The sequence below is a fragment of the Tiliqua scincoides genome, chromosome 3 (genome assembly GCF_035046505.1).
Source record: "Tiliqua scincoides isolate rTilSci1 chromosome 3, rTilSci1.hap2, whole genome shotgun sequence".
Classification (NCBI taxonomy): domain Eukaryota; kingdom Metazoa; phylum Chordata; class Lepidosauria; order Squamata; family Scincidae; genus Tiliqua; species Tiliqua scincoides.
Window position 1 is genome coordinate 160,877,450 of NC_089823.1, and position 144,179 is coordinate 161,021,628.

The 144,179-nt window shown below is 44.1% G+C and overlaps 3 protein-coding genes and 1 pseudogene across 8 annotated transcripts; 2 read left to right on the top strand and 2 right to left on the bottom strand.

Moving 5' to 3' along the window:
* Positions 1-12,368: 12,368 nt before the first annotated feature.
* On the top strand, positions 12,369-42,426 carry STAMBPL1 (STAM binding protein like 1). Of its 3 annotated transcripts, none has more exons than XM_066619399.1 (11): positions 12,369-12,658; positions 22,883-22,962; positions 24,042-24,259; positions 27,501-27,576; positions 28,446-28,541; positions 31,238-31,580; positions 32,904-33,028; positions 35,237-35,374; positions 37,314-37,426; positions 39,972-40,071; positions 41,919-42,426. In XM_066619399.1, exons 2-11 carry the CDS (start codon positions 22,933-22,935, stop codon positions 41,973-41,975), a joined length of 1,296 nt encoding a protein of 431 aa, XP_066475496.1. In that variant the 5' UTR covers positions 12,369-12,658; positions 22,883-22,932; the 3' UTR covers positions 41,976-42,426. The 3 variants fall into 3 exon arrangements, with proteins under 3 accessions (XP_066475496.1, XP_066475497.1, XP_066475498.1); XM_066619400.1 differs by having other exon boundaries at positions 32,904-32,986; XM_066619401.1 differs by lacking the exon at positions 12,369-12,658 and adding an exon at positions 12,996-13,060.
* LOC136646995 (5S ribosomal RNA) lies at positions 16,457-16,575 on the bottom strand (annotated as a pseudogene).
* A 473-nt stretch (positions 42,427-42,899) lies between the features above and the next one.
* On the bottom strand, positions 42,900-71,004 carry ACTA2 (actin alpha 2, smooth muscle). Of its 4 annotated transcripts, none has more exons than XM_066619404.1 (9): positions 70,923-71,004; positions 54,959-55,121; positions 53,883-54,011; positions 51,919-52,029; positions 50,560-50,644; positions 50,311-50,472; positions 48,598-48,789; positions 46,631-46,812; positions 42,900-43,236 (listed from the first exon to the last, which is right to left on the bottom strand). In XM_066619404.1, the coding sequence occupies exons 2-9, from the start codon at positions 55,085-55,087 to the stop codon at positions 43,093-43,095; spliced, it is 1,134 nt and encodes a 377-aa protein (XP_066475501.1). In that variant the 5' UTR covers positions 55,088-55,121; positions 70,923-71,004; the 3' UTR covers positions 42,900-43,092. The 4 variants fall into 4 exon arrangements, with proteins under 4 accessions (XP_066475501.1, XP_066475503.1, XP_066475500.1 ...); XM_066619406.1 differs by lacking the exon at positions 70,923-71,004 and adding an exon at positions 70,184-70,456; XM_066619403.1 differs by lacking the exon at positions 70,923-71,004 and adding an exon at positions 60,848-60,924.
* On the top strand, positions 70,655-94,548 carry FAS (Fas cell surface death receptor). Its single transcript, XM_066619407.1, has 9 exons — positions 70,655-70,758; positions 73,943-74,057; positions 75,059-75,193; positions 78,550-78,658; positions 82,358-82,422; positions 83,349-83,417; positions 85,550-85,608; positions 87,075-87,099; positions 92,844-94,548. Exons 1-9 carry the CDS (start codon positions 70,717-70,719, stop codon positions 93,143-93,145), a joined length of 921 nt encoding a protein of 306 aa, XP_066475504.1. The 5' UTR covers positions 70,655-70,716; the 3' UTR covers positions 93,146-94,548.
* The last annotated feature ends 49,631 nt before the right edge of the window (positions 94,549-144,179 follow it).

Sequence of the window (144,179 nt, forward strand, 5' to 3'; positions counted from 1 at the left end):
AGTTTCAGTGAGAGATGGGTGTGGAGAGCTAAGGAATCACAGACACCAGGCACAGTTTACAGGACTTGCCAAACCAGTTCTCCTGCACTAGCTTCTCTTCTTCCAGAAGCCAAAGCTCAAGGCTGTGACAGAACTTGCCTTGAGTCTGAAACCAGTGAAGAAGCTTCCTCCTCATTCAATGTACAGGTGTTTTGAGGATCACCCCACTTCTGCAGCTCAGTTGTTGAACTTCCCTCAATAGCATATACAATATATTTTAATGCAATCTGAATGAGATTGCACCCAAAAGCTTGGAAGCATCTCACAAATCCATTCGTCAGTTTTCAGTCTTTGTTTGGAGCATGCGCAGAACTGTTCAACAGTTGCTGGCTTTGCACATACTCTGTACTTACTGGAATCCAACCTGGTTGTTTTTATCATTTTTATTTCTTCAAATATTTGTAGTTTAGTTGTTGTTTTTTTTTAAGAATTTTACTTTGTAATTAATGAATGAGAGAGGGGGGGAAAGCTGGTTGTCCTGATTCCTGCCTATTCGTTTCCTGACCTACCTGCTCCAGCCAGCATTGTGCCTGACTCTCCATGCATCTTCTTGTCTTGCAGGTGAGAACAAGAGGCACAAAATGTAGTGAGGCCAAATGATGGCAGGAAGATGGCTGCTTTACTCCAAGTGAAGAAACAAAAAATTGCAGCTTTTCTCCACAACAGTGGTTCCCAAAGTGTGGGTCAGGACCCACTGGGTGATGGAGAGATCAGATAACTGCTGTAATTGCCTCAAGCCCTGAGGCTATTCAAAAAGCAGATTCCATAGCTCCTAATTATTCTGCAAAGAGCTCATCTCCTGCAGGGTGCAAGCATGTGTAAATATTGGGAGATATGTTTGAGGGTCTTTTTCTGGTTATTATTTATAAATAGATAAATAGATAAACTACTTCTTTTTAGATCTCCTTTTTTAAAATGTTTGGTAAGCCTAGGTGGGTCCCAATACAGTGTTTAAAAAAGTGGGTTCCTGTGCTAAAAAGTTTGGGAGCCACTGCTCCACAGCATGGATATTTTCTATTAAGTGCCTCACAAAGGGCAGAAGATGGCAGTATGTTTTGCCCAACCACTGCCACAATGCACATCCCAAACAGCTGCTTGATATCCAGACTTGAGGAGAGGAGGGACAGGGGGCAAAATCCCCAGGGCTGGGGGCCATGACAGAACAAACTATACCGTTCAAAACAAATTTGTTATAAAATTAGGAAAAGAGGCTCAATCAGGCCTCTTGCCCAGGTCCAGTGCCAACTCTCAGGGGCCCTGTTCATACCACTCATACGCAACATGATTGGATAGAGTGGACAGAAGGAAGTTACTGTATTTTCCCTTTCACACAACACCAGAACCAGGGATCATCCACTAAAATGCTGGGAGAATCAGAAAAGACAAAAGGGGATTATTTCTTTACCTAGCGTGTAATTACAGGTCCAACCTTGTTATACATGGATTTGACTCATCACAAATAGCCACTGCAAATGGGAAGGAATGTGCTGATCCCTGGAGAAGGGGAAAATGCATCCCTTCAAAATCAGTTTTAAAAACTGGTTTTTACTGTTGTAGAGAGACAGTCATGCAAGTGATTACAGGCATAACCTAATTATCCACAGATTTTTCTATCTCAATGTGATGAGAAGTACCCTTTAAATTAAAGGAAACCGGTCCTTTAACAATAGCCTCATTAATGCGAGAGAGGGTAGCCAGCTAACAATCCATCAATCATTCTGTCTCCAGTTTCATTTCTCCCTTCCCCCTGAGCACTTGAAAGAAGGATTAATGGCAGTGATTATCACCTTCTCCATTCCTTCCCCCTCACTTCGGCTCCTGGTAAAGGGAGGGATTGCTACCCCTACTGAAACCTAAGCTCCTGGAGACAGACTGATTGCCTCTGTGAGCATTTCAAAAGGTCAGCACGGCAGTTTTTAAATCACCTGAGCAAAGGGACTTTGTTTTTTAAATTGATTTGCCACCCATCCATAAACCTTTATTGGCATTAAAAATTGATTTGCTTTAGTGCATTTTTTGCCATCCACATGAGTCCTGGGAACAGAACCCTCACGAATAATGAGACTCAAACTGTAATCTGTGGAACCCCTTGCTACAGGACATTGTGATGGCACCTGGCCTAGATGCCTTTAGAAGGGAATTAGCCAAATTTATAGAGAAAAAGTTCATCACTGGTGTATATATAATGACTAAATGCAACCTCTAGGTTTTAGAGGTAGCCTAGCTCTGAATTCAAGGTTCAAGGGAGTAGTAACTGGTTACAGGTATCTCATTGTCTTTGTGCTCCCAGCTGCAATTGGTCACCCACTGAGATACAGGTAGCTGGACTTATCCAGCAAAACTCTTCTTAAGCTCTTATATTCTTAACTACAACAAATTTTGGATAAAGGACAGATACCAACACTGGAAAAACAAATCAGAAGCAATTAACACTTGGATCACACTTTGTGATTGGTGTTATGAGTACCTGGGAGTAAGTTGTAATGGACAAAATGAGACTTATTTCTGAGTAACCATGTTTAGGACTGTGTTGCACATTGTACCTGTCATGGTTTTGATTCCAGCTGCAGCCTCCCCACCCCACATGCTATTTTTGGTTTAAGAAAATCTTCCATTGAAAGCCAATGGAAGTTTATTTTTTTAAAAAAAATTAAGGCACAAGAAGACATAAGCAAAACCGCAGTGGAGGCAAATTTCTAAAGTTTCCCTTCTCCTTTCTATGCATCCATGCTTGGTGGAAGGATAATTAATATTTTCAATAAATAAATAAATAAATAAAGCAGCTCAAGCATGCAATACGTCATTGTGTTTATCCTGATGTGGAGAAGGAGACAATAGCCATATAAGGGTAGTATGTAAGACTGTGAGAAAGCCATAATAGTTTCCTATGCCTTGGCCAGATACACAGGTAGTATGTCAGGTATGTGACCTAGATTATGGACATACAATAATTTAGATTCAGGTACATTATAAATAATTCAGGACAAAGTTTTAGTCAGATGGCTTGAAATGCTGGTATCCATCAGAGTATGAATCCTTGCCTGAGCTACAGGACAAGTCCTAAAGAAGCTGGGACCAGTGCAGTATTTTCTCTGAGAAAATGTATCCTTCCCATATTGCAAAATCTTCAACACAAATGCATTTCCTTTAAAAAAAATTTTTTAAAGGCCTCCCTTTCCTTACCTACAGCAAATACTGCAAAACAAATATGGAGAGAGAAAGTAAAGCATTCCAGAGAGGGAAATCTGTCCTTCAAGATGTTTTAGTTTAATTAAAAGTAGAACAGATAAGCATCACCCCCTGCTGTGAAGATGTGAAATGACAATTTGTAGATCTAGCAGGATGCAAGTAGTCATAAGAAGCACACAGTCACTGACAAGGGATGGATCACAAACAGCATTAGGGGTTGCTAGCCACTGCATTTGTTCTGTGTCAAGGAAAGTAGCACTAAAAGTGCAAACCTTTGCATGTCTAATCAGAAGTAATCCACACTGAATGTGACTCCAGGAAAGCATGTATGGAATGTCAGCCTAATGGTGGCCTAATGCACCTTGCAGTTTTGCAAACATGGATGGCCAGGTCCATGCAAAGACTGAGGTACAGTAAGGCCATGCAGGAGTCAAGGAGAGAAGCAGGGATGAGTGAAATGAGGTGAGTTGGAATGGGAGGACATGGGGTGGGATGGAGGGCAGACTGGGCCTGGGAAGGGGGCAGGTTTGGTGGCAGTAGGGTCTACCAAATCCTAACTCTCTTCCTGGGCTTGATCCACCTTCACAGGTAAATGCAGATGTGCACCAGCAATATCCATGGCAGCTGGGGCTTATCCCAGGGCAAAATGTGGAGGTCTCCTTACCCCAAAGAGACCTCAACATGTCAAAACTCCCCACAGACACCATGTTGGTGCTGCTGCATCTCTGTGTGGGGAGTTACAGTTATAGCTGTTTGAACCTGGATAAAACTTCTCCCAGCACAACCTGAAAGCGGAGTATTATCTAGCACAAATTCCCTGAACATCCCAATAAGAAGCACCCAACAGTTTTCCATTGAGGTTGCAATCCTAACCTCACTTTCCTGGGAGTAAGTCCCATTGAACACAATAGGACTTACTTCTGAGTAGACCTGGTTAGGAGTGTGCCCTAAGTAATTCAACACACACACACACAAAACATTTATTTATTTAGTGTAGTTATGGACTTAAAGGGCACACCAATATGAAAGAAGCAGAAGCAATTTGCAATTTATTGCAGTTTGCAGAAGACACTCCAAAGCCAAAATCCAAGATTCATGCAAGAAGTCAGCAAACGTTCATGCCACCAACCAGAAATTGAAAGGCTAATTGCTTGGCAAGAATATTAGCAGTAAGTGAAGTTCCTTTAAAAAAAAAAATTTCCTTTAATGGATTTAATGAAAAACTATATACTACAACAAATAACTTCAGGGCAAGTTCTTCCTCCAGCATTTAAGTTTACTGAAACTTGACTCATCCTTCAAATGATAAGGTTAGAATATAACTAGAGTGGCAGCACTGGATGTCTGTTCCCTGTGTTCAGACATACGTACATTGAATGTGCAGCTATAGGTGCTACTGACCTGACAACACTGATGCTCATGCTTCTAGTTCTGACCCTGTTAAAAAAAAAAAATTAGCTGTTTCACATGCTCTTAACAAACCTTTCCTGAGCTCAGTGGTTTCCTTTATTTGTTCCAGTATTTATTTATTTATTTATTTATTTATTTATTTATTTAAACAAGCTCTATCCTTCCTTTCCCTTTGATCATCAACTAGTGTACAAAACAGATAACGTACATGAAAAGCAAGAGCTCAAAACACAGCACTCGTGAAACACAGGTGGGACCTCAGTATTCACTGATTTGCTGTCCACTAATTTGACTTAAATGCCTTGTAACAAGGAAAAAAGCATCAAAGTCAATTTCCTACCTTCACACTGTTAAATAATTATAATTTCATTCAATTTGATTCCATTATTCACCCCATCTAGTGGCTGAATGCAGTATAGTGCCTATACTAATGCATTCTGGGGCGACAATTGAGGAGCATGAAACCTGGAAATGGGTCTTTAAAGCCATTTTCCCACTGATTCGGTTTCCCCTTATTTTTTTTAATCCACTAGAGGTTCCAGAATGGAACCCTAGTGGATAACAAGCCATGACCTGTACAATGCAATGAAACATTACAGCAGCAATAGAACTTTAAAAAAAACCACACACACACATTAGAGTACCATAAAAAAAAAAAAAACAGCAAAAGCAAAACATCCTAAAAACAAACCAAAACTAAGAAGAGGGGACAAGGCAAAAAAAAAAAAGGTTTTCAGCCCACGTCAGAAAGCTAGTAGGGAGAGAGCAGTTCTTAAACCAACCAGGAGGGAATTCCATAGTAAAGGCAGTACCCCAGAGAAGTCTTGATCCCATGAGGTTACCATTCTGACTTTTGCAACAGGTGGCCCATGCAGCAGAACTGCCTCAGGGGACAGGCTGGTTCATACTGGAGGAGTCCCAGACCAAAGACACAAAAACCGATGTAGAAATGAGCATTTCCCACAGCATAATACACATTTGGATGCAAACTTTACAGGGGTTTCCTCCATGAGTTGGTTTGTTTTTTTTAAATTCAAGTAACTTTTTCAACTTCTTAATCTGTGAGTTTTGAATTTTCCATTGGGGTTTTGAGCATATGATCACAAAAATCACTTATTTGTTAACAAGTTGCAAATCTTTGGAAGATGTGATACAACAGACTAGAATGCCTTCTGGCAGAGCTCTCCTTTGCTACAGCTCATCCTCTCCTTGTTTAAAAATGGCAACTGTCTCCTTCCTCTTGCTTATAGTGTGCAGAAGAGAAAAACTGCAAAAGCTGAGTTTGCTTGAATTGTGACTGAATCTCAGAATCTTTGGACTGATTAATGATGGAACAAATCAACTACTCTTGTGACTCCTGTCAGCAGCAAGGGGCTTCCTCATCATCTGAGAAATCCTTCTTGAAGTGATGAGGAGCTAAAAGCTTTCACTAATATTTGCCGGAAAGAAGCAGTCCAGAGAGCTATCACCAAAAATTATTGGAACATTAATAATTTTGAAAAGCTCACGGATACAGGTAACCAGAGGGCTCTTGAGGCAAGCAGGAGAAAAACCAAGGAACTGAGAAGGACCTACATAAGAACAGTCCCCCCCCCAATCAGGCCATAGGCCCATCTAGTTCAGCTTCCTGTATCTCACAGTGGCCCACCAAGATAGTGAAGGAGCACAATAGCTATTCTGGGCACTCTAGGACAAGCATGTCCTTTCCTCAGCATCCTTGATGGTGTACAAGGATACCTAACAGCTCCATTTCTTGGTTTTAAATAGGAGAACCCTGGGAAACCACCCAATCAATCATCCCAAAATGAACTCTAATTAATTCTGGGGGAAACTTCCTGCTTGGCATTGAAGAGAGCCCTTTTTTTTTTTTTTTTTTTTTTTTTTTTTTTTTTTTGCAAAAGGAGTTTCCTCTGTGGGAAATTCTGCTTACTCAAGGGCGCAATCCTAACCCCTTATGTCAGTGCTTTCCAGCACTGGCATAGTGGAGCCAATGGGACACGTGCTGCATCCTGCAGTTGGGTGTCACTCACGGAGGCCTCCTCAAAGTAAGGGAAAGTTTGTTCCCTCACCTCAGAGCTGCATTGCCCTTATGTCAGTGCTGGAAAGCACTGGAAAGCACTGACATAAGGGGTTAGGATTGCGCCCTAAAGAGTAGAATTTAAGAATGTGTGTGGGGGGGGGATCTTTCGTGTGAAAGTTGAACTGGGGAATCATATCATATGCCTGAACCAGGAAGTTTTCTACCATCAGAAGAGCAAACCTCAGAGGGAAACTTCTACTCCTTTGGATGGGCAAGTGCTGCTGAGATGCAGACACACGAAGTCAGCCAAATGATAATTGGCATTGCAAGAGGATATTCACTGATACTTGGACGGGAAAAGCAAGTGTCCAAAGGCTAATTGAATTCTTCCTGTAATGTGTAGTTTTGCCCCTACCTGTTGGCTTGGGTTATCTCGTAGGTGTCTGAAGCACTAGAAAAAGGTCCAGAACCTGCTTAACAGGCAAAAGACAGATCACTGTATAACACAAGCAGAGGTTTCTCTTTATTACTAGACTAAATAAATAAATAAATAAATCCCAATCCCCAGTTCAATTTAAATGTCTGCATGAGGCACACTTTAAAAAGCTAAGCCTGGTTTGTAAGAGTCTAAATATGCCTAAGGAAATTAACTAATCTGCGTTTTAGGAAGACTGAGGACTAGTTGGTTTTTCAAACAGTTTTCTTGATATGTCAAATAGCTTCCTTTGTCTTACTGCCTTGTGGTTTGTTTATTAACAGCAGGATTGCCCTGGCTATTATTTTTGTCTTCAAAATTGGGCCTCAGGATCTTGTTGTAGTTCACTGGGAGCTGTCCAGCTATGGGAGGTTTCTGAATTTCTGCAAATAGTGAAAAGCCTGTCGCTATTCCCAACTAATGTGAGATTAAGGAAATCTACAGTAATTTTTGACAGTTCTTATGATTGGCTGTTCCATTCTGTGCTATCTGCGCAGTCCAAGGAGCCATTTTGAAATTGCTGGCCTTTGATGTGCCTTCCATTTCTTTGTATGGTGGCACAGTGTCTACTTGCTTGTATAATTTTTTAATAGCTCTGGATTGGTTGAATTTTGTAAACTAAATTACAACTCACAATGCCTAAGCCCATAGCTAAACTACTGATTGTCTTTTTGACCTTTATCAGGGTCTCCAATAAAGCTGAGAAGCAGAAGTAACTGCTGTAACTCCTGTACTCCTGTGGAACTGCTTAGGTTCTGTTCCACAAAGCCCAGAATACCCCCCTTATAAGGAAAGTTGGTTTTGTTTTCTGATTTTTCATGGTCAAGTTAAAAATAATTCAACAGAGGCTAGCCAGCATACTCTATGTATGCCAACTGCAGGAAAACAATGGAGAGAGAACGTATGCCCTTTCCCCTTTCCCACCAGAGGCAGCTGGTGGGCCACTGTGAGAAACAAGAGTGCTAGACTACATGGGTCTTTGACCCGACCTATCAGGACTTGCCTTACATTCTTATGTTCATACCCCCTTAGTCTGCACTTCATTTTAAAGCAAAGTAGCTAGAAATCACCTTGTTTCAAGATGGAAACATCACATACTGCAGCCAAGAAGGTAAACAGGCAGCCCAGTCCTATGCCCTGGGGCCGCCACAAGGAACAGCAGTGCTGAAATGGCCACTGCTGAATCTTGTGGGGCTGGGCTGGGGCAATAACCAGAGTCTCCTCAGGGTAAGGGAGCATAAAGTTCAGGCAGCCCCAATGGGTCTCCATGGAGCTGTGTCAGCTATTTTGCTGGCACAGATCTGAAAAGGCTCCAGTATAAGGTTCCACAAGTCAGGAAGGGAGATAGGATTTGCTCCCCTCCTAGTTCTGATCCTAGTTCTGATCCCCCCTTCTTGGCCCCCTGCTCAGTTCCACCCTCCCCCTGCCCCCAGGAGCCACTCTGCTGTCAAGCAGAAAAACTTCCTGCTGGCTATTCCCAATGAGACTTCTTGGTGCTGAGGCCCAGTGCTGAGGCTGACACTGTGGGTCTAGCAGCAGTGGTAAAGTGCCTTATAGCACTTTTATGACACCTGGCACCAGCAGAGTGAGCAAAACATCAGTGCTGGGCTCCTTAGGATTGGGCTCTGGGGAAGCTACACATCACAGGACCTATGACAAGTGCATCAGCACAACCCTGGATACTAAGATAAGTTGGAACACTCAGCCTGCATCACAGTCGAATATGTTTATTACTTTTCATAAGATGCTATGACAACACACATATGCAGTGCATGCTGGGACGTTAGGCTGTAAAAATCCATACAAGTCCCACTAAAAACAGTAAGTGAAGTATGGTGCAAATTATTTGACAGCTGCAGACCTGAGGTTGTTTTCAGACCTCACTGCAAAACATTGTGTACAGTGCATCAAACAGTGTTATATAAGCAATTATTTGTTCTATTCTGCTGTTGGCATTGCAGTCATGATGACAGCTTTGAAACAACACAATGTTGGTAGTGAGCAATATTCACTGCTGACTATTCAGGTCTGGGAGGTCCTTGCTCTGGAGGCTAGGGATATAATTGTCTTTTGCCAAATTGATGGCAAACCTCACCTTGCCTATTAGGCATTTTTTTTCCCCACTCTGTTCATCAAGGAGTGATGAAAGTATTCATGTAAAGTGTAGATTTTACCAACTTGCATAATTAAACTTTTTTTAAAAATGAAAGCACGCTGAAAATGTTTAAAAGCTAGTTTAAAAAATAACCCCCAATGTAGTTAACACAGCCAGGAAAATGGTGTGTGCATGTGTGTGTGTGAGAGAGAGAGACACAGAGAGAGAGAGATTGTTTTGCAAAGGTGACTGCCTACCATGGCAGAGCCCACCTCACTGCAGCAAAACAGTAGCACTCGATAACGATGTACAGGAAATGTGACGGCCACCTGCCACTCTCAGCTGTTAGTAAAGGGCATGTGCCTTCACTTGTGAAAACTAAGGAAGTTGCTTTCAAAGTAGCAGATAGTATGTAACACTATTCTAAATACAAACTTGGTTGCAATAGTTGTCTAATATTCCAGCGAAGAATTCAGGCAGAGGAGATTCCACATAAACAGATTTTTTAATTGATACTGCTGTGGTTTCCTGTAATTGTGGTCTGTGAAAAGTGCTAGTAGTTCTGCACTTGCATTTCTTCAGTCTACCATGCACAGACTGTACTGCAGCGAGTCACGGACTCTTCGCTCACAACAGGAGAGGAAACTGAACACTTTCCACATGCGCTGCCTCCGATGCATTCTCGGCATCACCTGGCAGGACAAAGTTCCAAACAACACAGTCCTGGAACGTGCTGGAATCCCTAGCATGTATGCACTGCTGAAACAGAGACACCTGCGTTGGCTCGGTTATGTTGTGAGAATGGATGATGGCTGGATCCCAAAGGATCTCCTCTATGGAGAACTCGTGCAAGGAAAGCGCCCTACAGGTAGACCACAGCTGCGATACAAGGACATCTGCAAGAGGGATCTGAAGGCCTTAGGAGTGGACCTCAACAAGTGGGAAACCCTGGCCTCTGAGCGGCCCGCTTGGAGGCAGGCTGTGCAGCATGGCCTTTCCCAGTTTGAAGAGACACTTGGCCAACAGTCTGAGGCAAAAAGGCAAGAAGGAAGGCCCATAGCCAGGGAGACAGACCAGGGACAGACTGCACTTGCTCCTGGTGTGGAAGGGATTGTCACTCCCGAATCGGCCTTTTCAGCCACACTAGACGCTGTTCCAGAACCACCATTCAGAGCGCGATACCATAGTCTTTCGAGACTGAAGGTTGCCAACAATGAATGACTATGAACAGAGAGAGAGAGAGAGAGAGAGACCTGATCTGTTCACATTTCCTGATTACACTTTTCAGAAAAACGCATCCCTGGAAACTATCACGATTTAGAAGCATTTGAACCTTAGTAGCAGTAATGGTTCCCATAACTGCTGAAATCAGAAGATTCTACAAGATTAAGGGTCCAATCCTATCCAATTTTCCAGTGCTGGTGCAGCTGTGCCAATGGTGCATGCGCTGCATCTTGTAGTGGGGCAGCAGTCACAGAGTCCTCCTTAAGGTATGGGAACATTTGTTTCCTTACCTTGGGGCTGCATTACAGCTGCACCAGTGCTGGAAAACTGGATAGGATTGGGCCCTAAGACTGCAATCCTTACCACACTTTCCTGAGAATAAGCCCCACTGAACAAAATAGGACTTACTTCTGAGTAGACCTGGTTAGGATTGTGCCCCAAGAAATGCATGCCCCTTAGTCTGTTTTTTTCTTATTTCACTAGTTTGCCTTTCTTGAGGACCCTGAGACTTTTTGCATTTTGTTCTGGAGAGCATGGTTTCTTTCTTTGTACATTTTCACCTTCAGCTACAGGACTGATGCCTCAGGCACATAGGACAAGCAGCTTAATATATTTGGTAGGACATGTGTAGTGGTTCTGGTGTTAGACTAAGGCTGCAGTTCTAACCACACTTTACTGAAAGTAAGCCCCATTGAACAAAATAGGGCTTACTTCTGAGTAGACATGGTTAAGATTGTGCCCTTAGACATGGAAGATCCGGGTTCAGCCATTAAGCTTCCTGGGCAACCTTGGGCCGGTCACTACCTCTCAGCCTCACCCACCTCACAGAGGTGTTGTGCAGAAAAAAGGAGGGGAGGAGGAACTATGTGCACTACCTGATCTCCTTTGAGGAAGGGTGTTATAAAAATGTAGAAAATAAATAGGTCAAAGTTGTGCAACTTAGGGCACAATCCTAACTAACTTTATGGCACCAAGGTAAGGGCAATGCAGCTTAAAGGTACGGGAACAAACATTCCCTTACTTTGAGAAGGCCTCCATGACTGCCCCCCAACCACAGGATGCAGCACATGCCCTATTGGCACAGCTATGCCAGTGCTAGAAAGTTGTTTAGGATTTGGGCCTTCTACATAGTTTTTGAATGCCAGTTTAGCAGGATGCTGGTTTGTGTTTCCTGTATTTGATCATTGTTTCACTATATTTTAATACTTACTGGTATCATTGAGGGTTTGAAACATGTCATCAGCCTCCTTTGACAAACACGTTGGGCTGATGGAGTAGATTTGTGAGTACAAATTAAACAGTGGCACAGAGAGGCCTTTCTGGCATCAGAAAGGAGAGACACCTTGGCATCAGCAGGAGAGCCATGCACTTGGCTACGATTTGATCAGGCCTGCAGTGCGCTGCATGGCACCTGCTTCCTCCCCCCCATCCCCTCATTATATTCCACTGCTGGGAGCTCAGTGCACAAGAAAAACAACAGTGGCACCAAGATAAGGAGGGCTGCTCTGCAAAGATAGCGCAACTTGTCATGAGGTGGTGCTGCCCAATCTATGCCTGTCTTCTCAGAAGGAAGCCCCATTAGAGTCAATGGGGCTTACTCTCTGGTAAGTGTGGCTAGGGTTGCAGCCTCAGGGCCCAATACTATCCAGCTTTCCAGCACCGAAGCAGCCTCTGTGACTGCCCCCCCCCCATCGCAGCATGCAGCACATGCCCCAATGGTCCTGGAAAATTGGCTAGGATCGGGCCCTCAGGCTGCAATCCTGCGCGCACTTTCCAGAGAGGAAGCTCCATTGAAGACAAGGGGCTTACTCCTGAGTAGACAAGGACAGGCTTGTGCGGCCACAAAGGGTTCGAAGAGGTGCTTGCTTGCAGGGGGCTGCTTGGAGAAGAAGGGGGCGCCTCCGTGGCACTGTCCTCCAGCCCCCAGGAGGCGCCTTCTGGCCCACCCCGCCGCCGCACTGGTGGTGCTGGGCGAGAGCGCGCGCGGCGCCAGGGGGCGGCCAGATGGGGAGCTCGGCAGGGAGACGAGCCGGCGGCGCCGGGCTTGGGAAGCACCTGGTCGCGGCGCGTCTGGAGAGTGCGCGCCGTCCCCAGAGGCTTCTCCCCGCTTAGGGAAGTCGGAGGCGCTGTGGTGGCCCAGGCCCGGCCCCTCTCATTGTTCGCGGCGGCGGCGCGCCAGCCTGCACAGCGCGGCGATGGCCTGGTGGTAAGCGAGCCCGAGGGCGCTCTCCGTCTCGGGAGGGGGGGCCGGGCCGGCTCTGCTGCAGCAGCGAAGGGCTGGGGCGGCGTGGGGGGCTCTCCCTCTCCAGCTCGCAGGCTTCCCAGGAGCCTTGGAGCTCCGCTCATCCCGCCGGAATCGCCCGGAGGCTGCACCAGCTCCAGGGAACCGAGAGCGGGGCTGGCCTTGGCAGGGCTGGCCGCCTCTTTTCGTTCCTCGATCCCGGCATTGGCACAGCCGGGTCATTATTGAGGCAGCTGCAGTGGGGAAGTAGGACCGTCCGGGCTGTGGGGAGGGGTCTGACAGCAGCATGTTCTTAGCCATTTCAGAGCCCCATCTTACGTCTACTCAGAAGTAAATTCCATTGTCGTCAATGGGGCTTACTCGCAGGTGAGTGTGGATAGGATTGTAGCCTCAGAGCCCAAGCCTATGCATGTTAAGCCCCATTATAGTCAATGGGGCTTCCTCTTTAGTCAGTGTGGATAGAATTGTAGCCTCTATTCCCAGAGCAGTGGAAAGAAGGTGCAATGATGAATTGTTGTTGGTTTTGTGATGTGGAGGTGTGTCCAGCATGCTGCGAGGGATGCGCCTTAAAATGTGGTAGACTTGAAACCATCCTGGGTTCCTTACCAGATGCCACTTGTTTTCAAAGTGGAGCTGCTCACTGGAAAGGAGTGCGAGATTTCAGATCCTAATAGCTCCAGGGAAGACATAATGGAGCCCCCCCTCCCCTGATTTCCAGAAACCAGTTGCCTTGAAGAGGCCTCACAGCACCTGCCTCCATTGCCCATGGGACGCAAGCAGCCCCCACATGGATCTGGAACCCCTTTGCTTTCCTTTTCCTGTACTGTACTGGCAGGTGGTGCCTGCACCACTAGGGAGTGACTGCATCTCTCTTCCAGCTCATCCTTCACCTCAGGGCTGCAGCTGCCAGTTTGCCTCAGCAATTTCACAGCTATGGTATCGATCTCAAATGTACTTGTGGTTTTCATCATGATGGCTTTGAATGCCATCTGGATGCCTTTTGGAGTAGAAAGCAATCAGTAAATGAAGAAGGGGGTGCTGAGAAGATGCTCAGCTGCTGACTTTACCTTAGAGGCCCATATGGTTGGCATCTCTTGTAAATATCATTTTTCTTTCTTTTTGCTTGGGAGTATGGTATTGCCACCATAATTTATCGTGTCTTTGCATTTTACATTTACGTTGCTACCACAACTTATTGTTTCTTTATATACTTTACGTATATACAACTGTAAACCCAAGAGCAGTCCGTCAGCTTAGCAAAGAATAGATTTTGACCTACTAATTGTTGCTGTTTTAATTGTCATTTTATTATGGACATTTCAAAGAAATGCGTATTATAATTGTCAGAGTAGGAAAGGCAAATGGTGAAGAAAGTAGTGAGGAAGGATGGTGTTTAAGTAAGACTATAATCTCATATTGTTCTTCCTGAATCGGCCTTTTCAGCCACACTAGACACTGTTCCAGAACCACCATTCAGAGCGTGATTCCATAGTCTTCCGGGACTGAAGGTTGCCAACATGTAATCTTGTATTGTTCTTCGATAACCCTGACTGTGTTCTAACTTGCAATAATGTGTTTTAATTGACCAATTAAATGCCATTTTGTTTGGAAAATATGTAATATAAACTGTAGTATTTCTAGATTGGGTTTCCCAGAGAAGGATCCTTTATATGATTAGAAATTAACATGAATGACATGTTTGTAAAAGAGAATCAGAAGGCCTTGAGACAGATCATCACCTTAAGAAATTCACTAGCCCAAGGTGAAAAGTGCCATTATATCATAGGCTGCAAATGATTACAGATCAGCTACTCTTAAGGAGATTGTAAAATTAAATCTTGAACTGAAGAGCTTCACATTTTTTGTAATATTTACATTCCAGAGTTGGGGGAGGGGAGGATTGTTCTCACTTGTTTCACTAGATGCACAAACCTATATTGAAGATACCAAAGCAATTTTATCTGTCCAAATTAGCATTCTGCTTTGTTTAAAAAAAATGGCATATCTGTGTATTTTGCTAAATATGCTAATATTCAGTGCCAGGCAACATTTTAACTTGCATTTTAACTTGCATTAACTTCTAAATGCATTCACTTAAAAATGAAGCACTTTCTGCAGTAAGGTCAGGGACTGATTCACATGGTCAAATCACTGTGTTAAGAACATGGATTCTGTGAATCTTGGCAGATTTGGGAATGTGGTTGAGCAAATAATTGTGTTGAGAACATGGATTTAATGAATCTTTGGCAAATTTTGGGGTCTGATTGAGGGCTGAGTCAGCCACCTTCAGCATGCTGTCATTCCTAGAAAATACAGAGTCTACTTGCCATGAGTTGACTGAGGAAGTGGGGGGGGGGCGGTTGCCAGTGTGCACATGCTCCACACAGGTATCCACCAAGCTTGTGCCACAACCAGCAGCAGTCTGATAGTTGCCGTAATATGCAAATAGAACTCAGTGTGCCAGAGGTAATCACATATTTCCACCTACCTTACTTGTCCTGTTGATTTTAGTAGGACTTAACTGCCCAGTCCTATTCTTCTTCATGCTACATTATGCATGTGAACCAAAACAGACAGCATTGTCTACGGTCCGGGGGGGGGGCAATCAGGAAGCTTAACAGAGGCAAGGGAAAATACAGTCTCGTAACCACCTATGGATATTCTTGGGCCTGCGCCAGCTATATAACTGGAATACATTTGATGAGAGAAAGGGGGGTGTTGAGAGGCTCCAGAGGGCATAGCATCACACCACAAATTGCTTGTGCCAGGATAAACCCCTTCCCCCCTGTGACACACCTCCTTCCCTCTTCCCAGCCCAGCAATGCCCCCTCCCCCCTTATGGAATGTCCTGTTACCATTTTCAGGGCAGGTTCAGGGCGACCCATCATTGAGTGTTGAGAGCAGCCAGCAGTGTTGCTGCTACAGTTATGACAGCAAAAAGAAACATTCCCTATCATAACCTAGGATTGGGCCATGGTTAATGGTAATGGTAGAATTACCATTAATTAATGGTAGAATGCTCAACTCATTTATGATGAATCCCCCTCATCTAGCAAGAGTGATGAACATGCAGAAGTGAGCTTTAACATTCCTTTGCTAGATTGGAACTATGCCTCTAAGGGTACGCTGTGTGTGTTTGTTTCTCCAGCTCTGGGTCTCTATGTGTTCAGCACTTGGAACATATGAAGCTGCCTATATGAATTGGACCATTAGTCTATATAGCACAGTATTGTCTACTCACTGACTGGTGGTTGCTTTCCGTGATTTCAGACATGGTCTTTCTAGAGATGCCAGGGATTTAACTTGGGCCCTTTGTCAAAGCATGTACAGTATTCTGCCACAGAACATCAGCTCATGTGTGCAGTTCCTGGTGCTGAATCAGGAATCACACAAAGCACTGATCATTGACTAGGAGAGATAATCTTAGCCTTTCCTTACTCCCAGTGTAGAGAAGGGGAGCATGGATTCAGACTCCCCATTTCTCCAAAGCAGACGATCTGTGCTGTCAAACCTGAAACCATCTGTTAAGTAGCTGGTCCCATGCTACTGCATGCTGCAATACGTGCGCAGCAGCATTATGTCTGGATAGGGATCACTTGTAGAACATGGTCCTAAAATCCTCTACATTGAAATGTTGCATTACTCATCTTCATAAACCAAGCATATTTAATTGCTTGAAAAACGCTTTTCGTCAGGTGGAAATTCCTGTATGCATATCATTGGAATGGTTGGCAACCTTCAGTCTCAAAAGACTATGGTATAAGCCTACAGCGCCCGGTATTCCCAGGCGGTCTCCCATCCAAGTACTAACCAAGCCTGACCCTGCTTAGCTTCCGAGATCAGATGAGATCAGGCACATGCAGGGTAACAGTTGCGTAAGTGTGAGTGAAAGGAACCCATATGGTACAGTCAATAGAATGTTGGACTTTGTTCAGAGAAAGCTACAGTAGATTAAAGGGTGTAACAGGCATATCAACATTTCATTCATTAAGGATCCTGTCGTTTACCTGGTTTATATTAAGAGAGAAATTCAGTATATTAACTGGAGGTTGATTTGAAGCATATTGGAGTAATAGGATGTTCTGAACATGCCAAAGCATGCCAATTGACCTTAATGAAGCTTGTAGTAAACATGCTTTTGGAAGTAAATTCTTTTTCATGAGTTGATTTTCACCACCCTTTGATAATTCAGACTGATCAAAAGTCAACTTTGCGGTCCTGTGCACATTTACCTGGGAATAAGTCCCATTGACTCTAATGGGACTTAGGTCTGAGTAGACATGCATAGGATCGGGCTGTTAGTGTTCACCACTGTTTTGTCTCTTCATGATTCAGTATCTGTCATATCCTCATATTTAATGACTTCCCTTCTGCCTCTTTAGCCTGATCAGTTCCATTATGATTTAGCTACTCTGCTTCCTCGCTTCTTTGTGTTCAGTCTGCACTTAATGCTGAGAGATTATGGCTCTCCCATACACCTTTGCAGGAAGCAACCAAGGATAATGCCTAATAATAATTCGTAAAGCCAGTCAACATTTGGCTACAGTGTGTTTTTAATGCTGTGATTACTGCTGGATCAGATTAACCTAGTTAATCTGCTTGTTTTGTGCAAACTCTACATAACGGCAAAAGTTATTGTGGATAGTTTCATAAGCAAATGAGCAGTAAAGCTCCAGAGAAAGCATCACTCATCTATCAGGAGAGCCCGTGGTTTCTAAGTGGTGTAATTTAGATGGTAAACTAATTAACTGGCCATTCCTCCAATGGATAATGTAGGTATTATTGCTGGTACTTCCTTGCCCAGTGGCTTTCAAGGCATCCTTAACTTGAAAATGATTAGATTAGCTGTGGACAAGCTTCCTTGAAGGACAGTTGACACATGATTTTTTCCTAGCAATGTAAAGCAAGAGGGGAGCGTTCAATGTGTTTTGTGGCACACTCTCAACTCACACAGGATTGGTGCGTGAAACCAAATAAGTCTGGTCAGTGTTCTATGTGATCTGAGTGTGTGCCCTGGAATCCTCTGCAACATATAGGGGTTAAAGGCAGACATGCAGGGGTTCCTTAAAAGACAAGTCAATTTGGAAAGGGTTCCCTCAAGCTGAGGGGAGATGGAACATGATATTGCTACATCATCATTAGTACTCATAACTATAAGCATCTGAACACTTCATCACCCCCTGCTAACTGGGTAAAAGGCACTTTTTTCAAGTGGGTGCTCCTCTTATTTATGTTGTTGGCAACCTTCAGTCTCGAAAGACTATGGTATCGCGCTCTGAATGGTGGTTCTGGAACCATCCTCTCCAGTGCGCGAAGCCTGGGTAAAGAAGGTATGGAGGATAGGCTGTTACCCATGCAGCAAATCCCCCCTCTCCACGTCGCTGGAATGGTCCAATGGAAAGGCAGAAGCCAATACGGTTGGTTCCAGCGGCGTCGCAGGAGTTGCCAGAGCATGACTGTGTACAGCCACGAACTGCCTCAGGGACTCCGGTTCCTGATTTTGCCTCGAGGTTGACTCCTGAAGCCTTTTCCATAACTGGATGTAGCCACAAGGCAGTGGAGGTTTGGGATGAGAATTTTCCTTCTCTTAGATGAGCTGCCTTCCTAGGCTGATGAGTCTCATCTACCCAGTTCCTCTTATTTAGCAGGAGAGAATAACTGGCCTCCTCACCCAGCAGTGTCTTTTCTAGTGGCTGTCTGCTGGTGTTCCTTTGCATCTTTTTAGATTGCAAGCCCTGTTGGGACAGAGAGCCATTAGTTTTGATTTTCTCTGTAAACCACTTTGTGAACTTTTTGTTGAAAAGCAGTATATAAATACTGTTGTTAATAATAATAATAATAATAATAATAATAATATTTAAAAGTTAAGCATTGTAAAAAAAAGTGCTGCGAGGTGAGTGTGCAACTGTTCCACTTTTAGGCTGTAGACAGAAGTAAGAGAATGAATGCACAACACTTGAGAAAGATTTAATTGCACATTTCCTTAGAACTAAAGCAGCTGCTCAGGCACTCACCACCATCTTGAAGTTGGGCATTAGTATTAGAGAGAATAAAATATTAGTTTATTGTGAATTTAATAGATATTGATTTAACAGATTTTTAAAAAAACAGGCATTTTAAAAAACTAGTCATACATTTTGCGCACATCTCCATTTAATGAAATACATTCAGATTTAGTGGACTTTCAGGATTAACTGACACTCCTTCCTTCTTCCCCATTAGTCCATTAAATTGAGTGTTCACTATATCTTGCTGGTAGACATGATGATGATGATGTTGGGGTGGAGGAACAGTGCCTGTATAGAAAATGCAGATCAGTAACATTCAGGTTATCATATGTATCTAGAATACTATAAGAACCTAAGAAAAGTCATGCTGGATCAGGCCAAAGGTCCATCTAGTCTGGCTTTCTGTTTTCCACAGTGACTCACCAGCTGTCTCTGGGAAGCTCACAGGCAGCAGAAAAAGACATACTTCTACTACTGAACCTGGAGGTAGCACAGAACTATAATGATAGCCAATAACTTAATGTCTATGTTGTTTGTAGGGATACATCTTAATCAGGACAGTCTTTATTTTGCTACAATGATTGAATGCTGCCTTGAAAGCAATTTTTAAAGCAGTAGCATAAAGCAATATTGCTGTTAACTAATTTGTGAAAAAGTGCTTTATAAGAAAAGGATAAATTACGTAATAATGCTGATCTTTTTATCTTAGTTATTTTGTTAGAGGCCATAAAAGCATCTATGCTTTTATAAAGTGAGCTCTTGTGTTCTCATGGAGCTGACTGTATTTATTCAATGTTGTTGGCTGTCATAATTACAAAGTTTCAGCTATCGCTGTTTATAAACCTTAGTACATATTATTTTGCTTGCTCTGTGTTATGATGATGTGTAAAACCATGAGTAACCTTGCCTCACATTTTAACTATTTACCTCTTGCATTAATGCCCCAATTTATGCCATGGAGGCATGCACTGCAACCTGTGGTGGGGGGCACAAACAGGATGTCTTCTTGGGCCTTGTTCCTTTACACCCAGGGAAGCCCCATGCCACTCTATGGGGCTGATCTGAGTCAGCTCTTTGTTTGGTGCAAATTCAAGAGGTTCCATGGAGTCTTGGTCAGTGGGTGGCACCAATAACCACCTTCTGCCTGCCCTGCTCTACCTCCTGATGGCCCTGATCCCATCCCTGTTCTTCCCTCTGTCTGTCCTGTTACACCCTTTTCCTGAAATCTGTCCATCACCAAAATCTATAATTTCGCTGGTAGCAAAATGGCTCCTGTGCACCCCAGGCCTGTGAGAATTATTTTCCTTTGCTAGAATACAATGTGTTGAACTTGCCATGAAAGGTCCTCATGGAGAAGCTTACCCATTCAGCTTATAAGAACATAAGAACAGCCCCACTGGATCAGGCCATAGGCCCATCTAGTCCAGCTTCCTGTATCTCACAGCGGCCCACCAAATGCCCCAGCTTCTGCTGTGCTATCAGATGCAATGTTTTCTGTGTACCTAGGGTATTCAGTATTTTTATTCTTTTGTAGGAAGATGGTATATATTGAGAAAATGAATAATGACAGCTTTCTGATGGCTGAATTAATCTTTAGTTGTCTTTGAAAATAATGTGTTGGTTTATAGACACAGATTCTATTTAGAAGAGAGATGATGTAAGTAGATTTTACTAAAATTGTTGATGTACAACCTATAAATAGACTCTCCTTTGCCTCAATTTTCTGAAGCAGCGAGACACCCAGTGCAAGTTTCATTGAAATGGATGGGTCTCGCTGAAGGTACTCAGCTTGAATTGAAAGCAAATAGAAGACAATTGCTTATTTAAAAGATTCTTTAAAATCATTTTGAAGAAAAGATTCTACAGAAGCTGAAGCTTTTGGGGGGGATTCAGAATATTTCAAGCATCTTTTTAATTGGCACTTTGTTTTCTTTTCCCAGTTTACATTACTTTTTAATGGGCTGATCCTGTCAGCTGATATATAAGCAAGTAGGTTCATGTGGGTCCACATAATCAGGATTATGGCATCTCAAGCTGACTTTAAACATGTCAGCAGAGCCGAAAGGGTTGAAGCAACTTTGTTGGCATTGGCCAATATCTGTAAATGCAGTATAGCAGTCATATTTTCAAACTCGCCTTGGCAAATGCTGAAGAAACATATTAATGAACTGTTTCTACCCAACATTGCATATACCCAACAGGGACCAAATGAGTATGCCTGTGGGCTGGGCAAAAATGGGTTAATTGTTTAATTGTAATATACCCTTAAATTCATCTTGAGGTACATAGTCAGACACTCACTGGTGAATATCAATCTAAATTGCACACATAGCCCCACTAATAGAACAGTCTTCAAATTAACTTAAATAAATAATTCTTTAGTCAAAAGTCAGTTTTTTCAAATGAGCGCCTTAGCATCTTTAGTGGTTAAGAGTTCTATGATAGCTTTTTTTTTTTTTTTAAGCTTACCACTTCTGCTTTTCATACTTTAAATTTTGAGTCATTTCTCAAAGGCTGCCAGTGGTGCACTGGATTTAAACACTGTGCTGAAATCAGAAGGCTTGTTTTAAACCTTGCAGGAAGGCTTCTAAGGGAGAAGTTCTTAAATCAAAGCAGAGGAATTTCCATAAAGCAGGTGCCACTACAAAGAAGGCCCTGTTTCTAGTTGCCATCCCTTTAACCTTGGTGAGTGGCAGCATATCTAAAAGGGCCCTCTCTTATGACCAGATGACCTAGATTATACAGAAGAAGGGAGTCTCTCAAATATGCTGGTCCCAAGGCATAGAAGGCTTTAAAGGTCAAGATCAGCACCTTGAATTGATACCAGAAACAAGTGGCTTCCAACTGCCAATCTCCAGCAACCACACAAGCTGCTGTGTCTTGCAGTGTACATGGTTTAAATGAGAGGATGTTAGTTTGAATAATTAGATGAAATGATAGTCTTTTGAACATGTAACACAAATTTATACTTTAAAAGCAAAATGATTGTATTAAATGTATTGTATTAAAGCTTATTCCAATTTGATCAATTTGTTGATCTGAAAATCAGTAGCAAAAACAAAGAAGAAGATTTCCCCCTTTGTTTTTACATTTTGCATATACTGTATAGGGAAACTAGAAACTTATCTTTTAAGGAAGTGGCATAATGGCAGGGAGGTCCCGGTCATTAAGGTAGAATGAGGTGACTGAGTGGCAGATTTTGGACACTTAAAGACTCGCAAATTGTTAGCTATGTAATAATTTTTAGCACTTCAAAACTCTATTTTTTTGTGCGTGTACCTTCATAACCTGTTCTGCAAAATGTCACAATTTGTTATTTCACTTAATTTTGGTGTATTTATGTGATGAAGGTGTGCAGACAAACATTTTTGAAAGAGATAGCACTGTTTGTTGCAACAAAAATAAGAGTCTTATAGCACCATGAAGATTCAGTTTAATTCAGCATAAACATTTGTGAACTGCAGTTCACTTCTTCAGGTGACTGTAATGGTGCTTGTGCACACTGCTGGTATTGCAGAAAGCAAGTTCTGTACTGTATGGGTTACTGTACAGGAAATTCAATTTGAATTTTCTTTTCCAGGAACAAAGCAACTTCTGCTAGCCCTGCATAACATTCTGTCTCATGTTTCATATATATAGATACAAAATCTGCTTTGCTACAATTGATGACAGTATAGTCAACTGTTCATTGTATTACAGAGGCCCTCTGTATCCATGGGAGATCCGTTCCAGAACCCTCTGCAGATACCAAAATCCATGGATATCGGAATCTGTAGGGGGCATTGCAGTTACTCACCTAGGGGCTGCACGCAGCCCTCAGAAATCACACCGGCCTCCCAGCCTCCCTCAGAAGGCCTCCCTGTTGCATCCAGAAGCCACTTCTGGTTCATGCCGGTGACTTCAGCGCAGAGGTGGTATGCAACCTCCCTGTGTCTCAGAACAACTCCAGACACAACTGGAAGCCACCAGTGCAAACCGAAAGTGGTTTCAGTCATGTCCTCCGCGCCACAGGCTTGGCAACCATGGGTGTTCAGCTCCACGGATGCCTAGCTCACAAACAAGGAGGGCCCACTGTATTTTAATGTTCTCTTTGTTTAAAAATTTGTTTATAAGACATACAGATTACTAGTGCTGTTGAACATAATACAGTATCTTCTTTGCATTCTTTTTTTGTGACTAGATGGAAGGACAGAAAAAACCCAAAAACATAGTTTACAGACTGAAAGTAACATGGAACGGCCATTCACCGTGAGTTCCTTGGTAAGTCTTGAAGAATGATGCATCATAAGCTGCTAGATATGACAACATGGCTACTTAGGTGGAGTTATGATGTCTTGCGTGCTGTGATGTGACTGTGAAGCCGCCATGGCATTCAAACTCAAAATATACTTGTATATTCCTCAGTTTTCCAAAATCTAGACAAGTTGCATAGAATATAAAAACAACATTTGTAGCCCAATCTTATCCTCAGCCTGTCTGCAGGGTCTTGCTTTAATTTTTAACTTGCTATAATTTTTAAACCATTCTCTTAAGCCTCCAGTCATCAGTACAGATTTACTTGAGCTAGAACAAGACAAGATGGAAGATGTGTGGCTGCTATCTAAAGTAGCTGTTCTGTGTTTCCTGCTCTCATCTTCCCCCCAATAATACAAAACATGTGATGTGACATCACCCCTGCTCTATTTCATTTGCTGCTGTTTCTACGGGTAGCAAAACTCTCAGCATGGTGTCATTGTCATTCCTTTGCATTACTAGATGATAGGAAAGGGAGGAGGAGGAGATGCAGAACCGCTTTTGGCAGCAGCATCCCCCCACCTCCTAATGTACAGTATGCATAATACTAGTCTGCTTCATATTTCAAATGTCTGTATTACTCTCTGCTTTGAAAAGGTAGCAGTGGAACAGTTTAGACTACTTTAAAAGGTTCTTCTTTCACATAAGTGAAAGAAAAATATTTTTTTATTTTGGAAAATATGGAAGAAATATGGCAGAAAATAAGTTTTAAAATACAGTGAATTGCTACATCATAACGAGCATTTTGAAACAAAGCATCTAGTTGCTCATTAGTAGCAAGAGGCTTTGGGGACATTGTGGTTTTTAAAGTGCTCATATGTTGTGTCTAATGTAGCCTGGTGATACATGTTATAATGTACTTCTCGTCCATTGTTTTGTAACAGTTTGAGGAACTATTACACTTTGAACATTTCTAAAACCAGAGTTTGCTCTTACTGATTGAGGATCAAGATTTTTGTTGTTTTTTGTTTGTTTGTGCATAAAATCATATGTGAATAAGGTCAGAAAACAGAGTGAAATGTAATGTGTGGTATCTTATTGAACAGAAAAGGCTGGTAGCCATACCTGACCACACAGATGTTTCGTTGAGCCCCGATGAGCGAGTTCGTGCCTTAAGCAAGCTTGGTTGCAACATCACAATAAATGAAGACATTACTCCACGGCGCTATTTTCGATCTGGAGTGGAGATGGAGCGAATGGCATCTGTATATCTGGAAGAAGGAAATCTTGAAAATGCCTTTGTTCTGTATAATAAGTTTATAACGTAAGAACTAATATTTTGTTTTTGTTTTTTGCTAATATTTTGCTTTTTGTTTTTGACTTGAAAAATAAATCCGTTTTTAGGAATTGCACAAAACTGTTCTGTTGGAATGCGGGTAAATGGAATCAGCATAGTCTGTCTAGATCAACCATTTTCAACAGCTGTACCGTGGCACACTGGTGTGCCGCGAATGGTCTGCAGGTGTGCCGTAGGAGTTTGTGGGAGGGTCATTTGTTAGTTGGGCCACTGAGGAATGTGAGCCCCAGGTGTTAGTGCAGTGTGCCTTGCCAATTGTCAAAAAAACAGATGGTGTACCTTGACAGTTTTATTGCCTGGTCAGTGTGCCATGAGATGGAAAAAGGTTGAAAATAGCTGGTCTAGATGACCATTTTAGAGCTCAATAAATATGTACTTCCAATTCATTTCTTAAGAGCTGCTTTTTTATTGTATGTGTATCTTCTGAGCTCTGAACTTTGCTTGCATGGATATTGACTTTTCTTAGCACCTAAGCAATAATTTTTCCCGAGGAAAATACAGGTTTTCCCTCAGCTAGTGCATTAGTTCCTATATGAATATTATAGAATGTGATTATGCTAGTATCACACCTATTGGAAAGTGCCTTTGACGTTAGTCCTGACACAATGCAGCACAGTCCCCAACAAATGTTTGGTTATCCTTTTCGAAGAAAACAAGTATCTACCCAACCTCACAGTAGCTTTTTATTAAGTATTTTTAAAGTTGTGTGCTTCTTTTCTTCAATGCAAGAGTGCATATCTCCCTTTAATTAAATTAAAAAAGAATAGCAAGGTTTTCTTCCATCTCTTACACATGCAATTATAGCACTAAAGGAAATATCTGGATTTATTACTATTTGTAAAAGTCGTAACAACTGTAATTCTGCCTGACTACAAGTCATAAGAGCTGGGCAGCATTTTCTTTGTTAGTGAAAAGACCATTATAGACTGGCGAAAAGAATCTTTCGCTAGAAACACCAAGATACATCCTCACTGAGAGATGCATACTTGCCTGATTTATGCTAACAGCTTGATTCAGGAATTGGCTTTTGTTCCCTACCAGTTTGTTGCTATGATGGGAGTTTGGAAAAATGTAGGATACATCTACTGATGGGAAATGAGAAATAGCTCCAAGACTGGCATTATATCACCTCACAGCAGATTTTTTTGGTTGACTCTGTTTACCCAAGTTTTCTAATGTTACTGGCTATCCTGCTATTGAACAGTCTTCCCACCTGATGGAGTGGTCTCAGGTGTGGTGTTAGATTCCTCTGATACATTGTGTTGGTGTACCAACATCCATACTAAGGCTCCCTCATCTGTTGCCGCTTTAGATTTGATGACCCCTATGATAATAATAGGGCTGTCTGAGTTGGTATAAAAAGCAATAATATATAAAAGACATTGGTGTTGGTGGAATGAGCAAAAATGTTCCTGAAACTCATTGCTTGAACACACCTTGAATCTGGTATTTTCTGCTGACCAGAATGTTGATCCAGGGGTGAGAGAATTTCAAATCCTGTAGTTTCCTTGTCATGGAACCCTATCATTACCCGAGAGGGTTTAGAGTTATGGCAACCAAGACTCTTTGCTAGGGTGGGAGACTTAGGGCCCAATCCTATCCATCTTTCCAGCACCGGTGCAGCCACAATGAAGCCCCAAGGTAAGGGAACAAATGTTCCCTTACCTTGAGGAGGACTCTGTGACTGCCTCCCCACCATAGCATACAGTGCAGGCCCCATTGGCACGGCTGCATCAGCACTGGAAAATTGGATAGGATTAGGCACTTAATAGAGTACAAAATGATGGCTCTGGATGAACTCCTGACTACTCTGGGGAATTTTCATGCTACCATCATATGAGGTCCTGTCAATGCTCTGGAATGGAGAAATGGCATAGGCAGTTAACATGATCACTCGTGTTATCTTGCACTGATGAGAGCCCAAATCCCCTAGTTTTCTGGAGAATTATGAATAACAAAACAGTTGGGAAGATTATTAGGGCAATGGAAGAAGACTTCAGTTCCATAGTACTGAACACAGAGAGGGACTGATTTTAGAACCTACTCTGTGACAGTAACAGCAGCAAATAAATTTTCCCTCTCTGTCACCAATGCCTCAGCATAGAATAATCCTTTGATTATTTGATTATCCCTTTGGAGCTTTTCTGGGTTGTGAAGGGGGTTGCTACATCTAGGCCCACATGTTAGTGACGAGGAACCATTGATAACCTGCTTTGACCAATTTGTGAGACACTTTGCTGATAGGCACTCCCATTCATTCCAACTTACAGTCCACTGCAAGTGGTCCATGACACTCTTGGGGGCACCTGCTTGCACTATTTTGATGCAGTACATTCCAATTTATCCAGCTTGAGGATGTGGGTAGATTCCTTGGAAGAGTGAAATCAACCACATGCTTGCTGAACCTACTCACGTTCCTATAGTGAATGTCTCTTGGTTGCTTAAGGTAGCATGGAAGAGGTTGGCCATTTGGGTGATAGAGATAATGACTTTCTTGTTGAGAGTAGGTGAGTTCCCATCAGTACTCAAGGAGGCTATTATAAGACCTTGATTAATAAAGCTGCCTTCAGGCCCTACCATCCTGGACACTTTTCATTCAGCATCAGATTATCATTTTGGGAGAAGATAATTGAGTGCATAATGATGATCCTGCTCTAAGTTTTTTTAATGGATTGAGGCTTGGGTCCTATTTTCTACTGCCAGCATCCTACTATAAAAATTGCAGGCAACAGACTAGGAAAACACTTCCAGAATTTTGGAAATCTGCTGCCTGTCAGTACAGACAGAAATCCCAAGGGAAGTTGCAGCAAGGTTTAGAGTAGCAAAAAGAATGAAAGGTGATAGCTTTTAAAAAGAAAAGCATACAAAAAAAAATTGTTTGTTTCATTACATTTTGTTTAAATAATACCTTCCAAAATTTGCATGGGTTATATTTGCCAACTACTTAGAATAAGTGGCACTGCACTGTAGGGCATGATATGAGGATTAAAATCGTTGCACACTTAGGCCATATGTGAGCTAATTGTAGAGTTGCAGTATCATCATTTAAACTTCAAAGACTTTTCGAAGCCTGTTGTGAATAAAAAAGGAGTATTGTTGTCTGCCTCATATGATTTCGGCAGCCTGCTTTTGTTCCAGCTGGAAAACAACAGTGTTGTGGAAGTTCATTAGACATTTAAAGGGAAAATGTATCTGCTTCATTTTCTAGCTTGTTTGTAGAAAAGCTGCCCTGTCATCGAGACTACCAGCAATGTGCAGTTCCAGAAAAACAGGACATTATGAAGGTAGTGTGGCTTTTTAAACTGGCGTTTCAGAATTTTTTTCTTTCATTTTGGTAACTAATATTTTTGCCAGCTTTCCTTTGCCCTAGCACCATTTGAACAACTTTGATTTAGGGGTGTCAAACTCATTTCATACAGCGGGCCGAATAGCATGCATGATGCTTGCTGAGGGGCAGAAGTGGATATCATTAAACAGAAAGTGACATCATTAAGTCGGTCATGACCAGAAATAAGCACTCTCCTGTCAGCAACTCATTAGCTCAGTGGTTTTCATACTGGGGTGTCGTGATGCCCCAGCCTGAAAGCCCTGGACAGTTTTCCCTTAAGGGGTGGGGGGGAGGCAGAGACGCAATGCCCAGCATCACACCTCTGATCAGGGCTCAGGGACATGCTGTCACTCACCACCGCCTACAGGAGCCTCCCCAGGGTCGAGGGAGCCTGGTGCCAGCCTCAGCAGGGCTCCCCACACAGCGCAAAGGCCTTCAGAAGGTGATCACGACCACTTCCTAAGTCCTATGATGTTCAATGGAACTTTCTCCCAGTAAGTGTGCAAAGGATTTCAGCCTGAAAAACATCCTGCCACTTAGTTGCACTCTTCAGCCATGGTGGTAGAAACACTGTTTGCAGCTATATACTGCTGAATTGATAGCACTTAGCAATAATATATTCATTTTATTTAATTTTATAGTAATAAATTATTAACCCATTTTTACCTGGCACACAGGTGTACACATTTGGTCCCTGTTGCATATATGCAACATTGGGCAGAAATTAACCTCCAGTATGGGACCTAGTGATTACTTAGTAATGGAGGAAACTTTTATATGCATATATGGTATTCTTTATTTTTCTTTTTATGCTCCCTAACAAAGAAACTGAAGGAAGTTGCATTTCCAAGGATTGATGAACTGAAGAAGGACTTGTTAAAAAAATACCATGCAGAATATCAAGAATATATGCAAGATAAGGTAATTTTATTGAATAAGTGTATATTTTAATTCTTAATTATATGTGATACATAACTTGTATACTATATACCAGGGGTGCCCAAACCCCAGCCCTGGGGCCATTTGTGGCCCTCGAAGACTCCCAATGTGGCCCTCAGGGAGACCCCAGCCTCCAATGAGCCTCTGGCCCTCCAGAAACTTGCTGGAGCCTGCGCTGGTCTGACACAACTGCTCTCAGCTTGAGGGCAACTGTTTGACCTCTCACGTTAGCTGTGGGATGAGGGCTCCCTCCACTGCTTGCTATTTCATGTCTGTGATGCAGTAGCAGCAGCAAAGAAAAGGCCAGCTTTGCTTTGTGCAAGGCCTTTGATAGTCCTTGACCTATTGCAAGACCTTCATTCATTCATTCATATAAGTTCCACCTCTAGTATATTAATTTATGTAAACCTATGTAAATTTATTCAAATTTTAAATGTAAATTAATTCTTTTTTTCCCTGGCCCCTGACACAGTGTCAGAGAGATGATGTGGCCCTCCTGCCGAAAACTTTGGACACCCCTGCTATATACTGCTACTACTAAACCAAAGGTTGAAAGAGAAACTTCTTTAAAACTGGATTGCTTAAAAAAAGAAAAATAGGAGGAAGTGGGAGCGACAGCATCATAATTACTTTTAGTAGGGTTACCAGATGTTGCACAGATTGCTTATGCCTTTAAACATTGTAGAGAAGAGGGAATTTTGGCAGGTGCAACTTTTAAACCCTTCCATGTTTAGCTGCACCGGCCTCTCTTCTATTCTCTCTTCTATTAAGTGGTGAAAGGTATAGGCATTCTGTCCCACTTCATATCTGGTAACCTTAACCTTTAGTTACCCAATCATACTCAGGCTTGACACTGGAAGATCTCACAATCTTTCTCTGTAAGGCCCATGTAAGACCCATTGGAGACCAGGTGGCCTAAGAAGAAGTAACTAAAAATGTTTTATGTCTCCTGGGCTGTCTGGTTTCCTGCTGGCCCATAGCTTGCACCGTTGCTTTCCCCTGGATAAGGGAGGTATCCCTGCAATGGGGCTACTTGATTCTGCAGCAGCTCTTGAGCTGGCGCAGAATTGGAGAGTCCTGTGTTGGACTGCACAGCCCAACATGGGGCTCAGGATCCAGTGGAACCAAGCTCCACCAGTCCCACCCTCCCCCTGCCACACTTCCTCCCTGCTCTCTGCCTGCCTTTGTCCACCCACCCCAGAACACCTCCTCCCACACCCCCACTCACCTCTCTGCCACCAGGCAGTCCATGCAACTGTTGGGCAGCGAAATGTGGGCCCAGTGCTGGAGCTGGCCCAGCATGGCCTCGTGCTGGACTAGCTCTGGCGTTGATCGCACAGTAAGGGCTCCCAAATGTGCCTTATGGCAAGTTTGAGACAGTGCGCACTGGCAGTGAGCTGGCATGCATTGTTCAGGATCAGGCCCTAAATGCTGTGGGAGTTAATGTGATTTAAGCTGCCAACAGCAAGATCCTGTGCATAGTTACTTGAAAGGATGTTGCATCTCTGTATGCAGAACATGACACAAAGTCAGGTGAAAGTAAGAATTAAGTGAATCATGGTAATTCCCAAAAAATTGTGCATAGGATTGCAGCTTAACGTTTATACCTGCACATCATAAGGATTAATTGATTGATTGCATTTATATCCCACCTTTCAGCCGTGGTCAAGATACCCAAAGCAGCTTATAATACTGAAGCAAAGAAAAATCTTGCAGAACTTATTTCCAAATATACATCTAAAGTGACATTAGAAGTGCATGATTTGGCCTTCACTGAGCCCTAATATGCTTTGGAAAGCAAGTCCCAGCATCCCAGTTCAGAATGAATGAATTGTACACTTCTGCAGCCCTTTCTGTAGTGCTGTGTGAACATGAATCTTTTTTTACAAAATATAGCATGAAAATCACCTCTAAAATCTTTAAACCTGACGCAAGTTCTGGTAGACTGATTTACAGCCCAATGTTGAAGGCGACGCCACCACAGGGTGCAAAGGGGCTTCTTAAGACTGCACTGGCTATTTTGCCGTTGCAGAGTTGAGAGGCTTTGTGTCAGGCTGGAAGGCCCAACACAGATTTCTGGATCTGGCGGTGCAGAGCTCTGCCAGTCCCACTCCTCCCACCCCGCTTCCTACCCCCACCCTGCCTGGCCCCAGAACACCTCCCCCACTCCAACAAACCTTACCACTGCCCAGAGCTCTTCCCTTGCTCTATACAAGACAATCTATGTAATCTAAACATACAGTTATGCCTCTAAACTATACATAATGGTGACAGACTCATGTCTTTAAACATGGGTCTTCCCTGTTCACATAGGAGAGGAAGATGAAGCTGGAGGTGCAGGAGCAATTGAAAAGGCCAAAACAAGGTGCAGCTTGGATAGAGGAAGCTGAACTGCTAGCTTACTACGTTCTAGAACTCTAACAGAAATCAGTAGCATCTGATGAAGAGCCATGTGCATAAGGAGAGTTCATCCCCCTCCCATCCACATGGCCTTTGAATTGTTTTGCTCCCCTACTCTAGACATGAATGGAGTAAAGCTATGTTTAAAGATGTAGGCCTGCCACTGTCAGTGGCCCTGCTTGCCCAGAATAAAACTAAGGAGTTGGACCTCCCTTGTCTAGGTTCTTTCTCTTGCTTTTGACCGTCATTCAGATCTTTTCACTTAACTCATTTACCAGAACAAATGTAAAGCTGAGCAACTGAAGAAACTAGAGCAACAGAAACTGATTGAAGCAGAGAAGAAGCGAGTTGCACAAATCCGTCAACAGCAGCTGGCGACAGAGCAGTTTCAGTTCTTTGAAGATCAACTAAAGAAACAAGAACTAGCCCGTGATCAGAAAATTAAAGATAACTCAGTCCCATCTGAGCAGACTGATGGGAGTATGTTGTCGTCATGCGTTTCAGTACAAGTGAACAATACGTTGTCCACAACTATTGCAAACAAGAGTGATGCCTCTCCTGGGCAGTCTCCTCCTATAAGTCGAGCCTTAAAGCCAGCAGCTACACTAAGTGCTGTTCAGAGTAAGTGAGCGTCTTTTAGTCGAGAGGTCTTCTGACTGCCTCCCATGTTATCATATTGTTTATATCATAAATTCACAGGAGGCAGCAACTCAACATATACAGGAGTCCCCTGTTTCCACAGGGGTTCCATTCTGGATCCACCCGCAGATACGGAAACCACAGATACGGAGTAACGTATCTAAATAGTGGCCCCCGTACCCTACCCCTGTGGCCATTATCTTTATTTTTCTTTAGCAGCAATGGAAGCATGGGTGTTTCTTGTTAACAAAGGAATATTATTGTTTAACTGAAGACTGGGACATGCAGGCAACAAGCCTGCATGCTACAGAGGAGAATAACCGAACATGATTAGGATTAACCGAACAGGATTAACGTTTGCTTAGTCTCCCTCTGTCATGCAAGCTGGTTGCCTGCATGTCTTGTTCTTCAGTTAAGCCATTTCTGTCCAACATTGCATATATGCAACAGGGACCAAATGTGTACATCCCTGGGCTTGGCAAAAATGGGTTAAGTAAGAATGTTTCTTTAACAAGAAACACTCATGAAGAGAAATAAAGGTATTGTAATGGGTGCAGGGGGTTTCCCCATATCCCCAGATTAGTGAAACCGTAGATACGGGGGGGACGGGGGACCTGTAAATAAGATCTGACTTGGGGAGCAATCCAGCCCTTGACTTGGGCCGGCGCAAGGCATGTTTGCACCTCCTTGGGAGAAAGCCAGGCCAGCGCTCAGAGACGCACCAGCCTGTGGAGGATACGTCTCCATGCCGGGTTCCTCCAAGCGCCTTGTATCAGCGTGGCTGTACCAACACAAGGCTCTGAGGTAGGCGGGGAGGAGATGGGAGGGAGGCTTTCCTGGGTGGGGGGAGGGCGAGTAGGGGGTGGCCTTGGGGGCAAGCAGGGGAGTGGGGAGCGGGCGGCGGGGCTGGGATCTGGCAGTTATGCTGGATCCCAACCCCCGTTCCTGGGGAGAATGGAGCGGCTCCAAGCCGCTCCACTCTCCTTGGACTTGTGCCGCCTTAAGAGGTGGCACAAGTCCGAGGAGACCCACAGGGGCCAGCAGTCCTTACCCTGAGGTAAGGGGATATGTTTCCCCCTGCCTGTGGCTGAACCGCTAATGGTCCCTATACTGCGCTGGATACAGCGCAAGCCTTTTGGCTTGCCTGTTCCAGCACAGGATAGGATTGCACCCTTAAAACCTTATATAATGCCAAATATTAAAAACCTAAAAATAGAATTGATACCACATCTTGTGTGCTTATTCTTTCCTGTGCTTTTCGATAAAATTCTTATAAATGAATCTCTGTTTCTCTCCCTTTCTTAGATAATGTGTCTGAAGGGCTGCGAAGTGTGGTTCTGCCCAAGGATCTTTGTGAGAAATTTTTGCAGCTAGCAGATGCAAATACAGTAAGAGGAATAGAGACATGTGGAATTCTCTGTGGAAAACTGGTACAGTTGAACCTTCACATTTGTATGGGGAAGGCACTTTTGATAGTACTGTATTTTCCTGTAATGAACTGATATCAGACCAAAAGCAGATCTGAAGTGTAAGTGTGCTATATAACTGACTTTATGTAAAATAGCTGTATGGATCTGTTCATAAATTCTCGTTAAACTGTGGTCTGCTGTTTGCCTTTTTCACAGAAATAGTGGGTCTTAAGCAATGGGAGGCATGTAATGTAATTAAGCCATCAGCCTACTGTGCAATTAAGTTCCATTAAAGGATTCTTCATGGACGTTTTTGGGTTTTCATTGAACACAAATGAGATTTTGTTACAGGAAATATGGCTAATGGAAACTAATGATGTGGTTTACCAGATTCCTTTTTGGAAAATAACCCTTCGAGCAAATAGCAATTAAGTATTATTGCTTGGAGTTTGCTTGTGCACCTAAATAAGTGTTATCCAATACTCACTTTACAACAAATGTTAAATTCTCTCCCTCACTTCCCTCCTTCTCTTTATATACAGGTGTGTGCCCCTTAACAACCTTCTGGCCAGCAACAGGTCGCGTATGCAATGGCCGCAGCTGGTCAGGAAGTTGCACCCTCCAGCCTCCAAAGCTGAAAGGAGCTCTGCTCCCCTCCCATCTGCAGTATTTGCACACTGCTTCTGTGAGGTTCAGAATGCCCCAGTCACGCAAGAGATGTGATTTCAAGAGAAGTCGTGTCTTCAAGAGAAGTCGTGCCAGAATGATTCGGGCATTCTGAGCCTTGCAGTGGTAGTGCACAGATGCGTGCTGCCTCTGGGAGGCTCAGAAAAGCCTGCAGAGGCAAGGGGAGCAGAGCTTCCCCTTGACTTTGGAGGCTTTACATAGCATCAAGCCCCACTTGACAACAGATACTATCAACCTGGGAGACTGTGCATGGATGTCTAGCATGTCCTGACTCTCTCTCTCTCTCTCTCTCTCTCTCACACACACACACACACACACACACACACACACACACACACACACAACACAGGGAAAGAGAGAGAGTATTCCACCTGGCACACAAGGGGAACTGATATATAAATATTAAATGGATACAGTCTAACTAAGAGTGTCAGACTCTTCATACAGAGGGCCAAAGTTAGCATTCATGGTGTCTGCTGAGGGCCAGAAGTGTTGGCATTAAGCAGGAAGTGACATCATTAAGCAAATGGTGACCAGAAATAAGCATTTTGTTTTCACATAGGAACTCATTAGCTGCAAATGACAGAAGAGAAAACATTGATCATATTTTCAAGATACAGGAGAATCCAATTTCGCCCTTTCAGCAGTGCTGCTTCTGTTAAGGCTCAACAGCTGAGAGCAGCTGATGGGGGCTCTGGAAGAGCCGAAGTATCGTGGGAGCCTAATAAAAAGCCTCTAGGGACTATAGCTGCCCTGCGGACCTTATGTTTGACATCCCTGGTTTAGCTAATAAGAGGACAAATGCATGGCAAATGCAATCTGAACCTATGCATGTTTAGTGAGAATTGTATTCCATTGAATGTAAAGGGACTTACTCCCAAGTTGTCATTCATAAGAGTGCATACAAAACAGCACTATTTAGTTATTTGATTTGAGCCATTTAGTTATTTGAGCCACTTAGGGCCCAATCCTATCCAATTTTCCAGTGCTGGTGCAGCTGTGCCAATGGGGCATGCACTGCATCCTGTGGCAGGGAGGCAGTAACTGAGGCCTCCTCAAGGTATGGGAACATTTGTTCCCTTAACTCAGGGCTGCATTGTGGTTGCACCAGTGCTAGAAAGTTGGATAGGATTGGCCCCATATTTATTTGATTTTTTTCCCTGTAAATTGCTTTGTGAACTTTTTTGTTGAAAAGCAGTATATAAATACTGTTAATAATAATTTAACTTTATAAATGCTTTATACATGAACAAATTGCACCCTTTTGATGCAAGTTTTTTTCTATGTATGTAAGACATGTATATGTAATACAAGTGTAATAACCTCCAACATTGCCTGTTTGTCTGTTGCTTCGATGAATCATTAGACCCAAGCATCAGATTTTGTGTGTGTGTGTGTGTGTGTGTGTGTGTGTGTGTGTGTATAAGTACAGTTCTGCTGAAGTGAATAGTAAGACCTGTGCCGATTGATATCAACAGTGGTTCTGTGGATTAAAGTTCAAGACATGTTCAAAAGCTGTTTTCCCACCCTTGTGTTTTACAGACACATAATGAATTCACTATTACTCATGTAATAGTGCCAAAACAGTCCGCAGGGCCAGACTATTGTGATATGGAGAACGTGGAAGAACTATTCAGTGTTCAAGACCAACATGATCTCCTAACTCTGGGTTGGATACACGTATGTATATACATTTATATCCTATGGACCTTGAGGGGGGGGAGATAGCCCAATCCAATCCCCCACCATTTTCTGCCATGAAGCTATGCTAGGAAAGTGTGCATGATGGGAGGGTGGGGCAATCATATGACCAGTGAGAGGTAAGTAAAACCATACTTACATTTGCACCATCATTTACAACAGTGAACCAATAGATCCATTATAAATGGCCCACAGAATTGGGCTATAAGAGTGGTGGTTGACACAAATGGTTCCAAGCTCTGGTGCTGTGCTCCATTGCATAGAGCAATGGTTCTCAAACTTTTAGCAACCACTTTTTAAAATGACACTCTTATCAGGACACATCTAGGTTTGTGAGACTAACAGCCCGATCCTAACCTGCTCTGGAGCAGGCCCACGTCCAGAGCAGGGTTGGGGCCAAAAGTGGCTCAGTCCAGGGCAAGGGAATTCGCTTCCCCTTACCCTGGGTAAAGCTGCAGTAGCTCCAGTGGAGCTACTCGGATCACCTCAAGAGATGGCGCAGATCTGAGCAACCTGAAGTTGCTCTGGGATGCCCAGGACCAGGGATAGGATCTGGCATAAGTACCAGATTCTAGGCCCCTCCCCCCGCTCCCCAGCCGCCGGTTCATGGGCCAGCCCTCTCCCCGCCCCGAAATACCTCCTCCCCGCCCTCCCTGCTAACCTGACTTGGTCGGTGTGGGCTTACCTATTGGGCCGGTCAAGTGGGGCTCGCGTTGGCCTCCAGAGGCTGCCGCATGTCTGTGCTCCAGCCTCCTTGCTCTCCCAGTGATGCAAAAGAGCTTTATTGTACTTTTGCAACACCACTGGGCTGCTTGGCCCATTGTCATTTCTGGATTCTGCCCTAAAAAAAAAAAGATCTAGAAAGAAATAATATATTTATTTACTTAAAAGTAATAATATTTTTATTTGTTTCTTTATTTACAAAAACTCTATCTCTCCTAAAAAAGCAGCTGAAATGAACTTTAATGAATGCTATCCTTCCTTTCCCACATTTCTCCCCAGAAAAATTAAAAAAAAAAATCCTGAGGTTTTGTTTTTTTTAATTCTTTATTAGGTGGCATCAACGAAGACACATTTGTCTCTGTATATTTACATGAACTTGCAAACTACAGGAGCTCAACTCGTTGCAAACTCCAGGAGCTGAGCTGTTTGCAGGGTAATTAGCAGCTGTCTGATTTTTGAATAGCCTCTGGGCTTGAGGCAATAATTATCTGATCAAGCCTTTACCTGTGTTTACATTGGAGGCTCTGCCCAGCTCTTCTCAACCCATCAAAAAAAAATTTCCCAATTAAGTATTTGTGCAGTGCTTTTTCTCCACTTAAATGTCAATCTGTTGGAAAAACTGCTCTGGGGATTTGCTTTGGTGATTACCACTAGACCCAGCCACTCATGCTCTGTGCATAGTCCCTTCCGCTGCACACAGGAAGAACTGTTGTTCCCTGAGCATAAGAGGAATTTTTTGTCTGACCAAAAAAGGAGCGAATTCATTTCCGCAGAATGTTAACTGTTTGAATTACATGCATCCAGGTGCACCCTGAGAAGCTATTATAAGCTAAGAACCTATTATATCAGTTCTGTTAAACTTACAGTGTAGTTGTATCATTTTCCCATTTCCTAAAGATAATTGCAGAAGCAAACACCTTTACTTTTTGTTTCTTTCAAGATTTTTCCTACTCATTGAAACAGCAGTGCTGCAGTGAATAGTTTTCAAATAGTCCGGAAGCTGTGAGGATAAACTGGGAGACCTTTTTCTGATTACATAGCTGCTGTTTTATCAGAGAAATAGAACAGATGATTGCCCTTGCTCTTGAACAAGAAATTCACAGACTAACTGTGGTGTCTCCTTGGTTATACTTGACCTTGATTGGTAAAAAAATGCACCAACCATGTAAACCTTTTCCTTTTTTTTCCTTTGTAGACACATCCAACACAGACTGCTTTCTTATCCAGTGTTGATCTTCATACACATTGTTCTTATCAACTAATGCTACCAGAGGCTATTGCAATTGTTTGTTCACCAAAACACAATGAGTGAGTGTTTTTTTCTCTCTCTCCCTTTCCAGTTCTCAGTAATGTTTGGAATGACTTCTTCAGCTTGCTGTCTCTGTGCAAAATCAATTTTAAATGTTAAAAAAGATGAAAAAATTGGTCTCATTGGGCCTATGCCTGCTATTCAGCTGGCTTACATCCAAGGAGAATCAGAGGGCAGATTGTGCAAAGAAAAGGGGAATAGAATCTTAGTGTGCATGACTGCTGCCAAGATCCACCTCCTCCTGCCCACTCCAGTCCTCCCCTGAACTGTCACCACCATCTTACCCGCTCACAGCCCAATCCTGTCTACACTTTCCTGGGAGTAAGCCCCATTGACTCTAATGGGACTTACTTCTGAGTGGACATGTATAGGATTGGGCTCTCAGTGCAGCCTGGGTGATCCACTTGTGCACAGAGCCTCGAACCATTTGCGCCAGTGGTCCCACTGACATAAGTCCCCCAATAAGGTTGGGGCATTAGTTTCTTACACCTATTTTCAATCTTTATAGCCTCTGCGCTACTGGAACATGTGTTCCAGCAGTGCAGTGTGGTTTATGACAATTGCAAAGAGCAACTCGCTATTCTGTGCAGCCAAGCCACTAGCAAGCAGCAAATGGCCATGGCTACACACCAGTGGCCACCAGTGAAGCCCTGACACTGATAAGTTGGTGTGGGGGCGGGGGGTGGAGAGTAGACAGGGGATTGGAGGATGGTGGGGGGAACATAGTGGAAAACGAGGTGGAGAGAGGGTGTTTTGAGACTGAGAAGGGAAGAGTTATCATTGGCTTCAATGCCACTCGTATCCTATTCCCCTTTTTCAGCCTCCGTTCACCTCCCTGCGTCCACTTGGACTTAAAGTAGCTGCTGCAGATTTGAGTAGACTCATTGGGGCAGTGAAGACTTTCCTTGGGACAAGGGAACAAATGTTCTCTCACCTCAAGAAGAATTCTAGGACCCAAAACTCCCCCTTCTGATGCAGCACATGCCCTCTTGGCACAGCTGCATTGGTGGGTGTGGACTTAGTTTTGAGTGGCTGTTAGTGGAATGTGTCTGGAAGAGAAGAGCAGGCATGCTTGTTTATCTTGTTTTGCTTTTTTGTTTTTCTTGCATTTCTTTCAATTAGTGAGCATAAATTCTGACCATGCAACATTGCCATATACTGTTGAATCATCATCAGTCCATCTAGCAAAGTACTGTTGTATCTGGCTGGCAGTATTTCTCCTGAGTTTTAGACAAATACCTCTCTTTTGCCACTTGAGATCCTTAACTAGAAATGCCAGAGTTTGGCCCTGGGAATGTTTACATGTAATAAGCACATACATTTCATCTTAATAGTGTAATGTATTGCCTAATCAGTGAAAAATCAAAGGTATCTCTGACTGGTTTAATCAAACTCATAACAGGATCTGTCATAATATTTTTTCACTGTGATTTGAAGTGACTGTTGAAGCAATCGGAACGTGCCTACAGCATGGCCATTTTTGTACTGCACAGTCTTACAACATATGTGAAGCAACAGTTGTGCCATATAAACAACTTTTTTTTTTCAATGCAGGGAGCGAGGTGCCTTTTACATGGCATCCAAGTGGTTGATGATACAATTCCTGTCACCTTATATTTATACAGAGGGGTGGTGGTGGTTGTGCCGGAAAATCAGTAAGGGGTTTTTATGGTAAGGCTGTACCAAAAGACCCCTTTGGAGAACTTGCAATTTGAATTTTGGGCACTGAAGGGAGGACAAATGGGTTTCTCAATCTGCCCTGCACTGTTCCTTCAGGTCTCACCTTCCTCCTCTCCTTTTGAGGTGCAGCAGCAATAATGGTCATCCTGCTGTCTGGCCATAACTGTTTTTTTCCCCCAGCCACCCTCTTGGCTGTGACAGTACATCATGGAATAATGTCATGCGTTAGGGGGTTGGCAGAAACAATGGTGCTTCATGGCTACTGGGAGGAACACTGCCACCCAGTGGCATTCCTGGCTGGGGGCAAAGTGCTAAGTTTTTCCAGGTGTAGGGATGCTTGTGTAAAGTGCCCCCTTTCCCTTGCCTTCAGAGCCAGCTGTGGCTGCAAAAACCTTTGGTTTCAAAGTCATTGCTGCCACCATCTGCAATAAATGTCACCCATACCCAATTCCACTACCTACCAACTCCCTGAACATTTGCTGAGATGCCTTCTCTCTTTGCCAAATCTACAATTGGGGGTGGAGGTGCTCTGCTTGTATTTTAAGCTCTCATAAGAGCTGATGACTCCAGGCTCTTTTGCACAGGAAGCTGTGTAGCTGCGGCAGCATGTGCCACTTCTTGCTCTACTTCCTGGAATTATGCAAACACATCTGTCAGTAGTCAGGCATGAGTTTGAACCGAAATGTTTCTCTGACAGATGCCAATAAGCTTGTCTGCTGTTTCTTTTTTCAGACCTGAATATGGTTGTTCATAAAATATGATGCTGTGTACCTGTGGCTAGATTCAGGCTCAGTATGTTTTCTTTCAGTATGCAAGTCAGAAATGCCCTTTCCAAAAATGTTAATCTTGTTCTTTGCTTTCTAGTACTGGAATCTTCCGACTTACAAATGCTGGCATGTTGGAAGTGTCTGCTTGTAAAAAGAAGGGCTTCCACCCGCATACGAAGGAACCTAGGCTATTTAACGTAAGGGTAACACTTATTTTCTTTTTCAGCAATTTTGTTATATATTAAAGTTCATTTGTTATGATGATCAAAGTGGCAGCACTACTGACACAAATAGTTTGTGCATTTACATTTTCAAGCATGTGTTGGAGATTGTTCTTAATATTCTGCCACCCCGCCTATTGACCTCTGGAGTTATCCTTGGCCAGAAATTATCTGGAGAGGGTAGGAAATATGAATTCCCTTTTTTCTCCTCCTGTTCCCTGAAGCTGGTTAAACTGGAGCTGGTTCTAATGTCCAGCTGAAGGAGGAGCAGAAATAGGCATGTCTCATATAACTTTAGATATGTGTGTTTTCTTCCAACTCCCAGCTGGCCTGATTAAGAATACAGTGAGAGTTCTTCAAATAAAGGAGGAGAAAGAACGGTAGCTGAAAAATGTACACTCTTCTCCCATTCTTTCTGCTGTTGGATACACATGTGCAAGCAAAGCTTAAAGAACTGCTCAGCATCCTCTCTGTTCATGGACCCAAGCCAACTCTGCAGCACAACATGGTTGGGTCCGGACAGTAACTAAGATGTCATCACAAATGGGAGACTGCTCAGTTCCTCTTATATTGAGTAGTTTCCAGGAGAGGCCAAGGCTAAAGGAGGACTCTTTTCCTCCCTTCCTTGGGGGGTGGCACTAGCTCCAAGGATAAATATCCTGTTCTCAAATAAATAACCCTCTCATAAATGGCAAACAGCACAGTCCTATGCATAACTATTAAGAAGAAAGTCCCCATTGTTTTCAGTGTGGTTTACTTCTATGAACCTGTATTTGGGATTGCAGCCTAGGTCTTGATTGACTTCAGAGTTAGTTTAGTGTTGGCCTGATCCTATTCAGTGCCTACAGAAGTGATCCACTGTTGTAAGCCTTGTTCCAGTGGCACAAAAGCTGCACCACCACCATGCAGTTTGGAGCCAGTGTTGCACAAATGGCTGGAGGCTCAATGTGCACACCAGCAACTCCCAGATGCCCTACCAGAACAGGTGAGACCGCATCAGGGGAAGTTTAGGCAAGGATCAGTGTGGGGACCAGGCCAAACCAGGGGCAAGAGGGGAGGATCTTCATTGCAGCAGGGCACACCAAGATCCTGCCCCGCTTTTCTTGGCCTAACACATGGTTGTCCAAAGTTTTTGGCAGGAGGGCCACATCGTCTCTCTGACACTGTGTCGGGGGCCAGGGGAAAAAAAGAATTAATTTACATTTAAAATTTGAATAAATTTACATAAGTTTACATAAACAAATATATTAAAGATGAACTTATATGAATGAATGAGGGTCTTGCAATAGCTCAAGGCCTATAAAAGGCCTTGCACAAAGCAAGGCCAGCCTTTCCTTTGCTGTTGCTACTACATCACAGACGTGAAACAAGCAGTGGAGGGAGCCCTCATCCCACAGCTTATGTGAGAGGTCAAACAGTCACCCTCACGCTGTGTCAGGCCAGTGTGGGCTCCAACAAATCTCCGGAGGGCCAGAGGCTCATTGGAGACTGGGGGCTCCCCGAGGGCTGCATTGAGAAACATCGAGGGCTGCAAGTGGCCCCAGGGCCGGGGTTTGGGCACCCCTGGCCTAACATATCTTCTGAGGTTCCTGACATAGATCTGGCAAGACCCATTGGCAGCCAGGTGGCTTACAGGGAGGTATGTAAAAATGATTTTTACTTAACTCTCTTGGGGCATTTGGTGTCATTTCCCCCCTCCCCCCATTGCACACTCTGCCAGAGCCACTGCATCATGCAGGCTCATGGGGAATAGGATTGGGTTGCCACTTGAAAGGATACTCTACCAACAGATATCTTGACTTATATAGTGATTTCTTTTACAGATTTGTAAACATGTCACAGGGAAAGATGTTAAAATAACTGTACTGGATCTGAGGTGATGTGGATGGAAGAATATCTTTTCCAAATCAGATGCCCAAAGGAGAAAAATGATTGCCAGATTTTCCTACAGCATTTTCCAAAAGTTACGGACATTTTATATTTGTACATCTTAGATTTAATAATTTGATATTTATTGCCCTTTCCCATTTTGAGGTTATTTTGTTGTTCTGTCAAGATAGAATTCACATTCAGTCAGGATCTGTTATTATACTGGAATACTGACAAGATAATAAAATGAAACAGTGACAGTGTTGGAACTTTTATACTTCTTTCTTAGGTTTTATCTTGAAATTATTTTTCTATACCTGTTCTGCTGTTGCTCTATCACAGTGGTTGTCAAAATTTTTAGCACAGGACCCACTTTTGAGAATGACAATCTGTCTGGGACCCACCGGAAGTGATGTCATGGCATGGCAGTTACATTATCAAGCAGGAAAATTTTTAACATCCCCATACAACAAAATGAAATCAAGTAAATAAAAAGTTTACAGTAAGTTTAAAAAATTATTTACAATAAAGAAGAACCCTTCTAATCCTCCCAAGCAGTTGCTGATCTGTTTTTAAAAAATTCCCCAAACATCCCAAAGGCTGCAACCCTACCCACACTTACCCAGGGGTAAGCCCCATTGATTATCATTGTTAAAAGCATATTCAGCAAGATACTTCCAGGAAATTCAGTGTGAGGTAAGAGCCTTGCCTTTTTCTCTCTCCAGCCACTGGTATTCAGAGATGCACTGCTTCTGAACATAAAGGTTGCAATGAGCTATAATGGCTAATAGCCTTTGCTCGGCCTGATTTTGTTGTATAATGTTGGCTAGTCTCCTGTATACCTGGTGCACCAAACTATTATTGTTCCTTGCTTGCTGTTACTAGAATAAGAGACACCTGAAGATCTGTTATCCATAACAATCACTTGCACCTAATTGATAGCATGTTTAGGATTTATTTTTTAAAAATGTACAGGAAACTAATTGGAAACAAAGTCAGAGATACTGTTATGAAGGTACAGTATTTGGAATGGAGTTATAAGAATATTATTATTATTCCTGAATACATTCACAGTAGTGTGCTCAAACAGAGAGAGGGGGAAAGAAACTGAGTAAAGGAGGAAGCCATTTAGAAGCATTTGCGGTGAACAATGGATGGGCCAGCCTCATCGTATTCCTGTTTGCTGATCCACATCTGCTGGAAAGTAGAAAGGGAAGCAAGGATAGAGCCTCCAATCCAAACAGAGTATTTGCGTTCAGGTGGAGCAATAATCTGGAGAAGAAGGGGGGAAAGGAAATTGAATTAAAAATGTTCTAGGGAAGGATACTGCAAATTGCATCATGCCTTAAAATGGTTTGTTCATGGGGCGCTGGAACTTACTGCTATGACAAAAACCAAAACAATATCTTCCATACTTGTGCATCTGTGGATAAAGGTACCCCTGAGGTCTTTGGCAGACAAGGTAACTTCTGACAAGGAAGTTGCCACATGGTGTCTTTTACCTGCGGCAGTTCAGCATCTTTGTAAAAGCTTTCTCATCATGCAGTCAGGTTTACATTTTTGTGTGTTTTTAAAGGCAGTTTAATTTTTAGGCAGATTTCCTTCAAAGGTGGGGCAAAGCTATCATATTTCTATCCCACTTTTATCTTTGGAGGGGACCCAGGGTTTCATCAGTTTTCATGAACTTCACAAGAGGTAAAGGAAGCCTATTATCTGTTAACACATCCTGCAAGAATATGATGGTGTAGACTCACCCTAAGAATACTACTCATATCCTGGGAACCCCAGAAGGCTGGGGTTCTTTCTATTCCAGTCCTTGTCCCCTGCTAGGGAATTCAGATTGAGGAGTGAGATAACTTGTTTGTATTCTGATTAGAATATTCTTTACCAAGGGATTTCATTTATCCCTTGATTTCATTTATCAATGAAATGGTCCTGTCCCAGAAGATCTTGGCCCCGACACATACTGCAGGACACGTGCTGGACCTGGTGTTTACAGCTGGGCATGGGGGCAGTGATCTGGATGTAGAGGAGATCAAGATCACTCCGTTGTCATGGACAGATCACTTCCTGGTAAGGTTTAGACTGGTTGCGACTTCCTACCTCTGCAGAGGCGGGGGACCATTTTCTATGGTACGCCCCCGGAGGCTAATGGATCCTGAAGGTTTCCTGAGGGCTCTGGGGGATTTCCCCACTGCCAAGACTGGCGTCTCATCTGAGGCCCTGGTTGACCTCTGGAACAGGGAAATGTCCAGGACAGTGGATGAGATTGCTCCGGAGCGACCTCTGCCACGTCGCAGACTCGGAGCGGCTCCTTGGTTCACTGAGGAGCTGCGACTGATGAAGCGGCAGGGCAGGCGTCTAGAGCGATGGTGGCAGAAAACTCATGATGAATCCGATCGGACACGGAGTAGAGCTCATTACAGAGCCTACTCCGTGGCGGTGGTAGCAGCGAAGAAATCATTCTTCTCTGCTACCATTGCGTCTGCTGATAACCGTCCGGCAGAGCTGTTCCGTGTGGTGCGGGGCCTCCTCCATCAGGCCCCGCCAGTGGACCAGGAGGAATACACGGTCAGCCGCTGTGACGTGTTTGCGCAACATTTTGCAGATAAAATCGATCGCATTCGTTACGACTTGGATGCCACATTGACAATGTCTGATGATGTCCCCCTGGCAACTGCTTGTCCAGTGTTGTGGGATTCTTTTCAGCTTGTGCAGCCTGAGGATGTGGACAGACTCCTTTGGAGTGTGAGGCCGTCTGCCTGCCTGTTTGACCCTTGCCCAGCTTGGCTGATAAGAGCTGCCCGGGGGGGGACTGGCTGAGTGGACGGGGAGGGTGGTCAACTCTTCTTTGGGGGAGGGGACACTGCCACTTGCTTTGAAGCGGGCGGTGGTTCGCCCCCTCCTGAAGAAGCCCTCCCTGGATTCCAATGTGTTGAACAACTATCGGCCAGTCTCCAACATCCCGTTTCTGGGCAAGGTAATTGAGCGGGTGGTGGCGGCCCAACTCCAGAGGGTCTTGGATGAAGCGGATTATCTGGATCCTTTTCAATCTGGTTTCAGGCCGGGCTTTGGGACGGAAACTGCCTTGGTCGCCTTGGTGGATGACCTACGCCGGGGACTGGACAGGGGGAGTGCGTCCCTGTTGGTCCTGCTGGACCTCTCGGCGGCTTTCGATACCATCGACCATGGCATCCTTCTGGGCCGATTGGCCGAGTTGGGAGTTGGAGGCACTGTTTTGCGGTGGTTCCGCTCCTACTTGGAAGGTCGGTCCCAGATGGTGGTGCTGGGGGATGCCTGTTCGACACCCTGGCCATTGAGGTGCGGGGTGCCGCAGGGCTCAATTCTGTCCCCCATGCTATTTAATATCTACATGAAACCGCTGGGAGAGGTCATCCGGGGGTTTGAAGTGGGGTGTCATCAATATGCTGATGACACCCAGCTTTATCTCTCCTTTCCTCCAGACTCCAGGGTGGCGGTTGAGGGCCTGGAGCGCTGTCTGGAAGCAGTGAGGATCTGGATGGGGGCTAACAAGCTGAAATTAAATCCGGATAAGACAGAGGCTCTCCTGGTTCGGAAATCCTCGATGCAGGTGCTGGATTATCAGCTTGCTCTGAATGGGGTTGCACTCCCTCTGAAGGAGCAGGTCCGCAGCTTGGGGGTCCACCTGGACTCGCAGCTGCTCCTGGATTCCCAGGTGGCGGCTGTGGCTAGGGGGGCCTTTGCTCAGCTTCGGCTGGTGCGCCAGCTGCGTCCGTACTTGGATCGTGCAGACCTGGCCATGGTGATCCATGCTACGGTGACATCGAGGTTAGATTATTGTAACGCGCTTTATGTGGGGCTGCCCCTGAAGACGGTTCGGAAACTGCAATTAGTGCAGAATGCGGCAGCCCGTGTGGTCACTGGAGCTAGGCGGTTTGACTCTATCAGCCCGCTTCTCCGGGGGCTACATTGGCTGCCCATTCGTTTCCGGGCCCAATTCAAGGTGCTGGTTTTGACCTTTAAAGCCCTATACTGCTCTGGGCCAGGTTATCTTAGAGATCGCCTACTCCCATACAATCCGGCTCGTCCTCTCAGGTCATCAGAGAAGGCCTTTTTACAAGTGCCGCCGCCTAAGGAGGTACGTGGGGCGGCGGCAAGAAATAGGGCCTTCTCAGTAGTGGCACCAACGTTGTGGAACTCCCTTCCCCTTGACTTGAGAATGGCTCCCTCTCTTGAGTTCTTTCGGTGAGGCCTGAAGACCTTGTTGTTTAACCAAGCCTTCTGACGTTCTGGCCTTTTTAACATCTTTTATATATCTTTTAGTTGCTTTTTTACAGGCCCGATTCCTCTAAGAACTGCTGTTTTATGCTCTTTTATTCTGACTCTTCTGACTACTGTTTTTATGGGTTCTGCTAATGTGTTTTTTAATATGTTTTTATCTGTGAAATTATGTTTTAATTTGTTTTATATGTTGTTAGCCGCCCTGGGTCCCTTTTTGGGAGAAGGGCGGGATAAAAATAAAGTTTTATTATTATTATTATTATTATCAAGGGATTGGCCTTGTACCTGCCAATTTCTACCTTGAATTATATAGCATTAAAATAAGCTGATGAATATGAAGCTGATCATATCCAGGGGGTCAACTTTGCCACACTGTGTTGGATAATGAATAATATTGAAGTACCTTGATTTTCATAGTGCTGGGTGCCAAGGCAGTGATCTCCTTCTGCATCCGATCTGCAATGCCAGGGTACATAGTGGTTCCACCAGATAGGACATTGTTTGCATAAAGATCCTTTCTGATATCGATATCACACTTCATGATGCTGTTATAGGTGGTTTCATGAATTCCAGCAGATTCCATCCCTGCAAGGGTTTCAGAATTCATTTACTGAAATGTTTTTACCCCATCTTTCTACTCTTTCTGGCTCCTAACATCACAGCCAGATACTTAGTACAACCAATCAATCAATACAAAACATGAAAACAGCAGAAAGAAAACTGTTGATAAATCTAAATACAGTTGACAAAAATTCACAAACTGCTCCAACTCACAAGCTGTTAAAGATGTTTGTCGGTGGATAAAAAAATTTAATAGGCTCATCACCACTGGCACATAACCACCAGCAACATAGGTGCCTGATAGACGAGCAGGGAAAGACTGATCTGAAGTCTGGGTGCCACCACTGAGAAAACCATTTTATTTGTAGGCATTACCCTACTTCTGAGAATTGTGACAGCTGGAGCATCCACAGATTAAAATTATACAGAGAAAGAATCAGCATTAATGATATAGCCTGAATTAATGAAAGTGATCAGCAAGTATTATTTGAAACCCAGCATATAAGAAATGTCAACATCCACTGGCATGCCTAAGACAGAGAAACCAAGAGCAGTTTATAGTCATACCTATGTTAATGAGAATCCAATCATGTAAAGAAAATGAATCTTCTAAAAGAATGGAATTGCCTTTAGAATTTTTAGCTCAGTGTCTAACATGCTAAGAATTCCTCATATGGTTATTGAAATTACTTGTGTTTGAAAAATTACAAGTCTAATTCAAGTTGAGCTTCTCCAAACATGTCCTCTAATGCAGAAGTACATCTCTCCTTGGAGCATTTCTTGTGAGGAATGCTGCAGCTACAGCACACACATGATTCTCATTTAAACAATCCCTACAATAATTGGGCTCTGGCAATAACATTCATTTCTCCAAAGACAGCAGATGTACCACAATTGTCAAACCCTACCACACAATCCCAGACATGTTTACTCAGAAGTAAGTCCAGTTTTGTTCAGTGGAGTTTACTCCCAGGTGTGCTTTGGATGGCAGCCCTGCAGCCCAATTCTATGAGCCATCTAGCAATCCACTGTTGTAAATAGTCCTGGACAGCACACTTGTCACGCCACTGTCACACATGAGGGAGCCACTGATGGAATTGATCACTCAGTAGCTCTGTGTGCACCCCAGAATTATCTGGATGCTCCAGTGGCCAGGCAAGGAGACAGAGGGGGCAATTCAGGGACATTTGGAGTGGGGAAGCAGCTTGAAGGGGGGGTGGATTTCAGCAGCACAAGCACACTGGATTCTATCCCTAATTTTCCAACCTACCCCAACCCCCTTTCTCAGACTTATTCTAGCAGACCTATAGGAGACCTTATGCCAAAGAGATCTATAAGCAATAAGGGCGGTGTACTGAGAGGAGTACGGAGTAAAAATGTTTTTTACGCTTACTGGTCATCGATCACCCCCTCCCCCACCATAGGATGCAGTGCACACTCCATTGGCATGACTGTATGCTGTGGACTGGTGGAGAATAGGATTGGGCTGTACATCTATCCATTAGTCATATAGGTACGCTTGTGCAGGAGACCAGAATGGCCATGGATCCTTTATGAGCACATACACTCTGGTAAAACTAGATTTCCTGTATGGATTCATTATATATAAATCAACTCTCATCCATGAAAGCAAACAGCTGATGGCGCAAATCAAAGGATTATTGTTCTAGAATTATTTGTACAATCCAGTGTAGGAACTGAAAGACTACCCCAGAGTGCCACTTCTGGAAGGGTGGCTGAATTTTACACTGGTTGCTGGGGTTATGTATGTTAGCATAATTGCTCAAGAGACAATGCAAATTATCTTACCAATGAAAGAGGGTTGGAAGAGGGTCTCTGGGCAACGAAAACGCTCATTCCCTATTGTGATCACTTGACCATCAGGGAGTTCATAGCTTTTTTCTAGGGAAGAGGAAGAGGCAGCAGTGGCCATCTCATTTTCAAAGTCCAGGGCGACATAGCAGAGCTTCTCCTTGATGTCACGGACAATTTCACGCTCAGCTGTGGATGGGATTCAGAATGAAGATCTGTGCATGACAAGATTCTACCTAGTTGTCCTTCAGAAATCAAAAGAAGTCATATGGAATTCTACCTTGTACTTGGTTTGTTTCTCTACAGAAACAAAAAAAAGTTACTTTATGCTTACAAAAAAGAGGAAATTGGGGAGGGTGTTTTTAAAATGCACTGCATTTTTCATGTTTGAAAATGTCTTTAGGGATTAGTGGTTCATATAAATCTTTTGAATACACAAAATATTCTACGTTTGTCAGGCAGTAGTCGCAAGCATTTAATTTATTGGGCATTGACTGCTCTTAATCATAATATGTTTGTGTAATTTCAGCATCTGGCAAGTGAAACAAATCTTACAAACTAATAATACATTTGCTACTGAAATAAAAGAAATGCAAAAGTACACTTTTAAAAAATTTTACTTGTGGTGATTCTTAATTACCAGGAATTTTTTTGAAACGAAAAATTTGAATTTAAAAAAATCCCTATTACATTTTGGAGATGTCAAAAATTAAATACTAACACTATTTTTTCTCAAGTAAGAAAAGCATACTTATCCATTCTGTGCTATGTTCTACAGAAAACTATCAGAATAAACCTGTGCAATGGGATACTGCACACCCAGATCCCTGGTTAAACACTTGAATCCAATACTCAGGAGTGCTTCTGCTATATTAGGAATTGTGTGTACAGTGACTAACTGTATAGTAGGGATTGAGACTGGGTCTTCTTCCTGATATGATTGAATTGATCCAATCTCAATCAACACTGTCACCAACCTCATCTACTATGCAGAGCCATTATGTGTGTCACTGCCTCCATGCCAGAACTCCCTGCATGTGACTGTCTCTAGATCCAAGCCAATCAGGGCTGTCTCAGGCAGCAGGTTGGTGGGGGTTGCCCATCTCTGTCTGCCTACTTGCCTTCACTGCTCCTCCTTCTCCTTCCTGGATTGAAAAGGGAAGAAGGGAATGGGAAGAGGAGGAAAGTGCTGAGCTAGAGCAGTGTGAGAGGAGCAGAGACTGGCCCATCACCAAGTGAGGGAGACAGCATTTGGCATGCTGTGTCAGGCACCGTCTTTGGTGAATCCAAGGCCAATTTCTGTTACATCTAAATCTGTAGTTTCCAAACTACAGAGGACTCTTCAAGGGACTTGAGATTCCTTGAAAATCTATCCTGGATGTCTCTATGAGAAACTTGGTAACTATGTAAGATACTTGCCTGCTGCTACAAATCTGTCCCTGTAATAAGCAGTTGGAGAGGAACTATTCTGTATTGTTAGGGTACACTATCAGTTCAAATAGGCCTAGAGAAACCCAACATATACTGTGCACCTTAGAATGTTTCTCAAAGCCCTCTGCAATGTGCAAGAGTTCTCCAACATACAAGTCATTGTGGATCTCTGAAGCAGAGAGTCTGAAAATCACTGGTCTCATATATGGCCTAGAACAATGTAGCAACCACATGTGTATGAAAGTTGCACAAAACACAATGAGTAAATAATCCCCTTACCAGTAGTCACAAATGAATAGCCACGTTCTGTCAGGATTTTCATGAGGTAGTCAGTTAGATCACGGCCAGCCAAGTCCAGGCGCATGATAGCATGAGGCAGTGCATAGCCTTCATAGATTGGCACATTATGAGTGACACCATCTCCAGAGTCAAGCACAATCCCTTTAGAGGACACAAAATGGACAGCATTTGGCTCCATCTCAAGTTTTGGTTCTTCATGTTCAAAAGTCCAAAGGCAATATCACTCACCTGTTGTACGTCCAGAAGCATAGAGGGACAGAACAGCCTGAATTGCAACATACATGGCTGGGACATTGAAAGTTTCAAACATAATCTGCAAAGTAAGAAAAAAGAAGTCATATTAAATTCATGATGCTCTATGTTCTTTGTTTTTACAAGAAAGAAGCTGCAAAGCACTGGCAAACTATTTAGTGCATAATTTAAGCCTTCAAATCAATTATACAAATGCACTAGGAAAAGAAAAGCAACTGGTTCATTCTTATCAATCAGCAGAAGACTATCAGAGAAAGTCTCTATGGATTTGGAGTGGCTCGTGTACAAAATGACAAGATATTCCCCAAAGAGTAGGACAAAATAAACTTCACCCACCACTTAAGGCATATTTACTGTACATTACAAACTGAAACTGGTTCCTGCTTCCTCGTCAAACCACAATTCTAAGGATGCTTTCTTTGAGGAAAGCTATGACAGTTAAATGGTTTCAAACCAATATAAGTTTGCAGTGTGAATAATATATACCATAACATATTAATATTGTGGGGTGAAATTTCTACAGCATCCCGACCACTCATTGAACAAGTAGGGAGCAATCTGTTATCTTCTGTTTGAGACAGAAAAGTGGGATAAGCATTGCTAAAACAAATCAATAAAAGAACCCCCTTGGATAAGGCAGAAGGTATTCATTTTTAGCAAATGGGATAAATAGCTGTTCCAGAGCATGATTTTCATCCTTGTAAGGAAGGATTGTGCTAAGTTCTCAGCCTGGATGGGTATTCTTGCACAACTGCTATGCGAGGGGTGGCCAACCTTTCAACTTAAGGCTCCTGGACCTTTAACAATCATGTAGAGGAGGGAATTTCAGCAGGTGCAGCTTGTCATCTGTGAGACAACAAACTGCACCTGCTGAAATTCCCTTTTCTACACAGGTCCAGGAGCCCTCAAGTTGAAAGACTGGCCACCCCCATGCTATGCTCAGGTAAAAGCAAGCACCTAACTAAGCAAATACATATATAAAGTCATATCTAACTTAGGGCCCAATTCTATCCAACTTTTCAGCACCGGTGCAGCTGTAATGCAGCCCCAAGGTAAGGGAACAAATGTTCCCTTACTTTGATGAGGCCTCTGTGACTGCTTCCCCACTACATTGTACCCATTGGCACAGCAGCACCAGCACTGGAAAATTAGATAGGACTGGGCCCTTAGTCCTAGTATGGTTGGGACAACTTGCTTTGATGTTTCCCCTGAAGGAAAAAAAAAGGCACAGAACCCGATAATGATGGGGATTTTCCCTTAAACTCAAAGGTAGAAACCACCATAACTAAAAACAAGACCCACTCCAAAACTTGAAGCAGAGAAGATGCTATTTACCTGTGTCATTTTTTCTCGATTAGCTTTGGGATTCAACGGTGCCTCTGTAAGCAAAGTTGGATGCTCTTCAGGAGCAACCCGCAGCTCATTGTAGAAAGAGTGATGCCAAATCTGAAGTAAAATGCAAGGAAAAAAACTTGGATGATGTGATGATGACCCCCCAGCCATCAAGAGCTGGTACCACGCAGGACTCCAGCAGATACACTCAGAATTTCTCATATTCCAGTAAGCAATGTTCATTTGGGGTAATTTGGGCCTAGTTCACCACTGAGATAGCAATGACTTCATGCAGTGACTTACGGTAGCTTCATTTTCACACTGAAGAGCTATTGGATTAAAACAGTGCCCATCTTAAATAAAATCCTCCATTGTAGAGAAAACCAGGGCAGGTTATTCTTGGTTAGAGTAAAAGCACACATTGTGCATTCTTCTACTACACATATTTCAACAGTAAGAGCACAATGTAACATACAGTTTTTCAGCCCTTGCCTTTCCCTTTTAAAAAAGATCAGATCAAATGACTACAGTCATAAATCCCTTAGAGTTGGAATTGAATCTTTCCCACTGAAATTGATGGAATTTTGATTTTTAATAATAATAATAATAATAATAATAATAACTAGGTATTTATATACCGCCTTTCTGGTCATCGGATTACTTCTCTGACTTTATTCAAGGTGGTTTACATAGGCAGGCGTTTCTAAATCCCTCAAGGGGATTTTTACAATCATAGAGGTTCTCTCTTTCAAGAACCAACAACATTTCAGAATGGATCTTCCTGGTTGGTCTCACTTCTGGCCTCCAGTTCTCACAGGCAGGCTGACAAGCAGCTCCATCTCTTACATGGAGGGCAGCCAAGATGCTTCGTGCTCACACCAAGAGCAGGTGGAATCACTCAGTGGAATCACTCAGCTCAGCTTTTTCAGCTGCTTCAAGGTCTCACCATTCTCAGCCTCAAACTGGCGACCTTCTGATGTTTTCTTTGGACTAACAGAGGCTCTACCCTCTAGACCAGACCTCCTGCCCTCCTGTCCTCTCTCCCTCCTGAGAACTCTATCTTAGATGTTCCCTGTCTAAGAGATTTCCTCACATTCCCCACGGCAACATTCTCCATAGCAACCATACTGTCTATGAACAGCAGCCTGATCCAACTCTGGCAGAGACAGCCCAAGACTTCCTGGTACTTCAGGCAGTCTCAAATCCTGCCCCTTCTTACTGAACAGAGTGCCAACTGCTGCCTCTCCTGCTCCTTCCTCCCGTAGGACACAGGCTGCTGCTCCTGCTCCCTGGATTCAAAAAGGAAGACAGGAACAGAGTAGCACAAGAAGTGTGGAGGACAGGACAGTGGTGAGGTAGAACATCCACACTTCCTCCTTCGGTCTGTTTCTTTTTGAACCCACTTTCTTTTGGGAGAAGTAGCAGAGGCAATGGTGGCCCATGCAGTATGCTGCCCAAACTCACCCCCAAATTCAGTTCCCCCCATCATTACCAGCATGCACACATGCACCCCCAACACGCACCACTGTGCTTGTAATACTACCACACCCTGGTACACAACACAAGTGAGGATGGGGCTGAGCAGGAAGATGGCGGCTAGGCATGGGGTATACCCCACCAGCTCACCATCTCTCCTAGCCCATTGCCTAAGGCTAGAGGTTCAACTGGCCTCATGATTGGGCCATTCCTGGGTGACAGTGGTCAGGTAGAGGAAGGCAGGTGGTCCTGCCAATCTGCTACTGGACGCAACACAGAAGCTTGACTAGATGCATAAGCCAGTGCTACTCATATATTTCTCCTTTCCAGTCCTACAGTTGGAACTGTATTGAGAACCTTTTCCAAAAAGTTAGTCACTTAAGCTGTTTGGGAGGGGGAGGACAAACGGATTCACCCTCCTGCCCCCGCTTCTGTGTACAATTCATTTTGTACTGACTCCTGCACAACTTCACATCTACAGTTGAAAATACCTTCTCCATATCATCCCAGTTTGTGATGATTCCATGTTCTATGGGATATTTCAAGGTCAGGATCCCTCTCTTGCTTTGCGCTTCGTCACCTACGTAGCTGTCTTTCTGACCCATTCCTACCATCACACCCTAGCAAGGGAAAGAAAAAGAGGACTGAGAGGCTCCAAAGCAAGGAATGTCAAAAGCTAACCAGATCCCACATATCTGCAATGTTTAGCTTACATTTTAAATAACAAATAAAAAGAGAAAACCAACTTCTTTCTCTACCACATACATCAAGCAATAGTATAACAAGTCTGAAGAAAAAATGATGAATAGATGCATCCAATTATTTTAGCTATAAAATCAATTCACATTTTTTAAAAAAACACTATAGGAACAAAGCATGAGATGGCAGAGAGCCATCTAGTGGCAAATGTTGCAAGTTCTTTATTTCAGCAACTAACATTTCTGTCAAGCTGCAAACAGAAATAGCATCAAGGAATGAACAAAGGAGACTGCAGTGCTGCCTCACACACACACACACACACACACACACACACACACACACACCCAGTAGCCTCCCCATCCAAAAGCAATGAGGAGAGGCTTATCCAAAAGCAATGAGGAGAAGCAGCAGCTGTGAAATGTCCTCCCCATTTTACAAATCCTGCTGCCACTGCTTCTCACCATCACCCAGCAAGCCAGCCAGGAGTCCAGGGTCCAAAGGGCAGACGCCCCAGGAGAGCAGGTGGCATTAATGGACACAAGTTCACTGCCTGGTTATGGGCACCATGGGGAGTCACTGGCACACAACCTTTCTAAGTTGTACCAGTCTAAGGTATACTACAAGCCACCAGCTTTTGGGGGGTGCTGAGGGAAAAGCCCTGCAAAGGCTCCACAACAGTACTCTAGAATGAGTCACCTGAGCTCAGCAGTGAAAGAAAGAAAGAAAGAAAGAAAGAAAGAAAGAAAGAAAGAAAGAAAGAAAGAAAGAAAGAAAGAAAGAAAGAAAGAAAGAATCTTTCATTCAAGTCACTTCTATGCATTGAAACTGTCCTGTTTACCAAGCAGTGTTTGAACGGCTGATCACTCACCTGGTGCCTGGGACGTCCCACAATGGAAGGAAACACAGCTCTTGGGGCATCATCCCCAGCAAAGCCAGCCTTACAAAGTCCTGAGCCATTGTCACAAACCAGTGCGGTGCTGTCCTCTTCCTCACACATCTTCTATAGCAACTTTCTCAGACCTTCCACAGTCCTAGAAAGAGAAGACCCAACATGAGCCAATCAACCTCGTCTCAAAGCTGCGTTTTGCACAGAAGTTTATTCATCGTGAATTGAAATGTTTCATGATCTTTAACAACAAATAAAAACATAGTAATAGAAAAATACAGTAATAATAATTTAGAAAGAAAAACAAACACAGACGTCCGGAAAAGCAATGACATTTGAGCAGATGAAAAGAAGCAGCCATCACAGTACTTCGGGAAGGTGCATTCCATTAAACATATGAAAGATGTTCCTTTGTTTATTATATATCCCTTGCCAATCCTAGGAGCTCTTTTACCCTGTCCATTATATGAAGAGCTGAATTTCCAAAGCCATAAAACAGCTAAGGAACTAAGAATGTGCCCTGAATGCTCACCACATTCATCTTGCTTAGAACCCACCAATTCAGAATGGAACTAAATACAAAGGGAACAAAACATAAGTTGTGCCTAATATGAGGTTACAGGTTTGTCTGACATCTCTTCCCAATTCATAAGTTATAGTACAGTTCCACTACCTATGATACTACCTCATCTCCAGATCCCCACATTTCCACCAAGCAGAGACATCAGAATAGATTAGTTTGATCAGTTGGGAAGAAAATTATGAATTTGTAGTAATGCCTTTTGCTGCATAAGTCTGAACCTGCCTTGGAGCAAAGAGGGAATTTTGAATTTAAGAGCTTGTTTCCATGACTACACTTTGATGTTCTGTGCTAGGGGTATGGCATTCAAATCAGGTGCAACTTTTGCTGGGTTAATTGGCAATACAGCAGGATCATACCTGAAGAAAACATGGACAGTATTTCCAGAAACTCACAGATTTACCCTTTCAGAGTCAGGCAAGCCTCAAAAGCCTCTAAAATTTAAGAGATGTTTAAGGTGATTGGGGCAAGTAATTATTATGGGCTATTAGGCAATTTGTATTTAATTGGTAAGTTATTAAAATATCACAGCCAAGGGTCTTGCAAAATTAGTAACTGCAAGGTTGAGGAAATGCTTTTGTCTGTGGCATATTTGTAATAGAAACGGATGGCCTTCAATTTTGAGTGTCATGCTGAGTCAAACTGGTGATTTTTAAAAAAAATATAAAGCCTGTAATGTTTGAATTCCAGTTTATCCTTCACTGCCCCACATTCCACTACAACCATGGCCAAAAGGAGGTGCCTTCTTTTTCAGACCACTCATATAACTTAATGCAGCTTCATTCATGTGGGTGGCCCATTTGAGGTATCTATAATGTTCTATTTTCATCTAAACACTCCAGAGAATGAAAGGTAGTGAGAGCCAGATAGCAAAATATACTTTATAAGTAGCTCCATCTTAGCTGACAAATTAGCTGGTTTTGGACAAATAGCTGGTTTTTTCTAATAGCACTAGATTACCATGATTCCGTGGGGAAAACACAGGTGGGGAAAAACCACCAGATGTAGTAGTGAGTACAGAATAAGCTTCCTAAGAATTTCAGCTTTCATATTTTTAAAAAGCAATTTTCTAGTCCTTATGGCTGCTAACATGTTTGAAAGTACGCAGGCCTATCCTTGTTGAAATTTCAGAAACCAAAAGGTGGCTGGAGGTAAACCAGCTGAAGGTTAAATCAGGCATATGGCTTCAAGGTTTCTGTCTCTCCCATGAGTACATAAACTAGAACAACTTATGCAAAAGAGCAAATACTGCCAAATTAAGGAAGCATTAGGTACATTTGCATAAGTGATACAATGAATGCAGAATGTGTACAGTTTCCAGAATTCAGTTTTTCTTAGAATAAGACCAGTTTGTTTAGCACAGAGTACACAGAGAGTCCTGCTAATTATTGCAATTGCTAGTGTAACGTGAATTTGGTACAGTATTGTCATGCAATTCCTTCATCACATACAAAGCTGAATTTTAGTTGCCTAAACAAAGAGGAGAAGCAATAGCCACTTAAGTGAGTTCACTAAATGGAAAGATGCTCCTGCAGGCCACAAATAACACAAATGTGAAAACAAGGATAAACTGGGGGGAGTAAAATATACCTAGCAAGTATCACCTCCTCTTGTGTGAAAGCAAGGGGATAAATTCTGAAGAAGGTACACAAGTTCCCAGTACTTTTCCATTGCTATCTACTATCAATATTCAGAAAGAATTGAAAGGATTTGCTCTATGATCCAGTAAGCAAACTTTGCTTATATGGATAGAAAACAGAATCAGGTCCCAACACCCTCTCAGCCAGGAAATAAGAAATATATACAAAATATTCATATAATAGTATTAGATATCTACATATGTATAGATAAGGGTCAATTTATTTACACATTACAGAAGGAAATCCTGGAGCTGTCACCCAGTGGAAGCTCAGCTACAGCCAATTCTGGCTCCCTGATCAGTGGTCCTATAATATACCCTTGTTTGCAAATACTTGTTTTTCACAATTACAATTACAATTACATCTTCAGAAGTACACATGATATGTGAATAGTCTTCACTGGGCAGCCTTGGGAAAGTCACTTGTCCAAGATGAACATACCTCACAAGGCTGCTGGCAGAGTGCAATTAGATGATGATATACTGCAGCTCACTCCAAATTCATGGAGCAGGCTAGGAAATAAAACTTTTATTATATGATGAAAAAGAAGAAATGCTTTAAAAAGATACATTTAGTAGGCATATGGAATATTTATATTTAAGGAGTCACTTCAAGGCACAGAGAGTTCAGCTAACATGTATGCCTGTGTAGTCTGTTTGAAACAAGTATTTCCTAATTAGGAAAAAAGTCTTGCAAAAGTCTGTTTTTGGAACGGAGCAGGAAAGGTCAAGGGGGGTTTTCTCAAACTCACTCAAGTGAGCCAAAAATCCTTGCAGGAAGGGGGAGGAGGGGGAATGCTACATTTTGATCTGAGCATGGTGAACTCTAAATGAAAGCCATATTTAGTAACAAAGCTCAGAAATTTGAGGAAATCAAAACTTCCAGAGAAGTCTTCTGATGGCAACCAAACAGCTTTGAGATGCTTCTGAGTGCCAGGATGATGATCTGCAGCAGGAACTAATTTAGACCAGAATTCTGCAATAAACCTGTAATGTGTATTTCTCAAGGATAATTAAGGGATGCAAATAACCATTAATCAATCTTGCTCTCGGAAATTGCTAAATATGATTCCAGCACACCAGGCTCCACAGGATATTACTGTAAGTCATTCCTCACTGGGATGTATTACTACTAGTAGTAGTAACATCATCAGCATCATCACCACCACCAACATCATCATCATCATAATCTGTCTCCTCAGTGAACCAGGCTCACTGATCAGCTTACACTGTCAAAGTTGTACAGTTTTAAAACTATGATAAAATCCATTTGAAATCAAGAGGAACAAGAAGAACAGAAACATAAGCACACCACAATCCCAGCTGAGATTTAATAACAGAACCCCTAGCAGACACTGTTAAAGGCTATGAAAGGCTCATGAGAAGCATTTTCACTCTTTCCCTAAAGGCCATGAAATGAGATGGCCAAATTATCCTCCCTTAAGAAAGTAGTTTTGCAAAGGTAGCATCACTCTGGAGAAGGCCCTGGTCCTCATCCCCCCCCCTTCCCCAGGACTAAACTTCAGTTGCAATGGCCCTGCAATGAGGATCTTGAACCCCCTAAGAAAGAGAGACAGGACATAATTTTTTTAATGCTAATAATCTGATGATCTCCAGGTTCAAGGCAGCTACGTCAAGCACTTGTGGAGTCTAACAGGCATGGACAGAATCCCATGGACAAAAAACAAAACAAGGGAATCCCCACAGTGAATGATGCGTAAATGAAATAATCTACAAGACCATCAAGAACTGGTAATAATGAAGTCTAGATCTATTACAGTAGCAGTATCTTATCAAATTCATCAAATCCACATACAGGAGATTGATATCACTTGTACAATGATGAGTTGTGACAGTAAATTTTGTGGTACACAGGCAAACTCTCCTCATCCTAGTTCACACCACTATGTCAATCTGAGATTCAGTGCAGTATCTCTACTATTCCAGATGGAGAGGAGAGCATGTCTAAAAGCAGGGGGGGACAGGGAGGTTGTCAGTCTTGGATCACATTGGGATCTCCTGCCAGGAGAAGCAACCTACATGTCCCCTGCCCATATACCCTATACACACATATACCTATAAGTTCATGCTGTGAAACAATGTGTATTTTTGCAGCATTTACTCTGTAGCAAATCCATTTTATCCTGGGTAGTTGTTGCATTGCATTGGAGACAGAATGCAGTTATGCCCTCATAGATTTTTATGTCTGCCACTAATGAACTTCCTCTAGACACTACTTAGAAATCACAGCAACAACAAATCTAATACCACCCACTTACAAAGAACTTTGTTCATCAAACATCCAGTTATTTTGACATCTTTTGGCCCCAACAAGGTCATCCAAGGAGGGTGGGCACCATTGGACCAGACACTAGTCGAGGGCCCAAAGCCATCAGAGGGGCCCTTAACCAGACTGACCCCTGAACCCTCAGTACCAGTGGCCCACTGCACCATCAGGGAATGTTGGGGGATCCCAGGACCCCAACAACCTGACAGCAGCACTAAGCTTAAGGATTATGTTCAATTAAAAACAGGAAAACAAAACTATTTAAAACAAGACTGCAACATAATGCTAGCAACATTTTTAAAAAATCTAAAAGAGAACCAATAACTGAGAGGCAAAGCAGAGAAATGGGGAGAGGATCATCACCCTAAATTAAACACTTGAAGAAACAAAAATATTCAATGAGAATAACACAAGCAAGAGACAAGTCCCTGCCCCATGCAGCTTACATAGCTCCTCTTGCTCTGAAGACACCTCTGTAAGCTAGAAAAAAATCCAACTTTTATCCACCTGATAAAGCAACCAAGATGTAAAATGCTCAGTGTGCACATATTTTTATCCCTTAATCCAGTGATCTGTTCCAGAGTGGCTTGCAAGATCTATTGTGATTTTTAATGAATCTATCAAAAGCCTTAAGTGGAATCTTCTTTTTCAAGTACATAGCGCAGAAGGAAATGAATGCAAGAGTAAATCCACTGCACCTAAGGAGGAGGGACATTCCAGGACCAAGTTGCAACCAAAGCAGTGGGGGGGGGGGACCCTTGCTCAGCAATGTTGCCTTTTAACAGTGCTTTAATAGCTGTGTGACACGTGAAGTAAATGCATCAACAGAAACATAGAGAAAGGCTATACAAATATTTGCTATAAGTGCTGTAGCCTATAAACATCATAGTTGTTTCATTGTTTCAAGTTTAATAGGAATAACAAGAGTGGGGAAGAGACCAAAGGCAGAGCAAAGCTCAAATTACTCCCCATTGCTTTCAAAAGGTAGAGTTAGGCATGTGCTTCAGTACCTCCCAGCAAAATCAGTGGGATATAAAAATACTGGTTCATGCCAAAACTTTGCTATGGGACCAAGGCTGAAATCAAGACACACTTGCTTGGGAGTCCCACTGGGTCTCACCTCCCATTAAACCTGCAGAGGATCAGGCTGTGGAATGGCAGCAACTGAAGAACACACTCCACATCCCACTGAAGCAAAAGCAAATGCCTTGAGTTTAGGGTTGCCCCTTTATTCCTTTATTGTGGGATGAAGTCTCATAGGCACCAGCATACCTAATCTGAACAAGGCAATGGTTCTCCTCTCAAGCATTCAGGAGAATTCTGAAACCTCTCTAAGTCAATTTCCTTTGGCTCACTGCCACTTACCCTTTCGGCGTTTGGCTGGGGAGAGTGGCTCTGGAATGGTGCATTGAGAAACGGGAAACTCTCTGATTATATAGCTCTGTGGACTGCTCCCCTCCCACCAGCTTCCCAAAGAAGGAGCAAAACCTGCGCTCCATGTCCATCTCTCTGTCAAACAGAGCCATATAGGGGCTTCTGCACAAAATCCTCAGATCTGGGTGGCCACAAGGCCCTGGGTCTCTTCCACTCTGCATTCCTTTCTGCTGTTCACAAAACAGAGGGAGACATCAGCTGCTTGTAATATAAACACCACTCAGTTTCAAGATAGCTGCTGAAGGACTACTGGGGTAGTAGCACAAGAGTGACAGACAGCTTTCTGCCAGGATCACATGCTTGGCAACCCACCCCTGGTCAAGCTTGCTACACGTAAAGCAGCCTGAGACTGGGAGCATGAAGATAAGAGGCTACTGCCTTGACAGGCAAACTTCCCACTGAGTTATCATTTGCAGTGGGTTTAGCACTTTTAAGAGTGGGAAAACCAAATGCTACATTCTGCCTGAAGTCATGACAAAAATACGGTGCCATTTCAAAGCCAATACTGAGTTTTATAAACCTTTGGTACAAAAATTAGGGGTCACATAGAATAGACACATTAAAGGCAAGATCTACAGCAAGGGTGCCCAAACCCCAGCCCGGGGGCCACTTGCAGCCCTTGGGGACTTCTAATCCAGCCCATGGGGAGACCCCAGTCTCCAATGAGCCTCTGGCCCTCCGGAGACTTGCTGGAGCCTGCACTGGCCCCATGCAACTGCTCTCAGCATGACGGCAACTGTTCGAACTCTTGTGTGAGTCCTGGGACAAGGGCTCCCTCCACTGCTTGCTTTTTCACATCTGTAATGCAGCAGTGGCAGCAAAGGAAAGGCCTGCCTTGCTTTGTGCAAGGCCTTTTATAAGCCCTGAGCTATTGCAAGACCTTCTTTCATTCGTATAAGTTTTATCTCTAATATATTCATTTATGTAAATTTATTCAAATTTGAAATGCAAATTAATTCTTTTTTCCGCAGCCCCCAAAATAGTGTCGGAGAAACGATGTGGCCCTCCTGGGGTCCTCCAGGGGTTTGGACACCTCCAGGGGTTCAGACACCCCTGATGTACAATCATGTATCAGTGTTAGTTATTGTTTATTTCTGCCTCAATCCACAGAATGCCCAGGAAAGATCAAATATCAAAAGTAAAACATCAGCACAAGATCCTGCATCAGATATAAAATGACAACCCAAAAAGACAATCGTGACCATGCCAAGCATAAAGCATAAAGAACGACACTTGAGCTCTATTCATTTGCAGTTTTTCGATCACTTTTTCTCATGGCCAGTCCAGATGGAAATTGCCCTCTTTGTTGTGAAAAATCGTCAAAAACACACATTATGATATGCTACCAATATAACTGCTCTTACCATTTCCTTGCACAGGTTTTCCTACAAGCCTTTGCACAAGGTGTACACCTTCTACACCCATGTAGATCAAAAATGTCATGTGTGAAGGGTCCCAGAACCACCTGTTAAGACTGCTACCATCCACATTTAGCTTACCCTGAAAGATACAGCAGCTGTTTCATGATAACCAAACTGATTTATAGACCACAAGATGGAGACTACCTGGGATGTCAGCAATCTTAAACCAAGGTCTGCCCACTGCATGCAAAACAATGTGTTTCTTTGTTCTGCAAAATACAAATGACTAATGCAAACACTTAAGCAAGCAACCATCATTTCTTTCTTGCTTCCTTCCCTTGCTTCCTCCAGCTGGACTTTCATTTGCAACTGGAAGAAATGGCTGGCAAGGAGGGAATGTGGGGAGAAGGGGCTACCTGCAGGTTGGAGAGAAGGCTCTGCCCCCATGCACCCCTTTTATTTTTTAAATTGCACCCCCTGCTCTACATATGAAGAGGCAGACCCTCATTCAAAGGCATGTTTGCTTCTGTCATTCACTGTTTGATTTCAGAGGTGACTTCCTGCTTCTGTAACTGTGGTTATGTAAGCTCTGCGAAAGCAGCTGTCTCAGCTAACTGTGACCTCTCAGTCAGGCTTGCTGTCAATTCTCTATATTCTGGATGGATATTTTGGGGCGCAATCCTAACCCACTTTCCAGCACTGACATAAGGGCAATGCAGCTCAGGAGTAAGGGAACAAACATTCCCTTCCCTTGAGGAGGCCTCCATGAGCGCCACCCAACTGCAGGATGCTGCATATGTTCCATTGGCGCAGCTATGCCAGTGCTGGAAAACTGGTTAGGATTTGGTCCTTGGGGACATGTATATTTTATTTGTCTCCACATGGAGATTGTCTCTGAAACAATGGAAACATGTTCTGCAGCAGATATCTGGTTAGGTACGGAACACCACAGGCTAGGATTCAGAGATGCTCTTTGGCATGGTAAATCTGGTAGGAAAAATCCCAGCAGGTTATGTAAATATAGCCTATTTATATGCTGCTTTTCCCTGGTGAACTGTGCCCAAAGTGGTTCACATTTTCATTGTGCAAGGATAATCCAGCCAAACCCAGTCAAGCTCTCCAACATGCTGCTGGACATGTAGCTTGTATGTGTGCTTTGGATTTGCCCACCGAATTGCATGTGTGGCATTTTCCTTTCTGTAGTGACAGAAGCCTACAACAGATGGGTTTATCGTCTGCAAACCATATTCCTTGGATGGTGCAAAACTGACCTTCTCACATCTGGTCGATCCTCCCATGTGCCGTTCCAAGAGTTACCAGTGAGGTGAAAAACTCATGTGTGCACTGCAACTGCATCTTCTGCACTGAATGGATTTTACCAGACCACAGAGCCAACACTGTGTCTAATGAGTTCTCTCTTTCAACAAAACATTGCAATGTGATACTGAAACCAAACATGCTTTGGGAACAGGGATACTTGCCAGTAGTAGTAGTAGGACCATTTTAGCTATTTTTTATGACAGTGTTTCTCAAACTATGGGTCAGGACCCACTAGGTGGGTTGCGAGCCAATTTCAGGTGGGTCCCCATTCATTTCAATATTTTATTTTTAATATATTAGACATTATATATTAGACTTATAATGCTACCATGCTACGTGACTGCATTTGGGGAAATGTTACAGACCTGTACTTTTAACAAGCTACTATGTATATTCTTTTAACAATTATAGTAAATGGGACTTAGTCCTGTAGGATTATAGGGTAGGATTACAGCCTAGGATAGTTAAAAATTATCCTTCTTGATGATGTCACTTCCAGTCATGACATCACTTCCAGTGGGTCCTGTCAAATTCTCATTCTAAAAGGTGGGTCCCGGTGCTAAATGTGTGAGAACCACTGGTTTATAGGGAGAAGGAAGACTCACATTGCTATCCCATGCACAGTTACAGTGATGACCAGTGAGAGCAGAGCAATTGCATTCAGCATAGTGTAGTGCAGGGGTCTCCAAACTTTTTGGCCAGAGGGCCGCATCAAATACCTGGCACGGTGTTGAGGGCCGGAAAAAAATTTAAATATAAAATTTATATAACTAAATCAGAGATAGAACTTAGATGGTTGAATAAATGAATGAATGGGCTCATTCATTCAAGCTCTCTGGCCCTTAGAACACCCTCCAGACACAACCAGAGCATAGTCCCTGTCACGTTTGGCCAAGAGGGGACAAGAGGCTGCGGGCCAGATAGAGGTTTGGAGACCCCTGGTGTAGTGGTTGCTTTGTTAGACCCAAATCAGTGAAGCCTTGGTTCAAATCCCTATTCAGGGTGACCTTGGACCAGTCATGGTCTTATCCTACTTCACAGGGTTGTTGCGACAATAAAATGAAAAGGGGAGGAAGAAGCATGCATAGTATCATAAGCTCCTGGGGAGAAAAAAACAAAACAAAATACAGTATGTTGTTAATAGTAGTTTCCTCATAGCAAGTGCGGCCTACATCTAAGTAAACAGAATTAATTTTGTTATTATATAATGCAATCAAATCGTGCATTAGATGGAATTTACAAACATGGTATGCTCTTTCATACCATGTATATAGAATAAAAAATGGAAGTCTTGTATTCACATCTTTATGAAGCTGGGTGCAAAACAACTTCTCTCTCCCAGAAGATATAAAATGCATTCATGGCTTTGCTTTATAAGGCAAAGCAGTTGACAAGATGCTTGCCAGGATCATCTTACTGAACTGGATGGTCCTTCCCCTCCCCCATAAGGTCTCAGTTTCCCTTTTGATTTAGAAATTGTATTACATTTTGCAAGTAACAGCAGGATTTTCAAAGTCAGTTCCTTGCTTGTTGCTCACGGAGAGAGTTTTAAACACTTTTTAAAACAGAAGCAACAGAATAATTGAGGTCAGAGGAGAAAGAGAGAGCGACTCGGCTGAGAACTTGATTTATTGTTTCTGCCAAACAGCCTAGTGGTGGGTCTGTAAAGTGCAAACATAAGGCATACAGACACTCTAACACAGCCTTGCTGACAGTGAAAAAAGAAACCCCAGGTGCTATTGATGAAATAACTTTGACAACACCAGATCAGGCAAAGAAGAGATAGTCATTTTCACTGGGATGTTATGTTGTTCAAACATTTCCATTTCATGAAAAATATCCTTCATTTTAGGCAGGGAAGGCCTTTGGGATTTTCTCCCCCTGCAGGCAGAGTAAGTGAGAACAGGACTGCTCTGATGGTGATTCCCAATCCTGTTTTAGGGCCCAATCCTATCCAACCCTCCAGCACCACTGCAGCCGCAATGAAACCCCAAGGTAAGGGAACACATGCTCCCATACCTCAAGGAGGCCTCTGTGACGGCCTGCCCACCACAGGATGCAGTGCACACCCCATGGGCATGGTTGCACTGGCACTGGAATATTGGACAGGATTGGACCCTTAGTAGCCACTGTTGGGGTAGTGCAAGAAGGTTCTCTTCAAGAGGTAGAAGGTGTCAGGGAATGTCAAGAGTGAGTCACCCAGATGAGAAGCCCAACCACTCTCTGAATGGCTGTGGGCACAATCCTAACCAACTTTCAGTGTTGGCATAGCTGTGCCAGTGGGGCATGTGCTACATATTGCAGTTAGAGGGCAGGTAAGGCAATGTTTGTTCCCTTATCTTGGAGTTGCATTGCCCTTATGTCAGTGCTGGAAAGTTGGTTAGGATTGCGTCCTGTGTCTCCTTTTGCTTGCTTAGGGGAGAGTGACCATTCTAGGACACTTTGCCCTAAATCTATATGAGCTGCCCTCACTGACATCACAGTCAATTAACTACATGATTTTCAAATGGCTGAGATCACTTGGGGAAGATGATGTCAAAAGTGAGAGAGAAAAACAGGAACAGCACTGAAAAAAGGTACAAACAAGGGATGCTTCAGGGATCCTGGCCTCTAAAAATGCCTCTTTCATGCCTAAGATGTTCATGAATGAACAGTGCTATTAATGATCCTGTGTAGGTTTATAATTCAGCAAATTCATTCCAAAATTCATGATATTGCGTACAGTTCTGTTAGGGATGGAGTTAAATGTGAACCGTAGGAGGAGGAAAGATGTGCATTTTTGTTTTAGATTGTTTTTCAGCTTGACTTTTACAAATAATACAAATCCCACTGAGCTGTAAGGAAAATATGGATTCAAATTCAGAACAAATGGATGTTTGCTAAATTATTACTAAACTCAAATACTGTGCAGGAGAAGCAATATCAGATTCATACAAATTATGCAGGGGATGGATAGAGAGATGCTCTTTTCCCTCTCACATAACTCTAGAACCAGGGGACGGAGTCTACTAAAACTGAGTGTTGGGAGAGTTAGGACAGACAAGAAAATATTCTTTACTCAGACTGTAGTTAGTCTGTGGAACTCTTTGCCACAGGATGTGGTGATGGCATCTGGATGGCATCTGGCCTGGATACCTTTAAAAGGAAATTGGACAGATTTCTGGAGAAAAAGTCCATCATGGTTTACAAGCCATGCACATGATGTGTATCATGGGTTACAAGCCATGCACATGATGATCATCATGCACATGATGTGTATGTGCAACCTCCTGATTTTAGAAATGGGCTATGTCAGAATGCCAGATGCAAGGCAGGGCACCAGGATGCAGGTCTCTTGTTGTCTTGTGTGCTCCCTGAGGCATTTGGTGGGCCACTGTGAGATACAGGAAGCTGGACTAGATGGGCCTTTGGCCTGATCCAGCAGGGTTGTTCTTATTCTTGTTCGGTCCCACAAATGGAACAAATCCTCACCCACACCTCTGATGATTTATAAGTGTATTTCACTTTGCAAAGAAGAGCAAGATTTTGAAAATGGACACCTAGGTAGCTCAGGGAACTTCTGCTAGTGTGTGAGGCATGACTTGTAGAGAAGAACTGCAGTCCTTCTGCCAGCTATAAGTGATGCTGGTCACATAATTAGATAAAATGAAGGAGTCTAATGAGGGTGATAAATTATCAGCCACAGGGACACTGGTTGGTCCTACACTTTCCCTGCCTTTAGTCACTTCCTCTTCTGCCCCATGTCACCTGACTTAGAGGTGGCACACAAAGAGATGCTACATTCTCCTCAGTGCACTCCATGTGCTACGTCAGAGCTAAGCGGCAGTGGAGTGGGCAGGTGAGGCAGCAGAGGAAGAAGTCAGGCAGGCAAGAGAAAAGTGGTGACATTTGGTGCCTCACTGCAGACACCCAGTGGCCTCCATTGGCCCTGATGCTGGCTGCCATTTTGAAGAAAAAACAGTTCTTCATCATGTTCACGCACATGACAAAAGAGCACGTATTTAACAGTGCCAGGTTGCTGGGATCTGAGGTAAAGTGCTCACTGGGACCCCAAAGACTGCTCCCTCTCCAATCCCTGATGACATGTTGTATACTACTGCTGTCACTGGTATGGGGAGGCTCACCAGGTGGGTCCTCTGATAAGCACAGACCTTGGCCAGTACCCATCCTAGCCAGCCTGTGACACCATATCTACAATTTTATATTACCTTGTAAGTTAGCATTCAGATTAGTAGACATCCTTGAGCTCACATTATACTTCTTATGTAAAGTTATTTCAGAGATGAGACAGCACAATGGCCAAAAACTGACTGAGAAAAGAGAGGGTTATACTCCAGCATTGTCAGCACAGGGGAACCTCGTGGCTAAAATAAAACCTCTGAATAGTCCGCTCCAAGATGGAAATGCATTTACATTTATGGTTAACGTTGCACTGATTGGCTGCGAGCCTTCTCAGGCACCCAGCCAAATTGCTTTCCCAGTCTAAGGAAATGCTTGGTCTGTTTGGGGGAAAAGTTGCTTCTACTGTGAACAATTAATTGATTTCAACATATGATTAAAGCGTGAAATAGGAGCTGAATAATAAAGCGTACACAATATATATCCCTTTTTAGTTCTCTTCCAGCAGGAGCGTTCTTTGATCCAACTGATCTTCAGGGGAAAAAAATGTTTCTACGACTTACCAAGGAACCTTGGTGCTTCTCTGCCTCCCTTACCTCCTACGACTACTGCTACTATAAAACTCCCAGTGCTTCAGCCCCTATCCCCATGGGAAACTCGCCCAAATTCCCTACACTCTTCTCCCCCTCCCCACCTTAGCTTGCATCCTTATGCAGCCTCTTCTCCTTGTAAGGATTTTTTCTTCTCCTTTCTGCCTGGAAACCACCTGTGTTTAGGGGGACTGCTGAAAATGCATTGCATTTTATCTTTGATTCTCCCTCCTTGTTATTACATCATTATCCCCACCATAAAGGTTACACAGGCCAACACACATTTTGCTTCCTTAAACATTACACCAATTCCTAGGTATACTTGGGGTGCTGATTCCAAAAATGACGTCTATTTTGCCCTATCACATCTCGTTTTGGAGACCCGCCATAGCCTCCTTAGTGAATGGTTCAAGCAGCTTCCTCATGAGGAAGCCTACACCATAGCTTCCTCATGAGGAAGCTGCTTGAACCATTCACTAATGAGGCTATACTATATCTCCAAAACTAGATGTGAATGCCATTTTTGGAATTGGCACCCCAAATTCATATCAAAACACCATAAAGTTTGGGAAAAACTTTTCTGACTCTCAATTTTGTAGGCCTGTGTTATCTATGGTTGCACTTTTAACCTTGTCTCCCTCCTCTTTCCATGTCATCCCACTGAGTTGTGGATGTGGGAGCACTTGAGCACTTGATCCCTGCACACAATTGATTTCCCCCATCTGCACATTCCAACACATTTTAAGCATGCACCTGGTAACACTGTTGCCTTAAACACAGTGTTCCTTAGAGCCCTCTTTCAACTATATATCACACAGCACAAACATTTTCCTGTCTACTTTCCTGTCAGAAGTAAGTATAATTGAGTTCAATGGGACTTACTCCCAGGTAAGTACATATAGAATTGCAGCCACAGTCTCTAAGATCAGGGAAAACAAACCATTGACATATCATGTTCAGATAGTAAGGGCATTCAGAGAGGTGTTCTCAGTGACAGTCTCAAAGTAACAGATCTCTCTTCCTTTGGAGATTCACCAAAGTCTGGATTTTTGCAAGTATTGTGATAACTTTTAAGCTGACTTTTAGAATTCAGGGTTGAGCGATCTGAACAATTGGGAGCAATGGGTGGTTAACATGGGTGCCTTCTCATGCCAGAGCTTCATCTCCATCAGGGTTGCAGAAGCATATTTGGAAAGAATGAAACAGGGTGACCCATCTGGAGACTGAGCTGCTACCTTACCTGACCCAATGAGGCCCCTAGTTATTGATGGAACCTAGAACTCAATAATGGGTTCTTCACAATACACCAACAATAACAAATATGCAGGCTTTATAAAACTGTTTACACTGTACCTGGTTACAGTGCCAACAGGTGAGTGCTGGCAAACTCCGCTCTTGACACCAACACATTCAGTAGCCCCACTCTCCCAGGCGCATGCTGGGTGTTCATGCTGTTACCACTCAGGATGGATACATTTGTTGCATATTACATATTATAGGCCACCAATAATGACAAAGATTATTATCTATTACCTGTATACTACTAATCAGAATGTAGGACGCCTTGGAGCCCAATCCTATGCATGACTGAAGTAAGCCCCATTCTAGTCAATGGGGCTTACTCCCAGGCAAGTGCGGATAAGATTGTAGCCTTGGTCATTGTCTTCTCAAACGAAATATATTTGTTCTGTGAAATGAGTTGCAAGGACCTCTGGTGGAAAAGCTGGTCACTGCAGAAACAACCTTCTGTCCTCCCTTCCCCAATGTCTACATGTCATACCCTGAATAAGGGGTTGTTGTTTTTTTCATGCCACTTGGGCTGAAGAGTGGCAGGAACCCAAGAGGTCAGCCAATGGTACTTGGGTATAGAAATGCACCTGATTACAGGGAACTGGGAGCTCTGAAGCATCGCCAATTCATTTCAACGGAGTTTGTTCCAGGGTGACCAGATGCAATGGAGGACAGAGTGCCTCTACCTTTAAACATGGTAGAGAAGAGGGCAGCTTTTGAAACCCTTCTATGTGGAGCTGCACCTGCCCCCATTCCCTCTTCTATGCCATGGTTAAAGACAAAGGCACTCTGTCCTCCACTCTATCAGACACCCTGATCTCTTCTTTTCCAGGCCTCTCAGGGGGCAGCGATCGCCCTGCCTGGTGCTCCCGGAGACTCGGCACTACTTGCTTGGAGAATCGGGCAGTCGCTGATCGCAGCGCAGGAAAGCGCTGCAGGGCCCACCAGGGAGCAGAAGCGGCGGAGCACCAGAGGAGACTCCGCGGGCGAGTGTTGCAAGTGTTGATTGACGCAGCTGACCCGCGGGGGGGGGGGAGGAGGAGGAGGAGTGGGGGGGGGAGTTTCTCCGAAGCCTTTTAGTTTCTCTTTACAGGAAGGGCTTCTCCCGGGAGCCAGCGACATGTCGAGGTGGCTTCTCCTCGCCCTCCTGGCGCTGCCCGCTGTAAGTACTTTGCAGACGTGACTTTCTGGCGAGAGACACGTGAATCTCCCGCTGCGGGGCGAGGATCCGCAGGGCCCTTCTCGGCCCCTCCCAAGGCAATGGGAAGGTGATTTCGCCGAGGAAGCAAAGAAGTCCACTTAGGCTGCAATTTTATCCACACTTACCAGAGTGTAAGCCCCATTGACTCGAATGGGGCTTACTTCTGAGTAGACAGGCATCGGATTGGGCTCTTAGCCTGTTTGCTGTGCTCCTCGCAGGGAAGGAAGCCGGCGCAGAAATAGTTAAGGCTGCAGTCCCGTCCGTACTTGGCTGGGAGTAAATCCTCTGGACTATCATGGGATGTACTTCTGAGTGGACATGCATGGGACTGGGCTCTTGGACTACTCCGATCCACACTTTCCTGGGAGTTCACCCCATTGACTCTAATGGAATTTACTTCTGAGTAGACTTGCATAGGATTGGGCGCTTAGACTACAAACCTATCCACACTTTCCTGGGAGTTCACCCCATTGACTCTAAAGGAATTTACTTCTGAGTAGACTTGCATAGGATTGGACTCTTGGACTACAATCCTATCCACACTTTCCTGGGAGTAAGTCCCCTTGACTATAATGGGATATCCTTCTGGGGGGACATGCATAAGATTAGGCTCTGAATGTTTCTTGCTGGTCAGAACTTTGTGGAAGAGACTTGTCAAGGAAGACCTTCAAAGTCTTCCTTTGGGGACTAAAACAAAGAGAAGAAGCTGATTCAGTGTCAGATGCAGCATTGATCCAAGTCTGGTTCTGTAGTGGGGGGAGGGGAGAGCACTTGCTCGTTACTCAGATTGCAGGGAGATTGCAAGTGAAGCCCACAAGCTGGGTACATTTTCAGTTCACAGTGATTTTATAATACAATCATGAATGTGTTTACTTAAGGGGGACTAGTTGACCATTTGGTTCCCATGGACCTAATATTTGAACTTTATTTTGCATTTGGCGCCAAACTATTTCATTTAAACTGCATGAATATTTTCATTTAAACTACACTCTGCAGTCTGTTTCCACTTGCTGCTGCTGCAGCATTTTGCTGTGACTCAGAAAAAAATCAGCTGACTAATTATTATGCTTGCCTCTATTTTAATTTTGTAAGCCATCTTGAACAATTTGGAGAGGCAATAAATATACATTAATAATAATAATAATTAATAACAACAACAGTGTTTATATGCTGCTTTTCAACAAAGTTCACAAAATGGTTTATAGAGCAAATCAAATACATTTGGCATGTAATAACATAAACAAGCAGATGAGCAACCACTCTCATTTAAAATGAAGCATGTTAATTTATGTGGTTGAGCCCCAAAGGTATAGTGGCTTTGAATTTTCATTCTTCTTCTTTGCAAATGAGTCTTGGGGAATTTCCACAAAGGAGAAGAGTGGTAACTGTCTTTAACATATGCCTGAGCACAAGTCAAAGAAGAAAGTACCTGTGAATCATTTTATCTTAAAAGTGTCTAGTCACATAATTAAATAGACTTTCTTGGGCAGAACCACTTGAGACTCCTGCTGGGGTGGGGCTTTTGAGGGCTCCCTTGTGTGGAGAAAAGGCAGAAAATGCATCCCTGCATATCAGGGAGTAAAATTTGAGGCCTTCCTGGGTGTACTACTTTTCTGCATTCAGGGAGTTTTTCATGTGGAGAAGCATGCCAGAATGCTATGTCAAGCTTCCCACTGAAGTGGCATAGACCCAGAAAAACCCTACCAAGTGATTTTGCTGAATGTGACAATCAGAAAATAGAGTGGATCCACACACGTGTAGTAGACAATATGGTAGATTGTAGTCAGTTACCTCTTACTGTAGTAAGCATTGTATGGTAACTGTCAACCCAATCCTATTGGACAAATCCAATGGTGCAACAAGTGTTCCACCAGGGGAGACTACCTTTTGGCAATTATAAAACTTTCTCCGGCACCACATGAAGCCATGTGCTGCTGGAACACCTGTGGGGAGGCCAAAGTTGCCCCGCACACAGCAGTGGTTTAGAGAAGACAGGAAGAGGAAGACAAGAAGAGGAGAAATTTGCTCAGTGGCATGCCATATTTTATGAAGAGAGTCTTCTCTCTGGCTTAACAAACGGTTGGAGACCTGATGTAAATTCCAGTATCATTTCCAGTCCATGTTTTTGGCCATATTCTTGGCATGCCATAAATAGCCCATCATTCAGAAATTTCCAGTAATTGGTAGAAGTGAAAGTCCCTGCTTGAAGGCCCCATTTTGCACCTGGCTTAAATGTGGTCTCAAGATTAGGGTGGGCTTACAGTTAGTGCAGTAGCACTCAAAAAACTACTGAGGGAAGCATAAAACAGGTAAAAAGCATTTCTGTGGGACAAACCTGGTCCCACAAACATCAATTTCTGAAAGAAAAATAATAGTGTCTTTCACACAAGTGCACCCATTTGAAACATAACCTTTCAGTTGGAATTGGAAAAGTGAATGGAGGTATCCTCTCGTCTCTTTCTGTGGATCCTTCATTTCCCATTTTGTTTATGTCAGAATGCTAGATGCAAGGGAGGGCACAAGGATGAGGTCTCTTGTTAACTGGTGTGCTCCCTGGGACATTTGGTGGGCCGCTGTGAGATACAGGAAGCTGGACTAGATGGGCCTATGGCCTGATCCAGTGGGGCTGTTCTTATGTTCTTAAAGGGATTGCACAAGGAAGGAGCAAATTGAGAGGCCAGGGAAGTGGATCACTGCTTTCTGTGTGATTTCTTCAGGGAAGCGATTCACTGCCTTCCCGTTGCAAGAGGGAAGTGGATTGGTGTGGCTTTGTTGGCAGTGGGCTAGAGGTGACAGACCTTGGGTGAAGGATGCCCTGAGTTCCTTTACCACTCCCTGCCACCCATCACTTGATGTGAACCATGTTGCCTGCTTCACTGATGGGCTGGCGATACTTCCGCATCATTCTGGTCAGTTTTACTGTCCCCTTGTCACGCCCCGAAGAGTTGAAGCTTGACTTTGCCACTGCTTTCTCCCCCTCCTTCATCTTCTCTGTGTGGGAAGTGCATACTAAACAGGTTCACCATTTCATTTCCTCTTGTGCGTACTGTGAGTTTCAGTAGTACTGCAGGGACCCAAAGACAAAAAGTCACACCCACAATGCATCCTCATCTGGGGTTTGTACTCTTGTTTTTTCCTCTCGCAGGCACTTGACTTGATTGCTGCTGAATCCTCACATGTCCCTAATGCTACACCTGAGAGGACATGTTCAGAGGGCAAGGGCCTCTTTGAAGATGTCTGTTGTGACTTCTGTCCACATGGTAGGTATTGTTGTAAGTCCTTTGAACAGACTGTAAGAAATAGCGATGGGCCAAAAGGAGATACTCCTTTGCAACTGTTCTATGTATTTTATATATTTAAAATGCCTTTTTAAATGCCTCTGGCAGGCCTTCTGAGACTCAGGGAGGCTGTGCATGGCCTCCCTGGTCTTCAGAAGGCCTTAGAAAGCCTTTTCCAGTTTTCATTCAAACTAGCTTTTCTAAGGCAGGAAGGGGGGATTGTTAAAAAAATTGTGCCCCTGGGTGCCAGATGGTGTAGTTGTATCACTGGGATGGAGTTGAGAAGGGAGCTCGTTTCCCTATAAGAGGCTCTTTCACCTTGGAAATATATATGTGCAACAAATACAGCCCTATTCACCACATTCCAGCAAGTGTTTCCACCCCTGCAGGGAGGTTCACCAGATTCAAGGAGCCTTTTTGTTGGTTTGGGGGGGGGCAGGATGAGTCACAAGGGGATCCTCAATAGCACTCAAGTGAAGGAGGGTGCTGGTAGCCCACTGCATGGCGATGCAAGCTCGGACCCCAGTAGGGCAGGTTTAAACCAAGCTGAGCAGGTTTGAGCCCAGCCAAGGGACTTGCCATAACCAGCAATGTATTCACCTTTTGCATTACTATCAAAGTTTGGGGCATGCCTGTCATCTGGAGGGGGCATAGGACATGGTGTCCTTTGACTCCTACATGCCTCACCTACATTTCCACCCCATTTTTTGGTTTGTACCATACCAGCAGCAGTTGTGCCAGCGATAGAGGTGTATTGCTGCAATGCTGCACTGATGTCTGTGGCACTTCTGTCAGCAGAGCTGGAGTTATAATGGCAGGACCATCCTGCTCGTATCGCTGTTGTTGTGCCAGTATCTTAATGCATATGCTTTATAAACTATAGCACTCAGAGTGGACAGGAAGCTACAGCGTAGCACCCTAAGTATGGATTCCAAGGGATCCATACTGGCCTCTAGACTTACACTTGTTCTTGGTGTTGGCAGGAAAGGTCGTACACCGTGGATGCACAGAGACCAGTCCAACCAGTTGTAAAGATTGCATTAAAGGGGCAGAGTACATGGATCATCCAAATTTAAGTCTCAAATGCCGGAGGTGCAGCCTGTGTGACACAGAGCATGGTATGTTGGTAATCTACAGTATTATAATTTGGAAGTAAATGTATTTGCACAGATGAAAATGTGTAATGCATCTCATTGCCAGAAGCTTATGATATGAACGATCCATCTGAGATGTGAGTGCTGCAAGAGAGCAGAAGTTTGTGGCACACCTGATCAAGATCAAGAGAGACTAGACTGTCTGCCTCTCCAGGGTTGCATAGCTTCTTGATCCAAAGGGGTCAGTGGACTAAAGACAAAAACATCAATATTATGTACAATATTATCATGCTATCATACCAATTGATGGTAAGGTCACACCTGAAATATTGCGTCCAGTTCTGGTCACCACATCTCAAAAAGGATATAGTAGAAATGGAAAAGGTGCAGAAGAGAATAACCAAAATGATTACTGGGCTGGGGCACCTCACTTATGAAGAAAGTCTACAGCATTTGGAGATCTTCGGTTTAAAAAAGGCACCTGAGGGGGGACATGATTGAGACATACAAAATTATGCAAGGGATGGATAAAGTGGATAAAGGGATGTTCTTTTCCCTCTCACATAACACCAGAACCAGGGGGCATCCACTGAAATTGAGTGTTGGGAGAGTTAGGATAGACAAATGAAAATATTTCTTTACGTAATAATAATAATAATAATAATAATAATGGTATTTATATACCGGCTTTCTTGGTCGTCAGATTACGTAGCATGTAATTAGTCTGCGGAACTCCTTGCCGCAGGATGTGATGATGGCATCTGATCTAGATGCCTTTAAAAGAGGATTGGACAGATTTCTGAAGGAAAAGTTCACCACAGGTTACAAGCCATGATGGGTATGTGCAACCTCCTTATTTTAGAAGTAGGCTACCTCAGAATGCCAGATGCATGGGAGGATTCAAGTCTCTTGTTGTCTTATGTGCTCCCTGAAGCATCTGGTGGGCCACTGTGAGATACAGGAAGCTGGACTAGATGGGACTTTAGCCTGATCCAGCAGGACTCTTCTTATGTTCTTGCCTAAGGCACGGGGAGGTTGTGAGGGTACTGTAGCATGTTGGACAATTGTAACAGCTCGACAGTTAGAAACAGACATGTGGCATTCTTGCCTAGCAGTTTGGCCACCACGGTAATAAGGAATATAGAAACTGAGGGTCGTAAGAGCTGCACCATTCCACAGGAGGAATTTTCATTCATGGGACTGCAGTAACTAATGATATCTGGGGCAAAAGTCTTAGCCTTCTACCACTGGAAAGTGTAACTGTTTTCAAGTAAATAAACTTGTGATTCAGCTCTTCTATACCATTTAAGGCAGCTAGCAACAAGAAAACATTTTCCAACATTCAAGTGCAGCAATAGGGGCAACTTTGCCTACTGAAAATCTGTTGGTCGGTTTGCAGTGGAAAGCAGTGGAGTCCTTCCAGGAAGATCCTGTATAGCAGTGGTTCTCACACATTTAGCACCGGGACCCACTTTTTAGAATGAGAATCTGTCAGGACCTATTGGAAGTGATGTCATGACTGGAAGTGACATCATCAGACAAGAAAATTTTTGACAATCCTAGGCGGCACTCCTACCCACACTTATCCAGGAGTAAGTCCCATTGACTATCATTGTTAAAGAATATACATAATAGCTTGTTAAAAGTACAGGTCTGTAATATTTCCCCCAATGTAGTCACATACCATGGTAGCATCAAGTGTAATCTATTAAAAATAAAATATTGAAATGAATGGGGACCCATCTGAAATTGGCTCGTGACCCACCTAGTGGGTCCCAACCCACAGTTTGAGAAACACTACTGTATAGGTAATCCTGTACAGCCATTGGAGAACTTCTTGGTTTTCACCCTGTTCACAGGTGAATCCTCACAAGATATATGCCATATTTATGACTATACATACACATGACTCAGTGTGGCGACTGTGTACATACTTATGCATCGTCACGCTCACTCAAGATCTGTGTATGACACTTTCAGCTCTGCTGATTACTTAAGAGTCTTTCACTCCTGGCTCTGTGCTGAGCCATTGTGCTGAAAACATAAGCATGTTTTGTTGTCGCCATGCTTATCCTCCTTCTTCCTTTGATTGTTCCTGCCCTCCCTTCTCTTCTCAGTCCAAAAGTTTCTATTTTGTTTTTTAAATGGTATGGGGAAGGGGTGGAATGGGGCAGATTGAAGCTGGGAAGGGCGTGGTATCAACTGCAGCACCACCACTGATGTCTTTCTTATTCAGCCTCAATCTCCCTTCCCACGTCTATTCAGATTTGCTAGTAGTCTGAGTAGACCCATTCAGACAGTGGAGGCTTACTCCCAGGTAAGGGAACAAATGTTCCCTTATCCAGAGCAGACTTCTGGGACTGCCCCCCAACAGGATGTAGCACATGCTGTGGTGGCACAGTTGCATTGATGGGGGAGGGATTGATAGGTTTAGGCTATACATTCATAATTCTTCAGCTTTCAGTTAAGAGTTAAGATGCTCCAAAGAAGGTCTTGAGTCTAAATGGCAATTGAGGATATCATTGCTGATTTTGGTTTTTTCCTGTGCATCAAATATTGCCTTTTAATGACCTGTGGAACTCTTCCTTCTAATGAAATAGGAAGTCTTAGATTAATCATAAAAAAACCCACTCATTGGCAATGTGTCTACTTCTGAACTGGGAGGAAATGCAGAATCCTGAGGCATTGTTTTTTGTTTTTTTTTAAATGGTTGTGTTTAATGGGTTGGTTTTGTGTAATGCAGGGGTGCCATCTCGTCTTTAGGTGCCATCTCATCATCAGGTTCTCAGGACTCAGCTGACTGTTTTGGGCTAGCCCTGTAGATGCCCACAGAACACACTGTTGTAACCTGTAGTACGCCTACAACCTGAATGTCAAAAGTGGATCTTAAGATACATCAATGGTGCTCAGTTCCCTTGGAATTCAAGAGGCTTTTTGAATGCTCATTCCTTTAATGCAGCAGTTCTCAAACTTTTAGCACTGGGACCCACTTTTTAGAATGAGAATCTGTCACGACTGATCAAAAATGACTGAAACTGATGTCATCAAGCAGGAAAATTTTTAACAATCCTAGGCTGCGGTCCTACCCACACTTACCCAGGTGTAAGTCCCATTGACTATCATTGTTGAAGGCATATACATAGTAGACTGTTAAAAGTACAGATCTGTATTAGTTCCCAAATGCATATCATGCTAGCACCAAATCTAATATATTAAAAATAAAATAGTGAAATGGAGACCCACCTGAAATTGGCTCACAACCCACCCAGTGGGTCCCGACCCGCCGTTTGAGAAGCACTGCTTTAATGTGAATTGAGTTCTGCAAAAGAACTGAACCCTTTTAAAAACCATGCCATTAAAACAAGGTGAATTTGTTTTAGGTTTGGAGGTTGAAGAAAACTGTACCATCTACCAGAATGTAAAATGTAGGTGCAAGCCTGGCTTCTTTTGCAGTTCTGATCAATGCCGTCACTGTGATCCATGTGATAAGTAAGTATCCTGCAAAGTTATTAAAAAGTAAGAATTAGGATGTTGTTTGAGAGAACACATCATTACTGTGATGGGGGCAGAGCATTCCTCAATCAGACTTTTCTGCTCCTATTACAGGAGGTTTGAATCCCACCCTTATCACAGTGGCATAGCTAGCAAGAGGAGGGATGGCAGTCTGCCATAAATACCAGCCTTGGAGGGGGGGGTGACGCCACGAGTGACCATAATTGCTAGAATTGCAGTGGTTAGAAATATTACCATCATGCTGTATACCTTTGGATGTGGAATTTACAGCAGAATGCAATTTTACAAAACCAGAGTGAAATATATCTATTAGATCAAAAGTCATATTTTAAAAAAGGGGGAAAAAGGCAAACAAAAATACAAAGTCCAATGGAAAGTGAAGTGAAAGTATCTAGAGAAGCTCCCGTACTTTAGAACATGCACGTTAGGTTCAAGGGCCTATTTTGCTCTTAAGGCCAATGTCACTGTTATCAGTAGTGAACATGCTGTGTTGACATAGGAGAAAAATGTATTTACACATCAATAGTACAGTACTCTGTATTGTGTGAAGCAGGCTAACAGGACTTGTTGGGGTGGCCTGAAGTAAGATGGGGAATGTTTATGAATACTGAGAATGGGTTCTAACGCCATCTATGGGCAAAAGACCAGCCACATTAAAAGACCAGGCACATTTTTATCTTGAAATTCTTAAGTTGAATGTTGATTTTGTAGGGGAGCTTCTGTATTTGCATTTTAGACAGCAGAGTGAAGACGAACTCTGGGATAGCCTCACATGACTTCATACAATATTAATTAATTAAAAGATCCGTATCCTAACTTTCTTTGGTACTCAGAAGTGACTCACAACTGTGGTACAAATAATTCAATAAAATACAGTCAATGATTCTATATAATAGGTCATATAAACAAAATAATCAAAAACCAAAATTTGAAAATCACAAAACTAAGAGAACTTAAAACAAACATCATTGGAAAGGCCAACGGGAACTCTGTAGGGAGAAGGCCATGACTGAGAAGACCCTATTGCGCATGAAGTCACACTTCAGATGGTGATGCAAGAGATCATCTCCTCCCAAAATTCTCAGAGTATGGATAGACTCATGGGAAGAACTCCTAAGGGGAAAATAATGCTACCCAGTTGCAGTGGGTGAGCAGAAATGATATACACCTTCTTCAATACTCCCTCCAGAACCCTTAGGCTTTGAATGCATCCTTCAGGTTTTAGTCTGAAGCTTTGTGTAATTCAGATATTAGTCCTTGTGGGAACATCATAAAATAAAGTCAGAAGGAAGAGTAAGCAATAGTCTACATTGGGAAATATGTATCATTCAGTATCCTCTTCAGTATCCTCTTCCCTCCAGGGAGGGGAGATTTAAAACATTGTGCACAGCCATTTTCAAACACCAGGTGGAGCACAGACCCTGAAAATATAAAAGTCCCCAGTGCTATTTGAATATTTTTGGATTGTAGTGCTGGCTGAACATAGTTTTTCTCACTTTGTAATGATCCTACTCTCTCTTCTAGTTACATGAATAGTGTGCCTTCAGTTGATAGGTGTGAGAGTCAAAGTTTTTGCTGTCGGGGTTAGACCATGGGCAAACAATGTTTGGATCAATCATCCATGGAGAATTCAAGCTTCCCAGACTGGCTGGCACACTCAGAGGTGCACAGCATTGAATCCTCTCCACACAGACACATTCTTAAGAACATAAGAACAGCCCCACTGGATCAGGCCATAGGCCCATCTAGTCCAGCTTCCTGTATCTCACAGCAGCCCACCAAATGCCCCAGGGAGCACACCAGATAACAAGAGACCTCATTCTGGTGCCCTCCCTTGCATCTGGCATTCTGACATAGCCCATTTCTAAAATCAGGAGCTTGCACATGCACTTCATGGTTTGTAACCCGTAATGGATTTTTCTTCCAGAAACTTATCCAATCCCCTTTTAAAGGCGTCCAGGCCAGACACCATCACCACATCCTGTGGCAAGGAGTTCCACAGACCAACCACACTCTGAGTAAAGAAATATTTTCTTTTGTCTGTCCTAACCCTCCCAACACTCAATTTTAGTGGATGTCCCCTGGTTCTGGTGTTATGTGAGAGTGTAAAGAGCATCTCCCTATCCACTCTGTCCATCCCCTGCATAATTTTGTATGTCTCAATCATGTCCCCCTGAGGTGCCTCTTTTCTAGGCTGAAGAGGCCCAAACGCTGTAGCCTTTCCTCATAAGGAAGGTGCCCCAGCCCCATAATCATCTTAGTCGCTCTCTTCTGCACCTTTTCCATTTCCACTATATCTTTTTTGAGATGCTGTGACCAGAACTGGACACAATACTCCAGGTGTGGCCTTACCATAGATTTGTACAACGGCATTATAATATTAGCCGTTTTGTTCTCGATACCTTTTCTAATGATCCCAAGCATAGAATTGGCCTTCTTCACTGCCACCGCACATTGGGTCGACACTTTCATCGACCTATCCACCACTACCCCAAGATCTCTCTCCTGATCTATCACAGACAGCTCAGAACCCATCAGCCTATATGTGAAGTTTTGATTTTTTGCCCCAATGCACATGACCTTACACTTACTGACATTGAAGCGCATCTGCCATTTTGCTGCCCATTCTTCCAGTCTGGAGAGATCCTTCTGGAGCTCCTCACAATCACTTCTGGTCTTCACCACTCAGAAAAGTTTGGTGTCGTCTGCAAACTTTGCCACCTCACTGCTCAACCCTGTCTCCAGGTCATTTATGAAGAGGTTGAAAAGCACCGGTCCCAGGACAGATCTGGTATGCATTTGCCCACATTTTCAGGGAAGAAGGTGCAGACAAACGAGCACCATATTGTGTGAAACTGTTTGTGAATAGTGCAACAGCCACTGAAATAGATGCTGTGCTGGGGTGAAGAGGGACAGTCTCCCTTCTGCTAAATATAAGAGGATGCCATTTTAAAAGGTGATTCTTTGCCCCAATAGCAGCAATATGTAAACACTCTCTTGCAGTAAATCAGAGGATAATGTCATTGCTTGAATGTGGACACGTGAAAATTGACATTTCAGAAGATACCCAAATTGCAGGAGTCACAATTTTTAGGGCTAACATTACATCTGAACATTTTTTGAGTCTCAACTTGGGATCTGACCATGTTGTTGACCACAGTGCATGTTCCAGAAATCATCCTCATCTGGTGTGGTTAGTGATGGTAAAGAGTGTGGCTGCTTAAGAGGGCACACGTAATGCAGCATAGAATCACTGTGTGCTGACATCATACCAAGTCCTACTCCAGACAGAAAATGCAAGACATTGCTAGGACACAAGGCATGAAGAGGTCATCAGAGCAAGAAACACTTCAGGCCTTCAAAGCCATGAGAGTAGTTCGATGTGCATTATGAGTTCTTTCCATTTTCCATCTTTAGACCAACATCACCATGTCTTCCAGGCTGTCTGACAGGGACTCTAAAGCTTGGCCTGAACAGGAAGCTGATCTGGGATCTGGCCTAACAAGGACTAGGGCTCTACATTTTAATTAGGAAAGAATCACACTCCAGACTGTTTCAGCCTAGTTTGGAGAGAGCCTGAACAAAACAAAGTCTCTCCAAAGCACCCAAAACCGAAGCAGAGCCATTTGATGTAGCACACAACTTCAAACATATATTTTTTTTATGTTCCTCTAGATGTGAAGAAGGCACAATTGAAGAAGAATGCACCCTGAGCAAAAACACTGTTTGCACAAGTAAAAGTAAGTGACAACAGCGCAAGGCCCAGGTGTGCTGGCTGGAAGGCCAAAGCCTTCCCACTGGCAATCGTAGTTGTCAGGAAGCCCACTGAAGCAGGTAGCCCACTGAAGCATCCAGTGCAGGGGTGGTGGAGGGAAGGGAGCCAGCACTGCTTCATTGCCACATGGGGATTTCGGGAGGATTGGTCTGTGAATCACAGACACTCAAAACTGATTGGGTGCCAAAGTCTGTTGCTAAGAATGCCAGCATTACTCTTCAAGATTAAAATAATCCAGCACTTTCTCTCCAGATAGAGATTACAGTGGCCAACAGAGAATATAGGTAAATGAATACCTAAATGTGAATAAATATTTCTTCCTGTTTGTCTCATGTTACAAAACGAGCCCTGCTGTGTCAGATCAATTGTCCATTTAGTCCAGCATCCTCTGTCCCCCTAGGGCAGTGCTTCTCAAACTGTGGGTTGGGACCCATTAGCTGGGTCATGAGCCAATTTCAGGTGGGTTCCCATTCATTTCAATATTTTATTTTTAATATATTAGACTTGATGCTACCATGGTATGTGAGAGCATTTGGGGAAATGTCACAGACCTGTACTTTTAACAAGCTACTATGTGTATTCTTTTAACAATGACAGTCAATGGGACTTACTCCTGGGTAACTGTGGGTAGGATTGCAGCCTAGGATTGTTAAAAATTTTCCTGCTTGATGATGTCACTTCTGGTAGGTCCTCACTGGTGCTAAAAGTTTGAGAATCACTGCTCTAGGGTGAGGCAGATATTTCTAGGAAGCACACAAGTTCAGCTTGTTGTCTGCGCCTTTCTCATTTGTCCCTAGCATCTGCTGTTCGAGGGCATAATGCCTGTGATTATACAGATTCTATCTGGAACATTTATTATTTGAAGCAAAACTTTACAATATTCTGTTACAGGGAATTTGCTATGGCTCTGTGCTTTAATTCCAATTGTTCCGGTGACAGCGTTCCTGATTTGGTACTGTTGTAAGTTGCCATCCCTTTTCTTAAACAATTCTGTGTTCTAAAAATTAATTTAAAACTCAGTGGTTCAGAATGCATAGTGAGAGAGAGAGAGAGAGAGAGAGAGATGCTCTGGAAATCTATATTTCTGCATTAAAAATTTTAGTTCCCTTTCAAAAAGAATGATCTTTAAACTTGAGGCGAATGTAAATCTGAGACTAGCATTACTGTAAAGAGGACTCCTATATCGGCTCCAAACAAATATATATAATTTTTTTTTGTAGACCAGTGCAACTAAGAACATTGCCCAGTACCACCTATGGTCTGCTATTGCCATCTGTGCTCAAAAAGGGGAGGCACCTTCATTCACATGTTCCCTATAAATCAAACCAGAAATCCTGCAGCTGTGGGTGTGAAGAAAGCAAGCCAGGAGCAAAGAGGCAGATAATTCACCTTTGGGTGGAAAGCAGATCCATGCAGATTACGTCTGTGGCAACCTGGAGGGAAGCAGCAGTGGTTGCAAACTCAGGGTGGACACTGCAAATCACTGCTTTCTTCTCACCCCCCTCAGTCCACCACTGATGCAACCTGCATCACCTGGCCTCATGGACGGGCCACCCCACCAGTTATACTGCCTTCCTATTGATGCAGGCTCAAAAGTGGCATTTAAATGAACCAGTCAGCTCTCCACCCTGGTAATGATGGAACAAGCACATTTTGCCTGCCTTCTTGGAGCTTTCCACCTCTGTCACAACCTCATACAAGCACAGTTATCTTGGCAGCTAGGAAGAAATGGATTTACCAATTGCACAGCTGCCTGTGTAGCTACAGTACCATGTGGGACCAGGTGGCAGATTTAGTCTCCCTTGGGAGGGGCGGCAGCATGGCTGGGGGCTGTGACAGAGGCCTGCTGCTTGGCCTCCTCTGCAGCAACAGCCAGGCATGTTGCTGCCCCCCCCCCCCGGAGACAAAATGAGTTTTGCTGCCATAGCTGGGAGAGAGACCAGCTTCTCTCCTGGTAATGGCGCCAAGAAAGGCCCCAGGGGCTGCGTGCCCCTGGAGCCTTCCTCAGTGTGGCTGATTGGCTGCAATTATTTCAGATGTGGCCAACTGGGGAAGGCTCATAGGTAGGCAGAACCCATCACTGGAGCATCCCGTAGTGCAACACAGCCACAGCAGAGCTGGATGCTTCTTTGGAAACAGCCAGCTCAGTTCCGACTGTATTGAGAAAGACTCTAGGGACGGGCAGAACTTGTCCCTGGAAACTTCCTTGGCGTGGCCAATTGGCCATGCTGGAAGTAACTGTGGTTATGTCATCACGTCACCATGGGAGGGGGGTCTGCTGACCAATGTGTCCTGGGGCAGCACACTGGTTGGCTATGCCACTGGGATTCACGTATGCCTTTGAGGCTGAAAAGCAGCATTGAACTTTTAGTATAAAATGTGAAAGGTGAACATTGTATAGTGTTTAAAACAAGGAAACTGCCAAGGAAAAGCAGTTTGTTGGGATAACCCAGCCTTAAAAATTTATAACAGTCAAGTTGGCAGCACGTATAACTTAAATATATTTTTTGTTTGAGGCAGAAATCTAGACAGACACATTTCTTGCTGTGTACTGTCCCTTTAAGGGTCAAACTAAAAAAACCAATTTAAAATAAATGGAATTGTTTTCCCCATTAGAAATTGGGGGGGGGGGGTCTGATCGAGATCAGAATCCTAATCCTATGTGAATGTCAGAATGTCTAATCCTATCTGTATCAGGACTGGAGAATACATCTGATGCAAATTTAGGAAAAAATGAGCTTCATTGTCCATATATATTCTTATTCTCAAACAGTAAAGTTTTAAGGATGTTATCAAGGACTGATGTGGGAAAAAGCAAGGATCTTTCCTGGGGCATTCTGGGTGTATGAAGTCCATGACTGTATCTGCCTGGTGTTACACACACATAATGAGGGCGGCTAAGCTCCTACCTGAAATCTGAGATTCTCAAGATTGTGTTCTAAATACCAAAATGTTTGCTGGATAGTTGCATTTCATGCATTGTATTCCACCCCCACCCCCTCCGCCCCAGGCTGTACAGTTCCGTATCTGGTTTAAAGCTGTTATTTTCAGAGTATCCCTCATAAATCATTCCTTGTATTCTTTTGTTAAAGATCGAAGCAACAGATCAAAGAAAGGATATTCAGTCCCTCAGCACCCAGGTGATGATGTTGTGAGTATCATTTTTCAGGTTGCATGAAATTAATAAAGTAATCCCAAAATCATAATCAAGGAAAAAGAAGAGAATGTTCAGACTTAGACCTTAAAAAGATGGCATGACCTTGCTTGTGCTTGAGAAGGGTCAGTGAATCTCAATTCTTGGCGGGCCTACCATTGTGAGGTTAATTCTCATCATCAAAATCTGGTCTGTGCATTTAATATAAAGTTACAGCTGACCACATGGCAAAGTGGTTCTTTGATGTGATACATCTTGCAGATATGTCTATGTTCTAGTCAAAGTATTTATCACAAATTGGAAATCAGTCTGATCAGAACGATCAGATGGACCATCATTCCACCACTTGGGTATCTGTAATACAGCAAGACTGCCAGTTAGTACATACAGATATTCATTTAAATCCCATTGACATCAGTAGGATTTGAGTGGAATGTTATCCTTTCAATCTGCATTCAGGAGCATTCTGGATCAAAGTTGTGTTGTGCGAATTATCCCAGCTTTGTAAACATTTCTTGTTACACCAGGATTTCTCAAGCTTTCTGTTAACTGTAACCCACAAAAAATAATACATAACCTTACACAACCACCCTCCCCATATTACAGCTAGTCGTGTCCCACGCTTTGAGATCCCTTGGAGTAAGGCAATTGGTACACCCAGCTCAATATTATCTGTACTCATTGGCAGCAATTTTCTGCCAATAAGTTTCAAACAAGGTTCCTTTCCAGCACTACCTAGAGCAGGGATGTCAAACTCATTTCATACAGAGGGCTGAAGTTAGCATTCAGGGCTTCAGCTGAGGGCAGGAAGTGATGTCATTAAGCAGAAAGTGACATCATTAAGCAGTTAATGGCCAGAAATCAGACCCTGTTCTCATATAGAAACTCATTAACTGCAAATGACAGAAGAGAAAGTACGCAAATCTTGATCATATTTCAAGATTTGGGAAAGCCCAATTCTCATGTGGGCTACCATTTCAGCTGTAACACCTCAGCAGCTGAGAGCCTGAGGGCTGGATTAAAAGCTTCCGGGGGCTACATCTGGCCCCCGGGCCTTATGTTTGACACCCATGACCTAGAGATTCAAGGGATTGAACTGTCAGAGGTTTTGCAACCCCTTTTCAAGTAGCTCATGCCCCCTCAGCCAAGGGTCATGACCCACATTTTGAGAACCCCCAGTTTCAGTGTCAGGGCATCAAGATGCAAGGTAAGATATATTTCAAAGAATGAGAGAGAAAATAACATGAAGGTGTTTCTTTTGGTGGTGGCCCTATGTCAACTGTAGGGTATAGTTTTATACTTTTGGAGAAAGAGTGGCAAATAATTAGGTTACGAAATGTGACGGAAGAATGATATTTTTCTTGAATGCTTGTACAAGTGAGTGTCATCAGCAGGATTGAATTAGGAAACACAGTTGGACTGAATAGTTTTCATTAACTATTATTCATTCTCTGTCTTTCTAGGAAATGGAAATTCGACATTTTCCAGGTATAGAAAACAAATCATTGCATCTATTATTTATTTTATTTTAAAATACCTGCCCTGTTCTTCTCAGCAACCACACAGGGTGGCTTTCAAAACAGGTACAACAAAAAAGCAAAAATTTAGGAAAAGTAACACAACCAAGAGACAATTGGCAACTAATTAAAATTATAAAACGTTGCAAAGTCCTGATGAAAAAGCCAGACCTTCAACTGGCAGAAAATAAACAGGAAAATAACAGAAGAGGAGCTGACCACTATTCTAGGAAAAGGGAGTTCTACAGGGCAGGGGTGACCACTGAGAAGTCTGTCAAATTCCCACTCACCAAACTTCGGACAGTGGCAGATCTCACAAGAGAGACTTCTTGGAAGATGGATTCATGAGGGAGAGTGGGGTCTTTCAGGCACCCTGGCCAGTTTGCGTTGTGCTTTAACATAAGAACAGCCCCACTGGATCAGGCCATAGGCCCATCTAGTCCCGCTTCCTGTATCTCACAGCAGCCTACCAAATGCCCCAGGGAGCACACCAGATAACAAGAGACCTGCATCCTGGTGCCCTCCCTTGCATCTGGCATTCTGACATAGCCCATTTCTAAAATCAGGAGGTTGCACATACACATCATGGCTTGTAACCCGTAATGGATTTTTCCTCCAGAAACTTGTCCAATCCCCTTTTAAAGGCATCCAGGCCAGATGCCATCACCACATCCTGTGGCAAGGAATTCCACAGAACAACCACACGCTGAGTAAAGAAATATTTTTTTTTGTCTGTCTTAACTCTCCCAACACTCAATTTTAGTAGATGTCCCCTGGTTCTGGTGTTGTGTGTGAGTGTAAAGAGCATCTCTCTCTCCACTCTGTCCATCCCCTGCATAATTTTGTATGTCTTAATCATGTCCCCCCTCAGTTGCCTCTTTTCTAGGCTGAAGAAGCCCAAACGCTATAGCCTTTCCTCATAAGGAAGGTGCCCCAGCCCAGTAATCATTTTAGGATGCATTCCTAACCCCTTATGTCAGTGCTTTCCAGCACTGACATAAGGACAATGCATAAGGGAACAAACATTCCCTTACTTTGTGGAGGCCTCTGTGAATGCCACCCAACTACAGGATGCAGCACATGTCCCATTGGCACTGCTATGCCAGTGCTGGAAAGCACTGACATAAGGAGTTTGGATTGTGCCCTTAGTTGCTTTCTTTTGCACCTTTTCCACTTCCACTATGTCCTTTTTGAGATGCGGCGACCAGAACTGGACACAATACTCCAGGTGTGGCCTTACCATAGATTTGTACAACGGCATTATAATATTAGCCATTTTGTTCTCAATACCTTTTCTAATGATCCCAAGCATAGAATTGGCCTTCTTCACTGCCGACGCACATTGGGTCGACACTTTCATCGACCTGTCCACCACCACCCCAAGATCTCTCTCCTGATCTATCACAGACCGTTCAGAACCCATCAGCCTATATGTGAAGTTTTGATTTTTTTGCCCCAATGTGCATGACTTTACACTTACTTACATTGAAACACATCTGCCATTTTGCTGCCCATTCTGCCAATTTGGAGAGATCCTTCTGGAGCTCCTCACAATCGCTTCTGGTCTTCACCACTTGGAAAAGTTTGGTGTCATCTGCAAACTTAGTCTCCTCACTGCTCAACCCTCCAGGTCATTTATGAAGAGGTTGAAAAGCACCGGTCCCAGAACAGATCCTTGGGGCACACTGCTTTTCACCTCTCTCAATTGTGAAAATTGTCCATTGACACCCACTCCTGGTCTTCAACCAGTTCCCAAGCCATGAGAGGACCTGCCCTCTAATTCCCTGACTGTGGAGTTTTCTCAGTAGCCTTTGGTGAGGGACCATGTCAAACGCCTTCTGAAAGTCCACAGTTATATAATGTCCACGGGTTCTCCCGCATCCACATGCCTGTTGACTTTTTCAAAGAATTCTATAAGGTTTGTGAGGCAAGACTTACCCTTACAGAAGGCATGCTGATTCTCCCTCAGAAAGGGTTGCTCGTCTGTGTGTTCTGAGATTCTATCTTTGATGAGGCATTCCACCATCTTACCTGGAATAGATGTTAGACTGACTGACCTATAGTTTCCTGGGTCCCCTCTCCTTCCCTTTTTAAAGATTGGTGTGACATTTGCTATCCTCCAATCTTCTGGCACCGTGGCCGTTTTGAGGGACAAGTTGCATATCTTAGTCAAGAGATCAGCAACTTCATTCTTCAATTCCTTAATAACTCTTGGGTGGATGCCATCAGGGCCCACTGACTTATTGATCTTTAATTTGTCAATTAGGTCTGAAACATCTTCTCTTTTAACCTCTATCTGACTTAATTCCTTGGTCAGGAGGGGCCATTCAGGCAGCGGTATCTGCCCGAGGTCTTCTGCCGTGAAGACAGCTGCAAAGAACTCATTTAATTTCTCTGCCATCTCTAAGTCTCCTTTTATCTCTCCTTTCCCTCCCTGACCATCCAGAGGGCCAACTGCTTCTCTGGCAGGCAGTGGCGTCACTAGGGTTCGTGTCACCCGGTGCGAGAGGCCAGCGCATCACCCCCATGCAGTGGGCGGGGCAACACCCCAGGTGGTGGGTGTGGTGATCTACCATCGCCCTGCCCCCACTGGTTTTTTGGCTGTACCTTTTGATAGAATAAAGATATTTCAACACAGTTTGTTTCATTGCATTCTGCATGAAATTACACATTGATTGATATATATCTATAACATGATGGTATTATTTTTGCAAACTGTTATTTTAGTGATTTTGGTCACTAGTGTTATCACCTCCCCCCAGGGTGTCAACTTACTAACACCTTATTGGAGCAGTTCTCAAACTTTTAACAATGACCCACTTTTTAGAATGACAATCTGTCCAGGATCCAACATAAAAGCAAATTAAAACAATTATAATTAAACTAAAGTAAAACAAATAATTAAGTAAGGGGAAGCCAGCCCTGTTCCACCAAGTGAATTTTCTATGTAGCCTGCCTGCAATAACACCCCCCCCCCCAAAAAAAAAAAAAAGAAATCAGTAAGATTTTTGTGCCTACCCAGTTCAATTTAAGTTCTTATATTTCAAGCATATCACTATCAGGACCCACCTGGCTTTACAAGTCTGAGAGCCCAATCCTATGCCTGTCTACTCAGAAGTAAGTACCATTATAGTCAGTGGGGCTTACTCCCATGAAAGTATGGAGAGGATTGCAGCCTAAAACAGAAAAAAAATTCACCTTACCATGACAAGCCTCTGTTTCATTCTTTTTAGGGGGGGGGGGCTGCCTTCTGGAGTGTTTGTTGAGCTCCAGTTGCATCAAATCAGGACCATTCTGGTGGCCTCACATTTCTGTTTGCCTGACCTGCCCAGCAGCCAAGGCATGTTTGTTTACTCATGAGTAAATGCAACCATGTAGCTTAGTTTCACTTTCCATAGGGCTCAACACATTTGCCAGCTTGGAGGGCAGGACCTCTTTCTCCGGTGTTTTTGGGGGGCTACATTCATTGGATCAGGACCATTCTGGTGTTGTTGGATTCCTCTCAGCCTGCCCTTTCCAATGGACTAATGCAAGTTTGCCTACTCATGAGTAAACACGTGATACAGCTCGCTTTCACTTTCCATTGGGCTCCATGCATTTTTTGTTTTCTGGCATTTTGCCAATAACTTTTGATAGAAAGGAGCTATTTCAATTCTGTTTTTTTGCATTGCATTCTGCTGGAAAGTATGCATCCAACGGTATATAACATGATGGGGTTACTCCTAACCACTGTGATTTTAGCGCGTCAGCCCTTCAGTGCATGTTACCCTCCTTTGCACTTCACCCGCTGCGGCCCGCACCCCCCTAGTGACACCACTGCTGGCAGGGTTCCTGCTTCTAATGTATTTGAAGAAGCTTTTATTATTCTCCTTAATGTTGCTGGCCATGCGTTCCTCATAGTCTCACTTGGCCTCCCGTATCACCTTCTTACATTTCTTTTGCCACAGTTTATGTTCCTTTTTATTCTCCTCATTAGGGCAAGACTTCCATTTATGGAAGGAAGCTTCCTTGCCTTTACGTCCTCTCTAACTTGGCTTGTTAGCCATGCAGGCACCCTCCTGGACTTAGTGGAGCCCTTCTTCCTTTGTGGTATACACTTCTGCTGGGCTTCTATTACTGTTGTTTTAAGCAGCTTCCATGCACTCTGGAGAGATTAGACTCTTTTTACCTTTCCTTTCAACTTCCTTCTAACCAGCCTCCTCATTTGAGGGAAATCCACTCCTCGGAAGTCAAGGATTTTTGTGACAGATTTGCCTGGTACTCTTCCCCCAACATGCATGTCAAAACAGATTGCAGCATGGTCACTGTTCTGTTCCCCAATGGCTCAGTAACATTTACATCTTTAACCAGGTCCTGAGTACCGCACAGTATTAAATCCAGAGTCACCTGTCTTCTGGTGGACTCCCTGACTAGCTGCTCTAAGGCACAGTCATTTAGCATGTCAAGGAATTTGGTCTCCTTTTTGTGACCAGAACACAAATTGACCCAGTCTATATGAGGATAATTGAAGTCCCCCATGATTGCAACTCTGTCCCTCCTTGTCACCTCCCTGATCTGTTTCCTCATTTCAAGGTCCCCTTCCGGTTTCTGGTCTGGAGGACGATAGTACGCCCCCAGTATTACATCACTCCTGAGGCCTGGTAATTTAACCCATAGAGATTCTATGGAGTCAGATCCACCTTCAGTCCCTTCTATCTGGGATTCTATCCCTTCCTTAACATAAACGGCCACCCTACCTCCAACACGCCCCTCCCTGTCCCTCCTATAGAGTTTATTGCCAGGGTTTGCGGTATCCCACTGATCCTCTGCATTCCACCAGGTTTCCGTTATGCCCACTATATCAAAATTTTATATATATGTAGTCTTAGCCAGCAGTCTGCTCAGAAAAAAATGGCAACCAGCACAGATGGAATAAGAAGACCACAGCATGATTACAAAGCTTCACTCTGTCAAAACCCTCACAGTTACATTCTTTTATAAAGGGTGTGGAATGTGAGTATGTGTCTTAAGGCCATGTAACAGCCTCCCAATGCTTAAACTGAAAAGCCATCATAGGAGGCTGTGATTCTGAACAAAGAATAACAGAGGAATAGAGGGACATCTTGGCTCATTCGAGCCTGGGGGAGCAGGGGGGAGCCTGGGGGAGCTCATCTTTCACTTCTCATAGACTTCACACTGATTCAAACATTCATTCTCTGCCATGGTACAGCTCTCATACATAACTAAACCAGCTTGGTAGTCCTTGGTTTTGAAAGCACTCATATTCCCTGAGAACAAATCGCAGCAGCAATAAAAGTAACCTTTTCGGATAAAACATTTTTTGTGGTGGAGGCACATTTATACTTGTATTCTCTCCAAGTAAAATCCAAGGTGAAACAGTCACAGGGACAGACTATATCACAAAAGTGTATATTTGAAATGGCTTTCAGAAGTAGGGTGGTTGAGCTCAGACCCTGACTCTTCCAGCATTGCACAGAAATTTCTACCAAACACAGTTTCTGCCATCAGAGCAACATTGTAATGGTATAAAATGCAGTTGACAAAACTTTACCTACTATTCAACTCTTAAAAGTCTAGGAACCTCCTCAAGGTCTGTACCTTACTGGGGGTGAATTCTTGATGGTTTTACCTCATAGACCTAGAATACATAACTGTAAAACTGATGGATAATATTTGATACTTTTATGGATTTCTTGACTCACTTTTCTTTTCTAGATATTGACCTGAGTCCTCACATTTCCGACATTGCAACAGAAATGACCAGAGAGCAAGTCATGATGTTTATTCGGAGACTGAAAATTCCACAAGGGATCGTAGATGCACTTGTCCAAGACAATTTAAACAATACTGCTGAACTGAAAATAGCACTGTTACAGAAGTGGTATGAACAGAATGGGGTGAAAGGAGCTCATAAAATGTTAATCACCACCCTGAGAGAACTTAAATTTCATCACACTGCAGATAAAATTGAACAAAAAATTAAAATAGTGATTTCAGACAGTCCGGATATTAGGTGATGGAACATGGCAAGTGCTAATCAAAACATGATATTTTTCAGGAGGAAAGAAAAACCATAGTGATGATATGCAGTAAGGACAAAAATCCTGTGCACGCTGTCCTGGGAGTAAGTCCCACTGAACACAATAGAACTTCTGAGTTGACAGGAATAGGATTGCTCTGTTAGCGTTAAAATGTAAAACATTGATTTTGTTGTTTGGCCCCTGTAACCTGTAGTCTGCTTATTGTTTATGACATTTTATGCTAATAACCTGAGACTTTTTGCTAAAAGCACTTTATGAAAATTGCAGAGAGTACTTGCTGTTCATCCTAATCCTGAACCTACACAAACTTTTAAAGTAAACATTTCTAGCAGTTTCTGCTTTCTCAACAATTTCAGTTGTTCTTGTGCTCTCCTGGCATTCTCTTGCTTTCAGTCATGCCTTCCCACAACCAAATTTGATTAGCTTTGTAGGGATATAATGTCAGTAATGCATTCTCTGTAATCCTTGATTGGCTATTGACTAATTCAGGAATGATAAAGAAGCTACAGAAAGGAGAAAATTGTGCCAAAACAGCAGCCAGGGAAACAAAGGACACAATCCTAACCAGGTCTACCGAGAAGTAAGTTCTATTTTGTTCAATGGGGCTTTCTCTCAGGAAAGTGTGGTTAGGACTGCCGAAGTCTCATTTCTCCATCTGTAAAATATTAATAGTATCCTGCATCACAGGGCTGTTGTCAGTGGACAAGATAAGGGCTGTCCATTAACTATATAGAAAAATGCTACAGAAACAATAACAAAACACACTGTTGCAGTTTCCTTATTTCTGCAACAAGGTCCTGTCCTGATTAACAGGGTCAGCTGTAGGAGCTGCAGAGCCCAACTGGAAACATTTTTTGCAGGGTTGCAGGTTCACAGCCAAGGCCTGTAGAATCTTAGAGATATAAATAAAATGTATTATAGACTATGGTACAAAGGAAAGCAATCAAAATGCGCACTTAAAAAGTACATGTGAGTTAATGGACCAAATTGATCTAATCACATTTTAATATAAAATTGCTTACAAGATTAATTACCCTAGCATGTGCCTCCCTTAGGCATGGGGCTCAGTTGGGAGCAATTTGTCCAAGTGGCTTAAAGCCTGCCCTGTTGATGAATAGCCTTTGATGGACGGCAGCTTAAATTTTTATCTTGCCTAGATAGGAAGTGATGTCTCAAGAAAACTGAGTGCCACAGAAAACAGTGACCGGGAGTGGAGATTGCTAGAAAGAATTTCAGAGATTCTTGTTTCTCAGAAGCCATTTCTAAGGTACTGAACTGGCACTGATTAAAGACTAGTGCAGTGTTGACATGCATGCTGTTTACCATGTGTTCTGCCTGTAAATGTGAAAATAAACAGTTTATTTCAAAAGTGTCATAAATCTCCATAATCCAACTGTTGCATGTGGTGACACTCTGGGGTTTGTTCTAGTCCAGTACTGCTATTATAAAACTGGCTTCTGGTTGGGGTTTGGGACAGAAACTGTCTCACTGTGCAATCCTATGCATGTATACTCAGAAGGTAATCCCATTATATTCAATAGGGCTTACTCCCAGGTAAGCGTTTGGAATTGCAGGCTTAGGCTGCACTCCTATCCACATTTACCGGAGAGTAAGTCCCATTCACTATAATGGGGCTTAGTTATGCATAGGATTGGGCTCTTAGTACACAATCCTATCTTTTCCTCCACTGTAGCATGCAGCCGCTCCAAAATGGGCTGCATTGTGTGCTATGGTGAGGGGACAGATCAGGAGACTTCAGAGGGGAAAGGGAAAATGTTTTGCCTTACCCCTCCATAAGCTTTTCAATTTTCAGTGGGACTGCTTGGACCTGCACCAGCTCTTTAAATGGCACAAGAGCAAGGAGACACAGCAGATGTGTCAGCTGCTCCCAGAGGGAATAGCTTACAATACAGGTTACGTGTGATGGGTTCCATCTCTTCCTGCCTCTGACATGACTTCCACCCACCTTCTGTTCTGCCCCATTCCACCTTTCCCCTGCTCCGCTCCACCCTCCAAACCAACTTGAATTGGTGGGCCTTCCTCACCCTGTGACTGTGTGCAAAGCTTCATTGGCCTGGCCGGCAGCGCACAGCTTTGCATACTACCAGAGTACTTATTTTCGACAGCTATAAGACAGCTAACTCTGCCAGGATGCTAGTTTCAGCAGCAGCAAAGCTCAATGCTTTTGGTCACCCTCGGCTGCAATCCTATACACCAATGGTTCGCGCACATTTAGCACCAGGACCTACTTTTTAGAATGAGACTCTGGCAGGACCCACCAGAAGTGATGTCATGACTGCAAGTGACATATATATATAGCAGCAATTCCCTATGGAATGCTGATGAGAGAATTCCTATGAAACACACTATTGTTTTTCTTTTGTTAAACAAATACATAGGACATCACCGGGGTTTGCGGCAGCCAGTGTGGGTGGCCAGTGCGTTGCCCCTTTGATGGACCTCCTCCCATCCAGTTGTCAGGGCAATGCCCTGGGCACTGACCCTGGTGATGTACCATCACCCCACCTCCACTGGTCTTTTGGCTATAGCTTTTCCTGGAATAGAGATATTTTGACATGATTTGTTTCATTGCATTCTACATGACATTACGTATTGATTGGTATATGACAAGATGGTACTATTCGAAAATACCAAGATTTTAAAAATTTTGGCCAGTAGTGGTGTCACCCCCCTGTGCGTGTCACCTGGTGTGACCTGCACCCCCCTTGTGACACCTGTGGACATCACTTCTCTGCACCTGTCTGGAAACTGCCCTTCCCTCCCCCTTCTATATTTCTTTCTTTCCTGGTAGTGCCATAGAGGGGGGAGGAAAAGGAAACAGCCAAGTCAACCTCTTCTGTGGCTGAGAAAGGAGACATTAACCTCATGCAAAATGTTTGTTTTTCTTGTCCTCACACATTTCCTCCTAAAACGTGCACCCAAATGGGGTTTCCTGCTGGTTTTGAAGTATGGGAGTGATGGGGTCAAGCTGGGCATTCAGAGTGAAGCAAAACTGATTAGAAAGGGACTCCATAGGGAGATTCAAAACCTCTATGGCACTATCTTTTCACATAATGGAATTTCCCAGCTAAGTGCTGCTCTTCAGCATGACTTTTTTTTTTTAAGTTTCGGGAATGAGTCATTCTTTTTCCCCTGACAGGAGCGGCAGCTCTGAGTTACTGAACAAATAAAAGCCATTTCAAGTGTTATGAATTTCCTTCACAGCAAGTAGCATTCAAGAAGGAAAATGCATGAAAACCACACGTAGGTCACGGGTTGTAATGATGGCAAATGCCCTCTTTTTTTGGAGCTGATGCAGGTGCTGGGATGCCACAACTGTACACAGCACAGGTATGCTTGCGTTGCAGTCGTCATGTATGATAAAGCACGTGCAGTGTTCCTGCTTGTTCTTCCAAGGAAGCTTTTCCGCCCGGAACGTCCCTTATTGTGTAGCTCAGAGCTACACAATACTTGAAAGGAAAGAATGACTCACCGGAAAGCATGCTCAAAGCAGCACAACCTTCCTATATTAAGGTCCAAAGTGCAGTACACAAGTCGAGAAAAGCCTTGTTGAAGTTCTACCTTTTTGAACTTTTAAAAATAACTCTAAACTTTGATTTGGATTATGAAAAAACCTTATGATGGGGAGAAACCATTTCCCCTTCGACCACCATCCTAATGAAAATGTTTTGTGCAGGAGCTGCTATTTGCCCTAAGACAAAACACATAAAGGCACAATTATGAGACCTGGAGTGTGTTATAAATAAATATTCAGCCCCTATAAGGTCACCTTTTTTCCCAGAGAAGGAAACTTCCTTATGAGTCATATTCCTCTGCAGGGCAAATAGCAGCACTGGGAGATTTCAACTGAAAATATGGCATGTGGGGAAAGTTAAATTCCTCTCCCCTCACATATGGTCCTGGTCTGGATTAGGCTGCCTGCATTTGTCACGGTAAGAAATCGTCAGCAGATCCAAGTACAGATTTCCCAACATCCTATCCAGTTGCACCCTTACTCACACTTGCCAAATATGCACATAGGCAGAGTACAGTTGTCCAAGGAGCTAGGCATCCAGTAACGAGAAAGGGTTCTTGTCTTCTTGCTTCCTGATTTGCCACTGTTGAAAACAGGATGCTAAAATCCCAAGATGGCCCCGTGGTCACATCCAGCGAGGTTCTTCTTAGTGATCCATTAATTAATTTGTGCACATCTGGGTGCTGAAAAACCGACTCATTTTGACATATAGAGTATAACAGCCCTGGTGTCTAGATTTAAAGCACACAATGTTTAGCTTTTATGTGGGGCTTGGTGAATGCTCAATGTGCTTTCCATGTACTGTATTGTTATCCTAACAACTACCGTAAGTAAGGCAGTGGTTCTCACACATTTAGCACTGGGACCCACTTTTTAGAATGAGAATCTGTCAGGACCCACTGGAAGTGATGTCATAACCAGAAGTGACATCATCAAGCAGGAAAAATTTTTAACAATCTTAGGCTGCAATCCTACCCACTAACCCTGGAGTCCCATTTACTATCATTGTTAAAAGAATACACATAGTAGCTTGTTAAAAGTACAGGTCTGTCACATTTCCCCAAATGCAGTCACATACCATGGTAGCATCAAGTCTAATACATTAAAAATAAAATATTGAAATGAATGGGGACCCACCTGAAATTGGCTCGTAACCCACCTGGTGGGTCCCGATGCACAGTTTGAGAAACACTGCTATAAGGTTGTGGGATCTCAATAGAGATGAAGAAAGAGACGAAGGCGGGCTTGGTGGAAGATCTTCCCCTCTCTCTCTCGAGAGCTCTTTATTTTTATCCCTCTCCCCCCCTCATTCCCGAAACTCTCTTTGCATAATCAAACAACCTGATTATCTCACGCCACATATGCCTTTTGTGTTAATTGGCTTGGGTTTGGTGCAAGGAGGCTGAACCACGGGTGGCGTGGTTTGCCAGCGCCGACGTGGCAGCGTCCCTACATAAGGTAAGAATTATTATTCCCATACTGCAGCTGAAGCTTGGAGGGGGTGACTTGCCTAAATCCTATTCACATTTTCATGGCAGTAAGTTCCATTGAACTCAGTGGGGCTTACTTCTGAGTAGATATGCATAGGCTGCCTTGCTCCATTGGGTTACTAGTGAGTTCTGGTGGATTCAAACAGAGAAGGCCTGATTCACAGTTCAGTCTCTTACAGCACAATTCTAGGCATGGCTTCTCAGAAGCAAGTCTCATTGAATTCAATGGGATTTACAGTAGTCCCAAGTACATATGTGTATAGAATTGCAGCCTTAGCTACCTTGCTTCTAAACCAGCTTGCTACAGGAGTAGTGACTGCCTGATCAGCATCAGGACAAGTGAAGCTCTACATGACCACAGAGACTGCTATAGATCTTTCTCTAAGACTGGAGTGAACAGGATACCATAGGCATACCAAAGCTCCCATGTGTTCACTGGAACAGCTGAATTGGCACTAACCTGGACTGGAATGGGATCATTTAGCACCAAATCCTTTCATGAGCTCATGCAAAACAGTTTACAGAATGAGGTCAATCTGCCTTTCTGGGAAGTCATTAAAACTTAAAATGGGAGAAGGCAAATGAAAACAGAACAATGGCACCAATACAAGAAAGTAATGAGAGTACATCAAGAAGACTTAGGAAGGTGGCTACAAAAAATGAGCCATCATATTTTTTTTCTGAAATTTGTTAGACCACAAAAACAAAAAGAATGAGGAGCCAAAGGCTTGAAAAATGGACACAGAGGAGAACTGGGTCTGTTTTCAACGGAGGGAAGAACTGAAACTTAAAACTGGATATATTTTGAGATGGCTTTTCATTGGCTAAAATGTTTGTAGATGCTTGAAATGTTACAAAAATACAAGGCCCCAGTTTGTTACAGTGAGCGTGCAAAACAGTTTTGCATTAAAGCCCACTCTGTGTGTGGGGGGGAGGGGCTTTTCTCTGCACATGCTCAGTTACCCCTGCTTGCTAAGCCCAAACAAAAAAATAAGCACAGCCATTATAGCAACGAGGACAGTTTGCACCTACAAAGCTACAACAGCACCTTATTCAAGGCAGTTTGGGTTGGCCCACGCTGTTGTTCTGAAAGTCAGTTTCAATGCATCATAAACGACAGCTATACAATATATTAAATGAATGCAGTTGTGTCCCTGGTAGCACGCACTGTGTTAAACTGGAAAGAAGGACAGTGACTGGAAGGAGGAGCATTCATTTTTAACATTCTGCATTCAATTTACTTTATATGTATCTCTCAGGCATCTTTGTACTTTACAAGATCATACAGATGAGACATGTTTTCTGCACATGAAGCATGATTGGCTGAATTCCTGAGAGTTCCTCCCCTTCTTGTGACTGGCACTATTGTGGGGTGCCCAAACCCCAGCCCTGGGGCCACTTGCGGCCCTCAAGGACTCCTAGTCTGGCCCTCAGGGAGCCTCCAGTCTCCAATGAGCCTCTGGAGACTTGCTGGAGCCTGCACAGGTCTGATGCAACTGCTCTCAGCGTGATGGACAACTGTTCGACTTCTCGTGTGAGCTTGTGTGACGAGGGCTCCCTCTGCTGCTTGCAGTTTCACATCTGTTATGCAGCAGCAGCAGCAAAGGAAAGTCCGGCCTTGCTTTGTGCAAGTCCTTTTATAGGCCTTGAGCTATTGCAAGACCTTCATTCATTTATATCAGTTCCATCTCTAATATATGCATTTATGTAAATTTATTCAAATTTGAAATGTAAATTAATTCTTCCCCCCCCCCCGGCCCCGACACAGTGTCAGAGAGATGATGTGGCCCTCCTGCCAAAATGTTTGGACACCCCTGGTGTAGAGGGTCAGTTCCATAAGGAGTGTGGACATTACACAGCTAGGCCCAGGGTGCAGGGCAGAAATCTAACACTTCAGAAATACCATTTAAATTTGTTGAATTTTTCGACAGCAGTCCTAAGGAGTCTCCTTCATTACACTGTGAAAACAGGCCTTGTCATTTAGGTTGCAATCCTATCCACATTCACTTGGCAGCAAGTCCCATTTACTATAAAGGGACTTACTTCTGAGTAGATACGCAGAGGAAGTGTTAGTCATTTTTACAACACATCATACCCATCTTAGGTGCCATAAAGCCTTGAAAGATGATTTAAAAAACACATTTTCATTTGGCCACAACTGAATCACGGTACTTTGCAATGCTTTTTTTTAGTATTTTGTCTCTAGATGAAATCATTCCGGTGTATATGGCTGTGTCCTATATATATGTCCTATTCCTACTGTCACAACAGTTATACAATACATCTTAAAGCAGTTATTTGAAAAGGACATAGACCTTACCCATAATACCAGTGTGATGGATGAAAATCACAGCTTAAAAAAAAAAAAAGATTTCTTGAAGCTGTTTTGTCCTTCATATCCACCAGATGGCAGCACGGATTTTAAGAAAATGTTATTACGGAAATTGTCAAACTCTCAAAACAAGAGCCCCTAAATAAGGAGTTCCCCTCAGGGGACTGTTGAGATGCCACCTTAAATCCCCAACTCTTTTCTGCCGTTTACAGAACTACAAATAAGATCTGAGAACCTTTCAAACCCACTAGATGTCAGGACATTACAAAAATTAAAAAAATTTTTTTAAATAAAAACCACTTCAATGTTCAGCAATTTCAGTAGCCTAGCCTTTGTAGTAGGGCATCCCAGGCTATACCCTGAAAGCCCAATCACACTTTCCTCCCTGCAGCCAACAAGTTACCTTGCACTGGACCTACCAAGAAAAGGCTCCATTAAGCTGACCTCACAACTCCTTCTCAGCTTGGTCTTGCTCAGGCAATCACCCCTTGTTCCCCAGGTAATCTGAAGTTGCATGCAAACAACAGAGCCCAGAAACATCAAGCAAGGGCAGACATGTAAGGGAGAAAAGAACAGTCTTTTGCCTTTTAAGGACAGACAGGCCCTTCTCCTGCTGAATAGGGAGTCATGGCAGCTGCAGAAGATGCAAGCAATGGAGCACTCCACTGCCAAGGTTCCAGCATAACTTCCAGGAGGGCAGACAAGGGAAAAGATGAGGAGGAACCATGACAGTGTTTCTCTGGGCCCTCTTTGACCACACACTTTCAGCATTGTCCCTTGTCTCTTGTTTTACCCTTCTGTCATTAAACTGAAGCGATGTGTCTATTGCAAGTCTCCTGTTTGACAATGAAAATGCAGTATTATTAATCATAATTAGGGTTACCAGATAGGGGGCAGCGTGCCTATACCTTCATCCATTGTATAGAAGAGGGAATTTTGGCAGGTGCAACTTTTAAAACCTGCCCATGTTGAGCTGTGCCTGCCAAAATTCCTGCTTCAGTACAATGGTGAAAGGTGTAGGCTCTCTGTCCCCCTTTGTACTGGTAACCCTAATCATAATGAACACTGCATTAAAAATGAAGCATTGCCCAGTCTTGGAGAGTCTTAACTACTTAAAAAGTTTAGTTGCAAGTAAATGGTATCTACTTCAGTACCCCCCCTCCAAACACACACACTCACACACACACACACACACACACACACACACACACACACCCCCCAAATAATACACATTTTTCACTTAGTTTAGGCTACAATTGTATACACCAGTGTTTCTCAACCAGTGGTATGGGTACTTGAGGTGGTGTGTGGTGGTATTCAAGGGACTCCTGGACACCTGCCATCTACTCAGATGTAAGTCCTATTGTATTTGATGGGGTTTACAGCCAAGAAAGTGTGTATAGGATTGCAGTATTAATTGCCATCATTCTTTTTTGCACAATTTAAGAATTAATTTAGGAAATATACTGGCTGTTTGATATGAAGGGTATAAGTTAACCCCCCACCCCCAGAAAAATTGTAATTCAATCCTATTTAAGGCAAGAAAACAGCAAAGTGACTGGTGGAACTTCAAAGATTAACATATAACTCCCTTTCACCCACTCACTTTTAATATTTCCCAACACCAAAGTAGAAACTGTGCTCTTAATCTACAATGTAAATGATCATTGGTGAAATCCCTTAAAATTTCCACTGGGACTATTGATATGCAAAACGTATTCTTTTTCACTGAGCTACTGGCTCTAGGGTTAAAGAAGCACTTCCCTTCATAAATTCAAGCTGCAATCCTATACAGTATACACATACACTTTCTTGAGAGTAAGCCTCCCTGGTCACAATGAGACTTCTAAGTAGATATGCATAGGATTGTGCTGTCAGTTTCACAGTCAGCGCAGTCAGATTGCAGCTTTCCAGAGGGACAGCTCTGTTAGACTGTAAGAGTTCATTTCACCAGAGATCTAACTTGTAAATGAAATATTGCTGTCATCAAGTATCTGAAAGTCTGGCACACACACACACAAAAAAGAGGGCTTGTTTTAGATGCCTCCTGAGCACAAGAGTAGAACCAATAAGTTGAAAGTAACTGGAAGTAGAAAGCTAGACTTGAAGAAGAATTTTCTAACTGTAAGAGCTGTTCAGGGGTGTGTGTCACCCGCAGAGGGTTGGTGACCTCCAAGAAGGCCTTCCAACTCTAGTACCTGTGTTCTATGACCAACTCTAGTACCTGTGTTCTATGACTCTATCAGTGGTTTATGACTAATCTTGACTTTTTGAAACACTAAGACCACTAGCGTTCCTGGAGGGGGAAAAAACACACAGTTTCTTCAGGAGCCTGGCTGCTGATGTAAAGCAGCCCTCCTCCTTGCCTTCAAAGCTAGTTGCAACTGCAAAAGCAAAAGGCTTTGCAGTCTGTATTGGAACCATGGAAGATTCTCAAGGAGATAGTGTGGTGCTAGCAGTGGCCCCTTGCTCAAGATCAGCCAGGAAACGGAGGGTTAGCCCCAGGGCTCCAATTAGCAGTGGATGTGCTGCATAGCTGCAGTCACTAGAGGCAGCCAGGTCATTACAGAGATAAAAAAAGTAGCACCTGAGGCAGTGAGAGTTTGTGGGTTGTAGCTGAGACTTGCTAGTTTATTAGACTGACTTTCTGGCTAACTGAGTAAGGGCCCAATTCGATCCAATTTTCCAGTGGCAGCGCTGCTGTGCCAATGGGGTGTGCACTGCTTCCTGTGTTGGGGAGGCAGTCACACAGGCCTCCTCAAGGTATGGGGATGTTTGTACTCTTACCTCGGGGCTGCATTGCGGCTGCACCGGTGCTGGAAAGTTGGATAGGATTGGGCCCTTACTGGCTTGCTGACTAATGCACTGACTCATGGACTGGGTAATGGATTATGGACTGTTTAATTAACATACTGTATTCTTCAAGGCCCCTCCCACTTTTGAGGCAGTCCATAGTCATGAGGGAACTATATAAACATAACAGGATGGGTTTCAGTTGTGGGACCCCCTGTTTAGAGTATGCTGCTAAGCTCTGGGGCCTTGGAGAACCCATTGTGTCACCCATTGTTTGACTCCTCAGTTCTGATCATTAATGCGGCCAGTGCCTGAGAACTACCTTCTTCCTTTGCTCATCCTGCAAGAACCCAACCTTCTGGTTCTCACAGTTTATTTCTGCACCTCACACAGCATTTTCTCTTCCATCTGCTGCACGTGAAGAGGACAAGTGAAGAGCATAGGGACCCACAGCAGTGGAGAGTCAGTCAGGGGAATGCAAACTGTGAGAGGGAAAAGGTGAAGGGGAGGAGACAGAGGAGTCAAGAGCAGTGTTCCCCCTAAGCCACTGTTTTTTAAGTAGTGGTACTTGTACCACCTGGTGGTACCCCAGCCAATTTTGGCTGAAGGATCAGATTCTGTATCATGCAGGCTCTCTCTCACTTGTGGGCAGCACTGTCAACGATCAGCTGGTGAGCTACTGGCTGTTAAGAGCGCAAACATTTCCCGCATTCTCCCTTCCCTGGGAGCTTCTGCATGGCTGAATCGGAAAGGGTAGGACCATGTGCTGACATCACCAGTATTGATGGTACTTAAGACATATCATGAGAAGTCGCACATTGGGGGCCAAAGGTTGAAGAACACGACCCCAAGCTGTGAGGCCACTTGCCAAGCACAGTACAAACCTCGGCAACTCACAAGTTCAGCAAGGACGTATGATGTCATCGCAAAGCATGCAGAAATAGCATCATGGCACAGTTAACGACACTGTGCAGGAAGAGTCTGTGCTAATAATTCCTCTAATGGGTCTGCACCAGTGCACAAACCCCTTTGGCTGCCATGCCAAGCCCTGAGGTGTTTCTAGATGCACAGTGATGATATCATACATCATAGCTGGACTTCTGAGAATCCTGAGCTCTGAGCTGAGTGGAGCTTGGCTTCTTGGGAGGACATGCAGCTTAAAGCAAGTTTAAAGCAAGAAACATCCATGCTTCCAGCAAGACTACCCAAAAAATAACTATACAAAAAAGGTAGTGTAATGGGTGCAGGAGCTGTTATTTTCACAGTGTTCCCCAGTATCAATGGTTTCCATATCTGCAGGGGGGAGGGAACTGATCCCCCGTGGATATGGGGACCCTGCCTGTATACCTTAAATCATGCTTGAGTAAGGGAATTGCCACTTAATTGATAAAAGCACCCACTTATTTATAGCTGTTACTGAACATCAGATGATGAGCTCACTCTGACAGGGGGTAACTATCAGGCGAGCTCCAGATACCCAATCTTGAGGTGACGCAAAGCTTGCTATTATCCATAGCTGGTTGTTCTTGGCAAAAGAACATATGGCTTCCAAGGGCCATGAGAATTGCAATTCCCACAGAGCATAAAATCTGTGTTCACAAGAACACCAAAATCCTTTGTCTTCTGAAGTATAGAGGGCTAGACTTTCTTGCTAACACAGACCAAGCTTCCCATGAGATACCGCACATGAGATTTGGACTGGGGAAACAAAAGCCAGGTACAAATCTTCCATAATGAACAGCTCAAGAACCCCAGCCATGGGGAAGTCAATGTATAGGGTAGCTGTATTGACAGGCATCATCTTCCCAGCAAGAAACAGTGTGTTTTGGGCATGCTTAAGAAACATGACACCATGCTAACATGACTCACCAATGGAAAGAAGTGCTCATCACATGGCTTGTCAAAGGAATTGATCTTTCTCAGAAGTTATATGAACCACAAGATAAAAGTAGCTGAGCCTCACTTTTATCAGGAACTCAAGAGTCAGAAAGCAGCAGATTCCACTTATATGCAAAAGCAGCAGTTTCCGCTTATGAGCACTCTGGGCTATAATGCTCAATCTGCCGATTACATTCATTAACAATTTAATTCACTATAAAGTTGTCCCTAATTAACTGTACAGCAGGTCATATTTAAAAAGTATTATTTTTAATAAAAGAATGTAAAAAAATTGCAGGTGGCAAAAGCATCTTTTTGAAAAACATCTTCCGCCCCTTCACTCTCACACTGTGTCATCTCAAATAAAAGGAACTATGCTATTTTTGTTTTGCTTTTATTCAGTTGTAAATTTAGGGCACAATCCTAACCAACTTTCCAGCACTGACTTAGCCGCAGTGCAGCCCCCAAGGTAAGGTAACAAGCATGCCCTTACCTTGAGCAGGCCCCCTTGACTGCCTCCCCACTGTAGGATGCAGTGCATGCCACATTGGCATAGCTATGAAAGTGCTGGAAAGTTGGTTAGGACTGTGCCCCAAATGACTTACAGCCCAACTGTAAGCCCGGCAGCGCTCAGAGAAGCAGCCAGAGGAGCAAAATGGCAACCACTGCATCCTGTGGGTGCCAAGGCACCACTGGGGTTTCCTCAGGGTAAGGGAGCATTTGCTCCCTTACCCCTGGTAACGCAGCTGCAGCACCAATGGGTCTCCTCAGAGGAGGTCTGTGTTGGGCTGCCCGGGCCAGGAGGGAGGTTGGGATATGGCAGCAGACTCTGCCATCGTCTCCACACCTCTCCCAGGCCCAATCCTCCTCTTCCTCTTTCCTCCCCTTTCTGCCCACTCCCTGTCTCCCCCATCCCTAAAATACTCACTGCCAGCTGGTGCTGGGGGAGCGTCAGCCGGCCATCCACATGGCACCAACAGCTCCTCTGGGCACCAGTCACCCGGCATGCCTATTTAGGATTGGGCCCTTAGGCTGCAATCCTGTAACACTTACCTGGGATTAAGTTCCATTGAAATAAATAGGACTACTGAGTAGACATGCAAACAATTTGTGAATCTAGTAACCAATCAAAACTCATTTGAATAATCACCTAAATTTTCTTTGACTGACAACCCTACTGTAGCAAAAATCACATTATATATACGTATGAGTATAATTACAATCATTGTAAATGTCAGAAGAACACAAACGAAGTACTTCATGCTATTTAGAAGTTTGGCTTGTATAATCAACAGCAACTGTTTACACTTGCCTTGGCCTGAAACCTCACAGGAAGGCAAGTGTTTGGTGGTAGTGGTGAGCTTTGGTGGTGGGGTAGCCACAAACAGAAACCAAAGTGGTGCCAGTACTTAGCCTTAGCTAAGCTTACTCTGAAATCAGCTATTTGCAACAACCACAGGCTGAACAAATGGGATGCATGTGGTTCACAACGCTAGACTTAATTGCTGGAAAAGAGGAACAAGGAAGCAGAACATCTAGAAAATATTTTTGACAGATGACTTTCAGGCTCACAAATAATATTTTAATTGCCACCAATGTGTTTACACTTAGCCTCAAAACGTCTGACTTTCTTTCCGACTTGCAAGCTGATTCTCAGGCTATATAATTTAGAAATTATGCCTTGGCTGCAGTTACAGGGATTCACACACAAACCTGCAACATCTAGTGCCATTAGGTTACTCTTCAGACCACTCCTGCATGGAGTATGTCAAACGTGAGAAAAAGAGGTGAATTGGAGCCCATTCTCACTATACCATCTAAAAAATGACATATATGGAAACTCAGCAACCACAAACAGCTGAAGTAACCATTTCTTTATATTCTGAAGGCTCAGGTACTGAATTTAATATATGTGGCTTTTCATATGTAGTAGTAGTTTTTGCCTGCTTGAGTGCAGTACCTGATGAAACCTCATCAACTGATGGTTTTCAAAACTCCTACCTAGGAAACCCTTTCCAGGTGCATTTGACTGCTTAGAGGCCTCCTTTGCACCTGTATTACAGAGGCTCCTGGATATATTCAGAGACCTAATTTAAAAGTGATTCTAGGAATGCAAACAAATCATGATTAACAAAGTCTCCATCACATCTAAACCAGGTCACTGTACTGAAGTTAAGGGCCGAGTCGGCATGCCAGTGCAATAGGATTCTGGGTCTCAGATTCCTGTAATACGAATACCATGTATTAGTAATACCATGTATCTGAGCGGCCTGCTTGGAGGCAGGCTGTGCAGCATGGCCTTTCCCAGTTTGAAGAGACACTTGGCCAACAGTCTGAGGCAAAGAGGCAAAGAAGGAAGGCCCATAGCCAGGGAGGCAGACCAGGGACAGACTGCACTTGCTCCCAGTGTGGAAGGGATTGTCACTCCCGGATTGGCCTTTTCAGCCACACTAGATGCTGTGCCAGAACCACCTTTCAGAGTGCGATACCATAGTCTTTCGAGACTGAAGGTTGCCAACAATACCATGTGAGCAAATGACATGTGTGACCTGGCTCTTCCATGAGGAATTCTTGATAAAGTTTCTTGAAAGATCAATTTTTAGATACAAGTTTATATAATGTAAAATTTATAGTGTATATCTAGCATACAGGGGGCCAAAAAAAAAGTCAATCAATACTTCACTTCCATACAGACGTTTTAAACAGTAATCAGGCATTTCAACACTGCAGAACAACAATAAAAATGAGAATCTTGAAGCTGTTCTAGCTTGGAGTATTAAAAGCACAAGATTGCTCGACTGACATGGCAGAGTTCCAAGTTCTCACTCACCCTAAAAATCACCATTATTGCCCCGAGGATTCTGAATTCCCAAGTTTACTCCACCACACTCAGTTTCTTAAAACACTCATATGTCTTTCCTTGCAGATCCAGTCAAGTGAACCAAGGAAGTGTTGTGCTTCGTGTGAACTAAAGAGAAATCTAAGATTCCTATGTGCTTGGTGATAACACCAGCCTGCAAATCCTTGGAAAAGTGGGATAAATATGGTACCAGAGTGGGATGCAGGAGTCAAGGGCCAAAGCCCAACAGTAGACTCCAAATGGCCTGAGATTAATCTCTGCCACTTATTCATCTGAGGGGAAAAAAGCCCAAAGGTGGAGAAACAGGGTCATTTTTGGCAAATCAGCAACCTGAAAGTTAGTCTCCAGCAAACTAAGGTTAAAAAGCGAGAATGGGCACCGTGTCCCCACCCCACTCCACTTCAGTGGTGGTTTCTGTTTACTAGACAACTATCCGGTTCAGTAAGGGCATCAACAACTTGCCAATTGTCTTCTACAATTATTCCCAAAGATGTAACAACTGCTGCACGATAGGGAATCAGGGCTGTTGGAAGAGTGTGTGCATGGCAGGCAAATGAAGACTCTTTTCATTGCAGCCCCCCAAAATGAAGCTTGCTCTGGATGACCAGACGAATCAGAGCTGGAGCTATGGGGCAAAGGCCTGTACTGGGCCCCCACAGGGTCCTTGCCCATCCCCTGATAGTGCATTGGGCATTGCCACTGGTACTGAGGGTTCAAGGCTAGCTAGATGGCTAGCTAGATAGGCCTAACTAGATGGGCCCTCTGCTGGACCAGGCTATGAGTCAGAGAGCCTCAACCTCTGACTCCACCCCTGAGATGTCTTAATCTGCTGAATTTCTTCTTGCCATACAGTTACTAAAGACAGTAGCGGTTCTTATTTCTCCTAATGTCTGTTACAGTGCTACTGTTGTTTTGCTTCCAGTAACCACTGAACAAGTAACCTGTTCCACGCGCAGGGCCAGCTAGGCAGGCGGAGATCAGGGGTCTCAATGCGTGGATGAGACGGTGGTGTAGGGAGGAGGGGTTTAGATTCGTTAGGCACTGGGGAACGTTTTGGGACAAGCGGGGCCTGTACAAGAGAGACGGGCTCCATTTGAACCAGAATGGAACCAGACTGCTGGCGCATAACATTAAAAAGGTGGCAGAGCAGCTTTTAAACTGATCCCTGGGGGAAGGCCAACAGGAGCCGAGGGGCATCCGGTTCAGGACTCCTCATCCCTATGGGATGAGGATGGGGAAGTTAGAGAACAACAAGACAAAGGCAGGGTAGGAGAAGAAATTGGGAAAGGTAGGGTGATGGGATGTGATAGACGGTTTGGCACAATGAGAGGATGCGGGGACAAAGGAGCAAATAAGCAGCCCATCCTGGGGCATTCCGTGTATAAATGCTTTTATGCGAATGCCCGAAGTCTATGAGCAAAGGTGGGAGAACTGGAATGTCTGGTGACAAGGGAAAATATTGACATAGCGGGCATAACGGAAACCTGGTGGAATGCGGAGAATCAGTGGGATACCGCAATCCCGGGCTATAAACTCTACAGGAGGGACAGGGAGGGGTGTGTTGGAGGTGGGGTGGCCCTTTATGTTAAGGAAGGGATAGAATCCAGCAAAGTAGAGATTGAAGGTGGGTCCGACTCCACTGTAGAATCTCTGTGGGTTAAACTACCAGGCTTGTGCAGTGATGTAATACTGGGGACGTGCTATCGTCCTCCAGACCAGAAATCTGATGGGGACCTTGAAATGAGGAAACAGATCAGGGAGGTGACAAGGAGGGACAGGGTTGTAATCATGGGGGACTTCAATTATCCTCATATTGACTGGGTCAATTTGTGTTCTGGTCACGATAAGGAAACCGGATTTCTTGACTTGCTAAATGACTGTGGCTTAGATCAGCTAGTCACGGAGCCCACCAGAGGACAGGTGACTCTGGATTTAATTTTGTGCAGTACGCAGGACCTGGTTAGAGATGTAAACGTTACTGAGCCATTGGGGAACAGTGATCATGCTGCGATCCGTTTTGACGTGCACGTTGGGGGAAGAATACCAGGCAAATCTCTAACAAAAACCCTTGACTTCCGACGGGCGGACTTCCCTCAAATGAGGAGGCTGGTTAGAAGGAGGTTGAAAGGGAGGGTAAAAAGAGTCCAATCTCTCCAGAGTGCATGGAGGCTGCTTAAAACAACAGTAATAGAGGCCCAGCAGAGGTGTATACCGCAAAGAAAGAAGGGTTCCACTAAATCCAGGAGAGTGCCCGCATGGCTAACCAGCCAAGTTAGAGAGGCTGTGAAGGGCAAGGAAGCTTCCTTCCGTAAATGGAAGTCTTGCCCTAATGAGGAGAATAAAAAGGAACATAAACTGTGGCAAAAGAAATGTAAGAAGGTGATATGGGAGGCCAAGAGAGACTATGAGGAACGCATGGCCAGCAGCATTAAGGGGAATAATAAAAGCTTCTTCAAATATGTTAGAAGCAGGAAACCCGCCAGAGAAGCGGTTGGCCCTCTGGATGGTGAGGGAGGGAAAGGGGAGATAAAAGGAGACTTAGAGATGGCAGAGAAATTAAATGAGTTCTTTGCATCTGTCTTCACGGCAGAAGACCTCGGGCAGATACCGCTGCCCGAACGGCCCCTCCTAACCGAGGAGTTAAGTCAGATAGAGGTTAAAAGAGAAGATGTTTCAGACCTCATTGATAAATTAAAGATCAATAAGTCACTGGGCCCTGATGGCATCCACCCAAGGGTTATTAAGGAATTGAAGAATGAAGTTGCAGATCTCTTGACTAAGGTATGCAACTTGTCCCTCAAAACGGCCACGGTGCCAGAAGATTGGAGGATAGCAAATGTCACGCCTATTTTTAAAAAGGGAAAAAGGGGGGACCCGGGAAACTATAGGCCGGTCAGCCTAACATCCATACCGGGTAAGATGGTGGAATGCCTCATCAAAGATAGGATCTCAAAACACATAGACGAACAGGCCTTGCTGAGGGAGAGTCAGCATGGCTTCTGTAAGGGTAAGTCTTTCCTCACGAACCTTATAGAATTCTTTGAAAAGGTCAACAGGCATGTGGATGCGGGAGAACCCGTGGACATTATATATCTGGACTTTCAGAAGGCGTTTGACACGGTCCCTCACCAAAGGCTACTGAAAAAACTCCACAATCAGGGAATTAGAGGACAGGTCCTCTCGTGGATTGAGAACTGGTTGGAGGCCAGGAAGCAGAGAGTGGGTGTCAATGGGCAATTTTCACAATGGAGAGAGGTGAAAAGCGGTGTGCCCCAAGGATCTGTCCTGGGACCGGTGCTTTTCAACCTCTTCATAAATGACCTGGAGACAGGGTTGAGCAGTGAAGTGGCAAAGTTTGCAGACGACACCAAACTTTTCCGAGTGGTAAAGACCAGAAGTGATTGTGAGGAGCTCCAGAAGGATCTCTCCAGACTGGCAGAACGGGCAGCAAAATGGCAGATGCGCTTCAATGTCAGTAAGTGTAAAGTCATGCACATTGGGGCAAAAAATCAAAACTTTAGATATAGGCTGATGGGTTCTGAGCTGTCTGTGACAGATCAGGAGAGAGATCTTGGGGTGGTGGTGGACAGGTCGATGAAAGTGTCGACCCAATGTGCGGTGGCAGTGAAGAAGGCCAATTCTATGCTTGGGATCATTAGGAAGGGTATTGAGAACAAAACGGCTAGTATTATAATGCCGTTGTACAAATCTATGGTAAGGCCACACCTGGAGTATTGTGTCCAGTTCTGGTCGCCGCATCTCAAAAAAGACATAGTGGAAATGGAAAAGGTGCAAAAGAGAGCGACTAAGATGATTATGGGGCTGGGGCACCTTCCTTATGAGGAAAGGCTACGGCATTTGGGCCTCTTCAGCCTAGAAAAGAGACGCTTGAGGGGAGACATACAAAATTATGCAGGGGATGGACAGAGTGGATAGGAAGATGCTCTTTACACTCTCACATAATACCAGAACCAGGGGACATCCACTAAAATTGAGTGTTGGGCGGGTTAGGACAGACAAAAGAAAATATTTCTTTACTCAGCGTGTGGTAGGTCTGTGGAACTCCTTGCCACAGGATGTGGTGCTGGCGTCTAGCCTAGATGCCTTTAAAAGGGGATTGGACAAGTTTCTGGAGGAAAAATCCATTATGGGGTACAAGCCATGATGTGTATGCGCAACCTCCTGATTTTAGGAATGGGTTAAGTCAGAATGCCAGATGTAGGGGAGGGCACCAGGATGAGGTCTCTTGTTATCTGGTGTGCTCCCTGGGGCATTTGGTGGGCCGCTGTGAGATACAGGAAGCTGGACTAGATGGGCCTATGGCCTGATCCAGTGGGGCTGTTCTTATGTTCTTATGTTCTTAAGTTAACAAACAGCCACCAACAGGTATAATGTAAAGGAAGGGACATGAACCACAGCATCGTTAAGCAGGAACTAGAGAGGAACTAGAATTGGATGTCCCTTTTAAAATTTGGTTCTCCCTACAGCTGATCTGTGGAGAACCCAAATCCAATTATCTTTCCACATTGTTCTCATGCACTGCAGAACTCTGAAACCCTATGATTAGAGGTGTCCTTTTTTGGATTTATTTTTTCAGAGTTGTTTGTTTTTTGTTTTTTTAAATGAAAATGAGAAATGCAGTGTTATATGTTTTTATTCCTAGGGTGCATTTTTAAAAATTATAATTATGAATTATAATTGCTTTAAAAGTGTACTAGGTAGGTCACATAGGTGGTATAGTGTCAGCAGATGCAGCCACATGCATGTAGAGGTGTTAGAGAATAGTTTTATTTTTTCACAGATTTTGGCTTTTTTTTTATTTGTTTTAAAAAATGAGAAGTACCCAAAAAACCCATCTCTTCCTATGATCCCTCCACAGGCACATTGTTTTCATGCTACTGCAGAACTAATTAGGAACTCATTGGACTGGTTTCAATGATCTCTGACACTCTTTCTCTTGATACCGAGCTAAACAAACGCATCTGTAAAGCAGCTATCACGTTTTCCAGACTCACAAAGAGAGTCTGGTCCAACAAGAAGCTGACGGAACATACCAAGATTCAGGTCTGCAGAGCTTGTGTCTTGAGTACACTTCTGTACTGCAGCGAGTCATGGACTCTTCGCTCACAACAGGAGAGGAAACTGAACACTTTCCACATGTGCTGTCTCCAACGTATCCGCGGCATCACCTGGCAGGACAAAGTTCCAAACAACACAGTCCTGGGACGAGCTGGAATCCCTAGCACGTATGCACTGCTGAAACAGAGACGCCTGCGTTGGCTTGGTCATGTTGTGAGAATGGGCGATGGCCGGATCCCAAAGGATCTCCTCTATGGAGAACTCATGCAGGGACAGCACCCTACAGGTAGACTACAGCTGCGATACAAGGACATCTGCAAGAGGGATCTGAAGGCCTTAGGAGTGGACCTCAACAGGTGGGAAACCTTGGCTTCTGAGCAGCCCACTTGGAGGCAGGCTGTGCAGCATGGCCTCTCCCAGTTTGAAGAGACACTTGCCCAACAGACTGAGGCAAAGAGGCAAAGAAGGAAGGCCCATAGCCAGGGAGACACACCAAGGACAGACTACATTTGCTCCCAGTATGGAAGGGGTTGTCACTCCTGAATTGGCCTTTTCAGCCACACTAGACACTGTTCCAGAACCACTTTTCAGAGCGCGATACCATAGTCTTCTGAGACTGAAGGATGCCAATGATGAGGACTGGTTTCACAGAGACCAGTACACCCCCCCCCTTTCCAGTACACCAGTACACCACCCCATAGCCAGGCCACCCACGGGGGGGGGGGGCAGGCAGTCATCCAACAGAGAACTGTGCTTATCTTGCCCATTTATCTGGGTTTATCTTGCACTCAGATGTGATTCATTGACTGTCAGCACTTTGCATGATAGCCAAAGTTACCAGTTTGCCAAAAATGACGCCATTTCTCTAACTTATTACTTTTCTCTCACACAGAAAGACAGCAAAGGTTAATCTCAGAGGCCATTTTGGGCTGCCGCTAAGCCCTGTCACTCTTGGTTTCCAAGTATCAATCCCTGCTCCCCAATTTTCAAAGGCCTTGCTTCAGAAATCTCAGGTTTTGGGATCCAACCTGGCCCCCCTAACTATAGTTGTTGCTATTAGAGCAATAGTGAAAACAGTTGCAGCAAGTTATTGGAGTCATTAGTAAATTATTATTTTTGCTTTATTATCCCTTTAAAAGTTATCTTCTTGCCTCACCGTAACTAAGGCTGCACACATGGGAAGAGCTGAGTGCTCTGGTGAGGAAGAGTGGACATGTTGCCATCCATCAATGCCACTTGACTCTTCCCAACTTCTTTATTCATGATCCTTCTGTCACCTTTTCAACAGGAGGAATGGGGAGGAAGCAAGGAGTAAGAGCCCAGCTACAAGACAAGTCACAGGAGGATCTGTTGGGGGGGGGGGTATAAAATGTAAGCAAAGTCAAGTGAACGAAGGGAGGAAGAAAATGCGGGGGTTCAAGCAATGGGACAAGTTGGGGTGAGGACAAGTTACGGTATGTGCAGGGAGGAAATTGAGGTTCAGTTGGTGGTGCAAGATGGAAGAGAGTGAAAGTGGAAAAGCACAAGGGTTGGGAGAGGGAATCAATCCGTGGGGGACTTGCACAATTTATGTGCCCAGGAGCTAAAAACTAAGGGGAGAGTGGCTTCAATAGGGCATGCCTAGGAAGAAGGAGACCACTGTGAGGATCAAGCACAGTTTGCACACCCAGAAAGAGAAGGGGCTGCGGAGAAAAGTGTAGTGCAGGGGGACTCTAGCTAGGTGCACCTCATGGCACCACTTGAGGCACCACTAGGGCTGGGATGGAACTCGTCTGTCCAGTTACATCATGGGAAGTGCTAAGTTCCAAATAATCCCTTGTGAATTAATTTGTAAAAAGCAAGTCATTTCTTCATTTTATTCAGAGTGACTCAAACAAGGCAGAACTTGGCCAGGATCCAGTGAAATAATCTCAACCAGCCAAAGGGGATTTTTGACTTGTTTGTCTTGGAACAGCAGTTCTCCGATGCGGTATGATAAATTCATTCAAAAACTAAGGCATGTTACTTGTGATCTGGTACGGGAGTGGGTAGGTGGCCAAGAAAATTTAATTTTTTTTACCAGCATTACCCCCTTCCCAATCAATACAATATTGTTTATGTGCTTTTCATGAGGTTGTAAGCTGCCCTCATTCCTTTTCAGTAAAGAGAATTGTGGGATATAATTTTTTTTAATATAAATCAGGGGTGCCCAAACCCCGGCCCTGGGGCCACATGCAGCCCTCAAGGCTTCTCGATGCGGAGCCCCCAGTCTCCAATGAGCCTCTGGCCCTCCAGAGATTTGCTGGAGCCCGCACTGGCCCGATGCAACTGCTCTCAGCATGACAGCGACTGTTTGACCTCTCGCGTGAGCTGTGGGATGAAGTCTTCCCCCACTGCTTGCTGTTTCATGTCTGTGATGCAGCAGAGGAAGCAAAGGAAAGGTCAGCCTTGCTTTGTGCAAGGCCTTTTATAGGCCTTGAGCTATTGCAAGACCTTCATTCATTCATAAAAGTTCATCTTTAATATATTCATTTATGTACACTTATGCAAATTTATGCAAATTTATTAAATTTTAAATGTAAATTAATTCTTTTTTTCCCCAGCCCCCAACACAGTGTCAGAGAGATGATGTGGCCCTCCAGCCAAAAACTTTGGACACCCCTGATATAAATAAATAAGCACACAAGACGAGGTACACGTAATAAAATAGGGCCACAGTGTATTAAATAATACACACAGCTAAGCACACACTAAGCACATACCTGAGCAGATCCTAACACCTCACACTAATTGTCCTCCCTCCATTTGTGCAAGCTTCTAACTTGGGGGACACAGCCAGCAACCACTTTTCCTATCCTGACATCACGTTGTATATTGTCAATGCCAATAAGAGCTTCTTAAAATCAACCCCTAGAAAGAGGGTCAAAGAAGATGGACTGAACCACCTATGCTGAGCCAGACAGCTCTTGGAGACTTGCTTTGCAACCCTGGCTGAGGGTGCACAGCCTGCATCATTGAGCTGGGCAGCCTCTGGCAACTTGCTTGCTTCAGGGACCAAAACACCCCTAGTCTTTAAACCTCAATACCATACTTTTCCTATTGAGAGGGACGAAGGCCATGGTTTATGATTTGGGGTAGAAGCTATTCGTCTTAGAGCAGTTAGTTAGCTTTGCTAAGTTCATTATTTAGATAGACTGCTGAGAGAAGCTGAAAGTATAGATAGGGCAGTGGTTCTCACACATTTTGCATCGGGACCCACTTTTTAGACTGAGAATCTATCAGGACCCACCGGAAGTGATGTCATGACCAGAAGTGACATCATCAAGCAGGAAAATGTTTAACAATCCTAGGCTGCAATCCTACCCACACTTACCCAGGAGTAAGTCCCATTGACTGTCATTGTTAAAAGAATATACATAGTAGCTTGTTAAAAGTACAGGTCTGCAACATTTCCCCAAATGCAGTCACATTCCATGGTAGCATCAAGTCTAATATATTAAAAATAAAATATTGAGATGAATGGGGACCCACCTGAAATTGGCTCGCAACCCACCTAGTGGGTCTCGACCCATAGTTTGAGAAACACTGAGATAAGGAATGGGGAGTAGAAGGACAAGACTAGATAAGACTAGATGCTTCCCCTTACAAATAAGCAAGTAAGATAGTGAGAGGAAGTGAAAATTTACACATGCTTAATTAGGAAATGAATATGTACTTCCACACTCTGCTTAGCTAATTAGGTCGCTTGCATGAACATATGATGTATGTATAAGGTGGATGAACATATCACCTCCAGTGCGGGCAGAAAAAGTGTTCTGCTGGTGATGTCTACCACAAAAGTGCCATTAAGCACTTTGTGGCAGTGCAGAGAGCTGGCACGCCAGTGGGAAGGTCGGAATCTTCCTATGCACACTTGCAGAGCATTGCAGGCCCACCAAGCAGGTAAACCTTATGCAGGGAGTAAAATGGGGCAGGGAGGGCAGGGTGGGTTGAATGGGGCAGGGGGAGAGCAGCACAAGGAACACATGGGGCAGGGGTGGTGGATCAGGCCCAGGAGGGGAACAGGTTTGGCAGAGGCAGTGCCCACTGAATCCAAACCCCCTTCCCGGGCCTGATCTGCCTGCGCAGATCAACTCGAACTTAAGCCAGTGATATTGGTGGCGTAGCTCCAAGTTGACCCATAGCAGCTGGTGGGGCTTACCTTGGGGCAAGGGGATAAATGACCCTTACCCAAAGAACGCCAGCAGCCAAGAATTCTCCGTGGGATGCAGCATAACCTATGCCTGTGCTGCAGAATTGTCACACTGGGATTTAGTTAGGATTGGGCTGAAATTCAGGGCTGGCCTGTCCATGAGGCCAACTGAAGCAGTCACTTTAGGTGGGGGGGGGCCTTCAGGTGTCTGCCTACTTCATTTCTCCTCCTCCTTCTACTCCCTGGGTTGAAAAGTAAGAGGAGAACGTATAACATGAGGAAATGCAGAGGGTAGGAGAGTGGAAGTTGAACACTGAAGAATGGGAGGAGCAGAGGCCAGCACATCTTTGGATAAGGGGATGCTGCCTCAGGTGCCAGGAAGTCTTGGGTCAGACCTGGACACATGCAGTGCCCAAACATCATTTATCTGAACCCAATACAATATAGGACATGGTTCCCTCTCCCCCTGCCCACTCACATTCCCATCCATTCCGCCTATAGTCTCATGAAGTCATTAAAAAAAATTGCCAATTTTATTTTGAAATTAATTGGAATTATTTTTGAAATTAATTGAATAGCTTTATTTTTTCTGGCCTTTTCCTCCTTATGAAAGGAGCAACCTCATCAAAATCGGTTCTCTTGCTAGTCCATGTTTCGTAGACAAATCAGCCAAGTGCCTTATTGTGCCACAGCAGAACAAGTGCAGAGCTCAAAGGGTTCTAGCTGCTGACGGTTCTTTCTGACAGTGCCAGAGCCCCTGGTGATATAGTAAAAATCTGTGCACATGCACTGAAAATTATTTGCAATTGTATGCTTGTTTTAATTAACTCCATTTCATAGAATAAATATGAGCTGTTCCAAGGTCTTTATGCAAAGCGGACCTGAATATGTTTCAACTGGTTGCTTGTAGGTATCGCCTGTGTGAGGAAATCATTTTCATCTTGCCAGATGCCACCCCTCGACATTTTGCTGCAGGAAGCCATGCACTCAATGCCTCTCCCTCCTTTATCTCTACTCTATCTGTTTCTCTCTATGCAAATCACACACCTCAGTCCCATCTTTCCCCCAATATCCCTCTTAGGCAGGGAAGAGAAAAACTATATGGGAAAATTTCAGATTCTCTGTTGGAGGCCAACTGTGGAGTGGTACTGGGAGGGTTTTGCTGCCTCTGAGAACTGACCCACAGTCTGCTACCTGAGGTTGCCACTTTCACCCTGCTTCATACTAGTTCTGGCCCTGCCTCTTGACATTTTTGTTCACATAGTTCTTCACTCACTGCATTGCTTCTGTCAGACTGTTGAAAGGCATCTCTTTGCCCTTGCAGATGCTACCATGATTTTTGATTTTTAATAAGACTTCCTGGACTTCAGTGTTCTCCTTGGAGAGAGGTTTTTTTCTCAAATGGTTCTTCTTTACCTGGTCTCTGTTGCCTGGGATGGTGACAGCTCTTAAAAACTACAAGGGTTCGCTCCTCTTCAGTTGCTAATCCAAGAAAGGAAAAGTGGGAAGAGGTGTGTGCATGCTAACCATTAGGCACAATTCCTCTCGGTCACCCTACCTTCTCTTGGGTCCTTTACCTCAACAATAGAAAACCGTGGCAGCAAATAAAACCAAATCAGCAGTAGCAGTTAAAAATAACCAAAATAACCAGAGAGCCTTAAAGGCTCTATGGAGCAACAACCTGTTCAAACAAAAAAGTCAAAGTGCGTCAACAGAAGGTCAATGGAGAGACTGCAAGACAGTCGCACCCCCCCCGCCCCAAGGGAAGTACCACAACCTGGGCGAGCCACTGAGAAAGCTAATAAAACAGAACTCGGACATTTGTGGAATATGATGGAGGCCATCTCTGAAAGATCTGCATCCACGGGTCGGCTCCTATGAGAAAAGGAGGTCCTTTAGAAGAATCAGTTCCAAGTTGCTTAGTGCTTTAAAGGGTCAGAAACAGTACCTCAAACTGGACCCAGAAACAAAGCCAATGTCCAGTCAGTAATTTGGTCATAGCACTTAAAATTTTCAAAGGCCAGCCTTCATAAAGCACACTGCAAAAATCCAAGTGTGATATAACAAGGCATGTGACACCATACAGGGCCAGCCTTAGGAGCTGCGGGCCCCAATTGGAAACATTTTTGAAGGGCTCCCACTACAATTTTTTTAGCTCTTAGCTTGAATGGAGCCAGACCAAGAAAAAAAAAATCTGCTACTTCTGTGCAAGTGGATAGGACTCCTGTACCATTAGTGGTTGTGAAGAAAAGGTGCCTGTGAAGTCAGCCAGGGGGAGGAGGGCATGCACGCCCAGTCCACAGCGCTCCCCTACTCTCACCCGTTGCTGCCCCATCCACAACAGCCTGCTCCAGAGTGAGACGTAGAAGGGGATGGCACCAGGAGCTATGAGGGCGGGGAAAGAGCGAGGCGTGATGCTGCTGCATGCTTGACACCAATTTCAGGGGGAGGAGGGCACCAATATGCCTGGCACCAATATGCCAGGGGGAGGAGGGCATGCACGCCCAGTCCACAGCGCTCCCCTACTCTCACCCGTTGCTGCCCCATCCACAACAGCCTGCTCCAGAGTGAGACGTAGAAGGGGATGGCACCAGGAGCTATGAGGGCGGGGAAAGAGCGAGGCGCGATGCTGCTGCATGCTTGACACCAATTTCAGACCAACTGAAAGCAGCAGTGGGCTGGATTTGCTTCCAAAGTGACCCAATTTCAAGCCAAATGGAAGCAGTGCTGCTCAGGAGGACAGTGCGAGGCCCCCACCATGCACAGGGCCCAATTGGGCGAAATCTCCCCAATTGCCTAAAAGCCAGCCCTGCATGGCCATGACCTTTGTTTACAATTCTTACGTTTTTGACTGCCTGATTTGTATGTATAACCAAATGTGTTTTTGAGCCTGTAAGCCTGCAGCAGTACTGGTTTCAATTGTGCTGCGATCATAACATACAAGACTATTGTAACACTTTTTCCTCCCTCCTGCTCCTCCTCCAATTGATTGTCGTACCCTGAAAGCACTTCCTGCCTGTGCATAGAAAATGTTCCAAGAAATAATGAACTCAGGGACTTGTAGTTCTTAAGAAATCACATTGCATAGGTTGGCATATGTCTTTCAAGCAATGAGTTCTCTGTCTCTTTCTGTGTCACAGTGAACTGGCAGCTCACTGTTGAGAACGTTGATGGTTTAGTCAGTGGTCTTCAAACTTTTTCATGCCATGACTCCAATAATTTTATAAGCAAATAAAATATGAAACTAGGGACCCACTGTCAATCCCACCCCCTCCCAGGACGCTATCTGCCCACCCCTGCAACCATCACTGCCCACTTCCCGCCCCGTTATGCCCTCCCAGCACTGTTCACCATACCCAAATGTGGTTATTGGAGAAAGGAGAAAAAGTTACCATGAAGCCTGGCACTAGTGAAAGCTATTTTAGCACAATTGCTAAGAACCTGAGCAGGACTAGGACACAATCTCCTGGTACCTGAAGGGGTATACCAGATGCCTCCCCCTTTACCTGGTGGTGCTCTAGTAAGTTGCATGTCCCTGCAATTGAGGCTTTGTGACTCCATTGGGGTTCCGACCCCAAGGTTGAAGAACACTGATTTAGCTGTAACATTGCTTCTAATTGGCTCCAGCAAATCTCACAAGCTCTTTCAAGATCTGGACAAATGGTTCCTCACTCATGTGGATGGACATGCAGCAAAGGCCAACTCCACTCTCCTGGGGAAAGATGCCTCTCCCTTCCCCATATTTCAGCTTGGACAGCATCTTGATGTGAAATAGTTTGACAACTGCCCACATTCAATGAGGGCAGTTGCATTTGTACTGCTGTTCCTTTGCTAGTGTCAGCAGCGTTCTTCAATTAAAGACTCCAGATTTTTCATGGATGTGCTTCATACATGCTAATACTGAAGAGTTTTTCAGTCTTAAGGCTGCATGCATGTATACATGTATCCCTCATGAGAATGAAGAGGATTTCATGCAAAAACAGAGATTTATGATATGAAAATGAAGGTGCCTTGAAATGATGGAACTGAAACATCATGAATATGTCACCAACATGAAAATACATACTGCTCCTTCAAGTAAGCACAATTCATGATTCATCAAAAGTTTTAGAAAGTATTAAACTTGCCATCAGTATCAAGAGTCACAAATGACAGAGCCTGTTATTCATTCATTAGTGCTGCTCTGGGTTTAATTCAATTTTACGCACGTATTGTAAATACTTAGCTTATGTGCAAAATGTTGTTAATCTTGCAACTTCTCTCATAGGTCTGTAAGATACTTCTGTATCACCTAAGCAAGACATTCTGCATTTGCTGTGATTTTAATATGCTGGAGATATGCTTTTGATGAAGATCTGTTTTACTGGAATGATGCCCTTGTTCCTTGATGATAAATGGCTTTTACAATTTTATGCTGCCTTCCTAATAATAGCAAGATTTAACTATGGGGAAAATACTGTAACTATTCCGCTGCACTGCCTGTACTATTGTAATGAAGCCAGTGGTGGAACATTTGGTCAAAGGTCAGGAAACAGCATGGATTTGAACACAGCTTTGAAATGTCATGGACATTTTAAATGCACACACACAATGACATTCCTGTATATTTCTTTGCAAATAACAATATTTTTTCTGGGAAAACAAGTTCACAAGACAGAGTCATTTATTCTCTTGGGATATAAATGCCTTGCAGTATAAGCATCAAATACCAAGAGATGATTGCCAAAGTTTTCACTAAGACCAGAAACATAATGAATCACAGAGGAGTCGAGGGGTAAAATTTACTTGCTCTGCCTGATTCAGGGTTAAAGGTTTTTTTTCATTGGGGACCAGTCGGGTGTATGGAGTATGGAGTTCATGTGTTACCTGCAAAGCGACACAGACTTTGATCAAAGTACAGGACAATGAGTCATGGTTTCTCTGTCAATTTTCTTGTCATCGTGCACAAACAAGAGAAAGCCAGGAAGATGCATATGTCAGTAACCTTCAGTGATGTGTTTTATTTGAAGACATTGCTGGAAAAAATAAACATCAGAAGAGCATCCTGGAACAGGAACCCTTGCAACAGAATTTTCACCAGCTGGCATTTCTCTGGAAGGAGGAAAAGCAAAATTTTCCTGTTTAGGCTGTGTCTGTAGTAATAGGTGGCTTCTCAACAAGAAGTGCAAAAATCTTTTTTTTTAAATTGAAGATATACTAACTTGTAGCCCACTTTTAAATCACTTCTATCTGGAGGAACTACAGTCTAGAGAACATGCTAAAATGAACTAGAGAGAACAGCCACTGAAATATTTGTTCTTTTTAAAAGACCGTATGAATACGTTGTATTTCTCCAAGTCCATTAGAATGCAGTCAACTAATAGTGATTGATTACACCCTTTTCTTGGGGAACAGTCTTCGAATAGTGAACCAGAAAACAATGGTGAGATAGATTGGATCCTGCTAAATTCTCCTCCCCAACCCAGTACTTCTGTCCTCATCTGCATAAAAACCAACTGCATTTCTGCATAGCTGTAGGTACAGATTGAGATCATGTGGATCCTATTCAGTTGCTTGAAGGTCTTAATGTTTGCCATTTCAACTTAACTGATGGCCCAATCCTATACACCTTCCACGCCAGTATAACTAGCACTGCACCTGCAGAGGCTGCTTTACAGCTGTCATAAAGCAGCCTCCACTGAAGAGTGCAGTGAGATTACTGGTAGAGAGGTTGCAGTCACCTTCCACATGCCAGTGGGCCAATAGACACCAGCCACAGCAGGTATGCCCACACAAGGGGTTGCAGGGAGGTAAGGTAGGGTTGATGGGATAGCAGGTGGGCAGGACAGGGTGGGAGTGGGCATAGCCAGTGGCATAGCTAGGTCATTTGACAACCAGGGCCCATAATTTTTTGACACCCCCCTATAAGACAAAATTAATTAACTGAGCTCCAAGTACAGGCAGGAGCCCAGGTCTACCTGCCCAACAAACTTCGGCCATGGAGGCTAAAGTTCAAGCAGGAGTCCAGGTCTATATGCCTGGAAGAGGCTATACCAAGGGCAGTTAGAATGGGAGCCCAGGTCTACCCAGCAGGCAGATCTGGGCTCCAAGTCCAGGTCTACCCACCCAGCAAACCTCAGCCATAGAGGCCAAAGTTCAACCAGGAGCCCAGATCTACCCACTTGGTTGACCTGGGTTCTGGAGTTAAGATCGTGCTCATGCCCTTGCCCCCAGACACAAACACTGGATCCATCCCTGACTCAATGACATACTGCCCCTGCATCTGGAGGTTCAATGCAGCCATCATGGTTCATGACCACAGATAGACTGTAGTCCACCATGAATGTTTAGAATCCACTTTAAACGTCATCTAACCAAGTGACCAACAACACCCAACCTTCCAGTGGCAACACTAGGGTTGGTGTCACTCCGTCTGGTAACTCATGGTGTCACCTCCATCTATTTATTTATTTATTTCACTACAGAATAGTACAGGTTACCCAACCAGTCAGTAATCAACAAAAAAAAGTGGCCAACTTGATGATAGTCACACACAATTGAAAAGGTGTTTTACTATTAGCTCTGATACACTGAAAGGGGAGTTGACTCATAATGACATCTTATTGGTTCCATGCTGTGTCATAATAACACCTCGTTAGCTCTCAGAACACTCAAACTTATTGGTTAGTTTTAAGTTAAGGAAATCCACTTTTTGTGATATAAGGCAGGTGTGTTTTTCTTTTCAGGTTATTTGATAGAACACAGGTATTTCAATGCGGTTTGTTTCATTCTGCTGTACTGCATTCTGCTGTAAATTATGCATCAATTGGTATATAACATGATGGTATTATTCCTAAACACCACAATTTTGGTCACTAGTGGTGCCCCCCCCCCCAGAGCGTCACCTTACGAATACCTTATTGGCTCTATACTGCGTCATATTAGCATCACATTGGTTCTTTGAACACACAGGCCCAAATTCTAACCAACTTTTCAGCACTGGCATAGCTGTGCCAACGGGACCTGTGCTGCATCCTGCAGTTGGGGGGCACACCCAAAGTAAGGCCTCCTCAAAGTAAGGAGGTGTTCGTTTCCTTAACTAGGAGCTGCATTGCCCTTATGTCAGTGCTGGAAAGTGTGTTAGGATTGCGCCCTCAGTCTCATTTATCCATTTTGAGTTAACTTTTTGTTACTCAAATGTACTCATTTGTTACTCAAATGTAAGACATTTTTGTTTTCTGGTTTTTTGGCCATAACTTTTGATAGAATTGAGGTATTTCACTCTGGCATTTTTCATTGCATTCCGCTGTTAATTACACATTGAATGGTATATAACATGATGATAAAATAGCAGTTTTAGTAATTTTGGTCATTAGAGGTCTCATCCTCCTGAGGGTGGCACCCGAAGTAGACCACCCCTGTCCCCGCTAGCTATGCCACTGGAGTGGGCAGAATGGGGCGGTGGCAGGGGCAGGAAGGAGGCCTGGGAGGTGGGTAGGATCAGTGGTAGGCACCAAAACCAAATACCCTTCCCAGGCCTAGTCCACCTGTACAGATCAAAGAAGACCTGCAGCAGTGATCAAGCTGACACAGGTCCCAGTTGCTCCATAGCAGTTGCTGGGGCTTACAAATGTCCCCTTACCCTGAGGAGACCTCTAGCAGCAAAAAATTCTCCACAGGATGTAGCAGAAGCTGTACCGGCGCCACTGCATCACCACATGGTGATTTAGGTAGAACTGGGCTGTGAATTGCCAAATAGCATTTCATTCAGTATTGCTGCACTTTAAAGTTGAATATAGACTATTTAAAGCATGCCTAATCTGTAACAATAAATGAGATGGTGACATATGAAAATTATAAGAGTGGGCATCTTAATATGTCCCCTTTGGCTCTATTTTCTTTGATCGTACCTTGTTGTTAAATAAATAAGCAAGATATTGACATGTGTGAAATCCATTACATGCACTAATGGTCCAATCCTGTCCTGGGTCAGCCCGAAGTGTGCAGCAGTGCTGATACAGCCTCTGTTGCATGCTGTGGGCCAGCTGGGGACCAGACAGTGGCAGAGAGGTAAGAAAAGAACTTTTACACCTTCCAAGTAGTATACTTTCCCCTGGTACCCAATGGGCCTACTTGGATCTACAATGGCTCTTTTGCTGGTGTAAACCTGAGTAGGTCCAAGGGGGTATGTTGAACCTGAGCTGAGGGTATATAGTATTGGCCTTGACAAGCCCCTGGCCTGGCCTGATCCCTGTCCTGCTCTTCCCACGAACCAACCCCTCTACCACCTTATCTGTACCAAGAGAGTGCCCAGGTGGTTCTGGTCTGCATGCTGAGCCACCAGTTGTTTGCGCCAATGGCTCCAAAGTGCACAGTGGTGGCATGGCTTTTGCGCCACTGCAACAGCATCTACAGCAGCAGATCACGAGATCTGCTGCTGCAGGCCCTTGGACTAAGTTTCAACTAGTAAAAAAGCAAATCTCCCAAACTTTTTGGGAGTTTCCATTTCCAACAACTGCAAACTCAAAGCTCCAGAGTATACTCAGAGCGTTCTAGCTCTGTCTAGTCACTGTACCAAATCACCCAGTGCTTTCACATTCTGACAGAACTAGACTCTTCGAAGACACTTCTGAGTTTCCCACTGTGACTGGCTAGAAAGCAAATTCCAGGTTTTACTTGTTTAAATCCATAGAGACTGATTCCAGGTTTTGATGGTAACATATACACACTGGACAGTACACACACACTTTATTTGTTTCTAACATTTTTATACCACCCTTCCTCCAAGGAGCTCAGGTGGTATACTTCCCTGCTTTTGTCTTCACAACAACCCTGTGAGGTAGGAGAGGCAGAGAGGTAGTGACTGGCCCAAGGAAGCTTCATGGCTGAGCAGGGGTCTAACTCCAATTCCTGAACCACTACACCATCTCTTCAAACTGTGTGTATCTTTTTTGCCGTATCCAGCAGCAAAGCCCAGCAGCCACTTTGAAACTGTCCAGATCAGTGATTTTCAACCTTTTTCATCACATGACACACTGACAAGGCTTGAAAATGCTCAAGACACACCATCAGTTTTTTGACAATTGACAACGCACACTGTGCTGCCAGTGGGGGGCTCACATCCCCAATGTCCCTACCAATAAATGATCCTCTCCCAATTTCCCCATTTCTCTCCCAATTTCTCTCCCAATTTCCCAATCCTCTCCCAATTTCCTGTGGACCATTCGCAGCACAACAATGTGTTGTGCCACTCTGGTTGAAAATGGCTAATCTAATGGTCCGTTTCAACCATACATTGAGTAAATACAAATCTTTTTGAACAGCGCAATACCACGAAAACCCCAAAAGCCATATTGTTTACTTAACCCGTAAATAAACCATTAGTCACATCTTCACAGGAAAAGGAAATTTACAGTATATGTATCTGGTCAGCAGATGTTGCTAAAATGCCTGGTTGTAAAAGCTTGTCTGGTGTAGGAGTCATAGTAAGACATGCTGTGGCTAGCTTATCTCCGCTTCCATTCTGCTTTTGTGGAGGAGGGTGCTCACGGATTCAGTGGCATCACTAGGGTTTGCACCACCCAGTGCAGAAGGCCACTGTGTGGTCCCTATGATGGACCTCCTGCCAGCAGTGGGCGGGGCAATGCCCCAGGAGGTGGCCATGGTCATGCACCATTGCTCCACCCCACTGGTTTTTTGGCTATAACTTTTGAGGCAGTTTATTTCATTGTATTCTGCATGAAATTACGCATCGAATTATACATAATATGATGGTATTATTCAAAAGTACCAAGATTTAAAACATTTTGGCCAGTAATGGTGTCACACACACCCATGTGCACATCACCTGGTGCGACCCACACATCCCTGGCAATGCCACTGCACAGATTCCCTCTTTGGGATACATTACTTGTCAGCCCCTGCCAGCAACCCCACTATTATATTGTATTGGAATCGTGGAAGATCTGGCGAGGAGGTAGATGTGGTGTCAGCAGTGGCCCCTTTAAGGGTAAGGCCAGATGCCCAGCAGTTAAGCTCCTGGAGTGAGCCCCCTGGGTTAAGTCCTACCTGGGACTTAAAAAAAAAAGGTAAAAAAAAAAAAGCCTGCCTGGGACTGAACTTTGAGGAGTTTTGCAGCCTCAACTGGTCCCCCTTTTGGCAACTGGCAACCAACCTTTATATTTTGCAGCCATGGAGCACCCCCCCCACCTAAAAAAAATTTTTTTTTTCCTCATAGGGATTTGAACCCCTAGCCTCTGTCTCCACAGATGAGCACTTTAGCAATTGAGCCATAAGAGCTCTTAGGCTCAAAGTGTTTGGAACTAATACTTGAGGCGCTGATGGCCACCAGCTGGGCTCAAGACCTTATATATTAGTTCTGAACACTTTAACTAGAGGCTTTCCTATAGCCCAATGGAGAGAGTGCTGGGCTGTGGAGCACAAGGTTGGAGGTTCGAATCCCTCCCTAGCCAGCAGTGTGGGGCGGGGGCGGCGCAGGGAGGGGGAAAAGGTGGGGGCAGAGAGGAGGGGGAAAAAAGGTGCCGGAACACCGTTCCGGTGTGTTCCATTACAAAAAAAGCCCTGAATATATCCCAGCCTAAGTCTTCCCCACTTGGAAAATGCCACTTTATACTTAAGAAGATTGACAAAAATTGCTGTTCATTGAAACTATCAGGACAAATGAAAATACTTCAACTTTTTGAAATGCTAGTCATTTATCTTTCACACTCAGTATTCCTCATCTGTAAAACAGGAGAGTGGGGTGGTTGCCTTTGACCAGGTGACAGATATCTGACCAGGTACAGTTCTACTGCCCAGTTTTAGAGTGTTGTATTTGAATCCCCATCTGTAGTGACACAGATTGCCTAAGCAGGATATCCCAATGTATGTGCCTTATGTACCACAGTGGGTAATTGGCTCTGTTTCTTGAGCAAGCATCTGATAATTTTTTCTTTCTCGATATATGTTTCAAGATTTGTTTCATACTTCACCCCACTGAAGGCAGCATGATCAGATGTCATGACCATAAAAGAGGACAAAGTGTCCTACCCAAAATGTAGGACATCCAAGAAAAATGTAGGACCTGACAAAATAAAAGCTAAACGCACTCAAATAATGATTTCATGTGGTTAATTTAAGCCATTTCTACCCAACATTGTATTGTACACAACAGGGATCAAATGTGTACACCTTGTGGGCTGGGCAGAAATAGGTTAAACACTACATTACTCTTTATTAAATGTAAAACTATATTATGGGTACCTATAATTTATTACATATAATTATTAATTACGAGAAGGTTATGCGCTGCCTGCAGGGGCCGCCCACAGAGAAAAGGAGGACATTTAAGTCCTATGACACGAAGCTAAAAAAGAGGACATGTCCTGGAAAAAGAGGACATCTGGTCACCCTGACTAAGGGACGCTCCCCCTCTTCTTTGTAATCTTCAGTTCTACATTACATTTGGCCCAATGCTCTCTGCCAGCAGAAGTGCAAGGATGCTGGCAGCATTCCCAAAATGGCCACTGATGGACCACTCTGCACTCTATCAGCAACCATTTTACGACAGTGATGCTTTTAGGATGCTATGTCATCCAGTGGCCTCTCTCCACACATTTGCAGTGAGTACAAAGGCTTCACCCACTTTCCAATATAGCAGGGCTTTTTTTGCTTAAGCGCATGGCGGGGAGTGAGAGTTCATCTGAACTGCCCCCGACACATGCGTCTACCACTTCTTTAGCAGCCCAATCCTATCTAGGGCTTTACACAGTTCTGCTGTCACAAACAGCACTATTTCAAAAATATGCAAATTAACATTGTGTAAATTGAGAGCTACCAATATTTCTTAGGAATACTTTGCTTCCAGATTTACATGACTAATGCCTGAACACCAGTGAATTCTTCAGAACCAACATACGCATCCAGCTATGTAAAGGTCAATAGGGAAGTGGTACTACTCTGGGTTGCTTGAGGACCCAGCCTGAATAAAGGCTAGGTGCTCAGCTAATTGAAATTAGTCCAGTGCTTCTATTCTATTTGCAGAGTTCTGCTTCCTCCTCCCTTTCCTTAGCTCAGAGGGTGAAAAGGAAGCAGTACAATTTTACAAGCAAAAAAAGCAAACAGCGGCTCAGAGCAGTATGCAGCCGCTCCAAGCAGTGCACAGCCACTCCGAGCAACATAATCATGTCACTGCAATTACTTCCAGATCAAGCGGGGGGGGGGGCATTTGAAGGCACAGCCCTGGACACCAGAAGACTGATGAGTGAGCATGGTTACAAAAAGCAAGGTAGGAGAGAAAAACACGAATAATGAAAGTACTTGAAAGATGATTGTTAAATATACAGATAAAAATTCTCCCAGGAAACAGCTCTCCCTGGGAACAATTAGTTCCCAGGAAAAGCAGGGGGCTCCTGTGAAATGCAGCTCTGAACAAGAGGAATGAAGAATGGAAAAACCAAGGAGGCACAAAGGAGGGTATCTTCCCTGTTCTTGAAGCTAGAGACTAATTCCAAGGGAGAGAGTCAGGTTGGTTGAAGCCACCCCCTAACATGCACACACACTTTCATGCTTATATCTTGGCTCATATTCTTGTGCTCTTGGGGAAGGAAAGCTCTCTTTTAGTGGATTTTAAGAGCTATCCGAGAAGGGGGGGGGGTCAAGCTTACAGTTGTCCCAAATAAGGACCTACAATTAAAATTTCACTAATCAAAAAGAAAACAACTCTCATTTGACCTCCCCTCTTTAATCCAAGGAGTATCAGGAATATGCCACTGATAATGTTTGGCAAAGGGACTTCATACTTGGTTGAGAGACACTTCATTTATTTCTAAAACTTAGCAAACATCACATAAGAAGCTTACCTTGACCCAGGGTAACTCTCAGATATATTTCAGCTTGCCTAGTCAATGGCCCAGGTGTAAAAAAGTTCAGGTGATGCATTAGACCAGGGGTGTCAAACTCTTTTCATATAGTGGGCCGAATAGCATTCATGGCACCTGCCAAAAGTGATGTCATTAAGCAGATGATGACCAGAAATAAGCACTTTGTTCTCACACTGAAACTCATTAGCTGCAAATGGAAGAGAAAATGTTCACATCTTGTTCAAAATTTCAAGATACGAGAGAGCTCAGTTATCACACGGGGAGAGTCCAATTATAATGGGGGCTGGAGAAATTGCTTCCAGGGGTCACATTCGGCCCACAGGTCTTCTGTTTGACACCCCTGCATTAGACTCATGAGAATTGGTGCCTGGCTATCTTTGATCAAAAACTTTAATGCTTCAAAAGGTTATTGGAACTGTAAATTCTTAGAGAGTGTAGTGCTTGGCTTCACTGTGACACCTAAATTTTTTGCCTTCTGAAATACACAGAGAGCTAGGCTTTCTTGTTAGCACAGGCCATGCTTCCCATGAGACACTGCAAGAAACAAAGTTTGTTTCAGGAGATCTAGCAACCTATCTGGGGTTACAGTGTCAGAGGCCAAGTTCAGATAAAGTTAAGCTTTCCTTGTAAACTGAGTGAGGGCGGTTTGAGGCTAAGGTTGCAGTCCACTATTTGGGGAAGCATCAGTGTGAACAGAAGCATGATTGGGGTGCTTCTGGTCAGCAGTTGCTCACCACAGTGGAAACTTTGGTCGAAACCAGCCAAGGGAAGGAGAGAGATCCGGAAAGAAGGAAACAAGATAAGACCACAGAGAAGAGTCTTGCATCCTGTCTGTATGTCTAACTTCAAACTGAGAGAGGATAGAGAAGTTGTGGACAAGAGATGGTGAACAGGTCACTTTCTCAAAGCCATCTGGAAAACCCCAGTAAACAAATGGACCCTCATCCATCAGAGGCAGAGGCCAGGGCAGAATCAGAAAACTGAAGGTAACCAATAAGCAAGGACATGTCCACCTGAAGTCTCAAAACCACAAAGAACTTTTAAAAATCAAGCCCCAGAGGAAGGGGAGACTCACCAACCATCCTCTTCCCCTGGGGTTACTGCAGCAACTGCCAGTGTGATCCATTAGCTGGCCAGAAGGCATGCATGAGATGAATGAATGGAGTGTGTGTGAAAGACTGTCTAGTTTAGCCCCAGCTTCAGTGTCCTTTTTTGCAGAGTTCTGTATTCAGTAAAGCTTGTTGCTATTGGAATTGCTGCCTGGGGGTGTTCCCATCCAAGACCAAGGAGCCCACTTTTGTATTGGCAACCTTCAGTCTCGAAAGACTATGGTATCGCGCTCTGAAAGGTGGTTCTGGCACAGCGTCTAGTGTGGCTGAAAAGGCCAATCCGGGAGTGACAATCCCTTCCACACCGGGAGCAAGTGCAGTCTGTCCCTGCTCTGTCTCCCTGGCTATGGGCCTTCCTTCTTTGCCTCTTAGCCTCAGACTGTTGGCAAAGTGTCTCTTCAAACTGGGAAAGGCCATGCTGCACAGCCTGCCTCCAAGCGGGTCGCTCAGAGGCCAGGGTTTCCCACTTGTTGAGGTCCATCCCTAAGGCCTTCAGATCCCTCTTGCAGATGTCCTTGTATCGCAGCTGTGGTCTACCTGTAGGGCGCTTTCCTTGCACGAGTTCACCATAGAGGAGATCCTTTGGGATCCGGCCATCATCCATTCTCACGACATGACCAAGCCAACGCAGGCGTCTCTGTTTCAGCAGTGAATACATGCTAGGGATTCCAGCACGTTCCAGGACTGTGTTGTTTGGAACTTTGTCCTGCCAGGTGATGCCGAGGATGCGTCGGAGGCAGCGCATGTGGAAAGCGCTCAGTTTCCTCTCCTGTTGTGAGCGAAGAGTCCATGACTCGCTGCAGTACAGAAGTGTACTCAGGACGCAAGCTCTGTAGACCTGGATCTTGGTATGTTCCGTCAGCTTCTTGTTGGACCAGACTCTCTTTGTGAGTCTGGAAAACGTGGTAGCTGCTTTACCGATGCGCTTGTTTAGCTCGGTATCGAGAGAATGTGTGTCGGAGATCGTTGAGCCAAGGTACACAAAGTCATGGACAACCTCCAGTTCATGCTCAGAGATTGTAATGCAGGGAGGTGAGTCCACATCCTGAACCATGACCTGTGTTTTCTTCAGGCTGATTGTCAGACCAAAATCTTGGCAGGCCTTGCTAAAACGATCCATGAGCTGCTGGAGATCTTTGGCAGAGTGGGTAGTGACAGCTGCATCGTCGGCAAAGAGGAAGTCACGCAGACATTTCAGCTGGACTTTGGATTTTGCTCTCAGTCTGGAGAGGTTGAAGAGCTTTCAGTCTGATCTGGTCCGGAGATAGATGCCTTCTGTTGCAGTTCCAAAGGCCTGCTTCAGCAGGACAGCGAAGAAAATCCCAAACAAGGTTGGTGCAAGAACACAGCCCTGCTTCACTCCGCTTCGGATGTCAAAAGGGTCTGATGAAAATGTATTCCAGAGAAAATGTAGTCACCGAAGAAGCACTGAACAACATTGAGTGCCTGCCTGTGCTGGAAGAGCTTGACAGTGAACCAACCCTAGAAGAACTTCACGTGGCCCTGGACTCCCTTGCCTTTGGCAAGGCACCTGGAAAAGACAGCATCCCTGCTGAAGTCCTAAAATGCTGCAAAGAGATCATCGTCACTGAGCTGCATGAAATCCTCTGTCTCTGCTGGAGAGAAGGTGGAGTACCTCAAGACATGAGGGATGCAAACATCATCACGCTGTACAAGAACAAAGGTGACAGGGGTGACTGCAACAACTACCACGGCATCTCTCTCCTTAGCGTTGTAGGAAAGCTGTTTGCCCGAGTTGTACTAAAGAGGCTCCAGGTACTTGCAGAGAGCGTCTATCCAGAATCGCAGTGTGGATTCCGAGCCAACAGGTCCACCACTGATATGGTATTCTCCCTTAGACAACTGCAGGAGAAATGCAGGGAACAACGACAGCCACTCTTTATAGCCTTCATAGATCTCACAAAGGCTTTCGACCTGGTCAGCAGAGACGGCCTCTTCAAGATTCTCCCCAAGATTGGATGTCCACCCAGGCTCCTCAGCATCATCAGATCTTTCCACAAGGACATGAAGGGCACTGTTGTCTTCGATGGCTCCACATCAGACCAAGGAGCCCACTATTGCATAAGAATTGGGAGCCTGCACCAATTCTTTGGTCCCCTTTCCTTGAGGGTGGATGCAATTGGGTCTGAGCCGGTTTTGCCATCTAACAACAAGGTTATTATCTGAGGGGAGAAGAAGGCATTGCCGGATTTAGGCATAAGCTCAACAAGCTATAGCTTAGGGCAGTGGTTCTTATACGTTTTGCATCGGGACCCACTTTTTAGACTGAGAATCTGTCAGGACCCACCAGAAGTGATGTCATGACCAGAAGTGACTTCATCAAGCAGGAAATTTTTTAACAATCCTAGGCTGCAATCCTGTCCACACTTACTCAGGAATAGGTTCCATTGACTGTCATTGTTAAAAGGATATATATAGTAGCTTGTTAAAAGTACAGGTCTGTAACATTTTCCCAAATGCAGTCACATACCATGGTGTCTAATATATTAAAAATAAAATATTGAAATGAATGGGGACTCATCTGAAATTGGCTCACAACCTGTCTAGTGAGTCTCGACCCACTGTTTGAGAAACACTAGCCTAGGACCTCACAATCCAAAGGGGTCTTTAAAAAAATCAGAATTTGGGAGAACCTGTTCTCAAAGAAGCTTTCGCAGACTCATCATACCTCTACTGTGACCACTTACAGGTATATTTCCCAAGAAGAAGAAAATAAATTCCTTTATTGTAAGAGGACACACATTGTTTGATAAAGGAATGAGAAACAATATGGTCAGCCATTCTTAGGCACCCTGAGAGGGTTAGCCGTACCATGAATTGGAATGAAGCAGGCCATTTCAAACAGGAGACTGAGGACAAGCTCTCAGGGGTCACGTGGTAATTCTCCTAGCAACTGTGGACAGCCTGCACAGGAAGGTGGGCCAAATGGCACCACACTGCTTTTCCTCAATCCCCTTCCTTATTTTTCTATTAGGAAGTGGAGACTTAAGGAAAGGGAGGAACAGGAGTGTAATTTTGGTAGGAAAAAACGGGAGAGGCTGAGATGGGAAGGGAGGGGGAGGTGTTCATTGATCTGCTCCAGAGAGCCAAGGGTCATAGGGTCTATCTCACCCAGTCAGAAGTTTAGCTATGCCCTAGTTTTTCCAGTCACTGCTGCCCCAATGTCGTCACAGCTGTTGCATCTTGGAGAGGTCAGCCACAGTGGAAACACATATTGGAATGTGTGCATGTTGTTTAGTTTAATTCCAGACACAGGAACTTAAATTAGTCCAATACAAAACAATTCTAGTGTACTGTCCTCTTTCTGAATCAGGGAGAGTGTCAATTCTCTTATTGAATTTTCCCAAATCTTTACCAGATGAAGAATTTTTTTTTTAATCAACTTTAAAAAAAAGATGTATTCCAGCCATATGATGAAGCAAGTTTGGAGAACTTTTGAGATATTGCTAGGAAGTTGTGAATTGGTCAATGATCCACTAAAAAAAAAAAAAAAAACCTAATGGGAACCATTAATGCAATTTTCAAGAATGGTTTTAATCTGCAAGTCTTGTATCAATTAGAGTAAGACTGCATACATATTTATTTAATGAATCCTCCCCCCTTCCACCTCTGCAGAGGCCACCAGAACTGCTCACAACAGGGGGGGAAAAAGCAATTTTGTGCTTCATAATCAGCAGGGGCAGCCTCAATTAGCCTCTCACCCCTTAAACAGCAGATGTGCCACCCCACCTTCTAAATTCCGCTGCTTTTTTGCCAGTGTGCACAGAGCACCTCATCCCCTGCACCCAGCACCTCTGATGCCAGGCAGCTCAAACACACAATTTGGAATGCACCTTCTGAGCTGGCTGGATCTGTCCCTACTTGTCATGGGGATAGGAGGTGGTGGCAGCAAGGTGGTGGCAACCTCCCTATGCCTCCATCTACACTGCTGCTGCAAGATCCCTTCCCCCATCAGGAGAGGAGGCATGACAGGATGCTGGCAACTAGGGCCTAGGAGAGGGGGGTAAAGGGGGTAATTTGTAACCAGGCCCAGGGTCAGAAAGGGGGCCCAGTAGCCAAAGAAGGGGCCCAGAAATTTTCTGAGATCTTAAATTTTCCAATCTCACCCAAACTCACTGCCCATGTGGGATGCTGAAGGCATTACTGTGGGCACATGGCAGCAACTACTGCCATAATCCATACACACCAGGGCCAGGAATGCATACATTCCTTAACAGTGTCACATCTGGGAGAAAACCGACCTGCTACTGTAGCTCTTTGGCTTGTGGCGCTGCTAACTATGAAGGAGTGTAATGGAGCTCAGGAACACAGCTGTGGGACTGCAGCTGTTGCAGAAGTCAGTTTTGGTGTACACAGTCCATTCTAGTGTGAGCCTAAATATAATGATACTAATCTCTTGCAATGATTTTCTATATTTGGAAGATTTTAGAGAGACTTAGGAGTGTGTTTGGTTTTCTGAATCTAGCTGCCAACACCAGGCAGACAGGTAGACCTGCCTGCTCTGCATTGGGAAGACTGGTAGACCTGGGCTCCAAAGACTATTCTGGCTATTGCCACTTCCCCCTTCCCTGTTTTGTCTTCATTCTGCCAACTTCCTCGTTGAGGTTTGTCAGAGTCTGAGCCTGCTTATTTCCAGAAAATGTCTTTTTTTGGGCATGTGTGTGTGTATGTTTTAAACCCTGTTGTCTTATTCCGCGTTTCTTGTGTTTTCTTTTATAACTTCTACTGCAATACTTTTCACTCATATGTCTCTACAGATGGGGGCTGGAATAATCAAAAACATCTGAACTCACAACTCCTCAGAGGAAATAACAGAAAACGGCAACCCATCAAAAAGAAACATAAGACCTCCTCTCTGAAATGCTCATGGGATCAATACTCAGTCCCTGCTATAGAAAACATAAATTTCTTCGCTACAGTCACAGCACAAATTGAAAAACTCCAGATCATGCTATATACCAAGGAAGGAGTGTGTAAATCTTGTTCTTGAAGCAGAGGGGATTGAGTGTGTGAGTTCCAATTATTGCTGCTCTGAACAACAAAACGTATTTAGCCATTTATCTTCTAGACCAGTTACTGGAATGAAAATAATTTATTCTTCTGAAGGGGTTCTCATTTTGGCCTACCACATACTTATGGCACAAGGTGAAAGAAAGAAACAACATATGTAAGTTGTTAGTTATTACTGATAAGTACTTGGCCAGTATCACTACAAATGTATTTTTAGACCTTTATACATTTCCAGTTAATAGGAATGACTGGTCATAATTTTTATACTGAGGACTTTTCTCACAAATATGTATAGCAGACGGAGGGGAGGCCCACCACATTGAAGATGTAGTTCCAAACAAGACCATATTTCCCAAAGATGAGGAACTCAATTCCCATGTAAGAATTGAGCATTACTCTGTATCCGGGAAGGGCAAGTCCACCATGGCTTGATGCGTGTCAAATCGCAAGTCTCTGCCTCCCCATGACTCGACTCGAAAATGAGTCCTAATGGGCAGACTTTCTGAGTTGCCAAGAGTGTTTTGGTTACTCAAAAAGCCTGGAGTCACAAATCTTTTTTCATTTAAAAGCCAGCTATAGCTCAATGGAAAAAAAAACAGAGCTGCTGCTGGTGGTGGTAGTGTGTGTGTGTCTGTGTGTCTGTGTGTGTGTGTGTGTGTGTGTGTGTGTGTGAGAGAGAGAGAGAGAGAGAGAGAGAGAGAGAGTTCTTTAAAACTCCCCTGATGTCCCTAACCCTCTGTAAATAAGGTGGGAGTGGGTGGGACAGACTGCGTGAGAGTGGGGATAGAAGCGGCAAGAGGGTCACACACAGCAACTGTGAGACTTACCAGTATGACCCAATCCATTGCAGCTCTACTCAGAAGTAGCTCCATTTGCGTCTGTCATTCAAAGAGGCTTCCTCCTCCCAAGTAAAAATGGAGCCCAAAGGAGCCATGAGGTTGGAAAGTGTGATCACTATGAGCCCCTCCCTGACCCCATCTTCCCTGCCTCCTTTCTCTCCCTCCCTGGACTTCTCCAGCCAATTCCAAGGCCAGAACCCCCTTGGGCTCCTCCTTCTGCCCTACCTCCTTCAAAGAAAAAACTCTGATCACACATTTCTCATTCAATGATCATCGGTTCCTTCAGAGATGGACAAGAGAGCCTTCTCCTGCCTCCCCCCCCTCCCCCGCTCGATGCAAAATCAGAACATTGATCCTTCCCTGCCTCCTGGCTGGAACTTTCCTGCCTCTTGCCCAGTCTGAGTGATGGCCCCACTAGGTCTTTCATGCACCAAAAAAAGTAAGCAAGCACACCCAGACCCAGACAAACTTGAGTCTGCATGTGTCGGGACCAAGTGCGGAGTCACTGGCTTCTGACTCGAGTCAATGCCGGAGTCATTTCTCTCTAGAGGTGCTAGCTAGATAGAAGAAATGAGCTCAAGAAACATTACCTCACACTAGGGGCTGGCTTAGATGACATTTTTCCCCCAAACCGACCTATGAAATTATGGATGTGCGCATGCACAGCATGTGCACATCTTGACCCTTTGCCTTACTTCTTGGTTAAATTCTGTTATCATTTTCAGGATGACTTAAAATAGGTTGAGCAGCATGTCTAGAGGGATGGTTCAGACGAACCTCCACTAAAATGAATGTGGAAACTAGCTTAGGAGTCTGGGGAGGGGCCAACGCCTGGGGATGGTTTGGGAAGAAAGATATTGTCTGCACCGGCCCTGTGTCTCTTCTTAACCTTGCAGTCTGTACTGAATTCAGTGGCTGGGCTGAGCTTGCTTCAGAACTTCTGAGAGAGAACAAATCTACTAAAGTGCTTCATCTACTGCTTATGTAGTAGAGGAAGTGGATGGGCCTTGCTTCCTTTTATGTGGTGCTTAATATTAACCCTTGAAAAGGGTGTAATACTAAGCTAGTGTTCGTGTTACCAGGTTGTCAGTTTAGATATTCTGGCACCTCAGAATTGGGTTTAGTTCAGAGCTGTCATACTGGATAACTCCAACCTTAGAGTCCTCCTGGCTCCCTCCTCCTTTTGTATGAGTAATATTAACCCATTATTGCCTGACCCACAGGTATACACTTTTGGTCCCTGTTGTGTATATGCAATGTTGTTGCAGAAAAGCCACACCACCTTATTTGAGAATGACTGGGAGCCACACCACTGTCACTTTTCTCAGAGATTTTCCCTTCTTACCACCAGTAGGCGTTAGGCCTTAGGCATTTACAGTATCAGCTGCCTTTCTTACCTAACCCAGTTTTAAAGGTAGGTTTGCAATGTGCATGGGTTTTCCCCAGAAATTAGCTTTGGTTTGAAAACAAAATGGCAAGCTGTCCTTTGCAGGGCGTGAGAAGGAAGGCCATGGCTCCCGGGGGCAGTCCCCCAGCAATGTTGCTGCTTTCCTCATGGTTCTGCAGCATGCACAAGGCAGCAGTGAGGCCAGCAGCTGCTCAGATCCACACATAGGAGGGATATGAATGGAGGCAAGGGGGGGTGTAAGCATCACACAGTGGGGGTGCTCTCTTATTTCCAGGTGGAAGGGGCACCTTGAGAAGGAAGGAGAGCTTCCATCTGCTCTGGACATGAGAACAGAAGCTCCTGTACCATCCCTGCAATCAAGCCGCCTCTATTCACTGATAAGCTGTGGTTTTCTCACACACCCTGTTTGCCCTGTGGGCTTCCTGGAACTGGAAAGTCACACTCCACTCCCTCCAGAATTCCCTGTTCTCCCAGCTTCATCTTTTTCAAATGGCCATTCCCTGGTACCTTCTTCAACCAGAAAAAGATTGTGGTGGGACGTATATCACCCAATAGATCTGTGTTTGGCAAAAATTTCCTGGTTGGCAACCTTCAGTCTCAAAAGACTATGGTATAAGCCTACAGCACCCAGTATTCCCAGGTGGGCTCCCATCTAAGTACTAACCAGGCCTGACCCTGCTTAGCTTCCAAGATCAGACAACACTGGGCATGTGCAGGGTAATAGTTACCATTCAAACCCTGATCTTGGCCACCCCCTTCTGCTACTGTCTCATGTAGTTTGCTAGCTGCCATCCTGGTTTTTCCAACTTTGGCTTATCCTTTCTCAAATGTTTTCAACTTCATGTAGATCTCCAAATTCACTCCCTCCTGCTTCAAGAGTCACAGGACATCCATACTGCCAAGCACATAAGCCATGCAATTCAGTCTGATGTATGTCTACTCAGAAGTAAGCCCCATGGAATTCATTGGGACCTGCTCCCGTGCACACATGTATAGGACTGCAGCATCAACAAGGAATGAGGAGTTCGGGTGGAGGTCACCGCCATTGAAGCAGAGGCTATGGTGAGGAGAAAAAAAGAAGAGGGGGGCACACTTGGAGGATGACAAGAACAAAGCACCCCTATTTCTCTGCCTTTTCCTCTGCCTGGTAAGAAGCTGCTGCTGACGCTGGTGGGTACCTGTCTGGCTCCTGTGGTGGATGAATGAGCAGCAGAGAGCACTGCATATCAGCAGGGTGGGATGGGGTATTGCATGCCAGGGAGCCCAAGCAGTCCCCTTGAATAGAAGTTTCAAAGTTTTCTTCAGTGACATAACAAAGATATTGTTTGTAAAAGACAATTTTATTGGGCTAAAAGACAATATTTTTATTGTCTTTTTATAGTTTTATCTATATTTTAGCGCTTTTTAAAATCTATTCCTTGTTAGCCACTTTGGGTGCCCTTCAAGGAGAATAAATCTTACAGACAGACAGACAGACAGACAGACAGACAGACATTTGTAAAGGCACTCCCAGGCAGTTGTTCTTCCACTGATAAAACCACACATTGTGAAAAAGTACAACATGAAGTACTTCAAAGCAGGTACAGATGGAGCCTGTTTATCCACAGATTTTATATCCATGGATCTGGCTCAGCGCGAGTCCCCTAGACCCACATTGAGCCAGACTTGGCCCAACTTGAACCCTCTAGATGAATTTCTGAGGCCTGCAAAGGCTGCACACATCCACTCACTTAGGATGGCCATTACTGCCAAAAAAAGGTACTTCCAGTTTCCAGAGGGAAATCGGAAGTGACATTTTTGTGCCTTATAAGGCACTCTGAGGCCCAGGGAAGCCTTTGGAGGGTTTAAAGGAGCCAAAATCCCAGATAATTTCATTATCCATGATTTTTGGTATCTGCAGGGGGTCTGACAATGGATCCCTCATGGATCCTGAGGCCCAACCTGTAGTTTAGATTCCAATTATCATCTCAGATATTCACCCTGACTTGTCAATTAAAGCTTTCTGATGAGACTGCAGTATTCGACACCATTTTGTAATCTTGTGTGTTCAAGTTCTAGATTACACTATTAGCCAACATTGTTTGGATGGACATATGCTTCTGAGATCTCTTTTTTAAATGCAGTCCAAAAGTATGCATGCTTGCCCAGAAGTTTGTCCCACTGGATTTAGAGGGGCTTATTTCCAAATTATGTGCATATGAGATTGTTTATTAATGCACATTTTCCCCTTTATCTTTTTTCCTGAAGTCACTACAAAAATGTGTTCTCAAAAATCACAGAACTGGGGAGTATTTTGGCTCTCTTGCTGGCAGCCACTTTCTTCACCCTGAGAGCTGGGGACAGGGCTGCAGCAGGGCAAAAAACAGCCCAGCACTAGTTAACCCGCAGTCTAAATCCCAGTTCAGACAAACATCCAAAGCTGTGGTGGAACAAGCCAGGCTGCTTCCGTCACCTCAGCTAGCACATGAGGGGAGGGGGGAGCAAGTGGCCTCAGTGCTCTTTCTGGTCGCATTCGCAACCCTGCGTCTGCCACATCTTCTGACTCCATCTATTGTCTCTCGCGACCACCTCCTGAGCACCTGTGCAGAAGGACCTTTATGTGTGGCAGTTCTTTCTTACCGTCCCTGGACCTCTTTGGCTCTTTCCAGGCATCCTTCTGAGAGGCCTTCACTCAGAGAGAGGCAGACAAGGCAAACATGGCAGGAACACCTCTGCCAGTCTCCAGAGTCCTCTCCTCCAAAAGGCAGGGCTGCTCTTCAAGCTTCTCACCACTTGGAGAAGTGGGGAGGCATGTCAAAAGTGGGGGAGAAGCCCCTGTCTCCAGCGTTGAGCCTCCTCATCTGGTAGGATCTTGATGATGCCCAGAAAGGGAAGGGCCAGCTGTTCTCCACGAAGAATAAAGTTTTGAAGTACCTGCCCCAGCAAGAATGACACATCTGTGTTCACAAATACATTCCCCTCTCTCTGAGTGATAGGCAATTGATCTCAAAAGCAGAGCAAACCATCCAGCCTCTCGCTCTCTCAGGAAACCTCTGCCCAACTGACAGTGAGGCTGACAGTTGGTGATGTCACTGAGAGTGACATCACAAAGAGAACACCTCCCAGTGTGATGTCACTGAGTGATGTCACAAAGAGAACACCTCCCAGCAAAGACAAGCAGGGCAAGAAAAGCCCTTTCTGGGTCTGATCAGTGACCTCACTTCTCCAACATCTTGCTGTTTCTGCCAGATGCCTCCAGGAATCTCATTAAGTGGAGCCTGAAGGCTCCTTCCAGTCGCTGCAGTTCTGCTCAGTGACTGGTGCTTCGGGGCCAGCTTTAAACCAGTTGGACCAATTGGGCCCCATGTCTGAGGAGGCCCCACTCTAGGCTACTCTGCTCTAGTCTTGTAAAAAAAACACACCACACAGTGCAATAGACATTTTGGGTTTTTTTATAAACAAAAAATAAAATTAATGTTTTTGCTAAATTGTTTCACAGCCACTAACGCAAGTGGTTTTGTAATGATGTACTTTTCAAAGGTAATCCACATATTTTGTTTGTTTACTCATAGGCTTACATGTTTGCAATGTTGATATCAAAATGTGCTTAGATCCATTTCAACCATTAACTCACATGCACTTTTTCAACTGCACATTTTGTGTGCTTTCCATTCTACCACTGAGATGTAAATATAAATTTTATTTATGTCTCTTAAGACCTTGCAGACCTTGGCTGTGAACCTGGGGCCTCACAAAACATTTTCCCAATTGTAGCCTGACGCTCCTAAGGCTAGCTAGCCCTGTAGTGCTCAGAGACATACTGCACCTAAACTTGGAGGTCCCATTGAGGTGTTATCAATAATGACGCCTGATATACTTGAATAGCCGTGAATTTGTCTCTGACACTGCCAATGTTGCTTTGGAAATCTCTGTCAGAGAGGTACTGTGAGTAGCTTAGGTGTGAAGTCCCTCGCATGCTGAACAGAGGCGGTTCCGGGCATTCGCATGCCTGAGGCCACCTCTGCCTTTTCCGCCTCCCCCCGCCCCTGAACCAGAAGTAATTGCAGTGATGTCATTGCCACTGCAATAACTTCCATGCGGCTGTCTCCTCCATTCCCCCTTTGAAACAAAGGGGAAAGGGAGAAGGCATCTCAGGCCCCAATGGAGCCTTCCATGCCACTTGTAAGCGGCACTAAGGGCTCCATCCAGGCACTTTGGGGCCGCTGGAAGCTGTGCTCATGATAGGCAGGTGCCACTTCCAAGAGGCGGGCAGCTCTCACCTCCTGGGTGCCACTTCCATCGGCCCCAAAGCACTCCAATGGAGCCCTTCACATCACTTAAAAGTGGCATGGAAAGCTCCATTGGGGCATGAGAAGCACCAAGCGTCTTCTCCTAAATTGGAGAAGGCATGCACTGCTTCTGAGCATCTCCTCCAAAATCAGAGGAGGCATGCACCACTTTCAAGCTGCTCTGAAGGGCACCCCTTCCCCTTTCCTTAAAGGGGAAGAGAGGGGGGTGGCCCTCAGACATGACCAGGAACTGCACTGAGAGTGGCTGCAGGAGAGCAGCCACTCTCAGCTCAGTCCCCTGCCGAACTGACCGCCGCCTTCCTCTTCTCCTCATCTGCTGGCGGGAGGGAGGCAGCCTTCAGGGCAGCAGGAACCGGTGCACACCTCGTCCAATTTCAGAGGCAATGCACATTGCTTCTCCGGCTCTGGTGGAGCATTTTGTGCTCCAGAGGGAGGGCAGGTCGCAGTGACACCCCAGCGCTCAGGGCATTTGCCCCACTTGCCCCTTCCAGGTACACCACTGCTCTTTACACATGCTCAGAGATATCGTCAGAGAGACTTGGTGGAGGGGGTGATGGTCCCCCTTGGTGGATGGTCAGAGAGACTTGGTGGAGGGGGGCAAGGCATGCTGCATCTTTAGATTATTGGGGTTTTGAGGATAGATAGATAGATAGATAGATAGATAGATAGATAGATAGATAGATAGATAGATAGATAGATAGATAGATAGATATGAGGACACACATCCACAAACAAGGTGTGTGGGGGGGCTTTTGATAAATAATTTATCAAAGGATTATTTATCTCTGCCTGCCTCTGCCCAGGGACAGACATAATGTTTAAGATGGAAGGATGGCCATAGGCTATATGCTTTAAATGTTCCCCATTACCCAATTTCTGAGGCTGTCTTCTGCATGTAGATATTGCATACAGTACTTACTTGCATCCCAGAAAAGGGTCTGGGCCTTTGCTGACGTGTGCTAGATGTGAGATCACTTTGAATTAAATCCCACTTTTTTATTTCAGAGTGCGTGTTTGGGGAGAGCACAGAATGCTCAGCAGTGAGGGGAAAGCTGCCCGTGCTCAGGGAAACTGTATGTTACATTGGCCTCTTTAACACCACAGTTCTGTTGCACGTGGTTCACTATCTAAGAATCAAAACCATGCATTCAGCCTGTATACGCATCTTTGACCATGTGGAGCCTGTGTGCTTAGTTTGTATGCACAGAGAGACTGTGTGGACAGTCTTGGGAATGTGTATAGGTTATGGGGTGGGGATTGCTGCTATAATCCTGCTCCCCCGCAAGTATATTTGTGATGTGCATACTGGTGTGCACACAAAAGGTCTTCTGTGTAC

Excerpts from the sequence above, each read along its gene's own strand:
- STAMBPL1 (XM_066619399.1), top strand. The coding sequence starts at position 22,933 with ATGGAACGGCCATTCACCGTGAGTTCCTTG. Across the intron at positions 27,577-28,445 it reads AAAAACAGGACATTATGAAG|AAACTGAAGGAAGTTGCATT; the intron begins GTAGTGTGGCTT and ends TCCCTAACAAAG. Across the intron at positions 35,375-37,313 it reads TAACTCTGGGTTGGATACAC|ACACATCCAACACAGACTGC; the intron begins GTATGTATATAC and ends TTTCCTTTGTAG.
- ACTA2 (XM_066619404.1), bottom strand. The coding sequence starts at position 55,087 with ATGTGTGAGGAAGAGGACAGCACCGCACTGGTTTGTGACAATGGCTCA. Across the intron at positions 54,012-54,958 it reads TGGGACGTCCCAGGCACCAG|GGTGTGATGGTAGGAATGGG; the intron begins GTGAGTGATCAG and ends TTCCCTTGCTAG. Across the intron at positions 50,645-51,918 it reads ATCGAGAAAAAATGACACAG|ATTATGTTTGAAACTTTCAA; the intron begins GTAAATAGCATC and ends CTTACTTTGCAG.
- FAS (XM_066619407.1), top strand. The coding sequence starts at position 70,717 with ATGTCGAGGTGGCTTCTCCTCGCCCTCCTGGCGCTGCCCGCT. Across the intron at positions 78,659-82,357 it reads CACTGTGATCCATGTGATAA|ATGTGAAGAAGGCACAATTG; the intron begins GTAAGTATCCTG and ends ATGTTCCTCTAG. Across the intron at positions 85,609-87,074 it reads AGCACCCAGGTGATGATGTT|GAAATGGAAATTCGACATTT; the intron begins GTGAGTATCATT and ends CTGTCTTTCTAG.